The sequence below is a fragment of the Melanotaenia boesemani genome, chromosome 8 (genome assembly GCF_017639745.1).
Source record: "Melanotaenia boesemani isolate fMelBoe1 chromosome 8, fMelBoe1.pri, whole genome shotgun sequence".
Lineage (NCBI taxonomy): Eukaryota > Metazoa > Chordata > Actinopteri > Atheriniformes > Melanotaeniidae > Melanotaenia > Melanotaenia boesemani.
In genome coordinates, this window is record NC_055689.1 from 19934078 (window position 1) to 20078256 (window position 144179).

Here is a 144179-nt window from a genome sequence, read left to right on the forward strand (position 1 = left end):
GGGCACCTAATGAAAATCACTGACATGCTAATTATGTTAGCTTTACTGCAAATTCTCAAGGATTTTTTTTACTTTTTTCATTTTTGTTGTTATTTTGTTTTTTCAACAGTAATTTAAACAATTTAAAGTGTGTCTTTCTTCTATTGCTGCCAATTAAACTTACCATAAATATATTTCTATATTTTTTCTTTAATCATTTACAGAAAAGCCCTTTTCAGAGAGCAAAACAGAAAAAAAACATTGACTTATGGTTCAAAGGGTGAAACCAAAATAACAGTAAACTACTGAACATAGGTAAATTACAGCTTATGCAGCATTTTCCCACTTTGCCTTTTTACAATGATGGCAGCCTTCATCCTTTCTTTATAGACATACAAACACTCTCACACCATGTCCTGCTTCCTTCTCTTGTATCACATATTACATGACGATGATTAAAAAGTTCAAATTTAAAAAGGAAATGAAAACAAATAATAGTAGAGGGAGAAATGAGCCTTAATATTTGCAGTCTGGAATAACAAAAGTCATGAAAATAGTTAAAGAAACAGTTAAATGAGTAAATATGTTTAGCTTTAGCCAATGGTAGCCTCAGCCCCCCCCTACTGAAATTTAAGGATTTTTTTTTTTTTTTTTTCTTTTTCATTTTTTTTTATTTGTGTGTGTGTGTGTGTGTGCCATTTCTTTTCCTTAGTTGGAAAGGGCGTACTATTTGTTGGATTAAAACACTAATGGGTAAAATGATGTGGCTCTCTGTCAGTTAACTCCTAAGCTTTTCTTTTTAACCAAAATTCACAGCGAAGCTCTTTGAATCTGTGCCTTTCTGTTGTTGCATTTTATGTCCTGTTGGTTTAACTCCACACAGCAGAAAAGTACTGTGAGCTTATGCCAGCCACCTATGTTTAAAACAGAAGTCATCAAATGGAGCCATAACTAAAGTGACACAAACTTGGCAGGGCCAAAATAGTTTCCAGATAGTTAATTAACCTCAACGACTGGTGCAGCCGTCTTGCATGGCTGGTCAGTTGCAAACCTGTGCAGGGATAAATACAACCAGTCATATTGTCATGTCAGAGTTCGTACATGTCATGTAAGTACTGCCAGCATTTACACTTTGTTTGGAGCTGAGTTCACAGAGCATTTTCATCAAGGAGGGAAAATGGTGCATAGACATCATGCTATGCGAAAAAACACTAGAAGCCTTTATGTCCATCACTAACTCAGTTTGCAAAACTGTGCTTGGTTAGTTTGTGATATAACATTTATTTAGTTCATTTTCATTTTCAATGGTTATAGCAAATAAATGTTTTAAAAGGTAATTAAACCTAGTTAAAAAAAATAAATAAAAGATGTTTTCACTTTTTTGATTTCTGTGTTTGGGTTTTGTTACTCAAGGTTTAACAATTTTCTTTGTTCACCCCAAATAAAACAAAACAAACAAAAAAAACTTTATTTGTGCTGCTAAATGCAATATGAAATCCACAAAACATAAACCCACACTTCATTTTAAAGCGGCACTACTGAACTTTTGCAGATTTTTGCACCTTGGTGCCCCTAATGAAGGCTAGTTTGGCATCCATTTTGCTTCCTGTCTCTTCTTCGAGCGCTCTCCAGTAAAAGCTAGTCTGATCTTGACTTTTGTTTTATGCCTTGTCCTGTCGCTTTTTCTTTCTTTTCCTCACATCTTCCAAAAAAGTCCTGTTAAGTTTCTTTGCTGAACTAGCCATGGTGCACATCAAAGGAATGTGCATAATGAATGTCGGTATCCTATCAAAATAAGTCAGAAGGAGATTTCTGATGACCTTTGGGCCAAAGTTCTACTGGGGTTAAATCCCGTTCTATTAATTTCAGGCTTCAGCTTTATCAGTTTAAAGGCTTCCATCGTCTACATTTTCAAAGTTCAAACTGAACAAATTATTTCCCTCTGTTTCACCTATATGTTATTAATGTAAACAAACATTGGGACATCATTTCTGGGCCTGCCCCAAGCTCAGGACATTCTGGTGTGGTATAATTGGTTTATTTGCATCTGTGTTAGCACTGTGTTAGACTGGAGACCTAATTGCTGGGATAGGCTCCAGCTTCCCTGTGACCCTGAACTGGACTAAGCGATATAGAAAATGGATGGATAGATGCATCAGCATATAATAGATAATTATCTCCAGATATCCACCTTGTTATACTTGGTACTTCTCCATACGGTCTGGCTCTTCTTTAGCTCTGCAATAGGCTCTTGCATTTAGGATGATGGTTGCCATCTTGTTTTTAATGGTGGCTAATGAATATGGTCTACTGTTTGCACCTAGAGGAAATTTGGTACTCCTTTTTTTAACTACCCCCAAATATACTCAACCTTGGAGCCCCTCTGTTAGTCATATCAGGAGATGAGATTATGATTTGTTTTCATAACCTCATCTTCTGTGGATGAGTCAGAAAGCATTATGTATTTCTTCAAAACGTATTCCCTGTCTTTCAATTTTTTAAAAAGAAATAATTGAATTGAATATTGGAGTTAACACTGTTCCCATATATGTATCCCATATATATATTTTTTTATGTATTTTTTGTTATTGCGATTGTATTTTACTTTCTCCTGTCTTTGTCAAATTTTGTTATTAATGTATTCTTATTTGAAAAGTTTAATAAATAAAACTTTTTTTAAAAAGTAAGAAGCACCGAGTTTAAAGTTGGAAACTTTAAGACCATGTCTTTAACCTGTGGTTTGCCAGAGTGAAGTAATTATTTGTACAATTAATTACCCAAAACAATTTTGTTAATCATTTCAATATAGAAACAATTACTGAATAACTTTTAAACTGTTAGACAAAAATCTCAATATCTTTAATCAGTTGTCTTTGAGATTTTTCTTCATGGCGATAACTCAAGTTAAAAAAAAAAAATCATTCACAGACATTAACATTTTTTTTAAACTTTAAATGTAAACTTTGTATGGATGTATGTACTTTACTCAGCTGTACAGCATTTTAGTGTAAATATGTTCTTATGTTTCAAGCTTTGAAGTGGTTTGCTGCAAGAAGTCCAGATGTCCAGAATTAATGGACAGAAAATGACAGGGGAATGGGTGGCAGCGCAAGTAACCATTAAGTTGCCAGTGCGACATAAACATTTATTCACTCAGTTTTAACATTTTCGTAAGGTAATTTTTTACCAGCATTGCACACAGTTACATTTCTGCTTGGTCTTAGAAAGCTCATCGAAGCATCTCTGAATAAACTGAGCATGAAACATCTGGTCGGTAACACCTCACAGCTTCTGGACAAAGAAAAAAATCATCACATTTGTTGAAAGAGATTGCATGTGTCAGGAAAATTGACACAAAGTTGGTGGAATGAACCTCAAACTGAAATGAGGGAATGATGACACCGTGACACCGTGATTACACAAAAAAATAGAAAACAGGTGGAATCGGCATGCACTCACTAGAGACAGTTTTATGAGTTTTAATCTTTTTTTCAGTTTTTTTTAACAATCTTTTGAGAAGAATACCTATGCTTGATTCACATCTGCTCTCTTAGCCACAGATCATCCATAAAGCTTTCCCAGTGCATGATATTTTCCCATATCAGGCTCATCTTAGTTCAGATGCGAGTGTTGAGACCTATCCTTTTAGACCTGGGAGAAGGACACTTATTTCAGTGGAAAATTTAACTCATAACTGCCTAAATACTGAAGTCCATACAAACATTATAAATGGTTTTCCAGCAATTAGCTGAGTACACCTGGTCATTTTGAAAATGCATATTAGCAAGATGTCAGTGCCAAAATGATTGCAGCTGACATGTAGAATATCACAACTTTCTTCCAATGAAACTCCACAGGCATCATACCCATACATCTATTACTTGATGTGTCAAATCATACCCTGATATTTAGTGTTAACTGAGCTGAGGTGATTTAAGAAACCCTAACAGAAGATGACATGCGGTTTGTATTCTCATGGCTGTCTAAGCCTAACTGTCTCCAGATTTCTTTATGGAATGGATTGTAGGGGGTGATTTGCTGACGTTATTTACACGGGGAAGGTTTTGCAGCCTCCCTTTTGGCCAGAACATCAGGATTTTTGAATTTTTTGGCAGTGACCTACATCTGGATTTCTGTGCTAGAAGATGCCCCACCCCCTGACAGCCTCTTGCAGAGCCACAAGCCAGATTTCTCTCTCCTTTTCTAAGTTACACTGCAAGCCACACAATTGTGAAAGCAACCCTTCAGTGGTCTCTGTCACACCTATCGCACTCCAGCATTGTCCTAAAGCAACACTGTGTTGACTGTATTTTTGTTGCAAGTGTAAAGAAAGAGCAGAAGAGACAGACAACATCTTTTGGTTTTTATTCCTTATGCCGTGTGAGGAGCAGTATGTGGAGCACCCAGTCTGGTTTTCATCTTCTGTGCCCCACCCTGGCTAGAATACAATGGATTGCAAGCAGGCCTGCGACTTTTAACTCACTCTGCAGATTCTATGCTCTGCCGCCAGTCTGGTCAATCTGCAGCCCAGAAAAGTCCCTTGATGTGTTGGCCAAAGCAGCTTTGAATTTAATCATAAGGCCATAAGTTCCCTTGTTATAGGGGATCCGTGTTCCTTTACTTGGAAACAGGGGAACTGCATCTGTACAAAGCAATGTGGAAAATGTGGACAGATTAATTTTAGTTGTGAATCTCATCTCCAAAGTGATGGATTGCAAGACAGCAATAGTTTAGTGAACCTTTTCAACAGTTAATCAATGAACTCCCTGGTGTTTCTCTTGTTGGAAAACACTTATAATAATTGTCAATGTTTTGTCAGTTGTTGAAATTTCACCATAATTTTAATATGCAGTCAAATATACTGGTGGGCACATTTCCCAGGGTGTGTAATCAAATCTATATTTGTCTTTGTTACTTCCAGTCTCTTATTGAAGCTCAGCTTTCCACGAGAGAACAAGAATGGACACTTTAATTAAAGAAAGCTGGGATGAATGAGTGAATGTCAGCCTATGAAAGCCCAGTTGTTCATTCGTCAAACTTTGAACTGAGGCTCTACTTGAGTGTCTCTGCAGTGGGTTTTGAATGATTTTCTTGTTGTAGCCACCGTACAAACAAAGGCACCCCTGTAGATTTATGTCTCATCCCTCTCTCTCATATTGGACTCTGAGGGCTTTGAGGCTGTAATTAAATTCCAATCCCTACTCTCACTTCTCCACTGACTGTCCTCGTCTCTGTGGGAGGCTGAGAAGCTGGGTTTTACCGCCTGTTGTGGTTTTTTTTTTTTAAGATCCAGAAATCTCTGGAAACCCCAACCATTGCAATAGAATTCACACATGTGGTGCAGACGGGGAAAGAAACGGCCTGTGCTCATACTATGATCCAAGCCTGGTGTGACATCCGGTCTGGTCCAACAGAGGAGACTTTGCTGCATGTGTGCATGTTTTACCCACATCGCCATCTCTCCCTGTGAACTGCAGGATGCAAACATTCTCATGTCAAAGTCAGGAATTGTCATTCCAACATGCTGATATTTCATGCATATGATAGTGCTTTTGGGGCGTTAAGATGCCCATATGAATAACTCCATCATTGTACTTATCAAAGCTTTTCCTTACCAGATGACCACCCACTGCCAAAGCACAGATTGCTGGCATCAGCCCATAGCTGGACCAACAAAGTGGAATCAGCTGCAGCAGCAGGCTGTCAGTTGGGACTCCTGACAGCGATATGAGAGCTAGACTGAGCAAGTCCAGTCCGACGGGAACCAGCGGGAGAGGAAGGATGAGTTCTGCACCACTGATCCAGAATGACAGTGATGGACAGGTTCAGAGAAGAGGGCTGATGGCCAAGGTTTTTCTCCTGTCTGGACAGTGTTTGAAAAGATGGACATGACGGTCGCAAGGCTTCTAAGTCCAACAGGGTGCGCATGTGTTTGTGTGTGTGTTTGTGTGTGTGTGTGTGTGTGTGTGTGTGTGTGTGTGTGTGTGTGTGTGTGTGTGTGTGTGTGTGTGTGTGTGTGTGCGTGCATTTGCATGAGTGCCTGTTCCAGAGTGTTGATATGGATGCACATGAAAGTCAAACTGTCAAGTGGAGCAAAAAATATGAAAGTTGCACTGAGATTTAAGATAAAAAAAAGCTTATGTACATTTTTTATTATAAAAGGTAAGGTGCCTAATGTGATGTGGAGATATAAGAGGGCAGGTCATTTTAATGAATCGTCCACTCATTAGTTTTTATGTTAATCAGATATCAGACTAAATGCCAAACAAACAAACAAAAGTCTTCTTCTTTTATCCAATAGGCAGTTCAAATGAGATATGTATATATATATATATATATAAATATAAATATATATATATATATATATATATATATATATATATATATATACAAGAACAAAAAAGATCTTTTTGTTTATTCATTTAGAAAAGCATACACTGGAGAAACTATTACTATAACTAACATTTGGAAAGGACCATATTTGTTCATAACAGTGCTGAAAATCATCTTTGTCTTGTTAAAAAACGCCTGAATTATTTGTCACAAAACACGCTCCTCAGCTCCTTTGCTTTGTTGGGGGTTGTGGCCCCCTCTGACAAGTCATTACATCAAGAACAAATGTTCCCAAAGGCAGCAATTAATGCTGAACTCAACATAGAATGATACCCTGGAGCCCCGGATCTAATATGAAAGGTGGCACCTCTTGTTGTGCATTCACCCAATTGTCTGCTTCAATGACTCACATACGTACGGCTCCTCTTATAAAGTTGTGTGCATGCATGTGCCTGTTTCATTCACTCACTCAATATTTCTGCAGTGCTTCCAATTCTATGAGCCAGTGTCCTGGAGACAGATTATATGTGGTATCATACTCAAGGACAAGTAATAGAATTTTTTTTTTCTTCCCATCGTGAACTGAATTTTTTTTCCTTTCACATACAACAGTACAATTTAAGGATGCAGCCAGGCTATATATTCGCTTTATGATGAAATTAATCCATTTTGACCATGACTTCCCTTCAAGATTTGCAGTTCCTTCTGAAAATATATGCTCCTTACATCCCGGACATATCCCCCCTCCTGAAATAAGCTAAAACACAAGCCCCATCCTCCCCATTTCTCTTGGATGACTTCAAGGTCTCTACTATATCTCATCCAACCCACATCAAAATGTGAATTATGTGAGTACATCTGTGGCCAGAAGATGCTTTCAGAATTAATAGCTGATAGGCTCAGTCAGAAAAATGAAAGCAAAGTGACCACTGTATGATGAGGAAGATTGACATGCACTATTTGGAGTCTGGCTGTTTGAGGGACGGCTCTCTCTTTTGCGTGAGGCGCTCAGAGACAGCTTTGGGTTTAGGCTTTGGGGGCTTTGTGAGGTTGTTAAAAAATGTTCTTGTTCACTTTTCCAGCTGCAGCCTTTTAACAGTGCATTAAACGACAGTTAACCCCCGAAAACCCACCAGGGACAACTAGAAACGATGTCTGAAAATCAAGAGAGGGTCAAGAATAATCCTTTGGCACGATGGACATGCAAAAAGAAAAAAAAACAAATACTTTTAAGGCCACTTTAGATTAAAAAAAAAAAAACATGTCACCAAGAAACACAACCTAAAAACTAATAAATTACTTTGCAAGCTATAAGGAATAATGAAGGTTTTGTCAAGCATTTATCAGTAATTATAACCTATATTTAGGATATATTTTACATTAAAAGCCTTGTTTCATTTGTTTATTACCAGGATGAGTTATAGTTGTTAAATATTAAAGTTGTTAAATAAAAAAGATGAAATTTTGAACATAAACATTTATTTGATTCAGTGAAGCTACAGCATGTATCGACATGGGGTACTTACAACATCACATACCACAATGTTAGATCTCTGTAAAGTTGCAATAAACATCAAAACACGATTTATTCTGCTTAAAAGCGCCAAGTCCGGACTTATTGTTTCAGTTAGTTTTCCAAAAGCCATTGCATCACAGCACAGTAGAGTAGACTACAAATCTTTTTTGTTTATGTTATAGCTGCAATTCTGCATCACGATTTACAGGGAATTATTTCTTCAGAAAATATCCCAGCCAGACTCATTGAAAACAGTCATTAGTGGAGATGTGTGGGTTGACCTGCTGCCCAACCACTTATGTGACCTTCACCTTTTCTTTTATCATCCTAATCTGTCTTCTTGCCACATAAATTTTTTTTCTGTGTTTTTAACACACAATTAAAGTCAGGTAATATTTTCAGAACAGCTCTTACTGGTTGCAGAGTATTAAAAACAGAGAAAACAGGGTAATCTGTTTGTTCTATTTTAACATCACTATTTTATTTTAGTATGTCAACCAGCACAAGCTATTTACAGATGCACAATATACACCCCAATGTGATTAATTATAACCCTAGCTAAAGTACTAACTAATCACCAAATTTATGGCAAGCGCAAAAGGTGAATAACAAAATTCTAACTATTTCTTCCAAAGATGTCAATGACTTTTCTTTCTTTTTGTAGAATAACAACTTAAAAAAACAGAAAAAAAATATATAAATCATGGCTCTATTTTCAATAATTGAAATATTTCACCGAGTGCTATGAATCTCTATCGTCATAAGCAGCAAAAAGAAAAATGGCATCACATGAAATATGCAATCGCTTGTTATATAAGGGAAAATTTTTGAATTGTAAATAGCAGGACAGCTTTAACTTTAGCTTTATCCACACAATGAAAATAAAAGAAATAATTACTTATTTGACCTCTTTACTACATGCAAATACAGCTAAATTTACCAGAAACAAAAGTTTTGAGGTGAGGACATCCAGAAAACCAGTTTAGAGTGTTGATATGTAGATGGAGAAAAACCACAGGCTTTTGGCTCGTGATGTCAGTCCGTGTTGTTGTTCTGCTTTAATGGTGGACTTCATACTAAAGTACGTGTAGATATGCAGGATGTGTTACAATTATCCCTGAAACTGAAAGAAAAAAACAGAACAAGGTACTTGTTAACCTGATGTGATTTTCACAGTGCTTCAGATTTTTGCGTTTTTATTTTATTTTATTGTATTTTATGCTGCACTGAGACCTTCTCATATATCAAAAACTTACTATTTAAAAAGCAAATTAATGAAGAAAGGAGCGGAGGTTGAAGGAGGCCCTCAGCCCAGTAGACTACTTTACTTGGTGCTTTTACAGACACTTCCTATCCTTGTTGCTCTGCCAAAGATGATTTGAGTTCATGCAGTTTATCATTTAAAATGCACATCCTTAGTAAGTATTTATGGGAGTAAAAGTGACCAAGGAAAGAACAAGTATGCTCACTATACACTGAGATGTGAAAAACACATGGAAGCATTGCTTGAAGAGTTGGAGATTTTTTTGGGATGCCTGAAGCTTTTTGAGTCTGATCTCTCACAGAGAGCACAAAGCTGCAGCTCAGAGTGACTTTCCATTACAGATTTTCTGCTGTCGACCTCTAAATAGTTTCTCTTTCTTAACATAAATTAAAGAAAAGAAAAATTAAGCAACTCTTTTATACAACAGAGAGGACATTTATCCTTGTATTTATTATTAATTCTAGATAATTATTAATCTTAAAATTTTAAGGAATTCCTGTTTAAGTAAACCAGTGAGAAAGTGAGCCAAGAGAGCATTTTTATTATGCTAATTTTAAGCTGTTCGAAGAGAGAGTTCCACTGCTTCTAGTTCTGATGTCTGGAAAACCAACACCTGAATTTAGTTTTAACTGTAACATTTTTGTTTGGTAATAAATTACTAGATAAAATATTTATTGCACATTACATGAGTAAGAATAATTGTCTGCCACAAGCAGAGGAACCACAAGCCTGGTGTCATAAGCAGATGACCCATTAAAGAAAATGGACTCAATAATCCCCTCCTCAGTGCTACCTGTCATGTTTAAATGTGCTCTTTTGAAAAGAAAGTAAAGTGAAACTCAACTAAATCAACTAATCTTAGCTTATCTTTTACTTAGCAGTTACATTAATCTTCTATTTATAATGACAATAAAGTCTCTTTATATTTTTTTATCTTTATCTAAATATATAGGAATGTATTGTAGATGCAGTGCTTTATTGGCTGTTGCTAATCAGGTAGCCTGTCAGTCAAATTTTGATCCTGTTTTCAAAATGTCTGGAAAATTTGTACAAAGTAGGATGAACTTTAATGTAGGATTTGTTCGTTTACACAGTTAAGTAAACTTATTATCTGATGTAAATCATGTCCACCAAGCAAAGTCTGCAGAGTTTTACACATTTATCAGCAAGAGGATATATAATGAAACATTAATGACTCTGTTGCGTCAGAGCAACATAAATTTCTTAGTTCTACAAATTGGTTATATTATGGTTGCAGTCACACTCAAGCCACTGAAAGTTTTCCTAACTTGGAATGAGCTATGATGCAAGATTAATGGCTTACAGAACTAGCTGAAAGTTTGAGTTTAGACATCTCCTATCAGCCAAGATTTCCAATTACAGTAAAACAACATTTAAGTTGTGTTTTGCATCTGCATAAATCATGAACCATGCTTTCAGTTTGTCATGCAGAATGAGTTTTAGGTTGTATCTGGTCACAGCTCATCAGAGAAGCATCTAGGAGGCATTCGGCCTAAGCCACCTCAACTGGCATAGACAATTCATTTGTATCAGTCTATTTTCCATCAATAATAATTTACTTTTCTTTGATCAATAATTTCTGTAATTTCCATATTATTATGGGTCAATGTCTGCTCACTGAGTAAATGCATTTCTTATCAAGTTAAAAGTTCAAGAGCTTTAGCTGTTATGTCATTATAGGCGTGGAGATATTAACTAATAATATGCATATCTAATCATTTCTGGCAGCATTCCTTTATTACCTTAATTGCGGCAACTGTGATTTTTCCATAATGATCTTAGTTTTTTCATGTCTCTATTCATACAAGCCTGGTAAATGATGTGTAAAATGCCTATCTCATGTGAGCACACACAGATCCTTAAAAGTAAAGCCTGAGTTAAGAAATGTCAGAACTACTGTCGTAGTATGCGTGATCTCTGAGCAGAGGTTTAGGTTTGGCTGAGCCCACTAACAAACAAACCCAGTACCACCATCTGATTATGGCATAGGTTAAATTAGTGGTTGAGTAGAAGCTGTCCTAAACAAATCTTGAGAGAAAAATAACTGGTGGACACCCACAATGACATCTTCATCAAGAGTCACTTTAATTTCTGGGAATGTCTGGGATATTTTGCCAACCAGAAAAAAATACTAAGTCATGTGATTCTAGCTAGTCAGCTTGGTGTTCAAGCTGGTAGTATAATTCTGTATGTTAAGTAGGACAATAATTTTTGCAGGAAAACAAAATTTAGAAAGAATAAGAAATCCATCCTTCAGAATTAAATAAATGGTTTTTTAAAAATTCAGCATGTCTTTACAATATCATAAACAGGACACCCAAAAAATGTGCTTTTGAGTTGTTTTTGAGATGATCTTTGTGCCATGAATACACAATGCTTCATCATTATCCAGCCTCTTTAGATGGACAAGCCACCTTCTAATAAACAGTAGGGTACCGTAAATACAAACTCCTGTAACAAAATCTACCTCACTGTAACAAAATGAACGTCATTCAGAGAAAGATGTGAAACCCAGTGATTTAGACCACTTATTGTTACAGGTGAGAATAACAAAATCACGAGTCCATACTCATGATTCTGTTCTGATTCTGAATTTCCCAGACTTTGGTAGAGTCTTACATTTAATTTTTTAGCTTTATGTTTTATTTTATCATGATTTCTTCCTTTTTTATTTATTAATCTGCCGGCCATTTTATTTAATGCTAGTTTTAGACACACTTTAGGACACTTATTTATGTACAATGTGATTGCTTTTTCTTTTTGATAAATTCTAGTTTTTCATTTCCACTTTCCTTTTGGCTGGCTGCATATAATGCTACCTTTAAAGTTCCTTTTCTGCTTTGACTTTTCTACTTTTTCAGTACTTTACAGTTCTTTGAATTAATCATTTAGTTAAACCTTACACATATCTCCCAGCAGCTGCAGAAGTATACCCTGGGATACCCACTGGTTACCAGTTGCATGTTTACAGTATGAATTGATTGTAAATGGCTTCTTATAGCCTCTAAATAAATGTGGTAAAAAAACAACAACAACAACAAAAAAAACAAAAAAAACAAACAAAAAAAACAAAACAAATTAACCCTGTCCTGTGATTGTTCTGGCCAAGTTTGATTTTCTACACCCTCTCTGCTAAAGAGAATATTGTCTCTAATGGTCATGTCTTTATGAAAAGACTTTAGAAAGTTTTAAATGACAAATACAAATGTAACATTTTACTTTCTATGTTTACGGATCTTTCTGATGCCTTAAACAGAATTTCCACAGCAGATTATTGTGACTCTCTTCATTAACTGTAAAAGTTGTAGGTTTGCTTTGAAATGTTCGCCTCAGAAAAGAGAAAAATGCATCTCACTAATATGTCGCACTGGGATTCTCAGATGTGAGATACACAGTTAAACCTTGAAAAGATCTATAAATCTACAGCATAGTCTTGCTTATGTTAATAGCTAACATGACCAAGGAGTTTTACTTCTGAAATTTGATTTGATCTCTATATAATTAAGATCTTCCCAGCACATCAAAGTACACAACCCAGTTTACTCCTTCATGAAGTTTAGATAATAGAATACTTGTGTAACAATTGTTGAACTAAAGTATTTTACATATTGTCTATTAAAATTCTAACTTATCTGAAAATGTTTGTAGGTGGTTTGGAGCATGTGTGTCTGTCTTACCTCGTAAACTAAGCATGTTGTTGAAATATGAACTTTACATGATGTAATGTAATAAGGTCATTTAATATGGACACAATACTAAAAGCATGTTAGAGTGTGCAGTCACTTACACAGTTCATCACTTTTCTGCAGTTGCAAAGCAGAAGCTCAGCATTTTTTTTTCTTTAAATCTGTCACTTTGATTTTGAAACCAATGGCTCAAGGAAACATTGCTTCAGGCATCTTTTGACTGCAACTTCAAGCATGACATTGATTATCTTGGCTTCATAATTATCTCCACATGTGACTGCAAAACTGTATTTTACATTTCACAATGCTGAATGTGAAATACAGTGATATTTGAATGAATGACTGTAGCAACTGTAAGTAAATTAGCTGTGAATAAAAGCCTTTTAGATGAGAGTACCCCGCAGTTTAATGCTATCAATCGTTTCAGTGATCCAACAGTGAAGTTGGTGACAACAAAAGCTGTGCATATATTCTGGAAATGATTTATTCAAAACTTTTGACACCAAATTGTTATAATACTCATTCTTTAGCTTTACAAAAAAAGGAAACAAATCCACAGCACCCCTTTCAACGTTGTGTCTCTCATTGATATACAGTATTTTTGTGACAAATTGCAAATGGAAAACAGGCACAGATGTGTTAGTTCAGTGATGAATTTTGTTGTACAAATAACGACAAGATATTTAGGAGATTATGGAAAATATCTGCATGAATGACATATAATTATCACCCTAAAACAACAGTAAATAATAGAAGAACATTTCCATTTTATAATGTGAAACTGGAAAAATGAAACCCTATTTTTTTGTTATTATTTTTACCCTATTTCACTCCAAGTTGTTTTTTTTTCCTATGTTGTTTCTCTAAATTGTCAGATTAAGATGCACCTTAAGATGGGACATGCATGTAAAAATCAACATGTTCTATTACAGCATGTTCTTCACACTTTATTTACATATTCTTTTTTTTTCTCCTGGTCCCATATTTTCAAAAAATTACAATCATTACATTTTGTCTGAAATGGCCAAAAGCTGTGGAACCAACTGCTTACATATGGAAAAATTCCTCCCCTGAGCATTTGACTAATAGCAGTCATATGTTACGTTCATATCTCCTGGGAATGCAGTGCTATTATTTTAACAGAGGTAACCCAACAAAAACACAGGCCTCTATAGAGTGTTTACTGTATAATGGGTGTGACATGCTACCCTTAGCCCAATTCTGAGGTCACTGCTGGTGTTTCCTACGAGGTATGACAGCTTTACAGCTGCAGGACTCAGACTCGGATTGTTTCTGACATGTTAGGCTGCTGCTGCTGCTCACCGTCTGTCTTACAATGTAGCCCCTTCTTCTTCGCCCTCTTTCTCCTCCTCAGCCTCTTTGGGTCTCTGTGTGAAACAATCCTTTTTTGTCTTTCATTTCCTCTCTATCACACAGGTAAGAAATTATAACAAGGCTTTCTCAGCCAGACTCCAAACGGACTCCGGAGCATATTTTAAGCCGAAGACTAAATGTCTCACAATAGGCTTCTTTGTAAAAGCTGCAAGGGAAGTCCCTATTTCTTCATAAACAACCCTCTGTTGGATTGGTTTAGTACTGGTGATTTCCTAAAAAGTTTTTCAAACAAGCAGAATTTTATAGCAATGTTTGCATGGGTGGCTGATGTAACTAAAGGAATTTTTCAAGGCAGCTTTTGGGGTTTCCTATTTAGGTACATGTAACATTTTTCAACACACATTCTTGCAATTTACATCCATTCAAAACATTATATAAGCACTGCATCCATAAGCAGCAAAACATAGAGGAACCTTCTTCTGCTTTGTTTGCAGACAGGAGTTCTTGATCTTTACAAGAGGTTTAGATGCACACAGACAAGGTTCACCTTGGTGGTTTTGGTGGGACAGCTGCAGCAGAGCAGCTTTATCTTCATATCACAGAGAGAATGTAGAGGAATGTAAGCGGAGGCCCTCAAGATATATAATACTCCTATATTTTGGTTGTGGTAATATAATTATGGATAGGTTCTGTACTAGTTGAACAAAGATTGGTATCTAATAATATAAACATTTTCTGCCAGACTGCCTCTTAGTTTGAAGCAGACCTTGGAGGAGCATAATGATATGTTCAGGAAGTCTGGGATAACTCATTAGGATATGTGCTTAATTTTAAATATACACAGTATATATGGGAAAAGTGCAATGAGCACCCAGGCACACATAAACATTTTCGTCCAGGCTCTGTGATCTGATTTTGAATGCAGCATCCTGTTTGATGTCTTTTTGATGATGGACATGAAATAATGTCCGAATCACCAGAGGCTGGAACATCAAACAGTTCCAAATGAAAACACGGTAATGTCTTCCCTGACCAGGCCTTATTGCGCCTTCATTTGCCACTGCCCCATGGAAGCTGGGCTTTGACTACAGACAGATAAAAGATGAGTTGATAAATGAAGCACTTTCATCTCCGAGAAACTTTGGCAACTTTTTAATTTGCAACGCAAACACTGCAAACAATATAATCAGATAAGAACAGATGGTAATGTCAGCAACTCAGTGAAAGGTCAAAGGTGTAAGGAGTATCTTTGAAGAGGATGAATGGCCAAAAATCACCACAGCAGGAAAAGGAGAGCCCAGGAAATGCACATCTAGATCCGTCCCGTCTTATTTGGGGAAAGTATGGGATCATCTATACATTGTTCAATTTCAGAATCCAATGTTCTTTAAAATAATAGGTTGAGAGAGCTTCTACTGAGCACAGGTGACTAAGTGATAATGAACCAATATATATGCATCATGCAAAACTGATCCTTATGCCTGGCAAAAGGAGCTCAGCACACTCATTCATCACAGTTTTGTCGGTTATGAAACACAGACAAGGAAACTCATCACACAGACGGGGAAACCATCCTCACACACATCCTGGAGGGTTAGACTCAACTGAAGCTTGTTGTGGGCTCCGGTGTTTATAACAAGGAAGGTTTCACAGACAATACCAGCCCATTCTTGTTAAACCTTGAGCAGGTCGCCAACTTTGCATTTAATTTGATTTAGAACTGACGGTAAGGCAAGTTTCTGTAGGGTATACAGACAGACAGACTCTGTGTAAACCCAGAGCCTGATATTCAAACAATAATACTGAGAGCCATAGTGGATTCAGAGCTTTGCATTGGCCTCCACGTCAATCTCCTGACAGCAAACTGGCACCCAGCTTTCAGTTAATAAACTGCACCACCCAGATCCTGCGGCGACTGCTTGGACTGTTTGCCTGCTGTGTGCGTGTGGTCAGCTAAAGGGGAAAACTCGTGTAAACCCACAAATAAAAGACATATCGAATGTTAACTCTGTGATGCGAGTTTCATCTAGTCTTTTGATGATGTGTTGTGAACAGTGTAGCTCGCAGAGCATTCTTACAGCGGCAGTGCAACGCTGTGGATGATTATTGCTTTCTTTTTATTTTGCTGACAAATCCCAAAAGAACAATCAACTGATGCAATAACAACTGTTACCTACACAATCTGTTACAGTTCATTCCTCTGTGGCATAGACCATCACTGCTGTCCAAAAACTATTAATAGTTTTTTCAGTTGCTTTGCCATGATCTGATCATCAAATGAGAATTTTGTATGGGAAGCTATGACAGCTACAGTTCACTTTCTCACCACAAATCACCCACAATGATTAAATATCCACGTGATGGATTATGTTGTAGGATCTGTTTGTCATTATAGATTAAATTGCTCTGTAACGATATTCTCATATGTGTCCACATCAACATGCTCAAAATGAAAATGCTCTCATGCAACGTGTTTGAACCAACTGTCACCGCTTTGCAAAAGAATGTTGGCTTCAGATTACATCCTGCAATGTACAGTGGTTTTAAGCCAAATGTACAGTGCACGTTTTCGTACTAGTGGTCCACAGTCCATGCCAATACATACTTGAAGTTACATTGGAACAAGACATGAAGCTTCAGAAATGTGAGAAGGACAATCTGGGAATTGAAACAATAGTTTCAGTACTTTCTAACAGTTGGATATCTTTTTTGTTATTAGAGGATTTCTGGGACTTATTGAGCAACATCTGGCATTTGGGAGGGTTCTGTACATTTGATTCTGGGTTAGCTATTCTGTAACAGTGTACCAGGGGTGGATCTACAGGACGGCAAGGAGGGGCAACTGTTATTGGCTACAGGCTAGAAATTCTTGCAGCTAAAAGTACTTCTATATTTAGAGTATGCCACTTTTTTGGTTATTTGTCACAACAAATATAGTGAATTTTAAAGTCAAGTTGTAGCAAGTTGACATTGTCTCCCTGGTAATTGTGTCAACTGGGCATTGCAGAACCTCAACATGTACAGCAGTAGGAAACAATGCTTATCATGACCCACCAGTAGATTTTCATTTGCTTCCATATCATTCTTTTCCATTCCAGAAATCCTGAAAAGGATTAAGTGGAAATGAGGAATAGATGGATGATTGCATATGCATTTTCAAATTTCCTTTAAAATCAGATACTTGAGAGGATGTACCTCTTTCATTGAAGAAGAGCTCTCTGATTGATCAATACAGCTGCAGGCACCACCCACTATTTCATATCCCCTTAGCCTAAATTTAAAATAATTTATATATATACATATATGTATATTAGATGTAAAATCAGTGCAAACAATAAATGCAAGATTGTTTTATTTAATGTGTTTTAGCTCCAAAATACATTTTAGTTGACCTAAAAACTAGGGTTTTGCTGTTGTTGGCCTTATGTTGGTATACAGATGACCTATAAAACAAGACATTTTAACATCATGCTGACATGATGCAGGTCATCATGTCAGTGACTGGCATCATGTCAGGACTTAATGATTCAAGACTTCTTTAGAGGTTGTAGGAAAAAAAAACTCACAAACCAGTCCAAAAAATTGCCAAAGTAGGTTTCTTTTTGTCATTACATTTTTAACAAGTACAGAAATCTAGACTTGGAGGTTGAAACTAGCTCCTGATGTTTCTGATTCATGCTAAATTATTTGAGATTTGTCACAGTGGCGTTTGAAAATGATTTCTTAAAAATCCTATTTAAATTTTTCATCTTCTTGCACAGAAAAATAAAAATCGAGGAGCTGATTTAAAATGCAAGAATTTAAAAATTAGCTTAAAAATGGTAATTTGAACTAATTTTTCAGTTTTTTCCATTTGCCAATGTCTGATTAAAAATATTAAAAAAATCAAACAAACCTGCAAATCTGCAAACTGCAAAGTCTTACACACAATCTCACCTGTGTGTGAGACATTTTTCTCCAAAATCTCCTAAATGGAAAGCTTATATAAAAAGTCTTCTATTGTCCCTTACATTTTATCTTTTCCCCCTGACACACACAACATTGATACACATTTGCAATAAGTGCAATGAGTAACATATCCTTTCTGATTTATTTATTTATTTTTAACAATTCATGACACCTTGTTAAATTAAATTTCCCCAGTTATTTATAAAAATGCATTTAAACATTGGAGGGGATTTTTATGAAGGCTCTGCTATTACTGGACATGAAATGGTTGGTCGTTACAAAAGAACAACAGATGTCCCATAAAAAAAAAAGGCAACAAAAGCCCATGGAGGATGAGACAGAATGAGGACAGGGACAAACTGTTGCTGAGAAGATCATGGCAAAAATCCACATTAGGCTTTATTTGATGTTGTGTTTTCATTTAAAGGTCAACGTCAAATGAAATTTTGTCCCCCGATGGATGTTAATATTTGCAAAGCCAAACAGATGCTGATTTGATTTACATGTTGTTTAGTTTTAAATAGTTCCTTATTTGAATTAATATGGTGCATATTTACTTTTTTCATTGCATGCATGATCGCTGCGGATGTAACAGAAATAAGGAGCCAAGACGTCTGCAAACAAGGAAATTTCACATTTATTTGATATCAAACAGGAGTTGAATTAAATATCAGCTGATGATGGGCTCTTACAAAAGAAATAAATTGAACCTAATCAGTGCTGCAACAATTTTTCACACTTCCCAACCATGTTCTGTTTTTTTTTTTTTTTTTTTCTTGAATAGTTAATAAATTAATTTGTGTCAAAGGATGAAACATGTCTGCAAAACCTGCAAAATGGCAATAGCATGGACATAAGTCTCAAACCTGACAATTTCTTTCAAGTAAAATAAATTACACAAATATCCAATTCAATCCAAATCTGTGCATGGCCCGGTGTTAACAAATATACTAACTGGCAAAAACTCATCATTCATGAAAGCAAAAGCACTTCACAAGCAGAGATGTGAGCATGGATTCATATGGACTGATGTCTCTCAAAACTTTTTTTTTTTTTTTTCGTTTTGTTTTCATATTCAAACATACTACAACAAGTCAAGTGTGAGAGGAAAAGCACATTTCCACCATTTTGATAAGCCTTGTCTGAAGAATCTTAACATGGAAAGGGCATAACTACTGAATGGTTGCCATTTCTTTTTTTTTTGTCCGTCTTTTCTTTTTGTTTGTTGTTTTACTTTTTACACTAGTGGTACAGCAAAATATATTTTCTTCAGCTGTTACTCGGACAACAGTTAAATGTGCAATAGAGAAAATATAAGGCCTGAGTCTGAATTAGTGGTTTCTTAATTTTACAGTCCTGATGGTGTAGTGGAGCCACACAGGTTCTAGTTCAGCACTACTTGACTAAAAAGACTCTGGTTCAGCAAAGTCCCCCAGGAATATGTCAGGATTTTCATGGTTCTTTGCTTGGAGTATTTTTCTTTCATCCCTTATTCTTCGATTTTTCTTTCAGTACAACAAAAATGTCAGACTTATCACTGAAACAGTGGCCTCTGTGTTATCCTCTGCACCTCATTAGTCCAGCAGCAGAGCTTCCACAGTCCACATTTGTCTGGCCCTAGTTGGATGTGTTTTGTGTGTTAATGAGATTTGTGTGCAAAAGTCATTCATTCATTCATTCCTTTTCCCACTCAGCAACTTTTCACTTCCTGTTCTAACAGGAAGAACATGTGCGGAGCAAGGCTCACCGGCTCTCTTGACATCAGCTAAAAGTATCCATCTGTTAAAACCTGTGCAAACAATGATGGCCTTCTCAGAGGCTGGTAATGAGCTGCATTTGTCCGTCACTGGGCACCTCTCCCTCCTGTGCACAGTTTTCATTGTTGGGTGGGATGATGCACCCATCGCTGGTGCCTCGGTTTATGTGGTAATAGGACAGCGGCTGCGGTGTATCGCCAAGCTCAGGCATGCTTTTATGATATGCGTCTTCGCTCTCGCTTTGAGATGAGCGTGAGAGCTCCTCCTCCTCCTCCGGCGGGTACGGTGAAGCTGAAGGCGAGGGAGAGTCTCTTAAATTTGGCATGCTGGTATAAAGGGAGTCTCTATTATTGTTGGGTGACTGAGAGCCCGTTTCCTCCACTGCCGTAACAGTCTCAGAACCATGGCCGTTCTGTCCCTCCAGGCGCCTGGGGGCCTTCTGGGCATTGTAAAGCAGAGAGTGAGTCCTCTGGGGCAGGAGGGGGGCCTCCAGCACCTCTTTATGGTGGGGGTGCAATAGCAGCTCCAGGGTGGTGTGGCCCACTCTTCCACTTCCTCTTTGGGGGGATGAAGCCTCGGCATGGTCTGCCACAATGGCATCATCCTCACTGCCACTCCCACCCCCACCTTGGTCCACTGTCACCCTGGTCTGTGGAGGCACCGCTCTGTCCCTCTCTCTAGGGGGTTCACGAATTCTTGGAGCCCCGCGGGGCCTAAGGTTGTTGTGGACAATCTCAGATATGATCATTTTCTCAAATGCAGCATCATCCAGGTTGAGGGCGCCCAGGTCACCTGGTGCCCGAACACCCACAGCCTCATAGTCGTCGTCGCGCAGGGAGTAGCTGTTGTTGAAATTGCCGTTGAGGGGAAGGGTGTCCATGGTGCTGATGTCCCTGCTGTTGCTGAGGGAGTGCTGTCCTGGAAAAAAGGCAAAAAGAGCAGGTGAGATACCGTTTTTCATCTTTTGAGAGAACATAAAAGCTTCCACTACTCCATCCACATTTAGTTGATACTGCTCAGGACACGTCACTCTTTTCCTCTTTGATCTCTACAAGTTGATTTTAATATTATGCAAGTACAAAAACTAAATATTCAAAGGAAAACCCAATGAGCTTCCTGCCATGTCCAACCTCATTATTGTAGAATATTGTTTAAGCCAATACAAGAGATTATCCTGAACAATATTGGAGAAATGAGAACAAAAGATGACTCAAAACAAACAAAAAAAAAATATATATATATATATATAGCACAGCAACATGTTGTAAAGTAGCTTATGACCAGGTAACAACATATCAGCGGGAGAAATAGCAAAAGGATGCGTGTAAAATAAAAAAGATGAATACAAGCTGATGGGGGTGTGTTGTGACATTAACTATGAATAAATCATTCCACCTGTTAAAAGAAGGCAAGACAAAAGGGTAATGTCAAACACAGATGGCCAGCCACCTCTCTGCACCCAGGCCCCACAAGCACAGCAACAACTCCTACACACCACAACAGACAGGCACCGTGCAATGACTCACTTTGCCACCACTCACATCAAGTGTGTCTGCTCAGGCTATCTGGCCTAAGAACAGCTGATTAGCAAAAAAAGTAAAACAGATGCTTTTTCAATTGCAGCAGAAACAACAAAATCACTGAAATAAGATAAAAGTGGAAGCTTGTAACATTCAGCCTGGATTCAGTTGATCTAACTTGGACCGTGTCCTTGCAATTAACTATAATTTAGCCCACGTTTGCTTAAATTGTTGTAGGTGAATGAAGGGTGAAATTATGTGTTTACCAGTTTGAGAGCTAAGAGCCAAATAAAGGACAACTGAATCCAGGACTCTGCAGGTGAAAGGGTTCAGCAGCAAGCACAATCTTTTTATAGTCTTCAGTAAAAGTGGCATTACCTGATTAACACTATGACATATGCATATTTAAATTTTTCCCTTTTCTGAGTTCCAATGTTATGTGCACAAAATACACACACATTATTGCACCACATTACTCAAATTTCTGGAAGCCCTATGACTAAGCTTAAGTATATAAGGATAAAAGGAGAGGACTTTGAGGACTTTGCTGAGGATTTTATGTCCTAGGTAGACTGTTAGTGTGGAAGTTAGGGATGACATTTTGTGGAGTGAAGGTGGTGTTGTTGCACACACACACAAAAAGAGAGGAAACCATAGTTTCCTGTGAACTGTATATTTCAAAATGAATGTGTAAAAAAAATTAATGACAGCGAAAATAAAAAAAATAAAAAAATAAAAGAACTTTAAAAACATTCCCAAAAAAGAAGTAAAGATCACTGAGAGCAAAAGGTCAGAGCGAGGTAGTGGTAGAAAGATGCTGGAGGGATTATCAAACAACTCTGAATACATCGGACTTTCAAATTTGCATTTGTTTATGTGCAGGCTGTGATTTTATTGCCGACAGGTATTGTCCACTGGGAGAGGGGGGAAATGATGTGAACAGAATTCAACTGGACACGGCGACAGCTGCACTCTGGGAATCGTTCCAGCAGATATTCATCCAAGATGTTCCCCTTTCCAATTTTGCTGCATCGGATGAACATCTGCGGAGTATTACTTAGTATTAATACACTTATAATAGAAGACAGGCTCATCCTTTTGCAGGAGCTAAGTGTAATGACTATAGCAGGCAAAATTTAGAATAAGCTTGTGTTAAACTTGACAGTCTCTCTACGTGCATTTCATACTTGGCTAGTGATCTTCACACCAGGTTTTGACTTTGTGTCACACTGCTCCTCTCAAACTATTTTCCATACCTTCAGTCTCAGATTTTTTCCCCATTTGTTACTGCGTTTGGATTTGCTCTGAATATGTGTAATATTTTCTACAGTTGCACCCATGTTTGAAAACAGCTAACTATAGCATTTTACAGGGCTAAGGAAAAAGTGTAAAGGAAACAGGTAAAGGAGAGGTTTATGCCTATAATGAGAATTACCTGCTAATTAAATGTTCCCTCTTTTAATCTGTCTCCTGCGCTCTATTGTTAACATGCAATTGCTCCAGACTGATTAAGCAAGTGAACATTTTAGAGCATTAATCAAACACTGAGTTGTGCATCTGAGCTGCTGAGCTAACCCCCGATAAAATAAATAAATAAATGAATAAAATCACAAAATGTCTTTGATTTCCTGTGCACACATCATTTGGTCTCGACCCTGCTTCATTATTTATAAGTGTAACATGCTCGTATTGTGCTATTAGTCAACTTGCAGCACAAATAAACACTGTGATGACTGAAGCAGGTTAATCGGCGTATCTGCTCCATACACACTTTCGCCATACTGCCATTTTTGTGTATTCTCTTTTATCATCAAATGCCTTTGAATAACTGAAGCCTGTAACTCTGCCCGCGTTGCGTCATGTGCTTCTGTTTTTCTCCTTTGATTGGGTTCTTTTGCTCTGTGAGAGAAGAACTAGGTCACAGTAAACACTAGTGTTATTTAAACTCAGTCTACCCTCCATTAAATGTTGCTATATGGCATCACTTCTTCTTGATATTATATACAGGGTAAGGGCACAAATTAACTTGAAGTGTTTGTATTTTACAGAGGAATTCCCATACGATTGCTGAGCAGACTAGATAAGAAAGCATTTACGTTAATCTCACGTTTCTCTGTACAATAGAGATACCTGGGTAGATTAAAGTGACTAAAAATACAAAGAAGAAGCTAGTGGAGAAGAACAAAAGGTAAATCTTGTGTAATTATTCACAACATTTTCATTAATACTGTGTCACAGACACAATCTCAAGCTTTTCATGTTTATAATAAATCCAACACACGTTCCATTGCATATGTACATTTTGAGAAGTTTTGCTTTTTGGCAGAGAAGAAGATGAAAAGACTGATAAATCATTTCCAGTCTATATTTGCTAAGCAGGCAATAGCCAAGAGAGTTATCGCAAAATAAAAACGGGAGGCAAGGGTAAGCTGTTAACCTGGCAGTGTCAAAAGACAACACAATCCAGCTGCAGCCACCTTTAAAGCTCACTAATTAACATCTTGCATCTGATATATTCATTATATAACTACTCATTTATAGAAATAGTTATTCAGTTTTTTGCCGGATCAAGCGCTTAAGTATTTCTTGGCCAAAAACAGTTACTTTCTTTCTCAGTTGGTTGCCTTGGGAACTGTTCAAATGCAAGTGGTAGATTGGGAAATATCCCGCCCTTTAATGCCAAATTGTTGTTTTGTGCGGATTAAACAAATGAGATATAACGTGTTATATAGTGTGCTTATAAGTTGCTGATAGGCAGATTTTGTTACAGAGGCAGCATTGTTTGCTATTAAACCCCACAGCCTGTTTTTACTTTTTTTACACCAACCAGATAAAACCTATTAATTATCAAGCTTTGGAAGTGCTGCTAGGAGGATTTTGTTACCTAGGCCTAGCTAGCTGTTTCCTTTCTGTTTTCACTGTCCATGCTAAGATTTTCCAGTGGTTGTTCAGCTTTGTGTTCAACAGGCTAGAGTGGTTACAATCTGTTTCTCGTGTAAAAAGTAAACATGCACATTTCTCAAAATGTTGCACATGTGCTCTAAAACAACCACAAATCTGTGCAAGAGAAATGGTGGAGGGTGGATGTGCACCTGGGGAGTGAAAGGCGGGTGGAGAGGGGGTGTTGCACACCACTGTTTCTGCCAGCAGGTTGTTATAAGGGTTAGTGTCGTGGGTTCGGAGGAGAGGGTTAGTTAGGAGGTAGTTGCCAGTCATCCCTGAAATAACAGGAAGAGAGACAGAAAAGGAGAAAATTAGGAGGTGAAAAACAGTAAAGGAAGAGCGCTCAAGCTTTTGTGTTTCATGGTTTGTGGTGGTGCATTGGGTATCGACATACACTGATATTCACCGTCCACAATCTGACACCCCAAAAGATTTATGACCTGTGCTCCGTCTGCCTTTTATTACAGACAAAGCAGCCATAGAAACGGGGCCAGAGCAGCCCATTATTCAAACAGTCTGGTGATGTAACTGACAAACAATATTATAGCGACAAGTGTTGACCAATGCATAGCAACACAATCAGCTGCAGTGTTTTTGTGACACAAATTCATCTAAACAAACTCATCCAGTTGAGACAGTAGACAAAACATGTCTGAGTGGCCTACCACAGTATCCCTATCAACTTTGGCGTGCTTGTGTAACTAAAATGTAATAACTACCCTCAGTTATTTGGATGGATCCCTAAAAAATTGTGCACATGCATGCATCTTTAAAAAAAAAAAAACTTTCAGCTAATTCAGATCTACAGCCAAATCTGCACTGGCACGGTCCATGGTCTGAGTTTCATGATGCTGGGATCATTCCCAAAATCTGCTCTGACCTCCACCTGACTTTGCTCATCTCCCTCCCCTACTTCCATCCTGACAGTCACTCTGGGATGAAGATGATTTAGAAGCCCACTCCTCAGTCAGTCTCTCCAATCAGGGTTGTGACATTACCTCAAAGTCCTCATCTATATAATTTTACACCTCACTAAATACCGCATCTTTTATCTATCTATCTATCTTTTTTCCTCTCCTTTTAGTAAGCATTAACAAAAAAAAAAAAAAAAAAAAAAGCTGTAAACTTAGCTGCTATTCTTTTGATTGCTGATCACTAATGAGAGAAGCAGAAGCAACATTACATTCCCCAGCCGCCACAGAGCAATGAAGTGTTTACTGTGAATTCAGAACTTCATCCCAAAGAGAATAGAGCATGTGTCTTGTCTGGTGGTGAAAGAAGCGATGGCTGCTTACCCTGGTTGAGTGTGGAGGAGCTGTTTATGTCGCCTGAGATGAAGGAGGACTCCGACTGCTTTCTCACAGTGTCGTTCCACATCCGCCTGATGCGGCTCTGTGTTGAGAAAAAAGCAACTACTGATCAGGGCTCGACGTGGTGCCGTTGTTTTCTAGGGCTTTTGGCCCCGAGGACTGATGGGATATGTGGGTTTGTGATTCAAACCTACACCTGTATACAAGATTTAACTGACTTGCTGTGTGATGACATGTTTGTGCTACAAAACCCCACACGTGTTATTGATCCTACTGCTTCCAGAAATGGATGTGCTGAGAATCTAACAGTTTGTAATTTGAGATTGGCTGCAAGCAGTTTTTTTTTCTCTCTCTCTCAACAGAAAGAGCAGAAACAGCCAGTAAATTCCCAGTGGTGCTTCTTCTAAGATAGATCTCACAAAGTCATCTGAGCAGATATTATGAGAGGCATGCACAGTATGTCCTATTCAACATTTCTCTGTTGTTTGGTCAGTAGCTGCACCATGCTCATGGCATCAGAATTTTATTATTATTTATTTATTTATCCTGTCAGTTGTTTGCCAACAAGCAGTTAGTATCCCTTTTCACATACTGGTTGTGAAATCCTCTTTAACCCGCCAATGTTTCTCTTTAGTAATTCATACATGCTAAACAGAGGAGGCTGAGCCCTGCATCGGTGTGTGCTTACAAACATCAAGCTAGCATCACAGAATGATGACAGCATCCTCACGGAGTGATCACAGGTCATTGGTTAGAGCAATATGTTCCATGATGCTGGCTTGCCCTTACACAAGGTTTTTTTCATATACGCCTTTCAAGCTGGGAGTGATGCACCTTCACAGAGCATCGGTCTGCTGTGTGAAAGTGCAGAGGCAGCATGCACGGTTGAAGTTAATTTGCAGGTGATGTGCCTCTAAGCCAGCAAAGGAGGCAGTAACAGAGGGAGGTATCAGTTATGGCTTGAAAGCTGTGTGTGAAAATGCCTGACATTTAAGTGAAGAAACTGGTTCTACATTTGAATGAGTAGTTTTATTTATATTATCTAGTACATTGTCTTGTTTGTGTCAAAGGTACAAAAATAGCCCTTTATTTATTTTACTTTATTTTTTCTTTTCTTTTTTTTGTTGTTTTAGGTACAAAGACGTTAATCCTGTTCTGCAATACAATTTTATATTTTTGAAAGAGCAAAAAAGATAAAGAATGTTATGGACCTGTAATGTGATGCATAAGGAAGAATATACTAAAACTCTGGTTCTCTTAGATTTCAAACAGAAACCTTGGAGCACATTATTTTTTGCATTTACAGTGACAGAAAATGTCCATAAGGCACACAAGCTGCAGTTCTAAAAAACATATAAATGTTATTTATAGCAAGTGCTTTTATTATTATTATTATTATTATCAAAAAGAAAATCTGTATATCACCTTTAAATAAAGAAAATTAAGTAAAAAGTAAACATCTGCATCTCTAAAACAAAAAAAAAAATGTTTTTGAAAAAGTAGATCACATCATTTTTAGAGCTGATGAAGTCAGACACCACTGTCACTGTAAACGTGTGTTTCATTAGATTCAAGATAGAGGTTGTGATATAAGGTTATGCAGACAAATTGATTAATAAGGTTACATTTCAAACTGTTGTTGATACTTTTCATTGGTAGAATATTTCTAAAAGTCAATTCACAAATTAAAGGGTGATTAACAGCACTGATTTATGTGGAAAAAAGAAAATCAATTATGGAGATACCAGGTTTTCATTCAACCCTGCTACTGCTTTTTTATATTTTCTAACTTTTGACTTGATTGAGTGTCTTTATGTCAAATGCAATCTACCTAAAAATGACTAAATAAGAGCTTTAATTAGATTAGTGTGATCCATTTATGAGTCATACTGTAATATAACACTTTCTGATGAAATTTTAATCCTTATCCTTCCATAACATTACAATGGAAAGCCTTAAATATAAAACCAAACACTGTAAAACGATCACTGAAAGATCAATTTTTGTATTTATTTAGATGAAGCAAAAGGTTTAGTTTTAAAAAACAAAAATAAACACAAAATTTTACCTTAAAGTCCTTTAATAACAGGTACCAGTACACAAGTATGTTTAAGAAAAGAACAACATACTTTTAGTACATTTCAGTCTTAGTTTTAATCTTGTAATTGGGTTTGAAAATGATATCATCAGGCTTGTCCATTAAAGATGCTAAAACATTAATGAGAAATATAATTTTATTGCAGAGAACTACATAAAACACAGAGCATGTAATGAACTGAGAGTGACCTGCAAACTCGGCACGTCTCCATTTTTACTCATGGCTTGCTAAAGCATAATCCCTTATTTATTTGATTCTTACTGGAGTACCTGTGTAGCAGAGGAGTAGCGGGCTGTGGATCGAGACGTGGCTGTCTTGGCTGAGCTGTGGGAACCCTCAGACGGTAGCGCCCCACAGCACTGGGACTGACGGAAACATTTGCTGTACTCTTTCCGAACCTGCAAAAGAACAAAAGATCAGTACAGACATTCAGATAGAGACTGTGACACATCAGCCTCCTCAAGAGAGCAAATCCCAAATCTTTATCAAATGCCAACCAGTTGACAGCAGTTTAAATGCCATACCTGTAAAGAATAGGATACCAGACAATATAAGACATAATGCTGGATTATAGCAAAGACACAGTCTGACATGAGTGCAGCTCAGTAAGAACATAAAAGTGTCTGGAGAATTTTCAACTATTTCATGTAAATTATCTACCTTAAAATTGGAGCGACACAGACATTCTTGAAGAGGATTTATGCCAAAAGAAGGTTTTCATTCCTGTTTTATTTGACTATTAATCTAAAATTCAATGGGCCTCTTTCTTTCTGAGCTTATTTTTTACTTATGAATCTTTTACAAAGATTGTAGAAAATCTTTCTTTCAATCTTTCCACAAACAATAAGGAGTACTCTTAGAAACATTTGAATGCTGATTCAGTGTTTATTGTTGATCAGTTTATTAATTTACAATAATAAAATTACACTAATATTTGTGTCAGATTTTCAAAAACTTTTGGTCCTTTGCAAAGCATTTTGTTATCTTAAAATATATTATGAGATATTTCAGGATGTTCCCAAACACGCTAATATCCTTCAGGGCAAAAATAAAGTATTTTTTATTCATTTGAGAACAAGTCACAGTCACGATGGAGGTAATTTTATTGCTGGTCTTCCTATAACTATTGGTTCAATATACTGCACACATGTGCAAATTAACTGAAAGCAATATCACTCCACAAATGCCCAAGTCATCCCAGAACCACTGACTGAATTAAGTCTTTAATAATTAAAATAGAACTCAACAGTTTCTTTTTTCTCATAATTAGTTTTATAAGGAGATTGAGGTTATGCCCTGAACCCAAGTTAATAACACCACTTACCAACCTTCGGATTTACCTGAAGGTTTTATTTCAGATGCACGTCCATAGAGTGTACCACATCTTAAAATGATGCTGGACGTGTTTGGATGCTACAGATGTCTATTTTCCCACTTTCCCTTTAGCCACCATGTGGATGTGAGTCCTGATGTGTTTATGTTTGGGAGTAGAAAATGGTCATTAAAGTAGTAATAAAGCTGCTTTTATATTGTTTGAATACCCTGTGATTATTTATAACCAACTGTATGATTAAAAATAAAGTAGAACAAATAGGTTTCAGTGCATATCTTTACTATTTTTATTACTTATTTTAATTTATTCTTTTGGCATTTTGCTTATTATCCTATTTTTTTTCGTGCATTTACCTAGACAAAGAAGAGCCAGCTGGGATTTCCTTTCAACTTACAAAGAGATTGGCATTAATCAATCTAAGAAGAAAAATGAGTTTTCTTAAAAACAACTTCTGAAGAACTTTGAAACATATTTAATATTATCTTTAGGATGATATTTGTGAATCAGATAAATTGAATTTACCATGATACAAAGCAAAGTACTTCAGACTTCATATTTAAGAAACTGACATGTTTTAACTACTTCATCATGTCAGTTAAGAAAATACCAATTTAAGATGTGAAGATGTCATTTCTCATCCAACCAGCAGTTATAAAACTAAAGACCAATCAATTTAGGGACAATTTAAAGACATTTCACAGGCTAGATTTGGCTAGTTATACTTGATAAATTCCATTTTGTTAAGTACGTTTTCAGCACTGTCCGAATCACACAGAAGCAGGACATTCTTACTTTTTTCTGGAGTAGGCAGTGAAAGATGAAGATGAACATCCCTTGCAAAGTGTTGAAAATGGTGAAGAGGTAAGCCATCACAATGGAGGATTCATTAAGGAAGAACAAGCCAAAGGACCATGTGAGCCCCAAAAGGCAAAGCAATGCAAACGCTCCCAACACCCATGATCTGTGAAAGAAGAAGTAGAGTGATGTTAGCAAGTGGAAGAAGAAAACTATGCTCAGCTGCATCTCTGCCTGTTTTACTACTCTTGGACTGTACCTTTAAAAACAGAAAACATTGTTATTTGCTTTTTCACTTTTGGATAAGTTGGACCTCTGTATGAATGCAGATACAAAGTTTTGGAATGAATCAGTCTCAAACAACATTTCTATGGTCTTTCTCAAGAGTTGCTGGCAGAAGAGACCGCACACACAGCAGGTTTTTCGTGGTGCCTTCCAGGAAAGCCTAAAGGATACAAGACAACTTAACAGTCAGGCTCAGTGACAAAGGCTGGTCGTTACTGATGCACAGAAAGAAGGGAACCATCCTGAAAGCGATACAGAGAGCCTGGAGAGAAGCGAAGAAATGGGCCATCAACATGTCGCTGAGAAACCAACCACAGAGAAATAATCATGCCTGATTAGACATGATGTCCCTTTGCTTGCGCTTTTTGTGCAAGAACATAATTTTCCTGTCTGAAAAATCGCAACTAATGTCATAAATTATTTCCACTTTTTTCTCTTTATCTATTTTTATCTAAAAAAAATTCCAGCTTTCAATACAAAAATTATATACATCTGAAGTAGCCACTAATTAATGATAGTTAATGAGTTTTGACTGCTTGTTATGATGTGTGAAATCCAACATACACAAATGTGGCTTTTCAGTGAGCTAAAAACAAACCTGAAAGCCAATTAAAGGTTTTTTTCTGCTTGTTTGGACAAAAACCAGCGTAGCTCCCTTAAAATCAAACACCCACGTAACATATGCTGGCATGTCGTCAAACATATTGTTGTACAAGACGCCTAACTTAGAAATGGTCAGGGACTTGTATCAACCTGATGCAGCCCATCAGAAACGAGGGGGAGGGGGAGGACGCTTTTTCTGTTTTAAACATCTTGAAAACTACAAGACATGTGGTTGGGATCCATCTTCCAAAGATGCCTATAAAGTATACTAGCACAGGGGAAAAAAGATGCCAAAAGGTCAGAAATGCACTTATGAAGAAATAAAACAGGCAATATGCCCATGTGTAGTGCAAATACTGAAATCATAAAATGAGCTAAAAAGGCAGCTCTGACAGACTGAAATAAAACCTAAAAAGGGAAAACTGTTGGTCCAGTTGGAAAATCAAATAAACGTGTAGGTCAAATGCAGCTTTTTAAAATTATAGCAGGAAGGCAGAAGCAGTGATGGTGCATATTATTTTTCTTCTTACACATAACCGACTCCCCCACCCCCCTTCTCATAACAAATACACACACACAGAGTCTCACAGCAAGTAACAACAGCTTGGCCTCTTAATCTCCTGGAGTGACACCCCTTACCTGATACCCCCCAGCCTGGAAGAGTCGGGTTTCATGGAGGTGGAATGCTTCACCATCTTGTACATCGTCACCACCAGGAAGATGACATTGACCTGTCAAAACAGATGTGCATCATAGTTAAGAGACTGCACTCAGTAAGGCATCCAATTCCTTGTGCTAGCATTGCAGAGGGAGGTTTTTACATACTTCACATGTCTACATGCACCATTTAGACTATCTAGAAATGCTGGTTTGTTAGTAAGACTTTGTGTTTACATATTACTTAAGTAAAAAATATATAAGTATTATCAATAAAGGGAGTTTTAAAAATGTCACTTTTCACAACTGCATCCAGTTATAGTCTTTATTATTAATACTGATGCATTAGCATCTAAGCATCTTCACTATATGCATTGCTGAGTCTGTTGTGGTGTTGGTTCTGAACTGAGCAATACACATACATTCAGTGAGAGGACTATAAAAATTTAATGGCTCTGTGCTGATCACGAAGCACACTGACTTGCAGAGGGAAAAAAAAAAAAAAAACTGTGAGAGGTTATCGCTTTTGTCATCTTCTCACAGCTCAAGCCTTCTATATAAGCGGACTTCAATGTTTATCTCCTCTCTCGTGTTTGCCATTATAGTCCACCCCAAACACTGAGCGCAATTACAGGAGATGAGATGGTACATGCAATAAAGCCCAAACAGATCTAACACTCTACAGCCAGAAGCCCCGGAAACATTCAGAGAGGAAAGCATGCCATATTTTAGAGGCAAGTTTTACTGAGGCCAGGAAAAACATTTAAGTGATTCAAGCCATACATCTAGAAAGGTTTCCATGCTCTCAGGATGTCTCTCTCTGAGCACTGCAGGGCCCGTAGCCACAAAGAGAGAAGGAAGAGCTTCTATTTGGCCTGCTACCATATTTAACCTTTCAAATGTACTTCTGTACATATTCAGTAAAAACCCAACGTGTTTTCTTTTCATGTTATTAAAAACTTCAGTGCCATTTGTGTTCCAAGCAAGCATTTTTTAAAGCATACCATATCTTCTGTAGATGGAAATAATAAAAAGCTTGACTTTGCAAGAGAACAAATCATAATGAACAACATGTAGTGTTCTGACTTTTTAAAATAGTTCATAAGCAGGAAGTTCCTGATTATTATCTCAGATGGATGCATTCTGAAAAAAAATTAAAGCAAAGGCAAAAACTATCAGGCAAATGAAAATGGCCTGTAAATTAAAACAAGCGTGCCAGTGAAAAGCAGATGTAAACCAACATCAAGGTGAAAGATGGGAGATAAAAGAAGTGGCCAAAAAGGCAGGAAGATGCTTTTAGATCACAGAGTTTTGTCTCACAGCCACTGGGGCCAATTTACGTCTGCATAAGTCGGGTGGTTGGAGATGCATTTAACACAGCCGTAAGTGATGACACAGATCCAATGAGGCAGACAGACCGATGGACAGTGAGGCGAGAAGCTAGGAGGCACTCTGCAGAAAGCAGAGGCAGACTGCATATGGACTCCCCCCACATGCTTGGTCTCTAAGGGCCCGTCCTCTATAGTTTTCAGGTCTCTAACTTCTCCTTCAAATAAAGCCCATTAAATCAGTGCTGCTGATGCAGATCGTCTTCAGGTTTTGCATGTTTTTACAGCCATTCAACAGAACTACACACATCAACGTTGCCACGTGGATATGCATTGCGCATTTGTTCAAACCTGTGTGCATGCATGTTGTGTGTCTGTCTATGTGAACACCCTGCACTCTCCATGAAATATTAAGAGGTGAAGCTGGAGATGTCCGTGAGCTCGGATTGGCTGTGGATGTGTCATGATCCTCAGCAGGGATATGAGCTGTGGTAATGGTTGTCTGGTCCACCCACTCATTACTTCCATGTTCACCCCTCACCAACATCACCCTTGTTTCCCTGCTGAGCAAATGACCTTCATGCCTGAAACGATTTCTCCTCTTGATTGCAGGAAGGGAGTATTCTCTAGATGTTCAGAGAGGGTCAAACAGCTCTAAGTTGTTGCCGCTCAACAATTCTGATTTCAGAGGATTTCATAGCTGAGTGGACACTGATGTCCTTGTGTCAGCTATAATGGGACCACTTTCTTTTCATGCAAATTGATCGGCGAACGTTTAGCTAAGAGGCTGCAAGCAAACACAGAGTAAAAATCTATAAACTCTATTGAAAGAAACTCTTCGAGAGAGAGAGAAAAAAAAGATGCATAAATTTTAAACTTACCACTATTATGAAGGTTACAGGTCCAATAAAGCTCCAGATGAAATGGTTATCCACCCTCAACCAGCATCTACAAAAAGAAAAAGGTAATGTTCAGTTCAGTAAATCATCCCTTTGCCAAAACAAGCTTGTGTCTCATCGATCAGGGCCCAGTGGGGCTGGCTGGATGATAGGTTACAGCAACAGAAAAGCGACTCTTCTGACCACAGAGAAGAAAACCCAACCTTAAGGGAGTGTTGGCCTTGTGCCATGAGAAGCTGCAGTGTAAAAGGGCAGTGGTTATTGGACTCATGACTTCACAGTCTGCAAATGTGAGATGTCTGTGTGTACCTAAGACTGTGCACAGTAAACAATGAATATGAGACAGTTTAGGAATTAACTGCACCTCGGTCTGTATTTATCAAGAAAAAGAAATGAAGTAAGGACTACTGCAGTGAAAAAGGCAGTTTACTTGAGTCCCATAAATTAGAGGATTGCAGTCTTACAAATCATAAAGCTTGCTGCTTGGATGAAGACCAGCAGAGAAGTGCATAAACTTTTAACTGACAAGGGCGGCAATTATCCACATGCAAAGAATAAAAAACTGGCAAGTCAGTCCAGCTAGCTAGTACATTCATTAATGCTGCTGCTGTGCTCACAGCCTACATTTTTTAACAGTGACAGGCTGTAAATTTGCCATGGGGCAGAGGTGGACTACACTTTGTGATATAACTATCATTAGCACATAACATACTATACATGCTGTGTGGGTGTGTCTCAATGGAGATGCTCATGATTTTTATCCCATCTTTGCAAAGAAAGAGAATAGCCTCTGCAAAGATGCTACACTTACGCCCGCTGTGTGCCGTAGCTTCTGTAGTCGATGGCTGCTGAGATGCCCACCACCACAGCTGGGATGAGGTAGCCAGACATATAGTAATATTTTCTGCGTGAGAACTCGCTCTCAAACACCTCGACCAGCATGAGGTAGAGCTGCACGCCCTCCAAACACATCCAGGTGAATGCAGCCAGGAAGCAGAAATGGAGGACTCCCGCAATGATGGAGCACACCAACTTTCACAAAGAAAGACAAAGAAATTACACACAAGTTAAAGAGAATGCAATTTTTTTTCCCCATTTTCTTTTTAACTCCATAATTACCAAGATACAACACTGTATTTTTTTTTATCACAGTTTTAAAGTGTAATGTCCAACAATGTAATGTCCAGTTCTAATTATTAAAATTTCAAATTAACATCAAGATGTAAATGTAAATATATATAAATAACATCATGTCCCAACATCAAATAAACTTACTGTTTTTATGAAAATGCACATCTGGAAAAGTTAATACAGTGGATTGCAAACTCTCATTTGAGAATAGAAAGAATGCATCTTCCTGCCATAAATAGTACTAATCCCATAGATCTCAAAGTTTCCACAGATACAAATAATATAGCAAACCTCTGATTATGCTTCTAGATGACAAAATGGTCCGGCCATTTTAAGCAGACTCCTATTATTTCATTTTAAAGTGGATGTTTTTTAAGTGATGTACCACTTAAAAGGAAAATTGAGGGAAAAAATTCAAGCATATAAAGGTTAATCACTTCAGATGAGACTAAAATAACTAACGGCTGCTGTGGTATAATTTCCTCTGTACCTTTGGTTCCGTCATGTTTATGCCCACAAGAAAAAGAAGCTCGCCAATGAAGAGGTTGAGGCAGAGGTTTTTGTGGATGGTGTTTCGGTCACTTTGCAGACCTCTGAAGAAGCAGAAGGTGAAGAGACTGATAGCCAGGCAGACTAGAGACACAGCGATTCCCATCCTGGTGATGACGGTAAGAAGCAGCTCATGCATGCTCCCATCTCTCTGCAGACACACACACACACAAAGCATGAATGGCCTTCCCATTTGCACTTGTCATTATGAATGGCATTTAAGCACATAATGGTTCTAGCTATATTCCTTGAAGAGCAGATGGAAACATCCATCTATATCATGAAGCTGGAAATTGATGGGGTCTCTAGTTTTGAAAGAAAAGCTTCACAACTTTTTCTGTCAGTCTGTCTTGAAAAGCCAGGTAGCCTTTGAAATGTTAAAGTTTTTTGCCTCATTTATTAGAAAATACTTACCACTTCTGCATTTTTTTAATCTGTAGTTAATAGCGGTGTTTTTGCCATTAAAAATAACTTGTGTGTTCTCCCGTTCGACTAGACTCATGTAGTTGTTAGAATCTTTGTATTTCTTTAAGAGTGCATTCATTCCAGGATTATCAACTAGACTCGGTCCGATTGGGAACTCGGTTCAGTTGGGGGGGTCTTCCAGACTGAGATTGTGTTCACTCTGCACTTCTCAAACAAATCTGACCTTTTAAATGACGTATTTTACTCTCTGCCAGAGGTGGCGCTGCACCAAGAATTACTGAAGGAGAAGACATGACACACAACGAAGTAGAAAACTCATTCATCTATTGGTTAATGGAGAACAACTTTGGTTTCTAGTACATAACAGTTAAATTGGGAACTCCATCAGATCCTAGCAATATGTGCTTATGTTTTGATTGTGTTTATCTGCGATGGCATGTGCTGCACCCACAGTGCATTTGGTTTTGTAATCCGATTCCTGTATTTGGCCACTCAAAGCAGGCCGAGGGACCTGCATTTGTAGATGGGCCGAGTCAGCTTCTTTGATTCAAATCAGTCTGTTTGTGCATTCACAATACCCCAAACAAAGCAGACTTTCCAAGCAAACTGACTAGGATTCAAATAAAAATGTCTGGTGTGAATGGGCTCTAAATGTCAGAAGTGCTTTAGTGTTTAAACGGGCACCCTTTTGCAGGCTGACCTCATGTCATTGGACATTCATACTGAACATGTTCAGTCATCATTTCATGCAGCACATGTTGCAGAAAGTGGCATCAGAAGAAAAACTGCCTCAAAGAGCAGCAACCATGTGTACACTGATGTCGAACCATGCAGAGTTTCAGAAGATCTAAAGCTGACTGTGTTTCATGATGGGCACAGGCAAATCTGAAAAAAGCAGACTTGCCCATATGAAATATCACTCAAAGACAGGGTGGCCTGAAAGTGAGGCAATGCCTCCTGTGATATTTGTAATTTTATTGAGGGTTGGAGTTACAGCTGAGGTGCTGTGTGGGGGGATTGGTGTGAGGTTGAGCCCTGCCTCTAGGCTCTGATTTCAAGCTGTGGTTAAGGTTGAGGTTAAGACAGACGACAGGCACAGAGTTCAGGAGTTGGGACGTATTATTAAACAAACCACAAACTTATCCTTTACATTTATTACTGGCTAAGCCTTCGCTACACACGCTATTTATCTTGTAATTGGATTGTAATTGCATTTCGCGACCAAATGGTTCCGGCACCACTTCAAGAGAGGTGGAAACAGAAGTTAAAACCAAGGTTATGCTGTTTCTCATGATACACAGGAGGGCATGCATGGAGGAAAAATATTAAACATGGATTGCAGGTAAAACATAATAACTTCTGATAATACTGTGCCACTTCCTATCGTGATCCATGGTATCGCTCTTCAAAAATGACAGTCTACTGCCTTTTTCTGTCCACCCTTACCTTCTCCACCGGCTATAATCTAATTATGTGCTCTGAAATGCCACTCTTATGCTTGCCGCATGTGCACAAATCATTAAGCAGGACTGGAGGAAGAACAACTAATTGAGAAAGAAAAATAACCCATGCAAACCACAAAGTGAGGGCCACTTACCACATTTCCTCGATGTGCCATGAGGATAGCAAAGTTGGTCAAGTGACTACAAGAGCAAGTGGTGTGGCTCTTATTGGTTTCCAGTAGTTTGCAACCCTGAGTGGACCAGTATCCCATCATGCTTCGCTCTGAGTAATTCCAAAACGAGCAGTTGGGGTTGTAGTAATGCTCCTTCTACATATTAAGAAAAAAAGAGAGATAAAATATTTAACAGCCAGTATTTGAGCATTCACTACTTGAAAAAAACAAACATATTTTGTATTTCATATTTTTAGTTCTTAGTAGGATGTCATTGATATATGTAGATGATGATACTTTGGAATGAACACATAAAAATTGTGTTTACATATTTATACATGTTTATGTACATATTTATATACTGAACATACCCTGTCAGACCTTATACTGTACATATTATTACTTATTGTAAGTGTGTTCTTTTTGATATCCCCTGCGTGCTTCTGCTTACTACACCTGTACTGTTGCAACAAAGCAATTTCCCCACTGAGGGACTAATAAAGGTTTCTTCTGTTATGATGTTTATACTCTTTTTGTTTTGCATATTATTACATGTCCAGTCAAAATACATTTAAAAGACATGAAAGGCACCAAATGGAGAAAAAAATTGGAATCTCCATATGGGAAAGAAACAACTCTTTTCTACATGTGTGATTATATTATGACACAGATATTTTCTTATAATATGTCTTTCCCTGTAAATAAAACTTGGAAAATCATATTTTTTTCCTCCACTATTAAGGTCAGTGAAATAGCTCAGCAGTGTGGTCTGGGTGAATCTCACAAGGAGGCTTACATCCAGGTGCTCCAGGGTAAAGATCACAGGGTCGGCCACAAACACTCGGCTGGACTCCTTTGTAATAGAGGCCGACAGGATGTGGGAGTTGACGGTGAGGGAGAGGTTGTGTTTGTTCAGGTCCCCCATTCCTCTCAGTGTGGCGTTTTCTGTGCTGAGGAACTGACCCAGGTGTTTGTAGAGTACAAATACTAGCTTGGCCGCACCTGCAACCGAAAGGAAGTAAAGTTATCATTGATTCACTTATGTTAAATGAATATCACAAATGTACATGTACATTAAATGTACGTGAGTCAAAGGAGATGCAAGCCAGTTATTAAGTACACTATGCTCTACTTAAAACAAACTAAACTGTAAATCATTTTCCTTTTGCTTTTTCGTTGCCTTGATCAGGTCAACTTCACCCCACTGCAGAAGCTGCGTTTTACTCTAATCTATTTACTGAATGAATCTAAAGATTTCAATTTATTCTTCATCTTTTTGTTCTATTTTTCTTATTTTTGCATTTCCATGCATATACCAGCTTCATGTCCTGGTATATTTTGAAACTGTTCAGTTGAGTTTTGCTTTCTTGTCCTTGCTTCACAGCTGGTTTCAGTTACTCATTGCCACACACCTGCATTGTATTAGTCGTCACTTCCCAGAGTATGTATACTTCCAGGTTTCTTTGGTTCCTTTGTTCAGCGCTGGTCTTCGTCTTCATTTAACATTGTGTATTTTGGATGTGTTTCTCTTTATTTTTTTGGACTGTGTGGCACTATAGCCCGTTTAGTTATGTAAAATAAAAGTGTATTTTTTTTTCCCTGCCTTTTTCCTGAGTCTGTTTGGCATGTACTGCGTCTCACAGCGATAAATTATCTCCCAGATATTTAAAAGAAAAAGGCCAACAAAAGATGAAAATTATAACTAAAATTAATTTTAAATGATTTCTGTAATGTGTGAAAGAAACTGATATATATGACTTTATAATCAGAGAGTATATTCACTGCTTTAGTAAATTTGCAAGTTCTTTTTCTGGAAAATCTTCGTCAGGTATCATAAACTCCAATCCTCTGGGACATGTTTCCCTATTTAAACACATCTGACTCAAATTAAAACAAGCTGTAGGATCCGTCCCATTTGAATTAAACATGTTGGATCAGGGAAACATCTTAAAGCTGCAGGGCAGTGGCCCTCGAGGACCAGAGTTTGAGATGTATGACCTCCTTATTCTTTTTTCACTATACCTGTAATATGTTGTACAATTGCAATATGGCAACAAAAATCTGTAGAACATTTTTAATAACGACTCAAGTAATTTTATTAAAACCAATTCCCAATTTGTTAAGCAGCCCTTCTTTGGGATTCCACAGCGCTATAAAAAGAATTTAGGAACAGCAGAATAGAGGACTGTTGTACATTTTGAATTTGATGACACCAAATGTGTAAAATTGGAGGTGAATTTTTGGTGTTTAAAGATTCTGTTTAGCTAGTGTTGGATATAAGTAAGATCCTTGGAGGATCTTGTTCAGTACCTGTGCAGAGGACAAACATCACTACAGTAACAAATACTTGAAAGCAAAACACTAATTTGCATACAACTACCCTCTGAACACCAAGACTTGCAAGGTACAACACTCTGTGATTAAGCTTATTTCCATAATGTTTCACTGTTCCTGTATGAACTCCGGTTCCCCTCCCCCTTAAATATTTCACCTTTAATATGTGACATTACTGTGACATAAAAACAAAGCTTAGTTCCAAAGAAAAACAAAAAAAGAGGATGTTTTTGCAGCTTTTGCTTTCTTACCATTTTTGCTATTGACTTTCACGGTGTTGGAGGAAAGTGTAAGAGTTGCTCCACCCTTGCTATTCTGTGGAAATTTGAAGTCTTGCACCTGGCCGTCGGTGCTTAACACATACACATCCAACACTGGGAGATGGTAGGAGGTGAGGGGAAAGGATAAAAAGAGAGAAATATTACTCGTAGTCAACATTTTAAAACCTTTACACAGTGTTTAATAGAGCTCTACCGTTAGGGCCCAGTGGCATGTCTGTAAAGACTCGATGTTCATTGTAATAGTAACAGAGTCAAATCATATTGGCAAGATCCTGTAGGGTGTCATTTGCTTAAAAAACCATGTCACTAAGCTGTTGGTTGGCATTGTGAAAGTCTCCGAGGCAAGAGCAAAGTTAAAGGAACGACAAGTGCTGCAATGAAGGATGAGTAAATGCAAGCACACATCCTACTGCAGCATGAATGTCAAATATTCATAGGATCAAACATATCATTGAGCTTTTACTTTTACTTTTTCTTTCCCCTGTGGGTTCAGATAACTCCGGGCTCGATGAGCAAATCTCTGAAAATCCTCTGAATTCCTGCAGCCCCTCTCTCTGGTATGCCAGCTGCCGGGTGGTGCTCCCTTTGAAGTGTGAAATTACTAAAGGGTCAGGAGGACATACGTATCAGCACACTCCCTCCTAAGAAACACGCTCACTTCCGCAGATGGCTTCTGACAGACAGAGATGAGGAATTGTTCTCTAGTTGCTTTCCCCCTCTGTCTAGCTTTCACTTCTCTGTGTCTCCCCCCTTTCTCTTGTTTTTGTCCTTGATTTTCACCCTGAGAAGCCATTTGGGCTTCAAGAAACTGCTAATTAGAAAAGAAACAATCATTTTCAGCTCTTTCAGGTCAGGTAAGCTGGTCTCTATAGCTGTGTTCTTTTAAATGGTCCTTCACTGAAAAATCTTTATTGTGCAGATAAGCCGAAGCTCAACAAGCTCATGAATATTGCCTAAATGCAATGATTAAACAATCAATACAGCATATTACACAAACGCAATAATCAGTTCTTTTGGTAAAGACGGAACTAGTAGTTATAGGCTTAGCTAACTGCTACTGAATGGGAAAGGCTTGGACAGTGCAGATAGAGTTCTGTGTGAATGGAGCAGTGCCATTCAATTGGTTTCTTTGTTTTCCCCCAGCGGTCTGGACAGTTCATCTCGCAGCACACGTTCAATGAGGTGACTTTACAATAAAGGATTAAAAATCAATGAGGTATAAGACAAAAAGAGTGAGTGAGAAACCATAGCCACAGCAACAAAGAACTATGAGTAACATGACAGTTCACGCCAAAAAGCTGACTAAAATGAATGAGATTGCATCGCCAATAAACTGTCAGAACTAATTTGTTCTTCTCCTTTTTGTTTTATTTCTAAAGGTGTGTTTCAAGTCAAATCTTATATTGTGCTTTTTCCAAGATGAGAGGTGAGTTTTTTTAAGCTATATTCTCCATGAGAGAGGCTGCCTGTATGCAAGTGCAAAATTAGTCATCCTGCAGAATGCAGCTAAAAAGGGGAGAAAAAATCATCAGCATCATAAAACATGACTGACAGTTGTGCACATGTGGTTATCTCTGTTTTACATGAACTTACTGATATTCTCTGCGGGCACTTTTACAATCGCAGGTTCAATCAGGTTTTCTGCAAGGACAAACGCCCCTTCCTCCAGGGTATCCAGGAGCATTGTGGCAGCATGCGTTTGTTCTGTGGAATTCATGTCTTTCCAAGATTTCAGAGCTTCCGGCCTCAGGAGGTTGTCAACAGTGTCCACGATTGCCTGTATCCATGGAGACAAGTAAAATGTCAGCTTGCTGTCCCTTTCCATCATAACTTGAGTTTAATAAGAAAGTGGTGGGGACTGGGAAGAAAATGATGAAAATGACATGAATGGCCAACAGTGACAGCAACAAAGACTGAAACAGAAATATCAACGTCACTCTAACTTCCAACATGAGAGATCATCAAAGATGGTTAAAATAATAATGACAATGAATGATTTAGTGGATAATATTTATTATTCTCTTTTACCCCCCCCCCCCCCCCCCCCCCCAAAAAACAACTCTAATTTAAAAAATTCTCTCATAAATTGACTTCTTTCTTAAATACCAATGTGCTTGAGGATTAAATAAGAAGAAAAAGAAAAAAAAAAATTATTTAATTTTGTCCACTAAATGAAGTTGCCTACAATGCTGAATTCTCAATAGTTATTATTAAACTACAATAAAAAAAAAAAAGCAATCACCCTCATGAACAATACTCATTTTTCCGAGACAATGCATTTGTTTCCATTACAGGATCCGTTGATAGTATTCTCCTGGAGGAAAGGGGGCATTATCATGAAATCCATGTCCAAAGTAGTGGTCTAAGTCAAAATAGGGGGAAAATTTCTGCTTGTTTTTAAAGGCAATCCTTTAATTTCCTGGTTTCTGATAAGCCATAAGTAAGCAAAACATTCCACCAAACCAACACAAGTATCATATGTTGATAAAACAAGAGTTTCCTTTGACCCTGTTTGGGTGAGTTCACGACTACGGACCAACAAAATTAAGAAACAACATGACTAACTTAATAAAATTCCATGAAAATAGACATTAGTACAAAGATCTGGAACAGTGCTTGGTATGATAACTCAGAGTGACAATTTAACTATAGGTGCCATTAACTGTAGCAAGACCCACCACAATGATGATAATTAACCACAACAAACCACTGTTCACTGCACCAATTAGTCACAGCTGTGATTATCCAAAACACTAATTGACCACTGTAAGGATTATCCATACGCCTGGACTAAAAAACAAAGTGCATCAACCACAGTCTGCACTGATATTTGATTAACCACAGCATTTAACCACAGAGCTCATAGTAACCACAGGAATGACTGTATCCAGGCGCAAGGCTTTAAGTGTGTCTTTATACCTTGGGTTCCAACACAAAAATCAATCTCAGTGGCCCTGACCTTGCAGGCAACCTGAAGATTATGTGATGTGACTTTGACCACAATAAATGTGTTTGTGATATGTGTATGGGAGAAAAATTGTAGGAGAGAGAGTGGAGGCAATTGTAGACACTTAATGGTCTCCCTAAACCCACCCACAGGTAAGTCATCACAGAAGATTCATGAAATTTAAAAGTAAAACAAATAAATAAATAAAAAACCTCTGTATCTAATTTGTGCTGAAAAGAAAGAACGTGTGTCCTGACTAAATCTGATTTAATTTTTGCCTGGGTGGAGGTCAGTTTACAAACCATAAGGGGTGCAACCAGGGGTTGACTGTAGCTGCAGAAACATATGGTCAGTGCTCACTGAGCAGGGCACTCAACAATCAAGCTGCTCCGACTATAAGAGCGGCAGAAGATGATCCTGTATAACATGATACGTAAATGGCATTGCAGTTGTACAGCGCAAGTGTTATAAATAGTTAATGTACAGAAATAATATTTTTGGGGATATGCTGTGATTTGTCATTACATCTGCAAACAAACAGCAAATCAACAATAACTTAAAAAAAGGAATTATCTTTGGTATCAAAACAATTCAGTAACAACTCTTTGTACACTTCAAAAAGGAGCTGCTAACAGCTCATTCAGAATACTTTGTTAATGATGCAATGTGTTGAGGTCTGTCATTATCTGATGTGACTTATTTGAGACATGCTCGCAGCAGCACTAGAACTATAAAACCTAGATACTTATCACTCATGGGCAATAAATGATGCATAAACCTCTGTGTCAAAACAACTATCTTAACAGAAACAAATACTTAAGATGAAAAGAAAATGTGAGATTTAAACCATGTTTGAAAGCTTGTTTTGTGAAATCGCGTGTCCAGCATGCAGATGTGCACAAAGTGCCGGAATGAATAGCAAGACTGCATGAGGCTTATTGCATGTGTCATTGAATGAAGTGAGTTTCCTCTTTAACACGGCTAGCATAGCCTTTTTACACATTATCAGAGTACAGAATTACACATATTTGGAGGAACTCCCAGAGGCTGGAATACCAAATAAATCCTAACAGAACTGAGTACATACAAAGTTCAAGAAAGAATTTAGAGCGCCTAGAATTTTAAATGTGAATCAGAATGACATCAGATTTTCTGTTTGTAACAAACTTGTTTTTGTAGCTATGAATTTTCTATGCTCTTTTTAGTATTTATTACGCTTTGCTTTTAGCATTTTTAGTATTTCTACATTTTTTTTAAGTAATGGCATGTGTCTGATGTGATGTTTGTAAGTAACAAAGGCCACATTAAATTTTTCGTGTAATTAATAAAGTAGCAGCCTAATATATCTAATCTAATCTAATCGAATCTAATCTAATCTAATCTAATCTAAAATCTCATAGTTCAAAAATAAACTGAGTTACAGGGAACTTTGAGGCCAGAAACATAGTGGCAATGAACAACAGCATCTGGATTTTGTATATTTATGCATGGTGGTGGTGGTGGTGGGGGGGCTTAGCTCGCTATAGTATGAACAAGTAGGACAGCAGTTCACGTTAAACAGAGACAAGGTGGGTGCAAATAGAAAATGTACTGGAGGCAACATGATCAACTTAGATTGAGAAGAGGTCCTCATAACCTGTAATGACCTATAACCCACCTGGGAGGGAGTAATTACAAAAAGGACTTAATACATCAAATCACTGGTTGTAAATGTAGCTGGTAAATCCAGTCAGGAAATGAGTAAATACAATCTGTTTCCAGCAACATCAGTCTTCATAGTCTTTCTTTGCTTTCCAGAAATACTCCAGTTGTGATAAAACTGGTGCTATAAGCTTTAAGCCCGAATCTTAGTTATCTGCACTGTCCTCATTCTTAAAATCCACTCATAGCTCCAGTGTAGCAGAACCCTCATGCCTTGGCACAAAAAGATCATTTGAAGCCTGGCAAGATGGATTCTCTCATTTCTTTGATCTTTTAAAAAACTTAAACATTTCAAAGCCTAAATGCCCGCAATGTTAGACTTTGACCCACTCAAACATACACTGAGCTACAGGATGTTAGACCAAAGTAGCTATGACACAGCCCCCAGGTACCAAGAAAATCTGAACCACACTTTGGTGCCAATCCATTCAGCAGATGTTGAGCAGAACGATTGAACGACTGGTCAACAAACAGCCCAGTGCCACCTTCTGCAGCTAGCGTAGCAAAGAAGACATTTCTAAATGAGCAGAGGGAAATGTATAACCTTTTTTCTTTCAGTAAAACAAGACAAAGTAAAAAAATAAAAACTTAGACTTCCACAGGCCAATGAGTAATACACCAAAATGAATATTAGTTTTATTCTGTGCAAGCCATCCTCTCTATGTTTACATCGTGCCCTTGTCTTTCAGCAGAGCCTACCCAAGAAAATAAACTACCATGGCAGCGAAAAAGTAAAAATCTGAGTAAAACACAAACATATTAATGGGCTCAGGGATTAATCCCTCAGATGAAACAACTGCAGCTGGAAAGGATTTTATTTTCTTTTTTGCTATGGGGACAGGGGGAGACTAGAGATTGTAGCATGTAAGCAAGTGACAATTGAGCACACTGCCACTTTGATCACACTACTGGCTGACAGGGAGGTGCAATTACAACCGTGGGAAGGCAATTATTCACACAACGTGCAAAGAGCCAACAAGAGCGATGGGGAGAGTGAAATAGTGGGGGAGGGAGACAAGGAGGAGAGAGAAAAATAACAGAAAGATGTACAAGTGACGGGACACTGAGGAGGGAAAAATGGGACAAAAACAGAGTGATACTGATGGAGGCATCCTCAGATGGACAGAATGACAGTACAGCAGACAGCAAAGACAAGCGATGAAGCAGCTATATTTTGTACATCAGGTCACCTAACACATAGACAACCAAAGGCACAGAGACAGACAATGCTGCATGCTGAGAGTCAGACGTTAGGAATCGGGGTATTTAGAAAAAAAGAGGGAAAAAAAGCAACACGAAACGCCTGGCAGTTATACCTTCATGTACGCTCGGCATGTCTTCTCTCTTTTTTGAAGCTTTTCCACACAACAAGAGGATCAAGCATAAGAGACAGATTTTAGAGAGAGATGGTAAGAAAAGAGGAAGCATTAAATCATGCAACTTAGCATCAATTACAGAATTAAGGAAAAGAAGGAAAGGTACAGGTCTGTAAACTATAACCTTAATGTGACAGCTCCAAAAAGCTTTGCAGAGGATGTTAACAGTGTTTGAGTCCTATGAATATGGATCAAATACAAGTGGAACAAAGAGATGAGAAATGCACAGAGATTAGGAAGAAAAAAAATGCTGAGATTGGTTTCTGATGCTCCTTATTAATGATGATTTAAAATACACTGAGAAGATAAACAATCTGGGATGAGGCCATCTGTATTTCTTGTCATGGAGAACGTAGTATAGTGCTAGCTTTTTTGATAACCCTTTGTTAATTTATTGGTATTAAATAAGTCACATGAACTGGAAAAAAAGAGGGATTAAATGTTCTATTTTTCCAGATTTCCATATCAAAAACAGCTCTAAAAACGTGCAAAAGACACCACAATTTTTTCTTGTTTTGGGGGATACCATGGTTTAGAGGATTTGTCTTCCTCTTTTATATTTATAAGCAAACATTTTAAAATCAATGCTGCTAGTTGTTCAGATGTATGGCATTTTTCTTTTCAGTTGTTTTTATTCATTTTTGCAGGGCACAGAAATCAACTAGCAGCCCTCTGGAACTTAACTCACTCGTCTCAAGTCTTAATTGTGTTTAAATGCATACAAAGTCACAGGTTGCTTTATGTTGTTTGTTTGTGAACAAGAAAAAGTTTTTCCATAATTAGTCCAATAAGATAATTGAATCTATGGTAGCCACAACAAGCTATACATAATATTTAAAGCACATCAAAACAAACTAACAAACAACAAACTAATATAATTTCTGAAAGCATTACAGCAAAGCACAAAAACAGCATTTAAAAAAAACAAAAAAACTTGTTCTGTTTGTGTTTTATGCTTCTCTGTAGACAGTTTTTCTTTGTGAATGTAACTTTTTTTTAAATATGAAGTAATTATAATAACGTAAAAAACAATGTGTACTTAGCCTTAGAAAGCACCTGTAATTTATCAAAGTTCTGCCACATACCTTTCTTTATTTAATTCATAGTACATTATTACAATTTCCCTTGAGGGATTTTATAAATGTTTTTTATTTAATTCAATTGCAATTTCTTCATAATTCATTATGAGAAAAAAGGCACTGATTGTACAGCTAGAAGATGATCACCACCACCTGATCCATAGCTGCTCATTTTTGTTTTCTCTTTTGTTACCACTGTTGTCCTGTTGCAATGCTGATGTGTTTTGTGAAAATTTGCTGTTCTTTTCGTTAGGTTTTTTTCATGAAATGTCAAGCTCCTTTTTAAACTTTGTTTTGTATTCAGTTTCGATATTGTGCTTTGAGCCATCGCATCCAAAGTAGAAACCTGGTGTTCTTACAGGGCCCTATTAGAGATTCACCATGTGGATTTTTATTTGCTTACTTATTTATTTATTTTTAAGTGAAATGTACAGTTCTAATATTACAAGGGTGCGACTAGTTAAAAGAAAGACATCTGAAGGATTCAGCTCCTGAGTCGAAGTAGCCTGCTGCAGGAGTAACTTAGCTGATGGAAAGCAGTTTTTCAGTGCCATCTGTTTTGCCTCTGGTAAGAAATGTGTGTCGCTGCAGCTGTAACAACACAAAGCAGTGATATCACTGGGTACACCTTCACATCACTGCAGAAGTTAAATCACTGAAAATCAGCAAGCTCTGTGTCGCACTGTTCTTTTTTTTTTTCCTTTAGTTTCACTGCAGCACTGCAGGGTGTTGCAGTGAAACCTCACAAAACTCTGGTTTCATAAAAAGCTCATTCTAATCCCCAGTAATAATTGTGTTGCTTTCTGAACATATGGACTATAGGTGTCACTTTGGTGAAAATCACCTTGTTTACAGAGCAGCTACTGTCTCCATAGACTGAATAACAATGCGATTTATCAAACTGTCACTCATCTCTCCATGGGATTGCCAGCAGCTGAGAGGAGTAGGTATGTCTTGGACCCACTCTTTTCTCAATGGGCGCCTACAAAAGCTCCAGGAGGGAGCAGTTTTGCTCTTGTCAGCAATGAAGAGTTATTCTCTGTGCTGTTGGGGGTCTTGTGGCCATTAGCTCCAATAAGGTGGAGCTGCCAGGTGAGCCTGTTTTTCAAAAAGCCTGTAATTGCCCAGGAGCTGTGGAGGAATGAATGTACCCTTGAGGCTAGACCTGCCTCCCCTATCCCCCTCACCAGAGACTGTGTGTGCATGACAGTGAATGTTCACATATGAGAGAGTGCACAGGCTGGTGTGTGTTTCTTTGTAAGTGTCCTGTTAATGAATGTCTGTTGTAATACTGACTTTAAGTTAGGCTTAAAGGGGAACAAAGTTTAATGACAAGTTACATCAAGCCAGAGAAGATTTTCACAGCACCTTATTGAAGCTGCGTCCAGCTGAGTCCTTCTCATTGGGCCTGAGTTCCTGTAGCTGAGCATCCAAGATGTCCACAAGTTGCTCCATCAGGCGCACTGAGGAGCTGACGTCTCCGGCGAACACTGGGCCCTGAGTGTGCCGAGCCAGCTCGTTGGCTAAATTAGCAGCATTTTCGCCACTTCGGATCTAAAAACAGCAGCGGGGAAAAACAAGGAAGGGTGTCAAAGAAGTGTTGGTGATGCAAGCCCAAGATGATGGTTATATAACATCCACCTGAATAATTTATTGCACATACATCCAAAGCCACTGCAATGTGGCTTGCTCAGAAAGCAAAAGCTTCAGTGACCCACAGGTTTAAGAAAAGTACTGAGAAAATAAACCAGCGTGGAATCATCTAAAGCTGCCTTTAGTGATCACTAACGTACTTTTACTGAGCATTGACGTTCTGTCAAACCACATACTCATTTCAAACACTTGACTAGAAGTAAAATAATCATCATGGTGTGATTATTATGCAGGAAGTGTGCGAACTATTTGTATTGGAGAAAGTGAAGAAAAACGTGTATTGAGGTGGGAAAAATGTTCAATCTTTCTACATCATAGATATAATTCAGTGTCATCAAAAATGTAACAGGAGCTTTACTACATGACATATACACAACCTTTCTAAGTTATTAATACATGAATGAATGAATAACTAATAAATAAATGAAAAATTCTTCCTATACTATGTCATATAGAAAAATAGTAAAAACAAAAGAATAATGCCTTTAAACAGCAATAGTTATAATGGTATTTTTAAAATACTCATTCTGTGTATTTTGCATGGATGTAGCTTAAGCTGTTAACAAAAAATTTGCTTATTTTATTTTATTTATTTATTTTTTTGTTCTCTTTGTTCTATGTGCTTTGCCTTTAGGGACGATATCAAATGAAATCCTCTACAGACTGAAAAGTATCCACATTAATGTGGTGTGCACAGATTTTTGAGCTATACTAAATTTTTGTTGTTCTAGGATGAAAACTGTTTAAAATCAGTTAACAGCTCTTCTTTCACAAATTTCTATATTTTTTACAGAAGCCCTGTCTGAATCTGTAGTAATTTGTGGATGTTTTTAATCGTTTTATCTATTTTCATTTCATGTGGTTTTTTTGTTTGTTTGCTTTTTCCAGTCAAGAGCAACAAGAATTTCTCCCTTAAGATACAGTTGGTTTGTGTTTCTGTTTCTGCTATTGTGCATTCAGGCTACTGAAGCTCTTATCTGTGCATCTACATTTCTACCTGCTCGACTTCAAAGCACCAAGGCACTGAGAAAAAAAGCCCAGGCTCTTTGATTCTCAGAAACACACTGCTGCTCTTGCATTTACTCTTGATGTTTTTGATCGCACATTTTCTTTTTGTTACCACATGGTTTTAGCTCCCCTTGAAAAAGAAGATTTTCATGATGACTACACTTGACCTGTTCAGGAAATAAGTCAAGCAAGCAGTGGGTCAACTACTGCACATACAGTAGATGTTTGATTTTGGTCATGTTACATGCTTGTCTGCTGCTCTACATTGTATTTGACAAAGTCTCCTTTTACCTTTTGTGCCACCTGAGTCACCCAGTGGGAGGTGCAGTTGCTGAGATCTGGCCCTTTGGAGCACCATGTCCCTCCCACAGTGCAGAGGAAAGTGGCGATGCCTACAGAACCACAGAAAATCACACTAGTTAAATGGAAGCCAAAACCTTGCTCAGATACAGCCTACTGCTGTTCTCTCACTTATACAGACTATCCTGAGCTAAAAAATAAATGCTCAGCAGTAACAACGATTTTTAAAAAGAAAAAAAAGAGTGTAGAAAAGATTTATAAAGTGAAGTCAGGTGCAATATGGTTTGGAAGTAACTGAAAGGATAAAATAACAGCAGATTGAACAAATACCCCCACCCCTTGTTTTTCTACAGAGTGACACATTTCACAACTTTAAACATCTCTTATGCTGTCTAACTTCTAAAACAAGTCATTACTCCAGATTACACCCTGCTTCACTCACAACAGCAACAGCATACAAAATATAAAACTCCCTCCTTTTTCTTAACATGGTCTCTTTCTTGGTTTAATTGTCAAGCAGCCCTGCTTTATATTTTGACAGAACTGTCAGATTCTGTGACAGGTTGCAAAGGTAATTTCGGCAAGATCAATGCAGCAGCATCATTGTCAGATAAACTCATATATCTACATCACAAAAATATTTCCCTAACTGCTGACTTCTAACATTTTAAGTAGACTTTTCAACCATGCTGTGTATTTTATAAGCGTAACTACTGTTTTCACACTATAAAATAAACTATGCATCAAAAAAGTATATGGTTTATTCACTCTGTGCTCTGTACACATTAATTTCAAGAGGAAATGGATTTCCAAACGAAAGCAGCAACAGCAATCTTGTTTTTTTTTTCATTATTTTCTTTCCTTTTGGAGGAGATGGGGTGGGAGGGTGAAAGGCTCTAATAATGCAATATGGTTTTGAAAGTGGCATGCTATCAAGCTAAAACATGAACAACTTAGTTCAAATAAATAAAGATAAAATAGCACAGACTTCAGCACAAAAAGGGACAACCTTAACACATTTTTGTCAAGTCCTTGAAAGCTTTGCTTCTGGTTATTTTTTATACTATTGTGCGTTAAAGTGCCTATTAAGGCGCAGTCAAGGTAATTCTAAACAGCAGTATGAAATAAGAAACACACATTAAACTTCAACATATAAAAATGCCTTAATTTGTAAATTAATATCAGAATTCTTTATTCAGATCTACAGTATGGCAATTTCTGAGGAAGTAGTTTGGGGTATAGTTACACTGGATTACATCATATTATCAAATGGGCTCAGATGTATTCGTCTTAAATTTGATGTTTCTCCCTGTAAACCTTTGAGAGGAGGAGACACTGTCATAAAAAATATTGCTTCAACACTGTTACAGTAATTAAGCTTTGAAGGGAATAACTTGACATCTAGAGTAAAATTACTTATTTTAGTCTTTATTTAGTACTTATTTTAGTCAAGTTAGATGAGAAAATGTTCCCCATTTTCACATTTGTCAACTAAACCCAAAGCCTGAAGATTGTTAGCTTAGTAAGGCTTAAATTGGGCCAAAATGTAACATATATATGCCTGCTAGCAAAATTAAAGCTCATGAATTAAAATGTTATGAGATTTGGAACATACACATTTTCCCCTCATTTTTGTTTGTTTATGGATTAAACAAAACTTATTAATTAGAAACATTTAGAGGCACTAGTGGGCAGATTGTTAAACAAGTAAATTAAACTGTAGTAAATAATCACCTAGTTCTGTAGCTACTTAACACACACACAGAGAGAGAGAGAGTCTTATATAATGGCTTAATCTCCAAAGTCCATCCACCCATTTTCTTGCAGTTTATCCAGGGTCGGGTTGCAGCTCCCTCCAGCGTGTCCTGGGTCTTCCCCAGGGTCTCGTCCCAGTGGGATGTGCCCAGAATTCCTCACCAGGGAGGCATCCAGGAGTTTTCCTGACCAGATGCCTGACCCACCTCACCTGGCTCATCTTGATGCAGAGGAGCAGCGACTCTACTCTGAGCCCCTCGCGGATGACCAAGCTTCTGACCCTATTTAAGGGAGAGCCCGGCCACCCTGCAGAGGAAACTCATTTCGGCTGCTTGTATTCGCACTCTCATTTTTTTGGTCAGTACCCACAGCTTGGGACCACAGGTGAGGGTATGAACGTAGATTGACCAGTAAATCGAGAGCTTCGACTTTTGGCTCAGCTTCTTCACCATGACGGACCGATGCAGTCTGCATCCCTACTGACGCTCAATATGTTTTGTTTTTATATACATGAGATGTTTCACTACTGTAGTTCCACCTGCTCACTGACCCTACTAAACCCCAGTACATTGATAAAAATTATGCACATGTTGCAGCCTTATACATGGCTGTTTTTTTATTTATTTGTTTATGTATTTTTTATTTTTGACAAAGGATACATGTGTTAAAATATTGTATAGCAGATTAGATTTGACCCCCATTTATTTGCTTTGGGATCTGGTATAAAAATTTTGGGTTTTCAGGCTCCCAAAACGGCAGTTCTTAGGGAACATGTCCAGAATGTCCAGATGCTTCAACTCGTCTCTGTGTGGACATGGTCTTAATTTTTAATCACAATGGCTCTGAATGGTCAAAGCCTCAAGGACCCCCTGTGCTCTCTGGGGCACCCCTTTGGGGGGTCCTGAACCCCAGGATGGGAACCACTCCCTTAGGAAATGGCATCCCATCAGAAATGCAAGACAGTGTGACATACATTCTTCACATTCTGTATTCCTCAGATAACAATATAGGGCTTCTTTTCACATAACCTGAAAAAGCTTGCATCTATGTCAAAGCTACAATTTAGTAATATTTATATTCAAAGTAAATTTTAATAGCTTATCAACACCTACCTTTGGTCCCTTTGGGGCAGGGTCTCTCAACAGAAATCCCAGTGTGGGTCTGGGGCCAGTCAATGGCTCTCCTCCTGGTTGCCTCACAGAAGCGTCTGGGTGTTGGCGGCATCTCAGGGATGGTGGGCTCAGCTGTTCCTGAGCTACGGACGTCTTCAGATGGATCTCTTCCATCTCTTGGATCAGCTCCCGCAACTGTTGTGTCACCTTGTCCCTTCACGGTAGGTACAGTGGTGGTGGTGGTGAATACTGCAGTGGTCTTGGGTGCAGATGATGAGACGGAGATATCCTCAGTGGTTGGCACTAAAGTGAGATAGTGGTAAAGTTGTCAATCACAAATACCCTTGTCTTTAAGTCTTGCTGTTTCTTTCAGTGGGGGAACTGTAACAGTTCTGAATTTTGTGCTTTTATGGTGCTGGCAATGTTATTGATGAACATAAGTCCCAGAAATAAAAGGATTGTGGAAATTTCACTTGTATCTCCATCTCAACTTACAAAAAAAATCAACACAAACCAGGCACTTACTAGTTTACTTAAGCCAATAAAAGCCAGTAAGAAGACAAGCAATAGCAGTAGAACCGTCTCAAACATGGCAGTGTTTTTTTTTTTTTTTCCTCCTGCAGAGTCAGTATTGCACCGATTAAATGTCAAGAAAAAAGAAAAATCATTTCTGCTTTTTACTATTTTTCCTTGCCTTGTTCATCTCTCCCTCTTTGATAGAGTCAGTATGTGGAAGGAGAACTACACTGCCCCCAGCAAAAACTATACATCAGCAAAAATGCAATTCCACCATATTCAGTCCAAGCCCACCAAGCAAATCCATGCGAATGCACGCATGCAAGTGCACTTGTATGCACTATTACTCAGGTGTGTGTTCCTGCCTAAAATTACTGCCTATGCACTGATTGATATCTACTGAAGAGTGCCTGTAGATAACTAGGAAATGAAAGCAGAAATGGAAATCTATAAAATTTAATACAGTATGAATAGCCAATATGGATAAAAAGAGAAAACACAGAGTGGTTGTGTGGATGTGTGCATGTGCCTACAAGAATATCAAAGACTACTTGTCTTGTGCATGAATGACCATAGGTTTTCACCCACAGCCCCCGATTGTATTTTGAGATAAAAGCAGCTTCCCACAATAGGGTCTGCCAATGTGAAAGGCACTATAGTGTTGCCTTCAGGTTCCCTGGGTACTTCTGGGAAAATGCAATATCATGCTATCTGACACTCCATCATCAAACACCTAGCTCCATTTCCTGAGAGAGAATGGTGACAATGCCGACATTTCATGTTTCATCCTAATCAGTGGGTCTGGGGGGACCACTGCCTTTTTTTTTAGGTAAAATATTTGAGTTTATTACAAAGCTGATGTCTGTTGATGAGGCCACAGCAGAGAGAGTGATGGAGTAGTGTTCTGTGACACTGACTAAAGAAAAAATAAAATAGCTCTACAGTATGGCTGAATTGTGACATTTCAGACAGTGACCTTTTTCCATCAGACAGGAGCCCTGGTTAATTACTTTACAGTCATTCAGTCATTGTGTGCTTGTCACCAACACATTCACAGGTTGGCAACACAACTAACAGCTGATGTGCAGTTTGCAGTACCATATAAAACGATTATCCATGAAAAGCACCTGTTATCTGAGCCTTTATGCTTTTTTTTAAGGTTTCTTTTATTTATTCCTAAACAGACCAAAATCTTGCAGACTACAGTTGTATAACTATACCACATTAAAGAGAAAACAAAAAGTTTCAAATATATTATGTAATGCAGGAGAAGTTTTTTCATTGACTCAGGAAAAGTGAGAAGATTCATAACTTGACTTGGTTGATTCAATTGACACATATAATGCAATACAAGGGCATGTGTAATTGCGTTTCAAAATATTAAACCTCTCCATACCTGAGCAAATTTCTGCTTTTCCACAGGCTGATATAAACTCTAATATGCATCCGTCTGTAACAACGTGTGTGCATCGCCTGATTAACCTGCTCCTGAGACCATATTTCTCCAACTCAGTCATTCCACATATTTGTGCAAATTATCAAAAGGTGGGAATTGTCGACTTTTCACATTTTTTTTTCTTAATACTGTAGGTGCAGTTTTTTTTTTTTTTTTTTTTTTGGAATGCGGTTTAGTCGATTTATAAATGTGGCAAATATGTTGCTTAAGCCTTATGAGGTTGGGGCAACTGTAGCTCAGAAAGAGCAGTTGTCGGTCAACCTGAAAGTTAGTTGATCGAGTCCAGACTTCGACCACATGCCAAAGTATCCTTGGGCATAACAGAAGAACAAGAACGAGACACTGAACCCCATGTTGCCTCCCGATGTGTCTATCGGGGTATGAATGTGTGTAATGGGGCAAAGTACTTAGTGTGTAACAGTAGAAGGGCTGTATGGGTATATATGTATGAGTTTGTGTGTGTGAATGTGTTATGTGGTAAAAAGCCCTCTGATTCAACATGACTAGAAAAGTGCTATATACAGTAAGTACAGTCCATTAATGAATAAATATATATACATACTAGAGCTGGGCGATATGAGCCTAACTTAATATCTAGAAATTGTTTACCTGAAACATAATATATGATAAAAATCTCTTATCTTTTTTTGTCAAGTAGCCAAAGAGCTAGTTCTAATTTACAACCTTTGAGTGCTAAATACACTTTTATTAGGGTCAGCTGCACATGTGCATTAAACAGTTGACGGAAATTAAAGTAGCAGTATATTAAATTAACACTAGAATTACCAAGATTTCTAGTTTTCCCTGAGTCCCTCTACCACACTTAAGGCCCATTTATGCTCCCTTACATACATGAATAGGGACGTCCTCATACTTCTATGCATGTTTTGCACTGCCATGGTTGAGAAGTCAATTCCTCCACTAGTGGGCATTGTTAAGTTCAGAGTTCAGTTCGTGAGCCGACGTCAGTTTCAGGCACCATTTGGCAGCAGTAATGCATGGCTATAAAGTTTTTCCAACAGCCCAACATGCTCCAAACACTCGCATGTAGTCTTTTTTAAAAAGCTTGTGCAATTTCTACAGTTGTTGTGTTCATGTTCTTTCTTCTTCTGCTTTTTTATTTATTTTTCCCCCCTTGCTGATCTTCTTCTTTTTTTTTCTCTGTTTTGTTTCTTTTGCTGGTCACATGTCAGCTATTCTATTTAGCACTACCCCTGCAATTTCTGGTAGTATTGCTCCGTCTTCTGCATCAAGTAACAGATAGCTAAGCTCCGTGAAAAAGGACAAAATTACGCACGTAAATGACGTAGAAGACAGACGAAACTATCCATCCGTCTGCGTATCTGTGTTTTGCATCAAGCAAAAATGGGCCTCACCTCATTTACTGACCTATTGTTTTTCAAATCAGGTTCTCAGGCAAGTTTTCAGACCCAAAGAGCAGACGACTCAGCGCACAGGCTTTTAACTCTGCACCTCACAGAAATGAGTTTAAATCTGTAGTGATAAATTTATCTTTGTGCCAGTTTTTTTATCTTGTATACATTAAATACATTTAACACTAGAATGTCGAAGACCGTCATTTTGACTATTATAAAATTTGCCTATTCAATAACTTTGTCAAACAAAATCATGAAGCCTTGCTGGTCACAGACTTTCCCTAAAACAGCATGAATTTCCATTAAAACTAATAGAAATAAATGTTCTTGCTGGACTGCAAATAAATAGTCTATTTCATAGAGCCCAAGATTACATTTCAAGATTTCTTGACTTATTTAAGAAATTGCCCATAAGTCTGATATATTCATTCTACAAAAATAACAATAAGAAAAAATGCAATAAATCATCAAAATATAGAAGCTGCAACCAGACACTCTTGTTGCTTTGTAACTCTAAAAAATCTCTGACAATATTACTCATAATACACACATTTTCAGGCAATTATCCACCTTAAAGCACCATCTCTGACAATCCTAGATGACACTGGCATCAGAACAATATTTGAACATGCTGTTAAATACATGGTCATTGTCTCTTTCTGTTCATTATCATTTTATTTTAATTATGAGAAGCAGTCTTAATCAAAGACGAGATGGCATCTTTGAGGATGTTTGTAGTCATCATGTCTTGAGTTTAAAACCAGAGAGTGGGTAACATCAAAAGCATTAGATATGCACACATCTCCCTTCTACCACATGAAGTAATGTGTTCAAATGGCAGTGCTTCTGCAGCTTATTCTGATGCCTCTGCACCATGTGCGCTACAATTTTCTTTTGATTGCAAAGAGCAAATTCCCCTCCAGTAAGAGACTCGTGTCCTCTGGTAGCACTCATCCAAGAGAGGGCTGCACCAATTAGCTACCATTTCTCTCAAGAGGCAGTGAAGTCACTCTTTATGGGAAATATGACACCAAAGGCATACTGTTTCCATATGTTGAATAATACCTCTTGTAAATAATGGGAGAGTTTGAGATTGAGCAATTGAAAAATGACTGTGACCAGTGTCAAAACAGAGTGTGTAAATTAAAACAGAGCTTAGGGGAAGGGAGATTGTCCTCCAAGATCAATCACCAATTGAAACAGAGATGAAGCAGAATTAGTTTCATTACTTTATAGCACCCTTGAGTCATTCAGGCATCTAAGAGGAAGATGACAAAATTATTAGACCCTAATCAGATGATAAGAGGTCTGTATATTCTGTTTGGTCTTGGTTTTATAGCCCAAACTAACAGTAACCCCCCAGCCCCCCTATTCAAATAATGCAGTCAGAGTCAGAGCAGTAAAAATCTACCTTTCCAGAGGGACATCATAATAAATGGATCATAAGCTGCCTAATACTTGCTATTAAGGCAAGAAGAATGACAACGTGCAGTCAAATCAAGCTGTTTTAATTAGCTTCAGTTTTGAAGATAAGTCACTTAGAAAGCTAATCCTCTCAGCAAACTTTACTATAATAAACAAACTCACGCAGCTGGCAGGAAATTATCATCATCAGTTTAAAGCTAAATGAAATGATGAGCAAATGACCTGTAGTTTTTCCTACTGTTTCTCCTTCTTTTTAACATTACTAAATGCAGGAGGGGGGAGGAGGGGCCTTAATACTCTGTATGGTGTAGTAAATATAAAGCTATCTCCTGGCCAGCTTGGAACAGATAAGGGAAGACATGGTGTGACTCCATGTAAACTATGTGTTGTACTTCTTTAGAAATCCATGTGTGATTTGGTTTAGTTTGACTCAGTAACAAGCCTGTCTTAGAGGATAAGAGCTCAGCTGCAGTTGGTCTTTTGCCTCTTTACCTGGAGCCCTCGCTGGTAATTAATGACAGAGAAACAAATCCCACAAGACATGAATTTTACATCAGGCTGTTTATATGCACTCATGCTGTTCTGCTTGATTCAGGCTTATGTGACAAGAGCTTGGAAGGTAAAGAGCCACAAGACAATTTGTGTGTGGTCTCTAATTTGATGCTAAAGAATGTATCATTATTCCTTTTAAAATGAAAAAAAAAGTTGTTATGGAATTATTACAGGGCTGACAGCTTTATTGACGCTTCTTCTTTTAAGTGCAATAGACAAGAAAAGCTCTGCCCAACATATCTTGTGTCTGTGTGGGGTAATTTATGAAGCCTGAAACCAAATACTGTGGAGCAGCAGGCGTAGCAGTCACAAGTAGACAGTATGTGTCGAAAAGAGATGGCAAAGCAGGTCGCCATACATACACATTCATGCAGACAGGAAGATATATGTGGAGACAAAAATATACTCAGAGCAAAACACTCCAAAACTCTGTGTCATGTACACCTATGAGGCCCACTAAAAGAGTTTCCTTCCATAATCCAGCAAGCAAAACCATTAAGGTTCTTCCAAATCCCCTGACTCCTTTATGTCATATTTCTGTTGCCAAACATTATGTTTCCGAGGGTGGAACACAGGCTTAGTGTATGATACATCTATAAATGTTCTCCATCTTGAAGGCTCACCTGGAGGCATCATACAGGAATACAAAAGAAAAGCAAAGTGCAATGAAATGCTAAGCTGGGTTTAGACACAAAGGGGAAAAAATAAAAAAATAAATAAATCAAGTAACAACAAAAATGTCTAACTTTGTAAAGTGTGGAATGCATTATATTAAATATACATATATGTATATTTTTGTCTTTTTTTTTTATTCAACAGCCTTTACATTGCCTACTGCTACCAGATTACTCCAAACCTTTCAGAGACAAAGCCATCAATTTTACGCCTCTCATCTTTAAGGTCTCAAATCAATGCTACCTCAAAGACAAATTCATTTTCTACTTTCTCTCCTTGTTAGTGTGAAATGCACTCTGCAAAAGAAATCAGTTAATGTCCTTTCAAATCACAGAGGATACATTACAGGTGTCCCTCAACGTTTTGTAACTACAGACACTTAAATGGGATTTCTTTTGTTTTTTTTTTTTTAAATTGGCATTTACTTCCTTTTAGGGCAGACATCCTAAAAGCTGAACTCTTGCAGTTGTGGTTTATGTTCAAAATGCATGAGCAGAACACTCATGCATGCAAGCTAAATCTGTGTGAAACAAGGCCGGCTTTACGCAGGGGCAAGAGGGGGCAGTGCCCCCTCAAACAAACATTCTGCCCCCTCAATCAAATGCGCCGAAATGGGCAAATCTCTCCAAACGCTCTCTCCCCTCTGTACTGAACTCTGTGTGTCGGAGCTTCACAGGATCCATTGTACTGTCTTCAACAAGTCCTTCCCACCACCACAGAAAACAACCAATCAGTGTTTAGTATGCAAATGAGTTGACATACAGCCTGATCTTGCGGTGTCATATTTCTCCCCCTCGTAGAGAGAGCGGCTGCTGAGCTCCAGCGGTAAAACTTATAGAGTAAAGCTCTGTTAAATGTGTTGTAGCGATACTGAATAAATACTTATAATAACAGACGTATTTATTGCATCTATTCTGTCAACTGGGGTTTGTTTCTGTTCTATTTAAACGTGTCTACGCCTGTTAGTAGGAGCAGTGATCAATCACGCACGGGCCATAGATGTGACTGCCTCCTCGGTACAATACAGACTGAGGGAAAACGAGCTGCGCATATGAGACCCCTCAAGCTCCGCCCAGCCTTTAGTTCAGCATGCTAGTTTGAAGAAAAAAATAACAGAAAGTTTCACTCTACATTCCCGCTGCTTTCAGCAGTTCAGCTCAGAGCTTCATGTATGCCTCAGCTTAAACAGACGACAATGTGCATTTCCGATCTTGGAGAGTTGTAGTTAGAAAAAAAAAAAAACTCCGGCCACAAAACCCACTTTGGAAAGTTTCATTCAGTCCTCCTGCATGATGCATCCATTTTTTAGAGCTTTTAAAAAAGGTAGTGCTGATTCTTTAATCATTATGGTCTATATACAGACAGAAACAAACACACAGATAGTTGAGTTTATTGTTATTAGTTTCAAATTTATTCAAAATGCTTAGACATCTAATGGCTGTCCAATAGGGCAATTGTTATTTTGTTGGTTGTTAAAGCTTTGATAATGGATCATTCTTTTCTTTTTTCTTACTTCATTTTGTTATTGATATTTTCTGTTCCCCCCCTGAGGGATTGCCACCTTATTGTGGTCAGGGGGTTTGCGTGCCTCAGTGACTCTAAGAGCTATACGAGCAGGAGCTTTGGTTTCAGGTGGGACACCCAAGCTGCACAGGTCTTAGAGTAGAGGCCTGACAAAGTGCAATCCATTTCTTTGAAGTTGGACTCCACTAACAGCACAGTTCCGTTAAAGAAACACTTAAAAAACAACAACAAGAAAATGCTGAAGTATGTACTCATAATGCCCCCTTCAAATTTATGCCTGCCCCCTCATGTATGCATTCCTAGAACCGGCCCTGGTGTGAAATGTTTTAAACAATACAGAGAAAAATCAATATGGGGAATGATCTGTGCTAATCACTTTAGGGCCAGAATTAAATAGCCCACAATGTTATATAGAGTCTCTTCAAGGTAAAGGAACACACAGTTGGCTAAAGTCAATTATTTTCTGCTTAATTTACTTTGCAAAAATTTCCTTATTATGAACTCATTATCCTGAGGACCTTTTTAAATTAACATCACAGCCAAGGTTGATCCTTATGACAGAAAAAGGACACTGACAATAATAGCTGTTTGTTTGAAAAGGGAGAGAAGATGCACTGAATTTGGCGTTCTATTTATTTCCCTCTGTGGTCGATGAATCTTAATGGGCACAATTAATTTCCTTTACGCCTCAAATGCCCCTCTGTTTCTGAGAGTGAGACATTATTTCAGCATCATTAGATTACCCTGGAGAATAGGTTGTTTAATTCAACAACATATCATGGGCAGCGATAAATCCTAATAGCTAGACAGTAAAGAAGTTAAAGGTGTAGATCTGAACAAAACAACTAATAAACAAGAACCAGTTATTTTCAAGTACTATTCACAGAGCCCGGTGTGCTGCTAGCATTGGCATCTTGAGATGCCTTCTTCTTGAGCATGCAACATTTGAAAATGTTCCTGTAAAACACACCTAATGATCCACAGTGACAGGCTCTGTAGCAGAGATGCATTTCTGATTGGATCCCAAAGACAGAACCGTGACAGGAAACCATCACTTAAGAGTAATGAGAGAAATCAACAGCTATGTTCTAGTGCTGCAGCAAGTGGCAACTCCAAGCCTCTGTGGCTTTTATGTTTACCGAGGTATTATAGTATCTGAGACAGGACATTAAACCCTTAGCTGAAAATGCTTTGTGACCGCTACTTCCCTCCTCTCCCTGAGACTCTTTAGAGACAAAGAAGGTAATTATGACAATTCACTTGTTAATTACATTTACATACACCCGGATGTGAGCAGTTCAGCTAGTGGTTTGCATGCATGACAAACTCATTTAAGTTTGAGTATTTCTCATATCTCCATGAGCATTTATTGAGGCTTTGGTTGTTCAGCAAAACAGACACAAACTTGGCATCCCCCTCCCTGGGTGTCGAGTTATCATGCTGGGGAGATTCCAGGGAACAGCAGGAAAACAAACAGACGTGTTGACAAGAGGCCAGAGTTCATGAGCACACAGCCTCCATTGAAACATCAACCCCTACCCTTCAACAGCACAGGTCAAGAATCAGATTTCCTACCCCTTGGCCACCCCTCCTAAATATCCAGAAGTTAAAAATCATAATCTAATATGGACCAGGGCTCAGAAGGGGGGAATCTGAGCGTCTAGTGTATCACTGAGTCAGGTCAAGATTCTTGTTTCCCCACTTCATACAGGAGACTTATCTGTGCTGTATGGGATAAATTGGTTGCTGTCAGGTAATTAAACCCATTATCAGCCTGATGTAATGTGCCTGTCTGAGGACACGTATGTCGCCTCTCAGCACTTCACAGATTAATTTAAGACCGTTAACCGCCTGACATGATTCTTCACTGTAATCGATGTCTCTTTCCAGCCATTCTTCTGCACAGATGTGCCATGTGGTCCATAACTCACACAGACTTAAGCCTTTGAAAAATATTAGCCCACAAAAGGTTGGCGATTATCTCCTCATCTGTTACAAAAAAAAAATGGCTACAGCGAAGTTAAAGTGGTAACCATGGAAACACAACTTGAAATCCTGAGCTAGGGAGGAGAGGATAACCTCTGTCATACTGTGCACAATACTTCTCAGACATGTTCCCAGCATGAGAGGGAAGTTCAGGAGGGCAGTGTTCATAATGGTTTTGGATAAGGCAAGAGATTGAAGAATTTGATGGGGTCCCCGCATCTGCTGGATTGAATGCTCCAGCCTGCCTCATGTAATAAAGAAACGGGTATTGTAGCGGCATGACCCCTCAGGGAGCTATCTGTCATTCCAAGGTGAATCTGTAATTTGTGTCTGCAAATGAGGCCTTTCCCCGAGAATAACACAACCCCCTTTTCTTTATCACACCTGAATTGCATCCAGAATTAAAAGGCAGCCATCTGTGACATCCAGCGTTCCTGCCAACAATAGAGGAATTAAACAAAGACAATGGACTACAAAAAACTAAGCTGTTCTCACCTTCAGCAGGATCTGGTGGCCCAAAGTCCAGGTCGTAGCGCAGGATATAAAAGTTATTCCACACGTACAGCTGGTTGTCCCTGGGGTTGTAATCCACAGCAGTGATGTACTGGTACTGGTTGGGGAACAGGATGTCAGTATACTCGCCCTGACTCAGCTTGGTGTTATAGATGTAATCGATTTGGCTCCGGCTGGCTTCGCTTTCATTCTCCTCATAGGTTGAGCGCACTACATGCAACACGCCGCATACCATAAAGGCATTGGAGGCCGAGCGCTTGTCATAGGCTGTTTCCCAGGTGGCCTCAAAGCGGAGAGTGTATGGGTTGAGCTGGCTCACCACTATGCGCCCATTGTTCTGCTCTGTGGCATAGATTACCCACAATCCCCTCTCATCTACTGCAAGGTCAATGTCCGTCTTGCCACCCCAACGGTAAGGTGAGGTGTCGTGATAATTGGCATTGTTTACAATGGCCTCACCGCTTTTGATGCGTGTGCGCAGGTCAAACTTCACAATGTTGCGCGTGCGTTCCTTGTTAAAAAAGATAGCACCATCGTAAGCCACAAAACCTGTCCCATCCACACGGTGTGGCAGTTTATAAGAGGTTGTCTGGCGACCATTTTTGAAGTCCTCCAGAGAGGCATACTCGATGAGGGTGTCTGTGCGGTATGGCGTCCAGGGCATAAAGAAGACTTTGTCTCCAGCTTGCAGTGGGTCTTTGCACCACGACCCAGCCTGCTGCTCGGCCTCAAACAGGAAGGTGGCAGCTCCTATCCCCTTCAGAGTCCCGGGACAAATGAAAACTAGTGATAGAGAGGAGAGTAAAAACAAAGTACAACAAGGCAAAATGTTAAAACCACAAATTACACATTTCAGGCATGATTCTTGCTGCTGTGTGACTCAAGTGCAGGACAAAAAGATCAAAGACTGTGAATTTGGAGGAAGCGTTTGACTAGTGCTTTTGTACTAATGAGTAGGGAAAAAAGAAAACAAATGTATGTGTCATAGAGATTATTTAGAATGAAAAATATGAGGTTACTTGCATCTCAAGGGTCTGCTGCTACTCCGTAACAAAATAAAATTAAATGTAAAGGGAAAAAAGTACATAAATCCTGCAAATGAAAGACATAGAAAATGGAGGAAGTAAAGTTCACAGTGTTTTTGTTTTTTTCTTTTTTCTTTTTTATTATCAAATACCAGCCTGTCTCTAATGTCAAATGCCACATGAAGAGCTGGGTATATGGACACACTTCACATGCATACTCACATGACTAAGGTCATAAAATAAAATAAAAAAAAAAAAAAAAAAAAAAGAAAAACAGACGTTTACATCTTGTGATGAGGGTAAACAAAAGGTTGTCAATGATAGTGGCGGCAGCAAAGCAGAGGTAAAAATAAAGTGGAGGTTGGGGAATAGATAATACAGTGGTAAAGGATTTTCACTACTTCTGTGGTGAAAGGCAAGAGTAACCACTGATGGGTGAGGGAGGCCATGGCAAGGTTCCCATTTAAATTAATTAGTTCTGGATAAAAAAGGGACACAGTGATTTTTTGTTTTCTTTTCAAACTTTTTTCAGTCGGTGCCAAACTCACTCAGCCATCACTGCTATTTCACATCACGTGCTATGGGTGCAGCAGAAGTTGGGCCAAGCAAACTAACACTGAGCCAAATAAGAGTATATACACAAGTAGTCATTCTTCAAGTGTTACATTACTAGTAGAGGGTCCCGGGAACAAATCGAAACTGAACAGTTGGTGTTTTCTTTCATATTGCAAAGAAAGCTAAGTTTGCTGACCGTGGTTTTCATTTGAAATTCTGTTCTGCAAATCATTTGGATTCCATGGGTGCAAACAATCCTCCTATGGGTTTAGCATTTGACAGGAGAGGCAATCAGGAGGGGAGGGGAGGGAACGTGAAGGGAGCTGTACTCAACACCACAGAACAAGGAGCCGAAGGAGGGGGAGAGAAGGACCAGACCACTCATTTACCTTTTTGCTCCACTTCTATTTCAGGCATTGGAAAAGAAAGCAAAAAAAGAGTGCAAAAAGGGAGAGAAAGGTTATCATGAGTCAACTAGCAGGTACAAAGAAAGAGAATTAGTTTGAGGGTATGACCATGAAATGAACCACAGGGCAGCTTGAAGGAAGTAGAACTGGAGGGAAAAAAAAAGTCTTTGTTAGTAAAACAGCTTCTCATCCTAGGATATAAAAACAGACAAGTTATGACTAAAGACAAGCTATGTGCCATGCGATCCCGCACATGAAACTTTTCATTCTTACCATCGTTATCTGCCAATAAAATAATGTACTGGCCACTGTAAAAGCAGAATAAATCCCTCTAAAAATGCTTCCTCTAAAGTGGCAGGAGGAAGAAAAATCCCTAAGCTCTGGTCGTATTTAGGTGTATAACATTCTTAGAGGAACAGCACAGAAATTGTTTTTGGCATGTCTTGACTGAGTATGGAATTTGTTCAAACTTTCTAAACACAAATCAAAACTTGATTCCAAACTTGCTCGCCCACACACGTAAAACACGACACGGTGCTAATGTTACAGCGCTGAATCTTAAATGAGCCAATGAGCACCAGCACATGAGATGACTGATGGATAGTCGGCCTAATATGGCGTTTTTTAAGTGGACTGTTGCAGCTGTATATACTGGGTGGAGGAGGAGAGGCTGGAGACACTATGTGAAAGATTGGAAGTTGGAAAAAAATTAGAGCAAAGAGGTTAGTCGTGGGGAACAGGACAGGAGGTGAAAGGGAGGTCTGTTTGAAAGAAGAAGAAAAGAGTAGTGAATATTTCTGAAAATGTTTACAGTTCATCAATTTAAATACTGAGTACTTTCACAGGCAGGAATGAAGCCTTCAGCTGCATTTATAAACTACTCTAAAGCACCCTTTTAAGGAAGATTAACTTGAAAATAGCTCTGGGTTTAACCAACTCTGCAGTACATTTAATTAAAACCACTGGAAGACTTGAGATGATCTATGACTGAGTGTAGGAATTTGGTTTAATCTGGGAAAAGATGCAGAATTATCTTACAATTTAAACATATTTACACTGACTTAAAGTAAAATCTTCCATTTTTTGTTGCTAATATAAAAAAAAAACATGCTTCCCAATATATTTATTACTATGGGAACCATTTAAAAGGTCAGTTCACAGAAATTACAAGAAAACATATTTCTCCCTCACCTTTAATGATGTCTAGTCAAGCAGATAGTTCATTTTTATTTGTCCAGGTGTGGAAATATCCAGCTCAGAGATTTCTATCAGTACACAAATATGAGTGAAAAAATTATGGGCCTGTTTGTTCAGTATAAAGTAGTGCCAATGTCAACTGATCACAGTGAGGTCTGTGGATTGTCCAAAGAAAGAGCAATTTATAAAACAGATTTCTCCATTAAAAAAATCATTAAATGCTATCAGCACTACAAACTCTAAACTAGAAGTAAATTTTCTGCTGTTTAAGTAGGAGTCTTATACAGACAGGACACATAAACAGTAATAAATCAAATCCAAATCCTAATAAAAACAGAGCGAGTCAATCTAAATGATGTGGAATTCCTGTTTGAATCTGACGGCATGTTTTGGTGAATGTAGCTAAAAAATATAGATTTTAGAAATGATTCCTCACCTATACTAAAACTAAAGCAAAAACACAGTTTATGGTGTTGACAGCTTCACAAGTCTTAAACTGATGAGTTTGACATACTGATATGTGTTACTGTGTCCAACTTCCTTAGTCACAGAAAGCACATTAAACCGACAGCAGCCAAAATTTTAATCTTACTGCTGGAGATTTACAATCAATTAGCTCAAGTTAATCTTCCACCAGTGAAACTTGGCATGTCAGCTGTCTACAGTAGCTGTGCGTCTATAAAACTGTCAAGAGAAGTTAATATTACCTTTTAAGAAAAATAATAATAATAATAAAAGAAATAGGTGCAAAAGGTGTAAAATAATATTTCCATTACCTGGTTTGCAGCAAGTAGTATAAGCCATTGTACATTATGTATGTCTATTTTAAGGTCTACTGGTCACTATCTGACTACAAAAAATTGAAGAAGAAAAACTATTAAAATAAACCAGTCACTTTAGTTATACACATGGGAAGAGTAGTCTTCAATAAATATTTTAAATTTGGCATATTGCACTTGTTCTTTCATGTTAATGAGAGGAGGTGGAAACATGTGTAAAACCATGGTGATTATAACCAGAAACTCATTTAGATAACAGTTTACTGATGTTGCAAATGTAGTCAGCAGCAGAGTAATTTTCCCGTAGACACCAATACAAACTGACACCTTTTTGTGATTATAAGTGTCGCCCCCTGTTGATTGCTTGATTAAAGGTTTCAAGCACTTTGTAAAGGCTTCTTTTTAAGTTGGTCTCCAGTCTCAGAAGTGCCTGGCCATTGTCATTAGAAAGGCAGTTCTGATTAAAAATGGTAATAATGTCATTGAAATTATCTTCCTAAGAAAGAGGAAAGACAAGTAGTTTAATTAGTCATTTGCTTGTTTTGGTGTCTAATTACTCAAAGTATTTTACTAGCCAGGATCCAGATGCAGGATGGAACTTCAGCCTAGAGGCAAATGTCTCAAATATCAAGAACAGCCAATAAAATCATTAAACTATACACATGACTAGACTCCATTAGAGGTAATTGAGAAAAAGGGTTCTTTGTCATAACTGGGGTATATTGAACCTTTAAAAGACTGAAAATCTATATCTCAGTATGACTTTTCCTAGTTGATAATACCATATTTCTCCACATACACATGTTAAAGTGTCATCTGTAGGACAAACTGTGAAATGTCTTCAAATGAAGAGAGACTATAGTCACATCAGACACTTTAATATCACACAGTAAGAGTTCAGTATGAGATTTGGATGGCAATACTTACTATAGGGAACACACTCATACTGGACCTCTAAGTACTTGTAGGTGCCAGGGCATGGATCAGGAAAGACATCAGAGCCAGTGACAACCACACACTGCGTACGGTTGTTGCACCTAGAAAAAAGAAAGATTGACCAGAGATTTCATCATGACTACCCACAGCAAGAGTACTCTGCAGAGACAACATTCATAACACAGAGGAGGGAAAAGTTCATTGTTACAGTCACACTGACATTGATGAAATCCCAGGCAGCACTGTCATTTATGCATTCAAGTTTAAACCTTGGCAAGAAGAGAGAGGAAATGAAAGCATTAAAGGCGAGTAAATGAAGGTGATGGGATGAATGACAGAGAGAGAATGTGGCCAAAGGCATGTTAGGAATTACTGTCTCCATATCGCTACTGAAAGAGAAGACATTCATTAAAACACACACGACAGGTGGCAGTGACATGCAGAGGACTGGACTGGGTGGCCTCAAGTATAACAGAGCAGCTCCTCTGCATGTTCACCCAAACAAGACATGAATGTGTCATCTCTGTGAAAGGTTATTTGCTTTCCAGTATGATGCGGTCTCCCTCAGTGAATTAACAGTCTAATGTGTGAATTGCAAAGACAGCTTGTGTGTGTGTGTGTGTGTGTGTGTGTGTGTGTGTGTGTGTGTGTGTGTGTGTGTGTGTGTGTGTGTGTGTGTGTGTGTGTGTGTGTGTGTGTGTGTGTGCACATTGGCACATGTTTCTGGGTGTTAAGAAGTTCAAGTAAAGAGACAGAGGGAAGAAAAAAAGAACAGAATTTGTATAAATACTGTATAGGTTGTAATTGGCTCCAGTTCAATCAAGCTCTTTTAAAGCAGAAGGATTGAGAATGATGTGAGTAAAAAGAGGCAAACAAGAAAGAAAGAAAAAAGAAAACTGGCACCAAAATAGAAACATTCAACAATTTGCAAGCCTGTGATAAATATTTGAGAAGGTCAGAAGCAGAGATGCAAGTCGGACATAGATTTGAGCACTTGAGAACAAACCATTAGAGATCGAAGATGCGTTGTCACTGCACAGTGCTGCACAAAAACCACATTTAACTGTGACTGAAGCAGCAGGCTAAAATAATCCTTAAAAAAAGGGGGTAAGTATTCAAGTATGACTTTACTTTTCAGTGATACGTATTTGCTCAGGAACATCTCTTAAAAGGAACAGATTATCAAACGTATAAATTTAAAAAGGAAAAAAAAGGTGCAAAGTTCATTGTGGAATTAAAAAAACATCAGCATCATCAGCGATGGTTTCAACTTCAATACAATTCCAGCTACACAAGAGCGATACTCTTCTGCAGCAAATTCTCAGGAGAACAGCCACGAGGGAGAAGGGTTACTGTATCGAAACGTGAACCGACTGACAGCAGATAAAGCAACTGCATCACCTCAAATACACTCAGAAATATTCCACTTCATTCAGCATTGAGTGTTTTTAAGCCTGACTGACAACAGCTCCCAGTGCTGGAAAATAAACAGTTCTGTCTTTGTGAGTTTTGAGATACATGTGCTTAACTCTTTTTCTACTCAGTACAGAGGTTATAATGGACAGATAACTGCCATGGCTGTTATTTGAAGATCTACTGTAACATTTCAGATATGCAATGCCATATATCAAATAAGTAAAGTTAGCTTCACATTCATTACCAAGAATACATTGGTTCATTTACAGATAAATGCATTACTAATGATTTATGAATAGAAATCAATCTCTATAGATATTTCTCAAGTATCTCTATTTTCTAAATATATCAGTTTAAAGATGGTAGTTTTTTCTGGTTACACAAATGCTTGTTAACCTTAACCTTTACTTGTATACAGAACAGTTAAGCTTTAGCTTCAATAATACAGATCCAGCATAATATGACACATAGCTAACGAGCTGCAGGACAAAAGGAATGTTCGCTCAACTTTTAGCTCCATTTTTGGTCTCTACTAACTGCATGGGGAAACAAATTTGTCTATTTGGGAGATGTCTGTGACAATAAGTTGGGGATGAGTCTCTAAAATGTCACCCTTTTATGTAACATCATTTGATCTTTTGTATAAACTAAATATTGATTAGTATGAATTATGTTCATGCAAAGATCTGGATACATTTTCACTGCTGCTAATTTATTTCAAGCTGTGAGAAACTGTGGAATTTTGCCCTCCTGTCAATTTTAGATGCGCTGGAGAAGACGGAGGTGTTGCTAAGTATTCCTACAGTCTGTTTTTAACAACTAATTGCTGCACATGATCTTTACTGCACCAAGTACAGTCTCATAGTAGCAAAGTGTTTAAATCCTGCTCTCTTTCTATAAAAAAGCTGCACTTTTGACCAGTTAAAAGATTCATTCTGATATTTTTAAAGGGCTCGAGAAGAGGTGGTCAATGACGTAAGGTAATGGAAGGCAGAAAAACAGGTGTATGTTGATGATTCTTTTTTCCATGCAAGTGTGTGAGTAGTTTTTTGTACCTGCAGTGGTTGCGAGGTGAATGGACAAAAAACATGCAGAGAGAAAGGTCGAACACACTGTCCATTCACAGCACACCTCTGAGGGAATGGTCACCTGCATATTAAACGGGGTCCACTAACCTGAAGTTCCACCACTCTCTTCGTAAATCTTCATTTAGCCACTTTTTGTCAACACCAAAACATTTTTCTTGACAAAACACTTTGATGTAGCCTTTGTAGAAAATCAAGCCATTTGATTTCTGTCTAGCTGTTTTTGTTGTGAAAACAGGCTGCTGATGAATACTTTCTGTTGCAATTTTAAAAAAACCAAGAAAACTGCTACTTGTGCAGCAGACATCCAACTGTTTCCATCTCCCCAGTCGTCTTTAATATGTTTGTTTATCCGTCTGTGGGGCTATTGCCTTTTGTTAATCTTGACAGTATTGACAGGGTATTGTGATTGAGTTTAAATACCCTTGTTCTACTTTGCTGCACACCAATGGCGGCCTGATCATGGTCGCCAAAAGATTTGTGAGCGCTTCAAGATCCCCAGTTATCATGTCAACTTTAATTACAGTCAGAAGCCTATTTCCTCTGATCTGAATCTTTATAATAATTCTGGTTAAGAGCTTGTGGTGCAGGCTCTTCACAAAGCCTTTGCTGCACACTGCCTCCTGGGAATCTTTGATGGAGTTAAGTTTGAAGTGCAGCTCCACTGAATCTGAATCTGACTTGTCAACAGATGTGTGGCAGTTTACAGTTAAACCAAAGGGCATGGACATTCTCAGAAGCATGTTACTGTGGGACTGTGGTGTAAATTTAGAAAGACAATGGCACTAGATGCATTCATGAAACTCCTCTGTAGAGCTTCATCTCATGGGAGTAAATACAGAAGGGAAGGTAGCAGGAAGAATCCCAGAGGTCTGACATGGTGGGCGATGATGCTCAGAAGCCAGCTTTAAAAAGGGAGCAGGTAAAGACAGAGCAGTGCATTAGAAAGTGAACTGTGCTGGTTACTATTTATGAATAGTTCATCCAGTGCCCTTTAAAAATACACACACCTCTAGGGGTAAGCAGCAGTCGAGCTGAAGTGTTGCTGTGCTGTCGTTTGACAACGAGGCAGCATCCTGTGAGAGGGTAACCGGGATAAAAGCCATGATGATGGGCATTGCTCACTACCTGAGGCAAAGCCACTTCAATGAACTACAAGTGTTTGAACAAAGCAAGCACAGTCTTCCAGATAGGGAATTAAGAGGGTCTTCATGTGACTTACGGTCTCTCTGAGATATGCTGATTATGACTCAAACACAAGCAACAACATGCAGCTGGTGTGAAGAGCTCTGCTGCATGGATGTTGTCAAGAATTAATCTGTGCCCCAGTTTTTTTTTTTTTTTTTTTTTTTTAGGATTTTTAAATATATAGTTTAGTACACTACGATATAACAATATGAAAGGCATAAGACGATGCCACTTTGACTGTACATATTTAACTGTCAGCACATATTATGCTTTCTTTCAGTTTCTTATGTTCAATTTTGTGCACATAAGTTTCTGCAGAGTGGCAAAGCCCAAAGCCCTCACCCTTGAGAGCTAATCTTTCCCACAGAAAACACTGCTCCTGGACTGCCTAAAAAGTCCTGTTTATTCTTCAGTTTTTTCTTCTGTTACTTAATGACATTATCATGTAACATATTTCGATTAAGCCTTCATATTTATTAGTCCAATAAGCCTAAAATGAAAAATGAGTAGCTGCATTGTGCTATGCTTACATGTAATCTGACCAATCAGAGCAGATTGAGCCTTTCAGAAGATGAACCCTTAAAGAGGTGGGTGTATTTTGAACATAAATAAGAAAAAAATTGTGTTTTTTTTTATATTTTTTTTAACATTTAGACATGTATATTTGTTCAAGCATATGGCTAAAATATGGCAATAAATGTGTACATAAAATTAGCTTTTTAAACAGTTTTTTTGTGTGCAGTAGTATTGTTAGAGAAAAAAAAAGGAGGGCCAGTCTTTTCTCCCTAGCTTCTGTTTATGTTTGTGAAATAGGATCCCTCCTCTCCCCAGCGCTTTACCTTTGTGATATAATCTTGTAGGCATCAGGGAGGTAGCAGTTGACGTTTTCCATCTGGAACGGGTCAGCGTCACAGATCTTGTCATCAGTGCGGCCGTAGTTGGCCGTCTCGATCATTATGACATCACTACCCGGGCAGCGGAGATCAATTGCATATCCTTCACATGAGAGCTCTCTTCTGACGAGCCCGAATGGCAAGGCTGCACGGCTGAACCCTGACACACAGAGACGCACAAAGACAGAAAAGACAGCAAATCGCAAAATTAATAAGTTAGGGGTTCACTGCTTTAATACAATAAGGCTGAACATCATGCCGTAAAAATCTGCTGGCACAATATAAATAGGCAGCAGTGGTCCAATGTTTACCGCAGTTTTAAACAGATGGATCATTACACGCGATCCAGGAATGGGGAAAGACAAAACAATTCATTTCTCCATCCTTCTGTGGTCAGGGCTGTCAAATTTTTGACTCATTGGAGAACAGTGGTAATCTAATAAATTCCTAAGTAAATAAAAAGGTTGCTGTGCTTCAGGATGGTCTCCACCTACAGTATGTATCTGCCACTAGAGTCAAATCTGTTTGGATTGAGAAAAGTTTGTTTTACAGTAGTATGAACCCCCTCATTTGTTTCTTGAGCTTTATTTGCTCTACAAAGAAAGGCAGAATCCCTGCAGAATGGAGTGCAATATAATCCATTTTACAGTGCCGGTGATCAAACAGGGGACAGTCTGGAGTCCACACAGGAGGAAAAATCTATAGATGGAGCAAAGCAGGTGGAAGCTAAGCCAAATAGTCCTACTTAGGGTGAAAATTAACTATTTCCATCACATATGTGCCCCTTCTCAGCAAATTAAACTGAAAGAAGTTCATCTTCATTATTTCCCTTTTTTTTAAATAATAATTAATATATGCTGTCATAAAAAACTGTAGAACTACACATATGATGATTTGCAAAGAGAGGGGAAAAAGAGACAGAAAATTTTGTTAACTAGGGTTAAAATAATCCAAACTGAAGAACCAAACTGTCTTCAATTCTGAGAAAACAATTAGGAAATATCTAAGTAGAACATGGAAATGTGTTCCATTAAAGAAGAGCAAGCAAAGCTCTGCATGAACTGTCAATAATGGCTGTTGTTTTCAGCACTGGTGGGCCCCTGGGGGAGCAGCTACCATTTGTATTTTCTGCACTGCTCTCTCCTAATTAGCCCTCCTTTCAGCCTGTTACCTTTTCCATGCTCCCATTGGCTCCCAAGCATTGTCATGTACTAACACTTACCACCCTGGGTTCACTTTGCCCCCTCACTCTAATTATCTGCACACTTTTGACAGTCAGGGCCTGATGCAATTAGCATTGTTTGAACTGCTCAAAGCTGAAGCGATTCCGACTTGAAATTCCTACCCTTAAAACCCAACCCACATGTCTGCTAGTCATTTCAGCCTGCTGCGCCCAGCTCACTTATAATGGTATTCTATGTAACTCTGCGCATGCCACACCAGAAAATAGAGAGAAATGACATCTGCGAAGCTTTACTGTTAAGAATATAATGTTAAAGTCAATGCATATTAGGAAAAACTTCTGCACATGCTAGTAAAGGTAGCAAGAGAACAAAATATTAAACTAATGGTATAAATTCTCTGGCATTCAGCCACTAGACATTTCATTATAAAACCATGATCCATTTAATGGCCAGTAGATTCTGCTTAGCTGGAATGTTTATCACCTCATTAGAAGACGTCAGTGTAGCCAAATCATAAGTGAAGGGCTATGGGGTCACTCCATCTTTTCCAATAACTATGACAATTACCCAAACCTTTCAGAAAACCTGTCCAGAATGGTGGATGATAAAACACAGAGAGAAGTCCGCGGCTTTACTGCGAAGACTAATGATCACTCTGTCTGCCATTCCTCATGGAAGAAGTGACGGGTTTATCACGGCAGCTACAGAGAACAGACAGAAAGAATGCATCTCATGGGGTTTTAAAATTCTGAGCGCAGGGACAGTCTTTCGGCTAAACCACCCTCATGGACACACACACATATGGACGCACACACACCATCTGCCTTTTCAAACCTCCTCTCTCTAGCTGTCCAGTGGTGGTTCTGCCCATCTATCAGAGAACTATGGCATGATGGCATGCTGGTGTCAACAGAAGCCTAGCGATTGATTAGGCTTGTGCCTTGCTGGCCTCCTCCTCCCTCGCCTGTATAGATCGCCCTGGTCATAGGCTAACACTACATCAATTAGGGGGAGTATCTAGTCTGTGCTGGCGGGCTAAAGAACAAATTGCTTCTTCTCCAAACTGCGGATGGTTCTGGTCTCATTAATGACTGTCTTGTCAACTTGTAATTGAGCATGTAATGACAAATCTGTCCAAAAAAAATCTAAAATATGCTGTGTTTAAACAAGGATTTGTGTGTGCGTGTGTGTGTGTGTGTGTGTAGTATGTGTAAAGCTGAATTCAAGGGAAATTTATTTTTGGCAATTTAAGTTGATGTTGCTTTAGATTCCAGGATTTAGACACAGCTAAAAATCAAAAACTATGTGACAACAAAGGTTTTTGGATGTGTGTATTCTTCTGTGTGGATTTCCTTGGTTTAAACAAGTTTTGCGAGATGTTGAAAAGAAGGCAAGATTGTTTGTGTGCACAGTGTGTCTTGGGGGGGGGGGGGGGGGGGGGGGGTATGAAAAGCTTTTCATCTCACGCTTTGTGCTTTGTTTGACTGTTCAACTTTGCAGGAGTTGAAGATTGCGACAGAAGGCCACCAGCTGCAGGGAAAATGGTGTCAAGAAAACTGCAGGACAAAATCTATAGCACAAACCTGGTGTAAGTGTGGAGAGAACAGAGTGCTCTTGCTGTAGCAGTGCCTTGTTTTGACATTAAATTACAAAATCAGTAAGGAACCTGTAAGCTTGATATACACCATCTAGTCAAATCACCATGGTAACCACTTTGACTTAGCGATAATTGGCTCTGATCCTCATTCCTGCCCTTGTTGACATGAGGCCTTATCATGCATTCTGGTCAGTGAGTGACTGTGTGGAAAGTAGCTTTTCAGATTCCTCCCCCTGACCTGCCTGCTAAGCCGTCTATTGAGCTCAAGAGAGCAAAGCAAGGCCGAGACTGCGGCTCAATATGTTGCATTCTGGGAATTTTTTTTCCTTTTTTTCCCCACTTGACAGCCTATAATTCACTGGTGACAATCCCCCTCATAATACATATTTTGTTTTCTATCAACACCCTTGAAATTGTAAGTGGCACTGTGGCTCAGATGGGTGCATCTGAAACCATCCACAGAGTTACACTCTGTGGCGTTTAAAGCCCTGGAGATAAAACGAAAAGATAATGGAGGTTTGGTGTTGAAATATTGCCATTTGGCAACTGCGAGTTGCAGACTGTAACACAAATGTTCAGGTTCATCTTTGCTGCTCGGTGTGTCAGCTATCAAGAGTCAGTCATGACCAACCTTTAACTCTTCAAGCTGCACACCAGGACATCAGACAGTGGGAGAAAAAAACTGAAGGAATGTTCGATCAAAAGAGAGAGGGAAAAAAATAAAGTGGACCACTTTTTGGAGGGTAGGGAAAGTGACGAGGGCTGGTACGGACAGAGAGTGAAGGCGGTGGTTGATGCTTGTCATCCCCCATTAAGGTTCCTTTGATTGGCCTTTGTGGTCCTGGAAACGGCAAACAGCTGCATGCAAATGGCCCTGTTTCCCTGAGGCTGGCCCCCATTGTTCTGAGCTTCGGTTTGACAGGGACGCTTTCTTTTGCACCATAAAGGAGGGTGTAGCCTTTAGTCAAATAAGAGTGTCCCCAGCGTGGTCACAGCAGGAGAACTTCAAGATTGTTTGTCTTTTTATGTTGTATCATTCCCTATGCTACTGGTAGCCAACATCTCTGGAAGAAAGAGTAAATCTCAGAGTCAAGCTTTTCCTTCAGCAGTGGGAGATGCCTCCATAATCCAATATCCGAAGTGACGAAGTGGTCATACCGCAGGTTTTACTCTGCTGGATTAAAGATTTTGAACAGAAATTTGTAGAGTGGGCCAAAAATATTAAAAATAAAATTAATTTCTCTACAAGTATGGACCAAAGCCTCATCAATGTTTTTGCTTCTTTTATTCTTTTATTTATTTATTTTTTCCAGGTTCACTGTTCTTTCTTTCTTAGCTGTTCAGTGAAAGTTTCTAATTAATGGCCAATAAGAGAAAATGGGCTTAAAAACTAAAAAATCAAGAGACCACTGACTTATTTATTTTATCACAGACATGTGATAACTGTGTGTGCAAATGTCTCCAAACTAGATAAGTTACACCAGGCTGACAAAAAAAAAAAAAAAAAAAAAAATTAAAAATTAAAAAACACAAAAAAACACAAAAACGTCTATTTCCGAAGTTTTGATTCATAAGGCGTCTTAAGATGCTGCTCAAAATGTTCCCAAATGCAGAAAATGACCAGCACACAATTGTGAGAGGCACACAGAAGAGAGGTGGGAGATTAGAAAGGAGATTTGGGATTTGCAAAGTAACACCTGCTTTTCAAATACAGATGACACCCCAAGAAGTCTTCGCTAAGCCTCAACAGTTCATATTTCATTTCAACTGTCGAAATGCGGCAAAACAGTGAAAATCAAGTTGGACATATGGCACCATTTCCCATGGCACTTTAGTCCCCGCTCTGGTCTACCTTGCTGGGAATTGTTTCTAAAGACAGTGTCAGACAAGACCACAAACCCCGGGGCTACACCAGCCTTTCCCAGACGGCTGCTATAAGACACTCTTGATTCCCATATCAGAATTCTAAAATAGCAACTGGCAATATAGGATCGAGTCCATTTGTGGTTAGATGAAGCACTCTAAATCGTATCCCTTTTCTCTTTGATGAGATGTGAATTCTGTATTGCAAGTTCAAATTCCAAAACCACAATTTGTTTTCATGACCACTGCCTTTTCTCCAATTCATTCCTTACATGTTTTCTTAGTTAAAAAGAAAAAGAAGTATAGGACGAAAGAATGACATATTCCATGCTGACACGTCTGGTTGAGAGGGTTTAAAGAGAAGGATTGTCATATCGCTGAGGTTAAGTGTGACAGATCCTGCAGCTGCCTTTTGACTCCTCAGGTGGGTCCATTTATAGAAAGCTAGATACTATCACACCAGATGGAGGCATTTAATATTTTCTCTGTCAGGTGAGCAGTAACACTTCAAACATCAAATATTGGTATTTTTCAACCTGAGTCTTGCTGATGTTGACAATTCAAAAATCTGCTAATTTAAAAGACTAGGGAAGATACGCTGAAAAAGCATAGCATATGAATGCTAGCTTTTTAAAATAATAAATGTTTTTAATCATTTTAAGAAATTCTCTACACAAGTATTGACAACACTTTCTGGTGAAGCTCCGATTTGGCTCTAACACTAGCAGTTCATTTGTTTAATTAGCTTAAAGATGGAAAACATATTAAGCAAACACTCTTGCTCAGTCCAAGGCTAACTAAATCAGCCCATCTACACTTCAAGGCAAAAGAAAAAGCAATATGAAGTCAGAAGGTTAGACACTAAAGAAGCAATTCTTGGCCAGTGCTGAATATTATTTGTTTAATCCATACAAGAAAATTACATTCTGTGGGTTTAAGAGACTTATTTCCTGGATTTTTTTATTTATTTCTGTGAGGATGCAGAGTAAAAAGAGACTTTGTGAAGTGGATGAACCTGGCCAACAAATGAGCCGCATTCAAGCCTTGTTGCTACAATCACAGCTGCAGAACACATGACTGCATGTCAACCCCTGACTTGCAATTTGGAGTTGGAGATATGTGGATGTGTTTTCTGATGATGACACTGGTGAGATTCACCTTTTTGTGGAAAAAAATAAAGATGTCAAAATGTTGACAGAAGCGCACCAAATAATGTCCTGCCAATCTCATGTGGGTAAATTCTGTAAAAACATCAATTCAAAGAGAAAGTTCACAGCAAGTAAAAAGATCCTGAAATGAACCAAAACAAAGGGGCTAAACTAAGGACCTGTTTTCACGACGTTTCCAACAACACTTCCAACGTGTGCAGTACATCCTCATCAGACCTAAAGACATAACAACTGTTTGTGAAGTGTATCGGTTATCTAGTGCATAGACCAAAATAACTTTAAAAGGTTCAGCTGCACAAACAGGACATCTGCCGGAGATCTGCCATTGTTGTTTTGTCATGCTGTTTGAGGGTGTAAACAGGGACTGACTGCGCAAAAGCAAGATGACGTAACAGATTTCATTGTTGCCAAAAGATTCCAATTTGTGTTGACACGGACAGGATTCGCCTTGCATTTTAAGAAAAATTTTACTAGGAAGCCCGTTTCAAACAATTGTGGCTCAGTCGATCCAAAACTCTGTTACCGTGTAAACGAGAGACCAAAACTTAACAAAACATTGTGTCGTCATGTAAATGGAGCCTGAAAGTCCCAAAGAGGTCTCAAACTGAGGTCTTCAGCTCCTATATCCCAGCGTTCCTTGGATTTGGTGGGGGGTTTTACGGTGGAAATGCTTTGGCTGCAGAAACAGTGATATGGTCATCTCTGACAGCAGTGACAATGAGGCCATTTAGGCTGGAGGACTTGATCTCTTCCATCTGGAAGAAAACATGTTTGAAAGATGTCTAAAAAGCTTAAATTCACTTAATTTTTTTTTCAGAGTCGTGATGATTTGCATCTCAAAAAAATTTAAGTTTGCAATAGAACGAAAGACCAGTAAGACAATAAAACCAAACCAGAAAAACAAAGCAATTTGCAGTTAAATATTCTGTTAAATATTCTTCTAACAACATCTAACAACATGAAATATTTGAAATGCACAGAGGAAGTCATTTTTAAGTTGTGTGGTTTACATTGTGTGGTATTACACAACACAGAAAATGTTTTGGTTTTGCTGCAAGTGATGCAGAGTGGACATGGTGGATTATTCTGGCCCTGCAAAACAGCCGGCTCAGCTGCAGAAGACTGCAGATGAAGAATTTCTCCCATGGGGTCAGAAACTGAAGAAAAAATACCATAAAGGGGAGGCTATGATAACTATGTCTTAATTTGGCTGCTAACATTCAAGGTTTTCTCCTCTCCATCAATTGATAGCATGATCTCTGACCCTGTGCGTGCACATCAAAGAAAACATGATGGAAAGAAGGGAGTATCATTACATTACTAAGACACATAATCCTTTAAATGCAAAAAAAAGGGAGGTTAATGCTTATCAGAAGTCACGACAAGCATAATTCTGTAGAAGATGTTGTGAGCTGCAATATCTTGTTTTGTCTTGTCCATTAGCACATTCATCAGAACTAAGGAGAGCATAAATCAACACCTTTTTATAATCTACTGAGCAAACAGCCCCTTCATAAAAAATTAAATAACTATCACAGAGGCTAAACATTTAAAAGAAATAAATGTTTGGCTCAGAAGATGAAAACCTTCTATATGCTCTCAGGAGAGCACCTCTGTGACAGAATTGGTTCATTGCTTGTTCAATATCCAACATATTGTTGCATCTCTTCAGGGAAGTTGATGAAACACACAGAAAGAGGTGAGTTAAAGTAACTCTCTCGAGTGCAGCAGGGTTATAGTTTCACAGGTTTGATCTACCCTGAGTGATGCCTAACTCCCCTTGAAGCCCATATTTTACCCTTGCACTTAAGCCCCAGCTGGATTTTCCACGCAAGAAACATCTCTGAATAAGTCAGGTGCTTCCCAGAGGATAAAGAGGAAAAAAGAGGAGGATGAAGCAGAGAAAGAGGAGGAGGAGGATGTGAGTTAGTCTCTGTCACATGCTCATGTCTCTGTTCTTGTTTACTGGGGCAGAGTTCCTCTCATTGGCCCCCATGTCCTTTCACCCAGGCCTGCCTGTACAAAGCACAGACAGGGCATCGGGATAAGATGAAACTGGAACATGAATTACATGAATAATGAACCACAAGATGACAACTAGGGGGTAAAGATCAGGGCCTCAACATGATAATGGAAAGACTATTTTGATAAGAAGTACAAACTTAATCTTGATCGCAGATGCAGAGCCTGCAGTGGTCTGTAACACAGTCACACCAGCACTTCCACTGGTCAAAGTTTGGTACTTTCCTGTTCATGAGCAAACCCATGTGTTGCAAAGTGCCAGCTGTATTTTTATTTAAGCAGATGTGCAATGGCAGTACTGGTTCATTCAATTATGTTTCTGTGTTTCACCCGAACAAAATATTTTTTTTCTGGCTCATGTTTGCACAAAAGCAAACAACAAAAATCATAATTGTTTTGTTTTGCTTCTACTATTTTAACATATGTTTTTAATCTAATATACATTTCACTGCACATTAAAATACAGATTTTAATGCAATCAAGGCAGAGTCTGTGCTGACTTAGATTAAAAAGTGATTTTTATCAGCAATGTCTTCAGGACACATCCTGAGCTCCTGCTCACAGTGTTCTTCCTGCAGGAGCCCTTTTGCAGACTCCGCAGCAACCTAATTTAAAAAATGTGTTGGTCATGCCAGTGCAATCCCTTTTTGTGACATTTCATCTGCTGCATGCATACTCTAAACAAAGACAAGTAATCACAATGTTTAGGAATACGTAGGACAGGTTGAGGGTTGTGTTTAGAATCAATATCATGAAAGGTTACAATAGTTAGATTGTAGTAAAAACACAATGTTGCTAAGATCCCATTAAGGTACTGATGGGGAGGTTGGATGTTCAAGGTCCAGCACCACTGTTGGGAAAAGTCCTTGACTATCTACTTTAGATGCCCTGTATCATGGCTGACCCTGTGCTCTGACCCCAGCTTGTTATGAAGCTCAGAACATAAACATCCAAAAATACAATTTCTGTTTTTTCTGCTGCTCTTGCTTGATCATTTACCATTTCTCATGGCATTTGGTCATTTTATAAGTGATCGATCGGCACATAGATACTGTACAGAGACCTTTCTGCAGTTCTGTTTGGAGTCTCACAGAGATTTACCAGAAAAGTCAATGAAAAAAAGCACATTCCTTGGCAATAACCCCCTGCTATCTCTGCAGCACTGACCACTTTGATTGACTTGAGCGTGATGACCTTGCTCTATTCCCTTCCACCAGCATTCCGGTCAATGCAAGCAGAAAACAGGAGCGCTGATAACAGATGCCTAGATGGGGAGATCTAGATGACAGACAGCTTCCTGCTCCTCATCTTCGATGAGACCATTGTGCCGTGCACGTTCAATGAGGGTATACGCTACAAGAGGTCAATACTGATAGTGTAAGGCAAACAAGAACGTTCTTTGTGCTTGGCTGTTTCGCTGACTTTTTCTCTTGCTCCGTACTTATTCAATTTCCTGCACGGCAGGAGAGAGGTTCCTTATCTGAGACTGTTTATACCTGCAAATCGGCTGGTGGCCTTTTGTTTGCAGGTGACCCGCCCTGAGGTGACATTTAATTCCTAGACAAAAAAATGTGTGGTCATACTCTATGGCCCTGGCTCTCAGTCTGAGGAGATTACTAAACCAGTGAATACAACAGAGCTACATTCATGGCCAGTAGTATGAGCTAGCCAGCAGACATGGAGAGAAAGAAACTTAACACACATCATTACACCGACTCACATCATATATGACCATCAGCCATGCAAGACCTAGCGAATCAGAAACCAGAGCATGTTGAATCACAGTGTAACTAGTTCCTTCTTATTTTTGTTTGCCATTTTCTCCACCTGAAAATGTGAAAACACAGAAACAGTACATTTCTGTAAAACTTGCCAAATCCAATACAGTTTTTTTTATTGTTTGCCATTTTTCCCCACTGTCTACATTATTTTTTACCCTAGCATTTACAGTGTAAATCATAACCATCCGTAGCTAGAATGTGAGATCTGAGCTGTTATGGTATTTGCAATAGGGAGCAGAGACAACAGGTAGAGACAAATGCATCACTTTGGAGCAATTTTCACAAAGAGTAAACAGAAATGTCATGTTTTTTTTTTTTACAAACAGTTAGCTGCTTTTCGTCCAAATGGCATTTGTGTTCTTTTACACACTTTATGCATTGCTCCCCTTTGACAAATTACTGCTTCAAATATATGTCAGGATAAAAGACAAAACAGCTGGAGAAGCAGCACTTACATAAATACTGCTGCAGGTATTCAGAGCAGCAACCTGCTTTGATTGCCTTAGCACAAAAATGTTATGTTACCTGCTTTTGTTTTTGCATGTTTGCTTAGCTTGTGTGCTTTCTGTTCAAATAAATTAGTTCTAACATGCCTCTGAGCTACTCAAAACTATTGTGAACATTAAGACACAATAAAATCCGACAGGTTCTTGTTGCTTTCATAATTACTTTTTATTCTGCACCAAAGCTGATTTATAGTGTTGGCAAACACTTCCCAAATAGACAATGAAAAGGCAAAAACTCTGCCGTTTTCTATAGTGTAGTCTTGATTTTATTTGAAACCTCTCTGCTTCCTCTCAAGATTAGATGCATTGCTTTGTTATGACAGCTGAACCCTCCTGTGAAACAGCACCTTACTGCGAGCAAATCTGAAAGTTTAGAATCTGAGGCGAACTACTTTGTGGTTGTAAGCCGGACTCATCTGTTATTTGATTTAGGCTGCTGGAAGAAAAAGAAAAAGAACATGCAGAGAGCATTTAGGAAAAAGTGAGGTATGCATGTGTTTCAGTATTTTTACAACTTTTACAACTGCGTGAATCGTGCAGCTCGGAGATGCTGCAAGCAAGCGAGATTTAGGGCATCCTCAACAAATAAAATCAAACTGCCAGACAACCGCTGCTCTTAGACCATTAAATTAAGTGCTTGTTCATCAGCTTACCATATAACTGAAACTTTTACAATCTTGTCTGAACACAAAGTAATGGACAATGGTCTGTTCTGGAGGAAACACTCAAGTGTTGGATGGAAACATTTCTTGCTGCTTTTGCCTTACCAAAAAACGCACTCAGGAAATCGCTGTTGCAATAAATCTAGGATGACCCCATCGAGGGTGATATTGTATTTCATTTCCTCCGAGTGAAATCCTGATCCTAGAGATTCATGTGGGTCTGGCTCATTTCAATTTCATGTTCTCTTATGATTCAAAACTTTCCAGGTTATTATTAAAAGAGCATATTGTAGTGCAATGTCATACAGAAATATGCCTAGTGCATCGCTCAGACACCCAAAAGCTGCAGCAGCAGCAGCCAGGGATAGTGGCAAACAGCTGACAAAACTGTATTAGCAGTTTAGAAAAAAAAGAGAAAAGAGATGATTTTTTCCATCTCTATGTGGCTCCCAATCTTCAGGAAAGTCCACTCAGTCCTAATGATGAACCCCTGCCTTATTTCCTGGAATACTTCCAGTTGGGCAGAATTTCAATGAAAGACTTATATATCACATTTCCCCCCCTTCCTCTGTGCTTGTTCTCACCACACAGATTGACCAGTCATCTGTGAATCTCCCACGGTTTAGCAGATAATTCATGATCGCCCTACCATGGACCCGCAGCATTCGATATGAATTATAAAATGGCAAGCCAAGCATATCAATGGATGACAGACTGGATGTGTATGGCCCGGGGCCATAGAGGAGTTAGAGCACAAAAGCCTCCCCCATTCAGTTAACCCCAGGACTGGAAATACCAGTGTGGCACGAGGGAGGCTCCTCTATCAGCACAATGTATGGCACTGCTTGAGACAAATGTTGTGCCGAGACGTAGCGTTAACCTTTGCAACCTTTCAAGGAGAAGCACAGGCATGACGTTGTGTACGACAGAGGAATTTCTTGCAGTCAAAAAAATCTCCCTTATTGAGAGGGATACAGTGTGTTATGCAGCGCAGCGGGAGCTGGAAACCAGTAGTAACGTCACAAAACACGTTCCCAGAAATCTAGTGCATTTTCTTCCTTAGTTCTTTATACTGATTACAGCTTCAAGGAAAAAAAAGAAAGAAAAAGAAAATACATAAGAAAACTGATTAAAATCTCCCTTCACTCTCTTTGTTCATGCTAGAACATTCTCAACAGGACGTTAACAAACACTGCCTCTGCCCTGATCCCAATCTCTACAGCGATGTGATTCAGCTACAAAACACAAACCCCTTAATCTTTTACATTAGACTTCTTTGCTAAATTTAGACGTTCAGGTGTCAGCTTTCTTTTTGATAATAAAACACAAAATTGACTTTAAGATATAACCTCCTCTCACATCTGTCTTTCTTTACTTTAGTGACTCAGATAACAGTTCTCATTTAGTCAAAGCAGATATGCTGCCATGCACTTGCTCTGCATTTATGGTTGCTCCTTCTGAGTTTGGTCATTGTCTTTCATATCTTTAGACTCTGTGGCACAGTGGTCTGAAAGGTCTGCAACAAATCTAATACCTGCATGACCTACTTTGCTCTGGCAGAAACATCATTTTACAGATAGGTTATAAAATGGTAAAAGGATGTGGATGAAACAGTAAAAGTGAAGGAAGAGTCTGCAAAAAACAAAGACCTTTGAAACTAAAGTTTGATCAGCAAAAAGTTTAAACAAAATAATAAATGAGTTTAAAATAGACTATAATAAAATCTGTCAACGTTTTTAGACCATTATTGGTCACCCTTTCCTGCACTTTAATGCCTTTACATCTTTAATTACCTCTGCACAGAAGTTTTCATTGGCTGCTGTTCTAGCACAAGATTAAAATTTTCATCCTACACACAGGGGATCAAAAAAATTAAATAAAATAAAAAATGATGCACCCATGTAATCCTGCATTAGTGTTTTTTAATTTTATCTCCTCATCTCCTTATCTAAAGAATCTAAATCCAATATCTCTTGTGCTTTTAGTTCTGTTTTTGGATCCAACAAACTCCAGTGGGAAACACTGACTTCTCAGCTGCTAAGTGCTCCACTGTGTTCACCGGATAGCTGCTAACTGTACCTATTTGCTGTGTGGTGCTTAACAAGAAGTGCAAGATGCATTTATTCAAGGCTTTTTTTCTGCTTGCTGTAGATGAAAATGATGCTATGAGATTATTGAAAGTGTATTGAAAGTTATAAGGGCAGCTGAACATCGTGTTGAAACTAGTAAAGCTCGGAGATGAGCAGAGTTGCAGATTCAGGTGATGTTTTTTGAGTGGATTCACCGTGCATGTTCCCACTACCCTTTCACACTCATATGACACATTATTACCATAGAAATATGGATAATAGCTATGCACAGGCTTTTACTTTGCAGAATCTACTAAAACAATCTGAGGTTGAATACCCGCATTTGTAATTACCGTGGCCTGCAAACATTTGCACAAAATTTCTATTACTGAGTAGTTAAGTAAGTAGTAGATATGCTGAGGTTCAAAATGGATACATTTAAAGTTAAAATATTTCATTATACATTTTAAGACAAGTGCATTATTTATGTTTTTGCAGCTTATGAGTATAAAAAAATGGAGCACTCAGATCATTAAAAAAGGTCTCAGGTCTTAATGAGCTTGTTAAGGTAGAGGCTTCTTTACACTCTTCATTAGAAAGCCCAATTAATGCAGATTTCTCAGCTTAGATAATTCTTAAACTTTGTCTCAACAATCAGCAACCAGGGTCTTTTCTAGGCAGCTGCCTAGCACTCTGATAATTTAAGTAATTGATGCTCACAAAGTGGGAGACAGCTAAGAAATGTCTTCAGGTAACCATTTCATCATTAAATAATCTAATTAAGGAACAGTAGTTAACAGGAACACTAAAGGTCAAATTGAGATCTAAAATAAACAAAAACTTTTGAGAGAATTATTAGAACTTTACTTATTTTGACGGCAATGAGTAAAGATTTGTTTAGAAAAAAAAGTTGTATACTTGTATTAGAAAAATACCTATCCTACTGCTAAGCACATGGGTGCATTGATCATTTCCTTGGCTTGTGTTGAAGTCAGTAACACATTTAGCATTTCGGTAGAGAGGAGAATGAGTCCAGATAAATACCAGCAAATCCTGGAAGCAGACATCACACGTTTGAAAAAAAACAAAAAAAAAACAACTCAAGATAGGATGGCCTTTCCAACAGGAAAATGATCCTAACACACCTCAAAATTCACAATGGACTACCTCAGGGGGTAGACACTGATGGTTGTGCATTGGCCTTCTCAGTCCTCAGACCTAAACATTATAGAAAATCTGTGGGCAGACCTCAAAACAGCCATGCATCTAAGATTGGCCAAGACTCACAGAGATGAAAGTCTTTTGCAGAACGAATGAGCAAAAATCCCACAAAGAACTGAAAACTTAGCTGGTATATATAAAAAAAAAAATATATATATATATATATATTCATTCTCAGTACCGCTTGGTCCATTATGGGTTGCAGGTTAGCTGGAGCCGATCCCAGCATTAACAGGTGAAAGGCAGGGTACACCCTGGACAGCTCACCAGTCCATCGCAGGGCCAACACATAGGGGACAAACAACCACTCGCACACACACACACTCTTTTTTTTTCTTATTCTAAACCAGTAACAGATGGTAATAAATAAAGTAACCCTACTTAAAATATTGGAAAGATCTGCCATCTTCAACTTTCTGGCCTTTGGAAATGTACTTTTTCAAATGTTTAAAGGAAAAGAAATGTTGACCTCCCTTTTTATGCCATTAAGCGGTCAATTCTATTTGATTTTGCACAGACTTTGTCAAAACAGAGGCAAAACTGGTGTTCATTCTTCCAACTGGCTGGGAAAGTCGATACCAGGTGAGAGAAAAATCACTGATGGAAGCACAGATCATAAGCACCGGGATGCAGGCCCTTAGGGCCGGACAGGCTGAAGGTGAATGGCATGTGGATAGAATCAGATATTGTTTTCAGATGGACCCACACACACACGTTCCTTTATTGACGGATCGGCAAATATGCATTCTTGAGCCTGAGAGCCCTCACATCAACTGAAACCCAAGACCTGCACTTTCTGCATACCAAAGCAGTATTCCTCTTTAAGAAATTCAACAGGACTATTCAACTCTGTCTCTAAGCCAGAGCAAATCAGAGGGCTATTCTTCAGACTCTCTTCCTTATTACCCAAAATTGTTAATCAAAAAGAAGAAAAGCATCTCAGTTTGAAATATTTCTGAGGTAGCCTGCTCCATAGCAAGCCGTCTTCGTTAACAAATTGCACACCACAGCCAGACTTAAAATAAGAACGAAAGGGGGAAAAAAGGGCAAAAATAAAATTGAAAAGCAAGGCCCTAAAATAATGTGCTTCAACATTTATCTGTAATCAGTGCTTGGCACACAAGCATGTGATTTTGGGTTACTTTGTTTCCCTATACAATGGGCCTGAAAGGGAAGAAAGGAAATGATCATTAATGCAGACATACCAACATCAGTGGTTTTGATGGGCATATAACTGACGGGGTGTTTTGTCACAATACTTGTAATTACAGTCAAATGTATCAATCAGAGGTGAGGGAGGGAAGAAAGATAGTTCCAAGTAGGGGTTGGGGAAATATCAAATATACTCGATATATTTCGAGTTGTTCCATGTGCAATTTATAAAATGGCAATATTGCAGACATCGCATAAAAATAGTCATGGTTGTATTTTAAGCCCTCACCTGGGATTTTTCTCACTCGAAGCAGACAGACAACACACTCCCCTGCACATTCAGAAAACCCGCCTGAACGCATTTGTGTTGTTTCAGGAGAGCAAGGAAATACGCATGGAGACATGGAGTACGAGCATCAAGCTAGTTCCCAAGTGTTAAAAGATGGAAGCTGAATATGAAATTAAGCTGTAATACGCACCAGAAATGACTACAATGACGAGGAGATTCTGATTGTTTAGCTGTACACAATCCCACGATGAATATGCAGTTCTTAGTACACTGGCGTACCCCGGGAGCATTTAAAAATGCAGATATTTTTGTCTTGTTTGTTTTTAAAGTGGTTGACGCGACATGCACTGTCTGCCAATGGGAGAGTAGCTCACCTGTGTGTGCGTGTTGCGACTTGTAGAGACATAACATTATGTAATGACATGTCATCATAAAGAACATGTCTAGTTTTTAAAATAAAAGGAGAAAATATAAGCCTGTTCTAGAGGAAAGGTAACCTTTATTACTTCTGCTGTGATCAGGGGCAAAATAAAAAAAATTGTTATATGAATAATAATAACAATACAATAACTGATTTGAAAATAATGAAATATTAAAAAGTATGTAAAATAGTAATCGAGTAATGATAATAAAATAAATAAAATTAACTTGATGTTCTAGGTGAGGTGCTGTTAGGGAGTTTATGGCAGGGAAAGCACTGTTTTATTTTCATTTTTTAAAGCTTAAGAGTGCAGGGCCCCGCTTCAAAATAAAAGGTTTGCTAAATTTAACTTCATTGTATTTTCCCTTTTAAAAGAGCTAACTTCAATGCCAATGCTCCCTTTTTATGTATCATTTTGTTGAATTTGACATCAACATAATGTTTAAGAGAAGATTTCAAAACATTGACATATATATCGTATATCGCAATAAACCCCAAAAATATTACGATATTAGTTCAAGGCCATATCGCCCATCCATGCTGGCCACTTAAAACATTCTTATCAAACTGCATTAAAAATGCAGAAGTCCTTTACAAAGCCAGTACCTTAAAGTACACTTTGATAATCTCCTATAAATCTTGAAAAGCAGAGAAGGTGTAATTATGAAAATGTGAAGGGAATGACCTTTTTCAGCACTGGCATGAAAGCAAAGCCACATCTCAGTCTACAGCAGGGCTACTCACCTCAGACCTATGATGGCCACAATCCAGTAGTTTTTCCATGTATCATTGCTTCAACACACCTGACTCAAATCAATGAGACACTGTGCAGAACTTGAAAGGCTGTTAGATCCATTTAATTTGATTCTGGTTAAAGCAGCAATACATTGAAAACTTGCTGGATTGAGGCCCTCATAGGACTGAATTGAGTAACCCCTTTTCTACAGTTTCCTGTAATATTCAGTAAGTTCAGAATCATGTGTCCTAAACAACTCTTTGAAATTTCAAGGGTAAATACCACAGAATAAAACTTGGCAGCCTTGCCGCACAGCAGCTCTTCACTTCACGAAAGTGGCCACAACAATGTGCGCTAATTAATTCAACATATTCATAAGCTGAATAATAAGTAGTTTCTTAAAAGGTTGACAAGAACAGCATTAACACTACTTTCAGCAGTGCAACTCCATGGTAACTCACCTTGTGAACAGTGAATGCAGAAGAGAAGAAGAAGGCAACGAAACACTGGACACCTCCACAGTGCAGAGGCCATTGTGTTACTGTATGCCAGCGATCCAACGGAATAATGGTTGATAACAGTGGCTCAACGTGTTGCAGTGGGAGGAGAGAAAGCTGGAACAATTTCAGCGATCTGTAGTTCTGAGAGAAGCTTCACCACTCATCTTTTCATCTGGAAAAAGAAAAACGGAAAAAAGCTACATTAAAAAAAATGGAGGGAATGGATGGTTGTCATTATCATCATGAGTTTGGCCATTGCGGGGTTAATTCGTGCCTCTGTTTTCTACATGTGTGCCAATCAACAGTTCATGTGTGAGCTGCTTATGACATAGAGTCAAACAAATGTCAGAGCACCATGAAAACAAAACTCCTTCCTGTGGTTTGATCAAACAAACAAAATCATTTTTGAGAGCACAAGTTTCACGGAAACATCTAAACTTTTCTTCTCACATGTTTATGAGGGCACCAACATAAAAACAAAGCACATGGCATGCCTGCTGCTTGGCACTCACTTAGCACTCTGCAGCATGTTACAACTGAGTGTTTACACTGTTTCATTGTCCCACTCCTCTATGTTCCACCTTCCCCATTTACTCCTAGATCCCCGAGGGAAAAAAGCTTGTCGCTCCGGCAACACGTTCACACAGAACGCCATTAGAGACATGGGTGCTTTGAGAGCTACTTTTGTCTCTGTCCTTATCAAGGGGCAGCAAAACATTTCCTTGTCTGCGAAAAGCAGCAAAAGGTTAGAGCCTGAGACAGACTAACACACCAGACAGATAAGCTGCTTACCAAAATCAAACACTAAGGAGAGATGTGTTGTGTGTCATATGTGAAATGCCATTCACACACACACTCATGTATGTATGCCTGCACAAACATATATTCAAGATCATGCACACTCCTTGTGATGTGGACACATTTAGAAACAACATCCATACACCCACACCAGCACACACAGGAACATACTGTATCTTGTTTATTCCCTTGTGGCTTCCATCCAGCATCTCTCCAATGCATGCACACACACACTCACACACACATGCACAAACATACACATGCGCAGGATTGGTCACTTGGTTGCCGTCGCTATGCAGAAGCGAGTGAATGGTTCCTGTTGCTGAATGCCTCTCCTCCTGAGCCACCCGTCAACCGCTCTGATTATTTTATAATGAACCTAAATTTAAGCAGCAGGGCAGTCAGCTCTGATCGCTCTCTGGGCTTCGTTAATGCACTTAGATATTTTTGGTAACATGAAAACAAACAAAACATGGGGCGCTTTGACATTAGCATACTGAGCCATTATTCAAGCCACTGTTAGATCCGTTCTATACGGGACCAGTGCCTGATAGAGGTGGAATAAACATCTGCTGGATCCTCACCCAGCCTGTTGAAGCCTGAGTGTATTTATTTTCATTTGAGGTCACAGTAAAGTCTGTGCCAAGGAATTACTCGTACAGCTAACTTATAATTTATCAGCTAAACTTGGGTGGCTTTATGAAAATTACACTTTTATTTGTCTTGCAATTGTTTATCTGACAGTGGCGCCAATAAGAATCAGATAAGAGCGAAGCAGAGGGGGCTTGCTCTCCTGCATGGGAAGTCTCATAAGAGTCTCTACTGAGGCAGCTTAGGCTCTGTTCACACTGCAGCTCAATTCCAATTTTTTGCCCATTTGAGACTCATATGAGATTTTTTAATGACAGTCTGAACAGCACAAATTCGATGTTTTCAAATCTGACCCAGGCCACTTTCATATGTGGTCCTAGATTGGATACATACACAATCTGCGTGGAAGTGACCTCAGTCTGAACGGTCATGCTGCATTTCATCTGACATTGACGTCACAGAAGTCAGACAAACATCACAATTCTGCTGTTTCCCAAATATTTACTGTTATTTTCTTTTCCTTTTTTGCTGTAAATGAAAACGCTTTAAATATATGAACTAGGGATGCTCCGATCAGGTTTTTTGTTGCCGATTCCGATACCGATCACCCATGAGTGCCGATCACTGCCGATCACCGATCACTGCCGATCACCGATAATCACATGGATTGGCTGTAATTTTCTTAAAAGCACTGCCGACTATTTGATGTGGAAAAGGAACCATAAAATCCCCCTAATTTAGACAATAACATGTACATAGTACAATGCGCTATCTTTCAGTAATCAGTAGTACTATATTTTAACAGACTGAAAACACATAAGGCTCTCATAAGGCTAAATAAGAAAGTAAAACAAAATCTTAATATTGCTAAAAAAAAAAGCCAAGTAAAAGAGGCGTCCTCCACCACTGAGAACGGTTGGTCGTCAAGGCCGATTAACTGAATTATTTTTGTGGTTATTTGCTTGACTGTCACGCTCATACGGACGAGTGTTGGTAACTGTTGGCTGCGTTAGCTGCGCTCTGGCTGCACCAGCGTCTTCCTTTCATTCTGTGCAGTGAGCCTCGAAAATTCAGCGTACTCCGTCAAGTGTTTGTTCTTTAAATGCCGTATTAGATTCGTTTTATTGAAGGATTTTGACGTACTTCCCCCGCGAGGTACTTTTGCGTTGCACGTGTTGCAGGATGCAAACTTTACATCACTCTCACACACAGTGTAAAACTTCCACACGGCAGACATGTTTGCTTTGGATTTGCAACCGCGCGCATGCAAATTGTGGAGGAAAGCGGGAGCTATGACACTGCCCGCAGCGCTTCTGCAGGTTGCAGAGTATGAAATATAGGTGGTCAGATTTTGTGATCGGCAACAAAAGGCATTGATCGGCGAACACCGATCACATACTTTTTTACGGATATCGGCCGATAATGATCGGTGTCCGATCGATCGGAACACCACTAATATGAACGAATTATGAAAAGTAATGCAACGAAGGGAGGGATGGGAGTGTATTTGCAAATACAATGTGTTAATGTGCAAGTTAGGTCGCAGGCTAAATCCTACATCATCAGATCTGGTCTAGACTTTACGAGAAAATATCAATGGGTTGGGTTTGGTAATCATCCTAACAAGTTTGGGTGGTGCAGGTTGGTAAAATTGAATCCATGTAGGACTCTGCACAGACGAACTCGGCTGTGTTGTCTGTACATGCCTCTGTACAGAAGTAGGACCCACTGTTCCACAAAAGGCCATTGTTAACATGTGTGCTCTTTTTTTTCTCCTTCTTAAATGAATCAGTTGGTCATTATTTTATTGGTTCAGAGCAGACAAGTACTTCCAAATTTATAAACAGACGTAAAGCATCCATTAGATTTGTAAAAACTACGCACTACCATGACATTGTGTTATCCTTTGCACATGCGTGTCACATCAGGGCCACATACCATTCACACTTCAGCGTGATGAAGGTTGCATTGAAATGATAACGTGAACAACCACAAAAAAAAAAAAAGAAAATCAGATTTCATTAAAAATAGGATTTAAACATAAAGACCTGCAGTGTGAATGTAGCCTTATAGACCTCAGTCTACCAACAAGACTGCCACCAGTTCAATATCAGAGAGAATATCTCCAGTGACACACGGGACTTCTTCTGCACCCATTTATCATCCCCCAAATATGAACCCTGGGGCCATGGGGTAACCATAATGGTAGCTGACAGGAGGAGATTGGAAAGAGTTGGGGGGGGGGGGGGGGGGGGGGGGGGCTCCTGCCCTTCTGGCCTGTAAGACCTGCTGAGCTACTCAGCTCCTCCATACACCAGGGGGCGAGAGGCTGCCTGGCCCTGCTTGCCCTCGCCACCCTGGAGTTCTTTCTCCTCACCAGCCATTGCCCTGCTGAGCAACATGCCTCCTTTCTCCCTTAAGCTGGCGAAGGACACAGCCATGCTCATCTTCCTAAAAACACTGTTTTGTTTGGTGGGATTTCTGCAGTGAATTGGTCCGGACTTGAGATAAACGGATTAGGCGATTAACATGAAGATGCTTTACACAAGTACTGACAGACGCATCATAATTTCACATCAGGGGATTGGGGGGGGTTGTAAGTTATTGGGGGCTGGGGCCTACAATGTTCTCAAGCAGAAAATGTTTTCAAGAGGTAAGAGAGGCATCCTTAACCCCTTAGATATTATGCAGAGGAATTATCTACACTGAGCCCCCCTGAAGCCTGGGAATTGAGGTTATTTGTTACTGGGCCAGCGATTTCTGCATAATGATCATCATGTTCAGCTGCGACAGATAAGTTGAAAAAAAGGTGCATAGATATAATTAACTGTCACCACCTACACTATATACTATGACTATGGTATATAGTGTAGTATATAGTGGATCTAATGAGTTCAAACATGTAATATACACCAGAGGAGGACTGATAAAAGCTATTCATTTTCATTTGCAGGTTGAGCTCCCCTTCCTAAAAAAATATAGGATATACAGTATATTCCCAGAGGTTTTCTCTCCATTAACAGTATATCACTCTGGAAATAGGACAAAAGCGCCATCAATGAAATGAAAAACGATTCACAAACATTCATGACATCTGTTTTTCTTTTGTCTCTCCTACAGACACTGTAGCAAACCAAGGAGAGAGATCTATCATCAGTTAAGATAATGGAGAAAATGACAATCCACAGCAAATTTTTCACATCCGCATGATAGAAATAATAAGCAAGCATTTAAGAAAGGGACACCGGGCAATTAAAACATAATTAAAATAAATGGGTAAAAGAAGACAGCCCACATGTCTTAACATGAAATACCAGGCTTCGTGCAACAGCCGGCTGAATGAATGTGAGGCTCCTTTGACAAAGCTTGTGTCTGCCTCACTCAAGCTGGAGAGGCGGCCGGTGAAAGAGAGAGTGAGAGAAGGGGGCAAGTTTGGGAGTTTCTAAGCCGGGAGGGACTAAATGGATGGGAGAAGGGGGAAGAGAGAAGGAGAAGAATGGAAGGGGGAGAAAGAAAGAGGCGGTGGGGTCACCAAGGAGGATTGACAGGCTGTGAGTATGGCCTGACCTCCTGGGTTCGCCTCCAAGTTTTCTCCACAGGCTTAGAGAAGACAAAAATAAAGCCCAGGAATGTTAATTTATTTTCAATTGTCAACACAGAGAAGAGAGCGTTAAAGAGCGCATACATACATATCAAGTAAGACTGGAAACAAAACTAATGCGCAAGTCCAAGTGTAAGCTGAAAACCTACTAGTGAAATAGAGATGTGGCTCTGTAGAGCTGGATCTTGCCAACACAATGATTCTTCTTCCACTCTTTGAATAACTACTAATTTGGAGAACTTTCTGCCCCACCCCCATGCCCTACATTCAGGACCAAAAAAGACACACATGTGAGAGGGGAATTTCAAACACCAGAAAATGGTTGATGGGCTAGAAGTGGGAGATGGGAACTACAAGCACTGAGAAAACACTCTTTTTTTTTCCCTGTCCTCGGTGCACCATGATGTTCCCGGGGAACTCTTTTGTCATGACAGTCCTGTCAGGGCTGCCCTTTCAAACCCTGTAGGGACATGATGTCATTTCCTTGGCTCCACCAGTGATGAAGAGAAGTTGCAACCAGCTGCCAGAGACAGACATGCACCAACACCAAGAGCCGTCTGCCAAATGTTCTTTATCAACACTTAGCTGATAAGATACATCATTGTTAGGATTAACAGGCTGTAAGCTGTGGTTTACAGCTGCGCACGCGGATATAATAAAATATGCTCAAGACATCTTAACTACAACTTAATTCTTTTTTATGATTTGTTTTTATGATTTATTGATTAGTTGTATGCTAGCTCATTCTAAAAGGAAATAAAATCCTGCTCCAAGTAAAGAAAAAGAAAAAAAAGTAATAAATAATATAACATAATAGAAAGCCAATTGGCGATTCTTTTATTTATTTATTTTCTTTTTACCTCACACATTAAAAGTGAATTCATCTTAGGATTGGCCATTATGTGCTTATTATTCCACTTTAATAACCACTTGTTTCAGTTCCAATAAGTCATTTACATGTCAAAACATAATTTTAAGATGGTTAAAGAAAAATTTACTTATACTACTGTATGTAAGTATGGGCTGAAATGAATTTTAGTAACATCTACAATCCAAACTGCAATCCAAGGCAGTTGCAATTTTATCTCTTGTCATCTTCTTTAGGATAACTGGCTCTAAATAAAATGAGACTTAAGCAAAATAAAACATGCTTTAAGGTGGCATGTCCTTTTGTTGCAGCTCAAAAAGCCCACGCAGAAGTCCCCTGAAAGGTGCAATGTTTCTTTATTTTACCGAGACCGCACAACAGTTGGTGTGCTCAGCAGCTTCTGGGCAAGTGATTGAAGCAGGAGATAAGATAGAGTGCCAACGGGCAAATGGACATAGTGAAACAGAGAGGGCTGAGCAGAGATGCTTAGTAGAGAAAAGAGAACAAAGACCCAAGCTGAACAACCAGGTTAGTGTCAAGCCAAAATAAAGGAGGACGTGTTCAAAAAGTGTTGTGTGAGGGAACAGGCTGTTGGAAAAAGTGTGTTAGGGAATGTTTCTATTAGTTGTTGCATTCACCTGTCAGTGAAATAATGACACATGCCCTTTGTGGCCATGTGTGCCTTTTCTCACAACAGCGTCAAGACAGATGTTTTTTTTTACTAATATTTTTATACCAACATTCAGTTAAGACAGTGGTTCCTAACCTGGGGTCCCAAAGAGCACAGGGGGTCCCTGAGGCTTTGAACATTGGAGCTATTGTGATTAATGTCCACAAACCTTCTCTATTTATTTATATATATATATATATATATATATATATATATATATATATATATATATATATATATATATATATATATATATATATATATATAATATGTTTTTCATTCATCAACTTTGGATTTATCAAAGGACAGGACTAAACCAGAATATATTTTTCATGGTGTGAATCTCACTTTTGAAGGCATAAAACCAAGCATGGGGTGGGGCAGGGGGTCCATGGCTTTTTAGTATTTGCACGAAGGGGGTCCTCGAGGAAAAAAGGTTCAGAACCACTGAGTTAAGAGACAGAAATTAGTGATTGGAGTTTATGTTTTATGGAGAGAATATGGAGGGGGAGAAAGAGAGAGAGAGAGAGAGAGAGAGAGAGAGAGAGAGAGAGAGAGAGAGAGAGAGAGAGTGTGTTTGTGTGTGTGTGTGTGTGTGTGTGTGTGTGTGTGTGTGTGTGTGTGTGTGTGTGTGTGTGTGTGTGTGTGTGTGTGTGTGTGTGTGTGTGTGTGAGATTAGGATCAGGTGTTTTAAATTGCTATACTTTGGTGTGTGGAGGCTTATTTTATCTTTCTTGTATTTTAATATGTGTAAATAGTTTTTATTATATAAAACACTTTGTGAAATTCGATTTGATAAAATAATTACTGTTATGACTTAATTTGTTTTATCCCTCAAGAAAAAAATTAAAAACTAACATTTAATTATCATTGATTGCTCAGTTATTTGAGCAAAATGCAAGGAAAGAAAAACAAACAATCCAAAACTCAAACAAGATTTGAGTTTTTTTTATTTCCCATTGTTGATTTTGAGTTGCACTTACAGAGGAAGAGTTGGGACAAGCAAAACAATATCCTGAACAAACCATTTTACCATTTTTGATGTGTATTTTGCGAGCATCAAAAACATAAATGGAACTGTATGCTTTGCTCCAGTCTGCATGTATATTGCATAGTTTGTTTTGGGTGTTTAGAGGATTGTGAACTCTCAGTGTGACATTCAGAAAAATTTTGCCTTAAAATGCTTCATAGGAGACAGATTGTGCTTGTTACTCCATCATAATTAATGTTTGCATCTGAGAATCTGTAAACATTGCATGTTTGGCATTTTGCTTAATAACCTTTTTAAATGACTACATTATCAAAATTATTCATTTTTTTCTGGTAATCAGCCATAATTCACTTTATTATAAACAGTGAGTGTTGCTGTTTTGGCTCTTATTATTTAAATTCCATGCCTAATTTTTTTTTTTCAAACTGCTAAAAAAACAGATTTTTTCCTAAAGAAAGGAAAGTTAACCATGAAAGAATCAAAAGGATAAAAATACTGAAATGTCAGTTTCATTCACTAATGTTAAACCACCTCTGAGTAGCAGTTTCTGTTTGATTCTGAAATGAAAAGACTGACCTCAGAACAGTTGGTTAAGCAAGGTCACTAAAGAGGAGCAGGACGCAGCTTGGTGCTGACATTGAAAAGAAAGGTTTCTCCTTTTAATCAGTCTTTTCATAAATTTTCTAAAAGCCTCACTACTCACCTCCTGTATAATTCTCCTCTGCATTTCTCCACAAACACACCCACACACGCTCTCCGGCTCTCTCCGATGTTAAACTGCATTTTTACAAGCAGCCGTAACTGGCTCTGCAATGTCAGCCCCACCTGAACTCACTAAACAAGAGCGGTGCAGCAACACACAGCACAGCCATTCACTTTCAGCACATTTCCTGCATGTGACATGTCGATGTTCTGAGGGGAAGAAAAGCACTGATGTGATGTAATTTTTTTCACACTGTAGACCAAATACAAACTGGATTAGTTGCTCAAGAAAGATTACATAAAGCTAATACATAACATGTGTGATATTAATGAACAACATCCAGACAAGAAGAAATCTGTCTAATCGATGTCCAACATTACAAAACTTCATTCATATGCTGCCATCACACCAAAAGCTCTGTCAAAATAATCAAACATAATTTCCACACCTGACGGCAACTTGTTTAAAGAATGACAAAAGAAATGTTGCATCTGGACTGCAGTGATCTCAGTTTCAGGGTGAAAGCCAGGAAAGCCTGCAGAGCCCTACATTCACAGAAGGAAATGATGCATTATTTGCAAAATATATCAGGTTTGTCATTTTGGAAGGAGTTAACTAAGGTTAACTACAAGAGATTATTTCCACCAGAAGGCCAAAAAAACTATCTTACATACATTCAAGCTAATAACAAGGTTAAATGTGGATTTAGCTCAAATTTACAATTATGGTCCACATTTGAAGACGTTCTCTTTCACACATGAACATTATTCTAAGCAAAACTTTGATGCTATAGTCTAAAACTTTTCTTGTTTTTCTTGAGCTCTTTCTTGCTAAATATGTGCAAATGTAATCAATAATACTTAAAGGGAGTGAATTGGGTATGCTGCAAACAAAAACAGATTTTAACATGAGTGTATATATTTCTCTTCAGACGAGAGTATGTGAAATGAAAGGCAGACTCAGATAATTACATCTAAAGGTAAAATGTGATGCAATACATTCAAACTAGTTTTCAACCTAATCAAATTAATTGCAGCTCTGTTTAAAATTTTTAGACCAAGTGATTGATTAACTAAGTGAACAAAACAATGTGCACATCTAATGATCACAGCAATAATAATTACTTTCAGCTGCATCTCATACTTTATGATAATGTAATTGCACCATAATTGAACATTATATTTCATGTTAACTTTGACAGATGAATCATTCCAGCATGTTTTTATATGGATTTTGACTGAAAATAAAAATATACATTTAAATCTAGCAGACATCGATATTTGAAATTATTATTATTACTATTTTATTATCCTGTGGGTAATATATCCAAGAATATGAACACAAAGAAGTAACCTAAGAGTCTAAACTCAGGGCAAAATGAACACGAAAGATTTTATTGATATCACAAAATAAATGAGAAGTCGAGTCATTTACAACTACATTAGTCGCCCCCACTTCTGCGTGAGCTTGTTTTTTGACCCTATGTCAATCCTCCTGAGACATTCTAAGATGAAATTAAACAAAACCTATAAATTAGAAAAAAGGGGACAGAGTGAAAAACAAGTTTTTCATCTATGAAAGACACTTAGGTTCATCATTCATTAGAATTCTTACTCAGTATAAATGAGAAAAACTCAAGTAGCTTGCCTTGAACAAAGCTTTTGAAACATTGACTATAATTTTTTAAACCTGCTGGGAGGACAGTAAGTCCCTAAAACAATCCTACATACAGCTGTATCATTTCTCATATGGTCAAGGCTTTATATTGCATCGCAAGCACTTATATGTTAATCAGATATCTGACATCATTTAGGCAAACTATTCATCTTACCCTGACATCCTTCTCAACACTTTGCAACCACTGCATTTTCATCCAGACTTTAGAAACTAATTCAAGTTAAATTCTTTCCGCTGCATGGGAACAATTTCATGCAGACTGTTTCACCACAATGACAACTTCATGGCTTGCCTCACACACACTGATACAGCCATCCTCCTGGTTTCATCATATTCCTGGAGCGGATTCACTGTAAGGTTTGTCCAAACTCTAGTCTGCTTCATATTACCTCTGCACGGCTAGCACACAGGATGCATTCTGCGAACGGCCTGTGTGGTCTCTATTTATGTAGCTTTCTAACCTCAGAGACTGACATGCACTGATCTACGTTTACTCGGGGATATAGTCCCTTGTCATAAGCACACAACAAAGGATTAAAGAAAAAAAGAATCTTAAATTATGTCATTTTAGTGTGGCATGCTGAAATTGCAGGAAATCACAAGTGTAATTTTTAAACTGCTTTTTAAGCACTTTATAGACAAGAAATTACATCACAAATCAAGAAAGTGAGGGTGAATTAGAGGATGTTGAAAACAACTTAAATTTCTGATTATGTTAAAAGCAAATCAATATGATTAACTTCAAGCTAAACTCTTTGTACATGCCATGAAACTGGTTACTTAAAAATACATTTTGCATAATGACATTAAAATATTTCATGATAATAATAAAAAAGCCTGAAACTGATATCTAAAAAGCCTGAACAACTAAACTTAAGCATAACAAACACTTCAAGAAACCGTCAACAGAAACTGTAAAAACTGCTCTACAGCTACATTAGCAATGTATTACCCTGAATAAATACAGTCAATAACTTATTCCATTATAATAAAAAAAATACTACTAATCTAGTAAGAGGAAGATGAAACTGCAACAGTGGAGTGTGAAGTAGGTGGAAACTCCCTCTCCAGTATTTTCCATAATGTTAGAGGAAGTTTAGATCCGGTGACGGTGGGAAACCAGACCGGGAATTTGATTTAATCCATAAAACCACTGCAACACAGGGGTGCAGCTACAGTGGTCCTGTAAAAATGCCTCACACACCTCAGCCATTATAGCACCGTGTGGAGTAATCGCCAGTGCTAATGAGTCCCACGAGAGAGCTGCCAATACTATTACAGACCCACCACCATGCTTAACAGTCGATTGCAGATATCCACCGGTTTGCTCTGCAGGTAAACCCATCATGATGCGAGGAGAACGTTTAACACTGTGTTACTTTTTTAGCGTCTATAAGTGAGGGGTAACTTACTGCCTTTTTATGGCTTGGCCTCAGATGAAAGAGTTTTCTGAAGGGCACCATTAATACCTGCAATGATAAACAGCTGAGTATGTTTACAGATGTGTTAGTTTAAATATATTTCTTCTTTTTTCCCAAATTAAAACGTGTCTCTCGTGTGTGTAGCTCTCTGTGAAGCTGTGTTGTAGAACTTTGATTCACATTCACTATTTGTCTGCATAAAAACTGATTTTAGCTGGTGGTGGCTGAACAAGACCGAGTCTTTTTTAATAGGGACGTAAAATATTCAATTTTTGGCAATATCCAGTATAATTTTCTATTTTTTTTCCCCATTAATAGAAAAGAGTATGTGAACTGTCCTGCAGTGAAAATAACATTAATAATAATAATATTATTTCTAACTCTTATCATGAAAGGACGTGCAGCTGTGAAATACTCACTTGGTAAATTAGCACCTGTTTTTGAAAGTTTGCACAATAAAAAGCTTGGTCAGATTAGTTATAATCTGTTCAGTCTGAGAATCAGAGCCAGTAACTAAAGCTGTAAACACAACAATATAACATTATTACCAAGTGTTTTTTTTTTTTTTTTTTTTTTTGACAATCTTCGCTAACAACTGCATAATTACACATCCAGCAGTTCCAGACCAAAATTGTAATTCATTTGGAGAAGCAAATCTGGCCAATATACACTCAATTTTAGCTCTGCAGCAAGCTCCAAAACCCCCAAGGGAAATATCTGGCTTTTAATCTGCTAAGTGCTGCATTATTAGCTAGTCGCTAAATTTGTCTGTCTGTGATTTGATGGCAGCCAGGTGGTGTAATTTTTTTCTTTTTTCTTTTTTTTCTTGTGGATTCATAACTATAAGTGGACTCTTTTACATCAAATGTTCATTTGATATGCTGTGATTTTTTTATATCACCTCTAGAAATTGAGACCATATTATATACATATCCACATGTGCATGAACAGAGGACATCTCATATCTAAATAAGATAAAATGTACACATAAATTTGCCTGTTTTTGTTGTCTTGAAGATTCTGTGTTCAACACTGAGCATTTTTTTTTTTTTTTTTGGCCTGAATAACAAATCCTGACTAGCATTAACCATACTTGGCTCAGTGTTTTACTAATATTGTCATATTGTCAATATTTCTAAATGATTTAAAGTTATGACTGTTAGTTGCATAATGTCAGGATAAAATTTGATGTTTGGCTTCTTCTGGAGTTGATTCAAAACTGTTCGCTCAAGAAGACGTAGTTGGCAAGCGCTAAGACTGAAATTTAAAGTCATATTTCACTTTAAGTAGGAGCAGGAGAGAAAAGTGGGTATGACTGATGACGTTTGAGATGTGGTAGGGTGTGTGTGTGCTTGAGAGAAAACAAGAAAAGCACGTCTTTCATGCATACAGTTTTGGACCTGCCAATCTGGAGTATGTGTGTTAATTCAATAAGACTAAAACATTATTTAAATTGTTTTTGTATTTGTGAAATTTTATAAGCAGTTCAGATCACACAGGATTTATCAGAGGTCAGTTATTCTAAATCATGGCACTGATTGGATAAAATCCTTTTGAGGCAATACAGATTTTTGCCAAGGTTTATAATGTCGAGCTAATATATTTAAACCCAGATCTTCTGTTTGGCTAAATTGAATTGGAAATGAGCCATTGACTTAATCTGCACATACTGCAAGCTCCGACAGTTTTCTTGCTTGTTTTAAATTCAAAGTCTTTTCCTCTGTATTGGTTTCTATTCATTTGTCCACACACTCTGTTGGTTCCTTTAGAAACCAAGAAACACGCATCAATCTGCAGTATTTCCAGTGGGAAATGCAGACTGGTTGGACTTGATTTTCTTGTTTTGGTTGTACATAATTCCTGTCTTGTGTGGTTGCTGACTTACACAGACAGTCCCAGCATTATTAGTATCTATCTCTGATACTGTATAAACTGAGAGTGAATTCATATCTGCCATTAAAAAATACTAAGAATGCTGTGAGCGCAACACAAGATTTCAGAGAATAGGCAATAAATATAACGCAGCTTTTAGAAAGGTAGACAAGCTTCCAAAATCTTTGAGGCATGATGTTGGTCAGATTCCTTGAATGCATCAGATCTGTGACATTTTGTCCAAAGATGTTTATGGGTAAAAATGAAGTGTTTTTGGCTAAAACCACTTCTGAATAGATGTTTAAACTCAAAGACCACACAGCTGAATTTCTGCAGGCTAAATGATAAAAGGCCACACAGCTGAATTTCTGCAGGCTAAATGATACGCTTTACCAGTATTTCCAAGAGTTTGCTCTGCTCAATCCATTGTAATGCAAACACCAGGGCCATACGAATGCAGAGAGAGTGAATCGGAACAATGACGAGAACATATGCAATAAGACTCAGGACAGCTGTCAGGGTGTGTGGGTTCACATTAGCAGTTATGGATTAATTTTACTAAAACCGAGCTACGTTTGCAACAAACAGACAAAGACAAGCGATATGTGTCTGCAGTGAGTTACACAGCTTATTAGTTAGGGTCAAAGGAGAAACACCATAAAACAGATTACACTGGGGCTGTGTGGGTTTTTTTTCCTCCAAGAAATGTATAAGTGCACTTTACACGGCCTTGGACTGAGTAAATACCAATATAAAGAATTTATTAATACTCATTTATCAATTAAAAAACAGATGTGCTTTTATTAACCAGTGAAATAAAAACAAACTGAGAGTTTTCTGCATCATCTGGTCAGTTAATTAATTGATTGATTAAAAGGATTGATAACTAATTTCATTACCAAATTATCTGTAGGTCATCTAGATGATACAGTTATTAAAATCTATTGATAAAAACTGTCATACAAATAGTCAAAATGCTTGTCCCTGACTCCCACACCTCAATGTGGCATCCTCTCATTGTTCAGTTTGCAGTGAATACAGTAATCAATGAGAAAAGCCAGCCAGAGACCAGGGGCTAAAGAATGTGTTTTTTTATTTAATTAGAATAATTATTCTGTTAGCAAAACAGTTGCAAATTAATTTCCATTCAATCAGCTAATCGATTAATCAACCTCTCTTTGATGCGCTAATGAATACAAAGTGACCGCGAAGTTTATTTGTCCACCCCAACTCCAAAATCCCACATTAATAATTGTCGCAAACTTCAACACGTGTTTCTACACAATGAGAGAAAGCAGAGCCAGACTGCTGTGTTTTCAAGCCAACAAATATAAGCAACGTATACACAACCACCAATAGCACTTCTCACTGCTTCAAATAGCAAAGCAAAGGCTTCTGTAGATGCAAAGCTTTTCTCTGCTGCCAAGTTCTCCTTGTGCCATGGCTTAGCCCAACAGCAGTGTAAAGGATGCATGCCTCTTTTATTTTATTTTCAGCCCCCTGCCTCCATTTATTTCCTCCTCCAGTACATCATTCCTTTGGGTGTTTGTGCGGTGTCCCTTAGTTACCGGATAAGAGACCGTGCAGCTCAGAGAGTTAAAAGCCTGCCCTGTCCCACTCATACGAACAAGACCATCAATAATTCACCTTCATCGGGAAGCATTATCTAACAGCCTGATAAAAATTTAAAGATTGTGGGTGACAACATGGCACCATGAAGAAAGTGCTTCGTAAGAGGACACTTCAGGTAGTAACAATGTTCGCAACAGATATGTTAAAATTGAGGCAGATGGGGGGACCTGTCTGCTCCCTCCCTTTACACATAAAATGACAGGCACCTGAATTAAAGGACAACCAACAAGAAGACACTCAGCCTCTCATCTCCATCAGCACGACCGTGTGTGCGCTAATGCGGCACAAAGGTGGAAGCGTTTGCTCGGCTGTATTAACGCCCGGGCTCATTCTCATTGACAGTGAAATCCCTTTAAGCCTAGATCAATTACACCCAGCTCCACTGTAATTAAAATGTCCTAACAAAGGTCTTAGGAGCACGGGACAGAAACCTAGCCATTCAAAATAAGCTCTGTCCAATCTATGGCAATATCCACCAGAAAACAGCTCAAGATTAGATTAAGGCTTCCTTTGGTGATAAGCACATGAAGAAAAGTCTCTATGCATGGCTGCATTGCTCAAAGCAAGTCTAATTCATCCCATGATAAGGTCAAGAAATGTTTTGTAAAGCAGAGCTGACATGAAACACATTTATGCTGCATTTTTAATCAGTGCATAGACACATCAATTCATGTATATAGAAAAAACAACCTGAGCTTGTTTTTGTTGTCTCGACTACTAAGGCATCTAATTATTTGTTTTTTTAAGTACATCTTGACTATGCTCTGCCGAGAAATGACTGAATGCTTATGAGTCTCCTAATTAAAACTCAGCAGTGGAGTGATTAGCAATCACAACTCCACTCTTCAAATATCAAGATCTGATTTGCTTGGCTGATCAACAACAAGCTTCCCTCTCTCACTGCAACTCCGAGCCCGCACTCTCTGTCTTCTCTCTGTACTAAAGAGGCTTTTGAAATGGCGGAAATCAGCACAACTCTACAAGAAAGGCCTCAGCTGAGTTTTGAGCTCAATATTGCTCTTTTTTTATTCCTGCCAGAATGCCACTTACGTTGCAACATTTTTCTGTTGTTTAATGTTGCCAGTGATCACAAAACAGATTACATTGACACTGATGAACGCTTCAAAGTTTTTGCTTTTACAGGATGATTCATCATAGTATTAAGCCCAAAGAATAAAACATCAATAATGTTACTTATGGCAAGTACCAAAATTAAACTTGAAAGCTGGTCCCTCGTTGCACTGACTAGAGACGATTCCAGACACAGAGAACGCGCAAGATGGCTGACTTCACTGACACATTGTGAAAGCATGGCTATGCCATCCTAGGTAATTGATTCTCTTTGCAGTATGACTCCCGCCACTACTTATCCTCTGTGACAACGCCTGCCAATCAAAGCCCAGGGTACATTCAAGGGCTTTGACAATATCTCCTCACCTTGAAAATAGATTGGCTTCATCACAAGACACAGAGCAACACCAAGAAGGCATCAAATAGCCCTTAGACACAGCAGACAGATACCCCAAAGATTACAGGTGATCCCATGCCTATTTTCTCCCCAATGCACAAAACAGCTCCCTAAAAACTGGCATTTAAAGAATTCTTTCTATGCTTAAAGACACAACAAGAAAAAACGGCAGCAATACCGTGGGCGGTGACATTTAAGTGGCGCATGAGAGCAACAAATGCAAAAGGATTTCATGATCATTTGAAATAATCTGCAGCAAGACTGAGGTGAGTGAAAGGGCCTCAATGTAGTATTTAATTTAGCCTTTCAGCGCTTCAAATAACTAGTTTCTCAATGAGCAGATGTGCCTGTGCTGTTTATGCAAAGCACTCAATAGAAGAATTCAAGCTGTCCATCACATGTGGAGGTTCAGCAGATTACTCTTTGGAAAATACAACATGGGTGTATACCTGCTACCAATTTCTTTCCTTTCAATGCAATGAGAAATAACAGTGTTACAACACACCGGGTGACTGATTTACATATTTATATGATTCATGAATGCCATGAAGGAAGAACTGCAGTGATGCATGGCCTGAACCTCAATTTCTAGGATAATTATATGGTGCTATTTAGGAATTTGTGGAAGAGAGAAGTACTGAAGACAGATGACCTGTCAGATACACCTAATACCAACACAAAGACTTCAGCCTTTAATCTACACACTTCCTGTGACCTATACTATGACAGAACCGAATAAAGAACACTATCTTTGTTCCCCCCTGAGACAGAGCAGTGTCCTCATATGCTAATATCTGCCAGCGTTGGACAAGAAGCTCTGAGGGCGGCCCAGACAACTCACAGGTCAGTGCTAATCTTCTGATATATGAAGCCTAACAACCCGGGACACATCCATCACACGCCGCAGACGGCCTCCTGACTGGGTAAGGTCTGCACACTCCAAAGGGTTAACACACACCCCAAAGAGACCTCTGATGATCCATCACTCAAGAACTAGCCCTTTTTTTTCAGCAAAGCGTCCTGCAACGGCACTGAGGGGGTATATTTCTTAGCTGAGTGAACACTTAGAGCCACTGTGACTGCTAGACCCTGGGCTCAGAGCCTCTGTTGATCATTAAACATCCATTTCGAACCGGTGGGGGAAAGTTAACTGTCATTTTAAAAGCAGGAGGTGGTGCTATGACAGAGTTTTCCTCCCTCAGAAGTATTTTCTTGGCAAAAAAGAACATATATCCATCCATCGGTTTAATTACCCTAACACACAATCATTCCTTTCACTCATCTGTCTCTTTATTTTTAAGGCAAGCCACAAAATGGCTGTGATGTATTTTGCAGTGAATGAAAAACTTACCCTGAAGCACTTAAATACTAGAAGTGACCTTTGCTTTTTAGTTTTATGCTGTTTTTTTTTTCTCAAACCCATTTCTTTGGTGAGTTTTTCTTATTTTTCTTACAAAATGTCGACAAGAAATGTAAGTTTGACATTGCTTCAAGAAATAAATAAAAAATTTAAAGAAACCAGGAGGCCTCTTCAGAGCATCACCAGCAAATGTCAGGGTTTGTGTCATCCCCTCAGATGCAGCCGCTACGTTCTACACTCTAGACCATTTTGCAGCAAGCAGGCGGAAATCTATCTTAGGGGGAGCACTGATGCCAATTTCTTCACTGACAGCAGCCTCCACAGAGCAGAATGCATGTACCTCTCCTCCTCAGCAGCTTTTTAATAATTTGAACGACTGGGCTCAGCTCAGCACCGCAGCGTGGTTTCCACTTCACCTTCACTTTTTTCTTGACTCGACAAACTTACCACAGTTTCTCCTGCCTTATCCTCCTACACGCTGTACACAAGGCAGGCAGTCTGTTCTCGGGGCTTTGTTACAAGTGAGAAACAGACAAAAAAAATCTCTAACAGGAGGAGAGAAATATAATTTTTGAAGAAAAATACAATGTGCATTGTATCTAAGAAGAGTTTCCCCACTGAAATCAATCTAAACTTAACTCATCTGTCATTATTTATCCTCCCTTGTCTCCTCTCTTTCTGTCCATTTGTTTGTCCAACTTTTTTCAGTGCAGTGAGCAAGCTAAGGGGAATTGGACAAGACAGCTGTCAAACCCGCCTGCCGTGAGTGAAGATGGCAGGTGAAGTCTTGCTTTTTTCCCCTCTATTCTGTTCTTTTGGCTTCCAACTGGAAAATGCCCTCCCACTCGTACCCCGTCTCTGAGGTTTTGTGATGTTATTTTGTCCAAACAAAGGAAAGAGAGGAAGGAGAGGAAGGAGCCAGCTCTCTCCTCCAGCCGGTTGGGAAGCAGTTGGCTCATGTTATTACCCAGGAGCAGGGCGACCATGAAGGGGCCACTGACCCCTACTGCGCTTCCAATGGCATTTACATTCCCTGTCTCTGTGGAATAACATTTCACACGCTGCACCTTCTTTCACTATTAACCTATACTGATCCTATTTTCAAAAGAAGGCCATGCACAAAGACAAAAAAAAAAAAAAAAAAAAAAACATGCTTTTTTGTTTCTCTTTGTGCACACTTCAAATGTGTCGGAGTGTTTATTTTCATCTATTTAACCTGCTGAAAATCGAAGTGAGCATTAGGTCATGTATCACAAGACAAAGAGTCAGAGGAAAAAAATAATCCATCACAATAAGAAGTGCTTTGCTGCATTTTTTTTTCTGACAAACAACAGCTGCACACAATTGGAAATAAATATTATCTCTGCCACAGACAAACAATCAGACACCATTAGGCAGTCAGTCTTGCACAAGCATGAATGCTCCGTGTCTTTACATCCTCACTCAATCAATGTCAAATTAAGCCATTTGGTTTGCAAGAAGGTATTTGAAAACAAATTCATTTCAGAGCATTTTAGTACAGACTGCCAAAATAGTTCAAATGCTTAAAACAGATTTTCTGCAACTCATTTATACATTTTCTTGTCTCACCATGAGCGCTGTGGGTTGCCTTTCTTCAAGAATATAAACCCCCTATGACGTTTTCTGCTCATGCTGAGGAATTCTGGGTGAAAATGTTTTTAAAGAAGAAATCGTTTTAACATAGCCACGTCTCTGAGCTACATCCAGAATTTACACTAAATACATGGCATTTGGTGTTAAGATTATGGCCGACAAATTCTCCCAATCCACACTAAATCTGCTTCCAACACAAACACTTGCTCCTCACACACACGCGCACACAAAACCAACTGCCGTGTCCAGAAATCCTGTCAGTAGCTTCCTCCACCACCATCGACACCACCAGCAGCAGCAGCAGAAGAAGCAGAAGCAATGCTTTATCAGAACAAAACTGCTTGGAGGAAGGGGGCTGGTAGCTCAAGTTCTCCCTATTGAAATGCAGACACTTTGATATGGAAATTGGCAGTTACAAAAACCTGCAAGAATTCACACTATAGCATGCTCTGAAACCATTTGCGCAATGTGAGATGAGATAGCACTTCCTCCCAAAGAAGACACAGACAAATGGACCAAACCAGCATGGCTGGGGCGGGCGAGAGGTAGAGAGAGAGAGAGGCTGGGGAGGTGGGTGGGAGGAAGAAGCAACAGACCATTTGCCCCCATTTGCCCCCCCCCCCCCCCCCATTTGAATTCCAACCATTCACAGTGCAAGCACTTGTCCCAAAAAACTGATTTTACCAAAGTGCAACATCTATATCCAACAATAATGCCTCCTATTACTGGCAGGGGAGGAGGTGACCTTTTCATCACTGGGAATCACTGATGGGAATGTCAGCATTAGGCCGACACTGAACATCATCCCAGCCAAGGAGACTTTTTGTCTAGTCTTCCAAAATGGCTGGCATGACACAAAAACTTCTCCACCACGGCCAGAATATGCTGGGATTTTCCTGGTGGCAAAACAGATCCTCACACTGGGGTCGCCACAAATAAAATTCTGCTGTTTTTTAGCAGAAAACTGAACAAAAAAAAATTGTTAATTTATGGCCAAAGCACAGCTGGAACTATAAAGTCATCCATAATTTTCAGCATGAAGCTGTTATATAAGAATATGCCAAGGGAAGCTCTCAGTTTCTCCAACTTGTCAGCATGGCTTATATAATGTTGCGCCACAATCCTGATTAGGTATAGACAGTATGGATTTGACATAAATGTTATTTAACCTTGACATTTCAGCCCGGCACAGCCGTGCTCTCCTGTGGTTTCTTGTTGAGATCTATTCAGCCCTATCTCCTAAAGCCTCACGTGAGAATGAAATATGGTTCCTTCAGTCTGTAAAAACTCTATATGTGTGTGTTGTGTGTGGGGGTAAGTGTGTATGTGTGTCCCATCATCACACATGGCTGGCTAAGGTCTGTGAATTATACATGTCCTGTGAAATGATCTTATTTTACAGCCACAAAATGGAGAAGTAAATGGAGAGAGTAGCTTACATCCAACTATTTAGCTCAGTGGTGTCCCGGACAGGGTGGAGATGTTTGCTGTTTTATTTAGTTGTTTATTTATTTTTCTTCACCATTGTATTTTTTATTTCAATAAACTGGTTTTAAATCAAATGCAATTTGTTTTCTATATACTTTAAGGTCACATCAAAGGATTTTTTTTCTATCATGTGCATCCAAACATAATCCCGTCCGCACAATATGTAATCAGAAGAGCAGTTTGTGTAAATCTGTCGTAGATTAAAAATACATCCCTCAACGAGCTTTTTCATTTGAATTACATTGAAATATATGCATTCATAAATAGGCTTAAACTTGTGATCAAAGAATCCATATCAACTTGATGTGATGTTAACTTGAAGTCTGGATACTACAGCTGCCACAAAATAACATCCTACACCATGGGCTATATTGATCTCAACACAGCAGTTTCAAACTCCTTGAGGAGCCCGTGGGCCCATTTTCTGACATTTGCCTTCTGCTATCTTGGGAGTGTAAATAAATGGTATTGATTCAGCCAGCCATAACCCTGAAAGATTTAAATGTGCGCTTTTAAAGGCTACTTACAGTGCCGTGCCAAAATATCCCGGCGCGGAGAGTGATCCTATTCAGTTCAACACCAGGAGTCCCCCACCCCACCTCTTCTTTCTCCTTTCTTTTCTATAAGAAGCCTACTGAAACTACAGAAAAACGGTTGGGGCTCTGCTGCATTCTCGAGCGTCTTCACAGTGGACAGATGATGTTGTTTCCCGAGGCAGATATCTGTTCTTCCTCAAGCCAATGCGTCCAAGACCGGACGAATAGCTCCATGACGAAGGCTCTGTTCAAAAGTAATGATCGTTGCTCCCACCTTCCTCCTCCTCCTCCTCCTCCTCTTGTGCGTGCACCCAGACTCCTTCCGACCGGAGCGTTACGGGTAGACTGCATAAAAAAGGGATCACTTCAAGGAGACGAGATGCGCCCCAGTCTGGCTACAAAATGAAACTCCGAGCCCGTCAAGTCGGACTGAAAGTCCTCAGCGGTTTGATTCACAGTCAGAGCCTAATCTAAGAGGGATAATATGACTTGTTTAGCCTGTGCTGGGTGCGCTCCCGGTTGTTCCCTTTGCGTCTCATCCACACTCCGCGCAGACAGTCGGAGCTAAAGCCGGACTGGAGGCAAACAAGACGAGGAGAAACGGTGCGCCGGTCCCCTGCTCTGCAGCAGCTGGCTGTGCAGAGCAGCGCACAAAAGCTGGCGCGGATCACCGGCGCGGCACGGAATGGATCCTGGTGCTAATTAAGAATAACATCACTTCTTCATCCAGTGTCACATTTCACGCATGTGTTCAAGCACAAACAGGTTGTCCTCTGTCCTCTCCAGGTGATGTTAACAATCCACGAAGCACAATGTTTTAATCAGCATTCCCTGGTTTAATCAGCAGAAGCAACAAAAAAGGTGCAAGGACATTAATTACCCAAATCCATGTAAATAACACACTAATTTCAACCGCATTAGAATTTCAGGAGTGTGGGCAGTGGGTTTCACCTGGATCATTAGTATTAATAAAAACAACACATCAGCACAAAAATAATGAGGCTGAAGCAGATTTGTTCTAATTGGCTGAGGCCAGAGTTTATGGACAAAGTACTGAATGCAGGGGCAGCACCAGGCGGTCTAGCAACGCTTAGCAACCCAAGGACATAATGAAAACTATAATAAATAAATAAATAAATAAATAAATGTCAATGTGGTGATTTCAGTTGTAGTTTTGGATCATTAAAGTTTTTGTTGGCTGCATGTATAAAATAAGATGTGTTGGTAAATCTCATCCTTTAGGCAATCCCACCCTTGACCTAATCTCTTGGGTAAATATTATGTGGCTAGCAAAGCACTAATGCAGACCCAAGCTAAAAAAAAAAAATGGAAACGTTTGTTATATGTCAGAGTAAACAATCGCAAATTCCCATGACTCAGCTACCTCCAATATTTTAGTGACCAACACAGGGGATCCTGGCCTCATTGGAGATAACTACAAGGAGGAATGGAACTGTGATAGATAGGTGCTCGCGGTTTAAGACCAGCCACAACAATACCTGCTTCCCTCGAGCTGAGGCCATAGACAAATCCAGGCAAACACCAGAAGTAGACCCTCCGCCATTGCTTAGGTGGCATTTCTGTGCTTGTCAGAGCAGAACAAACGAGAATAGTTTTCTTAACAATGTCAAGGAAATCTGTAAGGACCCGTATGGTTCTTGTCTGTTTAAACAGCAGTGGAAAACTAAATTAAGTCAAAATATTGTCCGGGCAGAACACTGTTGATAGGTACACTGAAAAGGAACACTGGATTTTATTCCTAACAACAACAATATAGTAAATTTAGGTGAAAAGTTGTCAGTCCAACACTTATTTCTACATGTTCATGTTGCATTCAGCTTAATGTGACGCATAAAGTTTGTAATGGTGTTAATGGAGACAACTGGACCTGTGTTGCTAAGACTATGTTCACACTTAGTGATTTTGACTTGTACCCGGAAGTCAGACTTTCCGAATTTCCAGAGGTAAATGCAACATGAACATCCCTTGAAGTCGGATACCCAACTCAGAAAGTTTGAGAAGACTCAAGCTCCAACTTCACCAGTTAGAGATGACTGCTAGCACAGATCTGGCTTATGAGTCAAATCTAACACCCCATAACTCACCATCTGTGGTCAAATCACCGATAACGCATCTGTTGTTGAGCATTGATGCGTTCGATTTGACTCAATGGTCGGATCTGGGAATTATCTGGGAATTATTAAAATATTTCCTGTTTTCACACTCAAATATCATATTACTCTAGCAAAACTCTGCTCTCACACTCAAAAAGTCCCTTCTTGCTCTCACATTCCTTTCAAAACTCTGCCTCTCTTCTAAAGTTTAGTGTTGCAGGTTCAAATCTTCTGCACTCAAGTTTAGTCTCTTTACCTCCCACTCATATGCATTCCCTGCACTCTCAAAACTTGTGCTCTTGGAAATTTTTCCCTCTCTCGGGATGCAGAATGAGCTGTCTGTCAAACTTCCTCCAGCCAATAGAGTACTACATAAATGCTGACCAAGGAAATCTTCACCGCTTTCTTGAGGATGCGTTTGTTTTACTTGACACAGTGACTCAAAGGTAGATAACTTTTTTTTTTTGCCACCAAAGTCTGCTTATTATAATGATTTTATGCTTTTCCTCTTTACTTTTAAAAGTAGACACTAATCTTTCACTGATATTATAACTCATTGGATCTCTATTAAATCTATCTGATCAGCAACTGCAAGTAAGATCCTGGGGTTGAAATTTTGGAAATAGTGGTTAGTTTCATGTTAAATATTTTGTGAGAAAGAAATACTAATTAAAATGTTTTATTTAGTTGACAAAGTGTAAGAAGGCTGACATCATGGTAATGCACCTCAGTTACTCGACACTATGAGTAGTACAATGTGATAATTTTGCTATTTAACAAACCTACAGGAATGATGATCAGCTACGCTAATTTACCATTGATTAATTATATAGTACCATTAAAGCAGAATATATTTGTCTCAGTTTATAATTTCCTTAGCTTTATACTTGGCATACTGTATGTCTGTATAGGTACAGTTAGTTTTTGAAAGAGTACTTTTATGTGAGTTAGCAAGTCACTGAGTTTTTCTTTTACTAAAAGTAAAAAACACATGCATATATAAAAAGAAAAGCATAGTAAAAATATAATGCTTACAAGAGATTGCTGGGTTGGGTTATCCATACGTGTTTACTGATGATCACAGTTAAGTAGAGATTTTCTGAGTTCACTCTTCAAAAACGAGCGCACCCTGAAGAAGGTGATGACTATTTGCTCATCATGTTTGACAGACAACTCATTCAGCAACCCAAGAGAGAGGAAAAAATATCCAAGAGCAGAAGTTTTGAGAGCACAGAGAATCCATCTGAGTGTGAGGGTTCAGATCTCCTGCCTGGGCGCAGGAGATCTGAACCTGCAACTCTAAACTTGAGAAGAGGAGCAGAGTTTTGAAAGGAAGAGCGCTATATCTGTGAGCAAGAAGGGACTTTTAAGAGAGCAGAGTTTTGAGAGAGAAAAATATGTTATTTGAGCATGAAAACAAGAACTCTAGCTTTCAAATCAAACAATTACCCTGTCAATTAAAGACAGGGAAACACCCCAATACTAGTGGTGATGCGATCGGTTTGAGTTGGAGCTCAGCAGTCAGATCTTGGAATGACGTCACATCCTAACTGAGAATGTTCTTGTTGACAAAGTTGGAAAATTTGCAAAACCAAATATGTACGCCACCTGGAAACTCTTTGTTTTGCGTACTATCTCTGTACAGGAGATTATTGAACCAGTATGTGGAAATTATCACAAAAGAATATGAAAGATGTCAAAGGTAAACCATGACTTCATTGTATTCTGTAAGAAAAGTTGTGATTGTGTTTTACTAAATGAAAAAAATATTTTGATGCAGCTTCCCATGCTTTGGGACATCGGATCCAGAGTTAACATGGTTAAAATGTTTGCCACTGTGTAATGTGTGAGTATAAAAACTTGATATATGTGGTGTTAATCATGATAACATTAGGCCACTGTTGCTCTACGTTATGGTACTGTAGTTTGCTTTTAATTTTGAAAACTTATCAGCTCCTTACAGTCAAAGCAACTACTAAGCCACTGCATAGAAGAAATCTTGGTGCCACCCATGAATGAATGCAAAATGCAGCAAAGTAATAGGAAAATCACCTTTTGTCAGAAACAGTTGAGCTTTTCTGCAAAATGAAAATCCTTCTTTCTGCACTCTGCATGTCGCTTTTCATGGGATTATATTCAGCTGTATTATAGGCCAAAAAATTAGCCAGCGTGCAAAAATGTGCAGAAAAGCATCAAATCTATAAAATCTACAACAAAAAAGTGCTTTGCAACTATGTTTGCAGTATAACCATCAAGTGGGAATGTGCAGTTTAAATAAACAGAAAAATTCATCAAACTTCAAAGCACTTTCTAAGGAAAACTTCACCTAAACCTTAGTTCTGCAAGAAATAAATCCAGTAGGCAAAGACTCAAACAAACACCGAAGCTACCATCACACTGGCAGCAATGCTCAATCAGTACCTCTGAGCAGATGTTGTGCAAACATTCAGTATTCACCCATATGTTCATGGAAAGTGATTGTAGCACTCTTTGCCTCCCTTTATTCTTGCCAACACACACACATGCACACACAAAAATAAACACCTGAAGCAGGATTTCACACGTTTCTGTGTTCCACTAAAACCTTAAGTATGATATTACTGTGATTGAGCTAATGAGGTCTCCATATTTAATCACATTAACAATCTCTTAATCTCTCATACAGACTTTTATAGGTAAACAAACTGAAAGGTGATTAAATTATTTTTAAATAATTATTGTTTTCTAATGTGGCAATGTAAAAGATGCCAGTCAATGTGTAGTAACATATAAATCATCTGTGTTTTAGACTTCAGCTGACATTTCTCCTCTGCACGCACTGCTGTTTCCTTATTTTCCAGGCAGCCACTCATCCCTGAGAAGAATGAAAATCCATAAAGAATCTTTTTCTTTCTTTCTTTCTTTCTTTTTGGATTAAACGTAGCAGGAATGAATCAGATAGATAGGTAGTTGGTTAAATACAAGCAAATTCAAAGAAGTTTTCTGCCAGGGACTTTTTTTTTTCATTTCTTTTTAAAAATTGTCCTTATTTTATTTGCTTTTTAACCCAATATCACAAATTTGTGACCAAAAAGAAGTCCTAAAAGGTTTATCTGGATTAGGAAAAAACATGAATTAAGACAAAAAAAGAAAAAAAAAAACCTACAGCTTGCTTGTCTGGCTCTTCTGTAACTTTACAACCCTCACGCAGATGTTATTAAATAAAAAGAGGCACAAGAGCCCAGTTTCATGGGCGTTTTAGGTGACTTTAATACCATAAACATTTCAATGAAAACCAGAGGTTGCCTTGAGCAGCTAAATGAATGCATCCACCCGCTTAATATACCGCTCTATTGCTAATTGGTTGCCTCTGATCTAAAGCAGGCATAACATACCTGTGGTGGAGAAACTAAAGTGATGCAAAACCACTGGTATGTTCGTGAATTTCAAATGAAAAACAAAATCCAGCATTGTTTCTGTAATTTGTGAAATGTGTATTTTAGTGATGAACAAAATCTAGATTGTTTTTTAACGGTAAATTTTAAGTTTTATTGACATCAGAGAAAAACTAATGCATTTTACCTTCAATTTTGATTGTTTTCCAACTCACCGAATAGGATAGTTTTTAGACAATCAGCAAGTAAAGATAAACAGTCAAAAAAAATTAATGAAATGTAAAATACAAAATTGATAGAAAAGCAATTGATCTAATTTCGGTCTAGTTTCTACTTTAATTCCTTTCACTCTCAAAATCAAGACTTTCCTTATTGTAAATTCTTTTGAGTACTTATAAACAAACACAAATAACAAACCAAATCAATACAAATCAGCAGATTACATTCAAGGTGCACACCAAATGCACACAAAAAATCTGATTATCATCCTCTTTCTCGAGTTAGCTGCTTATTCAGGTGATCGTGTAAGCAGCATACTGTGAAATGCTTAATTAGATACTTTGATGTCTTTGAACGTGTATGACCATAAATCTGATTTATTTCATTCTTTTACATTAGTGCACGTAAAACAAAACAAAAAAAAAAAAAAAACTAAATCTAAAGACCTATCACACCAAGACTACGGGCAAACACCTGCTATATGAAAACAAACCATCTTTCTTTTTTCATGGAGTATAAACAAAGGGCAGATGTAGCATACAGCCATATAGGCCTGTACTGAAAAATGTAAACCATGGTTTTTGAATTTTCCCATTTACGAGGTGAATGTAAACACATCTGATCATTAAAAATTCTGTGATTACTCACAATTCTAAGATTTTTATGGTGACGTAAACGGGCTTAGTGATATTTCCACAAGTTTTTGTCTATTAATTGAAAACATGTTGTGTCTGTCCGTTTACCATTGTTTCCCCAGACACTTGGCTTCAAGTCAGAGTCATCTATTATGCAGGAATTTTCTGTTTCATTGATCCTCACTTTGTTTTTAAAGCACACCAGGCCTCCTATGTTCCTCAGAAAGCACGGGGGGCAAATTGAATCCTGATTTTACGGTCGAGAATGGAGAGCAGAATTGTAACAAGCTTGGCACCCCAAAAACATGAAACTATAACTGAGTTGAGTGGAAATGATTTGGATTTCTTGATAAAATTACACTTCAAAGCTGAAAGCCCATTTAGATTTTACTGTAAGCTGCAAAACATTAGCATTAAATTGCCATTTGCCGACAAACATGATATAATCTTAATGACAAACTGGACAGCAGTATGTTTGTGCACAGCAGATCCTCAATTATTCAGTCATGATTTGTTGATGGTGCTGGTTGCATCGGCTGCAGGCTACATATTGCTCAATGTTGGGAAAAAAGTCTGCAAAAAGGCATACATGCATTTCTTAATGCTGTGACTTATTCAGTAACCACACTTAGGTTATCATTAGACACTATTATACCATTGACAAGCCAATGCAACAGACCACATTGGCAATATTATGAGTCGTGTAATGCCTACCTGAGCTTTACTACCAACTGTCCCCTCAAGCAGAGGTGTCTCTTCACAGCAACCTCTCTTCTTAGACAACATGCAGCTTGTTTGATATGCTGTCAAAGCTCTGTCATTTTGCCTCTAAATATCAGGTGAAGTTTGTTTTGTCATTTTTCAACAATCGATGTACTGGAAGGGGAAAAGATCTGCACAGCTGGAGGCAGGTTTATGGTAACATTTTCCTCCGGTTTCTAAAGTTCAGCCACATGCAGCTTTCTTGTGAACATGATATTATACAGTTAGTGGGAGCTTTCATTCTTCCCTAACACCACTCCTATTTTTAGATCTTTATTTTACAGCATTGTAATAAAAGAGCTATCTCAGTGGTGCAAATTCAAGCAGGGGGCAAATTTGCCTGAGAACAGACCGTCTGAGAACAAACACTTGATCGCCAAGGATTAATATTCTAAGTATCACTTCTCTTCTACTCATGAGCCAAAGAACACAGGCAGGTCAGTGGTCTCTGTTACACATGGATATAAAAAAAAAAAATCAGTCCCTTGGTCGCATGGGGGAAATGTGAATTTGGGTCAGATTCACCAGGTGGAAAGTGAGAGGCTGAGTGCAGAGCTTGCATGTTTTCCGAGGAGTACTTTTACATAATAAAAAATAGCCAAGTAAAAGAAAACAGATGTAATGATGCTGATCTACTGGCACACATCCTTATTTAGAGAAACAATGTTTATGTATGGCCTACTACTGAAAGTGTAAACTCTATTTCATTTGAACTGACCCAGGAGAGCTTGACTTGCTGGTGTTTTATTCATTGTGGTCAATGCACTATATATGTAAATACACCCAGCCGGCCCTTGTCTGTGATTTCTCTTCTACTTCTCCTTTTTTTCTTGTTGGAGGCTGATGAAGTTGTCAGAAAATGCTTGGCTTTGCTTTTTCTCTCTGCAGCCTGTCATTCTTGCCTGCATTCGGTGCACAATCAAAACCCAGAGTAATATCACAATTGGACTAAAAGCAAGCTTCTGTTTTGCTGCTGCCTCACCCGCACAGTGCATATAATTTTTAATAAAAACTCAGTTCATTTTGTAAAACACAAATCTGTAGGAATTTTCATTTCAAGCCACACTGATATTGTATAAACACTGAAACAACATGCTTCTTTTCTCACATTTATACTCCTCTCATTTCTTGTCGTAATTTAACTTCCACACGAACACTCATTTAGTTAGGGGAGAATAACTAGCATCCATACATACATGTTACATCAGCTCTTGTAGATGATAGGATACTAGTTTTCACTCCATTACAGCTTAATGTAAGACTGCAACAAGCATCCTACTGGTCTGTTTTATGAAGTTACATAAAATTTGTCCATACACTGTGGGTATGTTGCATGAACACACCATTTATATTTGTTATTTAGTCATTACCTCATAACTGCATCTAAAACACTGTAATTACTGATACGTTCACTTGAAACTGTGCTTATGTTTCTGTTTAATTCTTTTCTGAAAAATTAGGAGTGCATACTTGAAAGAAAACAGTGAAAAAAGGTCTAAAAATAGACATCCACTTCTTAAGAACCTAAACTACAAATGGTACAGAAAATTATAGGAGTGATAATTAAATTTTTTGACCGTGGAATGTTTGTGGGTTTTGTTGCCACAAAGCGACCCCACAATGAGACCTCAGAATTCAAGTTCCTTCACCTCTACATGTTGTCTTTGATTTTTTTTTTCTTTTCTTTTTCCTATATGCGTTGTGTGTGTTCTCTCTCCAAATGTGCCACTCATATAATGGGAAAAAAAACCTCATGTACTGTGGGGTGTTTCAACAAACATCCATGCGGTACATAAGAGGGTGGCTAGAAATGCTGCGGTAAATATGTCTTGAGTCATTATTAGATGGCTTTACTCATTAAGATCAAAAGCCACAAATTCAAAGGCAATCTCAGACCTTGAAGGGAAAAGCTATTTGTTGAAAAAAAGAAGAAAAAAAATCAAAGGATCTGAGTTTTTGAGGATTTTCTATGGGATTTCTTAAATGCTCTTGTTCCATGCAGAAAGACAATCTCTTTTCTATCTGCATTAAGAGGAAGCAAATTCCTTGCAGCATCCATTTCCCTGCTTATAGGAGAAGCTTTCTGTCTTGCTTTTATCACAAGGCTGCAAAAATGGAGAAGAAAGTGTTGGATAATCATGATCCTGATAAAATAGTATTTTTGATAATGGTTCAACCAGGGGTTAATTTATTCCTAATAAGATAAAGACTTAACTCGGTGAGGGCCATGGGTGTGGGTTTGTACTATGTACCCATCATCACACAAGCTGCATGTACAATCTATCTTAAGTTTCCAACTACTGATCAAATTAAATTAATTTGCATGTATAAGACAAATAAATAAAAGCAGTGAGCTAAAGGAATCATCCACAAGAGTGTCTAACTTCCACAATCAGCTTTTTAAAGAAAAGCAATATAACAAACTACACTACCAATCTGCAAATGTACAAGTGCCCGTTGAGAAATAGAATTTCAGCAGCCCTGAATTTTCTTGACCTTGTTCAGAAGAGTTTCATGTGAGAATGCAAACATCCATTTTATTCAGGCCAGACTCTGACTTTACCGAAAAGACTACCTACAAAATAAAAACTTGGCTACTGTCCAGTTCAGTCAAAGTGTGAACAGAGTTAAGTGTCCAGTGAATTCACATTGATGAAGCGTACACGCTGATGGCTTTGGTCTTTTTCTTGCTTCACTGCATATTGTTTAACACTTTTTTATGTTGAGTCTGCAGACCTCATGCACGTAGATGGCTTCTTCATATCAATGCAAAATAGTCATCATTAAAGACAGTTCACAATGTCAGCATCCTCTTGTGCACGAGGCTTGCATGTCATAAATTTCTTCACCATCCATCTGGGACTCCATAGGAGAATTGTGAGTATCCACACTTATATAATGTCTATCTATCAAGTACTTTTAATCTTGATCATTTTAACTAAGTGTTGGGTCATGTGTCATATTTGCAAGGAAAGTGTCCGTACAAAGTCATGGTCAGGGTTCTATGAAGACGGTGATAGTGGAGGCTATGAAAGCTGATAAATTAGTGTTTCATTCAATCTTCACCCTTAAACAAAACATTGCTGTGACTCTTGACTTTCTAATTGTCACAATTGTCAATTGTGTTTCTAATTGACTTTGTAATATTAACTACTAAGGTGTTCAGTTTGTCCACTACTATAAAAGAAGTTCCAGGGCTGACCACTATCATGACAGTGTTTCAGGGAGACAGCCTTTAAATGAGGCATCAATAATTAAGAAATAACTAGGTATTAACTTTAAGAAGAAACATGGATAAAATGTCTTTTTTGTGTAATTTTTTATTCCGTATGCACAGATTTTCATTGAGTCAATATTTTAGAGTATAATTGGGCAAAGTTTGAATTTGGAAAGAACTTGTAAAGCCAGCAAAACATGTAGCTGAAAACCAATAACAACAATCAGTAAGTCACAGAATAAACAACACACCTAATTCTCAAATCATATATTTATTTAAAGCCGTATTCATATCTTAGGGGACGCTCTGAATTTTTGTTATGTTCATGAAAGCATAGTTGTATTCTGTGCAAGTTATGCAGTCTCATGAGATTTGTTTCAACAGCAGACTTTCTACAATGTATAAACTCTTCAACTCTCTACAATGGATAAAATCTGACAAGCAACATAGATCCAGACTTGTCTCCTTTCTAAATCCTTTACAATGACAGAGCATTGCCTTTTGCCTTTCCCTCTGTCTTTAAAACATCTGTAAAAATGCTCTTACATGGAGAAAAGTATAGTACAAATAAATATAATGTACTAGACTCACCGCTTTCCAACTGTGTGATTTAGCTGCAAAAACAAAACTGTTTCTCAGCCCTAAAACAAGCTTATCTGTAAAAGACATCACAATTTTATAGTCGAACATTTTAAAGCACTTGGGAACATTTGCTTTATTTTAGTTTCTGATGTTGAGTGTTTATCTTGCGTGCAGTTGGAAGTGTTGTTGCCTTGTTGTTGTGCAGCAAGTCTGAGATCTTTCGCATGGAGGCTGAAACACAGAAAAATGGAAACAGATGCTCATTGTTCCAGTGTGAAAATGCAAAGGAAAAGAGGGGCAGAGAGGGAGGAAAAGAAAAAAAAGATTTCCAGAACAGTAGCTGATTTAAGCTGAGTTAAGTTTTCTTCACTCTTGTGCTGCTCCTTGAAAATTGAAAGCAGAAAAACTAAAAGGTACAGAAAAAAAACATTTCTAAGACATAAATAAAGGCAGTTTATTCAGTTTTCATGCCATTAAAATTTGAATTTAAGTATAGCAGCAAATTTATTGAAATACCTTTAAGCAGTAGGTGACTTTTTAGGTGAAAAGGAAATAGGTCATCTTTGCGTGCCAGGGAAAGGGATCCTGTCACTCAAGCATGAGTTCTGGGACTGCCTCTATTTTTAGTACCCAGAGCACAGACACATAGACACATACCATAAGGTTCAAACCTCACACAAACACAGACGCAATAAATAATAAATGTGCAAAACAGGAAGATATTATCCACTCAAGGGTTGGTTGGAAGTCAATAATTTGCAAAGCAGCTCACAGGGAAAATTGGGTGCAGTAAACCCATTATGCAAAAAAGCATGGTGGAATAGATGTGAGAAGAACACAGCAAGCCTTGAAGTGAGGAGGGACTTTGAGGCTACATCCGCCCCTTTCCGAGCTTCGGCTCAATTAACGTCCACAATTTATTTCTCAAAATGGGTTGCTTTTATAAGTCTGTTTGAAAAGCTGCAGCATGGAATAAATCTGAACACCATGTCATTCTCATCAAGATAAAACAATCGCAGTAACCTCAGCACAGGTGGCTGATTTAACCTCTTCACAAGGCTGTGCATAATTTTTTCTTCACTCTACACCTCAGTTCTCTGAGGAACTGTTCTGCTGTAAAAAATTAGTAAAAGTAAAATGGTTACAGTGTTAATTTGTAGCATACTGTATAAACACCTAGTCCACCCACATTATTACCACATTATTGCAAATTTATAGATATTTGTGTGAACCTCAGTAGAATTTTTAATGCTTTTGTGATGTTATATTTTTGTATCAGTTCATTAACAATTATGCCCAGGTACAAACTAGTACTTCTTTTCTGAATCAAATGTGTCAGTTCTGGTCAGCCCTTTTCACATTAGTCATCATTGCTAACGCCTACTAACATCTGGCTTTGGACTGAGAAGGGTTTTAATTGGCATTTAGTCCTTTGGCAAATGACTCTGTTGTAGTTGTGGGAATTAATTGGCTCCTGCTTTGATTGGCCTCGATCGGAACACAACACCCTGGTGTATATGTTGATTTTGCATAAGCAACACAGTCTTGCAGCGTATTGTGAAAAGAAATAATACATACCAGTTTCCTGCAAGATAGTTTAGGTACCCTACTCAAGTTACTCTGCTGCATCCCACTGATCAAACGCACCCAGCCAATCTGGGCAGTCACTTAAGTAGCAAAGTTCTTGTCTTCTTCTCTACCTCATACTTGCTGCCACTGCTCCGTGGACAAAATATGCCATCTGCTTTTTCAGCCCTTCCACCATCCCAGCATCATCCTTCCAAATAAGAATTTCACTCATTCTTCCAATATTAATATCAAATTGAGAAAACAAGGAGTGATGAAATCAGAGCTTAGACTATCATTTTTTCTTGCAGTCAATAGTTGTACATTTGGGTTACATTGGGTCGTAACAAGTGTAAAACAAATATGTGGTTAATTTTAGATATTAGTGAAAACATGGTTGTAATCAGGGAAATAAAAACAGGTGATTCTGCTGAAGTATTAATAAAACGTGTTTACATGCATTATGTTGCTTGAAAATATCTTTTTACTATCTAACAATTTCTGCACCTTTTTAAATGGTGACACTACTGTGTTTTGAACATGTGGGCAAACATTCATATTACATGTTTTGCGGAGCTGATGAGAGTGCTGTACTTGGGACAATAAGATTGGGAACAGCTAACTTTTTCTTTAAAGAAATGTGCTTTCTGACTGTACACATAGAGGTTCTGAAAATGACAGCAAAAAGCCACAAACAAATAGGGACAAGTGATAGATTTTACTTGACTCAATCTGTGGTTCTGTGATAACTGATATACAGAAAATACTAATAATAACATGTACCACAGGGACGGAATAGACGATACAGTAAAATAAATGAGTAAATGAAATAAATTATTGGTATGAATTTTTTATTTTAGGTTTTTCCTAGTTATGACTGCCAACTGGTTTAAGAGCTCAAATCTAAAAACTGATGCTCCAAAAGTTTTGGCTCTGTACATTTGAAACAACTGAAACTACGCTGCAAGAAACCCTAAGAGAATAATTCATATACGGCATGTCAGAAAAATAGGCTGGCGTGAAACCTGAAAGTGCTTTAAAGACAAGGTACAGAATGTTCAAATCTTTATGTAAACTGACAGGCCAGCAACGTAAGGACTTTAAAAAGGTGCAATGGCTGCTCTCCCCTTGGGCTTTGTCAGCACTTAGAAGATCAGACTAAAAATTACAAAAGTCTAACCTTTGATAAAGAAAAATAAATAAATAAAACTAAGCTGTATGATTCAGGGCATTCACCTAATTAGACATCAGGTTTACTTATAATAGAGCATTAATTGGTCCTGTACAACAGTGAGACACAGTATACTTAACTGTGGAAAATATACCAAGACACTAGATGACATAATCATTCGTATAATATATTAATTAATGACTAAAATCCCTTACAAGAACACTGATGACTATTTTAAAGTACTCAGGGAAATTGTTATATTTGCCAGAAAAACATCTCTGCCAAAAAGAAAAGATCTGATTAAATCCACATAAAAACAAAACAGACTTTCAGGCAGTACATGGTGTTCATTGAGCCTCTTTAAAACAGTCACTCAAAAGAAAGACTGATCAAATCTGTGCTGATACACTGTTAACAGGGATGTCTCAGTGCTGACTGATTAACAAATCAAAGTCTTAACAAATCTTACAACTTATCTTAAAAAGTCCAACTAACAGTGTGCATGCCACTATCCAAAACTCTACATAGAAATGGAAGGATGGAAACTGTTCTGTTCCTGGGCATTGATGGATCTTCCACATCTTTTTAAGAGATTAGACAAGCACAGTTTTACTGCTAAAGATTAGACATGCAGCTGTAAAGAATGATTCAGAATACCTTGGACTTTTGCAGGCATTTTGTCTTAGGACATATCTAAAGATCTTTCTTACTAAGTGGGACGTATTGTCTGTGCCAGAAATTTCCAAAATCTCTGACTCAGAAAATTACCATTTGGAGGCTGATGTGAACAGCTTTGTCCTATGTTTCATGAGCCAACTCTGCTGTCAGATCCAGCTTACAGAAACATTACAAAGGAGAGACCTGAGAATCCAGAACAGAAATCTATCAGAGAGTTCTTTGACACCAGAGTTGGTAGTTCTTTGATACCTTTCCATCCCTCACCCCAAATATGCTAGTCTCACAAATTGGGAAACACATCCAGCTTATTGTGTTGTACCGATGAGGTAGGGAAATACGGTTCACAACCATTTAGCAGATGTTGCTTTGAGTAACTGGAAGAGTAGGATGTCATGTGAAGGAATGGGGAGTAAGGGAAGTGTTCTGTAACAACCACTTTAAAACCTCGTTTGAGTTCACCACAGAACTTGTAATTTGGTTATAAAATTGTTTGTTGCAAAATACAGTATAACCATGGTGGAAGTGTAGCACTTTTCTCTCCCCATTAAGTTAAAATAAACCAGAAATAGCTGCCCAGATATATTTCCAAAATGAAGTGGTGAGACTTATAACCTATAACCCCAAATAATGACAGGGGCCCCCTCTTGCTGTGCCTCTCTGGCTGATACAATCTAGCACATTTTTCCTTTGAGCATTTAGTCTAAAACCAGTATACCACATCTTGTGATTTATGTTTCTTTTTCTGTTCATGCATTAGTACTTAATTCCTTGGGTACTTGGAGGAAAACATGGTGCTTTACCTCACTAAAAAGTATGAAGTCCAAAAAATTAATAAATAAAGTCAAATTAAATCAGTAAGAAGTTGACTATCAAGAACCGTACACATGGTCAACATTTTTGATCCACAATGATGTCAGTGAACACCACACCAGAGATAGATATATCACAAAGAGTAACATATGTCATTGTTAAATATATCACTGTCTGCCTATGTTGTTTTAAAGTATGCATTTAATCAATAATTGACCCTAACTGTACAATCAATAATAGCATGAAAACCACAAGCATCTTTGAGCATCTTTGCATGAAAGTTACATACACGGTCAGGTGAACATGTTCAGAAAATGCAACTCATTTTCACAACCTTTCATTGGTGTACAGCAGAATCTCAAGTGATAATCATGCAATTTCATAGCCGCTGTTATGTCGGCATGGAACGAGCCACCCTAAAGAGGCTCCTGTTTGACAGGTTTCAGGAATGGTGTACTTGTGTTGCAGGATCTCATCTGAAATGTTACAGACTAATGGAAACTACATGTTCAATGTGCATAGTTTGTCATTTGTTTGATTGCTCCGCTATAAATGTCATATATCTGCTGTAAAAACACGGTAAGGGCTGAACATGTTTGTATGGCCTGACTTTGCTGCATTTTTCTGCTTCAGTAACATAAAAAAAAATACAATTTTTATTTTCTTGAAATAGATGTTATTATACTTGAGATAAGGGTTCAGATGGAGCTACAACCATTACAAACAAATGTTAAGATATTCAGACTGATGTAAACTCTATAGCTTTGTTTGTCTCACTTATACTTGTGCTGTAGATGTGAAGAGGGAGGAAGCAAAGATAATGGCAGCAAAGGTGTCAGCTTTTCAAAGCATCCATAGTAACCACATGAATCTCTACTCACGTCAAACGTGTTTGACACATTTCAAGTGAATTTTATGTTATGGCATTTGTCTTGGAACTAAACTGAAACTGAACAGAGAGCAGAATAGATATGCCAATCATGACTACCAACAAAATTTCATTCTTCTTGAATATTTTCTGATTTATGCCTTTCAAGTGGGATTTCTATTCATGTGAGTCTTTTTACCTTTCCTTTGATGTGCATGCCATGTGTTGAGGTCTGTGGATGTGCTACTGTGGTAGAATTCAGGCGTATGACTTCTTGACAGATAGGCCTACTTTACACATGCCAGACTGTTAGACCATGGAAGACTGTGAGACAACGATAAAATGTTCATATTAAAAGCATTTACCCCTCTCCAGGCGCCAGACTGTCTGACACTAGCTCAAATTGATTCTTAATTAGGTTTGTATGGACCTTGGATCTACTGTTGATGAGCACAGTGAAAAGTGGACAACTGCTGCTTCGACTGCACAGAAATGTGATAACCCAACTGACCTGAAGAAGGGGGAGATAACTTCTTATAGTTCTCTTCCTTCTTTAAAAAAATAATTATTTTAAATATGGATAAACCCCACATCTTGAGAATGAGTTTAAAAGAATGATCCATCATCCAGACATGACAGAACAAAGCTACTGACTCAAAGGGATGTCATTACTCATCACAAGTCACAACCAGTTGGCATTAACCAGCTGTGTAGCTAGATGACTTTTTGGGAGACTTGTGTTTTTTGGAGGGAGAGTAATAAATCACTCACAGTTGCTGTGGAATGCAAGCCAGTGCTCTGGAAAAGTTTGGTCTTGGTAGAGGTGATTTTCTGTTTCTAAGCTGACATTCCTCATTTTCTATTTTGGCTTGCCTTGCATGCACACTGAGCTGTGGAAAAGGCTGGTTAAAAAACTGAGGACTGTGGGGGTGAGGAGCACAAATGCTCCCATGTGCTCCTCTACCACCACCATTTCCACTGAAGCTCAGCTTGCTTCTATTTGAAAAGGGAGGGAGTGGAGGTTTTCCCTACCTTTGACTTGCTTATGAATTCCCCAGTCACAGAGGAGGCTTGTTACCAGAGCAAGTAGACCTAGTGGAGAGCCACGCTGTAAAGCTTTATTCAGGCTGAGGCGAGAATCTGCTGTGGATTATGTCTCATCCACAGTCTGGTATTAATTTCACTCCTTTTGTGCTGCCAGACTGGAGGGGTGCTTCTGATTACTGCCAATACCTTTGAAGGCTTACTTGATAAATTTCAGGAGTCAATGATAATAATAACAGCATTGTTTTTGGATTGCTTTATGATGGTCTGAAATCTAAATGGCTGAACCATATTACCTGAGTTATAGAATCAACTAAAGCTAATACAGACTGTACATACTGCTGCTCATAAACTGTCCAAGTCATCATAACGAATATTTATATTTACTCAGTATGCAATACTTTGTAAGTTAAATGGTATTTACAATGTGTTTGGATTGTGAGATATGAATATAATGGAAGTGCATGGGCCTTTATTATACTTAAAAAAAAAACAATTGATGATTTTTAATAAAAATGGCCTTACTGACACTTGATTACTTTGGAATAGAGAGCATTTTAAAATGTGAATGGAATTTGTACTGAGTACAGTGATACAGAGATTTAAGTGCAATTGATTTGCTCCACTGACTGCACTGGATCACTTAACTTGTAAACTAAATAGCTCATAAAAGGGATGTTTTTGAGTAATTATTTCCAAAAGATCAAATCCGCTGTATGATAATACAGGGTTTATTGTGTTATTCAAATAATGCTACAAAATCAACTGTTGCATAATTACCTTAGTTATTGCAGAAGATATGACTGTGTTGCTTTTGATTATTTATGAGATAGGCACCAATTTATTTGTGCAGAAAAATACAGATTGTAACTTCCTCTCCATCACATGTGCCAGAATTACAGAGGTTTCTCTCATGTCTGTATCACATTTTGAGTCTATTGCAGATGGAGCAGGGCTCATTGCCCAAGAAGCTAGAGAAGTGCCAAGTCATGTTTTCTTAACCTATCCAAGCCCTAAATCTAACCAAACAGTGTGTGAAAACAGAGGGTAAAGTTTAAAAGAAAATACAGTGTAAAAACTGATAAGAATGGGAGACAAATCCAAGTCTTCTGAACTGCAAACTAAAGACCCTTTTAAACTGTAAAAATGGTAGCCAATACACCAATGACAGTTTCACAAAATGTTTTGAGACTATATTCATTTTCTCAAACATGGCTATTTTTTTTTTTTTTTTTTTTTTTTTTGCTAATTATTGTGAGACTGTTTTGAATTTGATGTACCAGAAAAGCTTCACTTAAAAAATGGTAGATAATAAATGATGACATGTAACCATGTATGTTGATTTAAGCCATGTGCAAATTTGGCAGACTTGTTCTAAATGTGACAGCTTATATTACGACCCCATTACATCAAACAAATGCTACACTCTGACTATCTTATTTCATACTTAACGTGTATTTTAATGATAATAAACACTTTTACAAACATTTTTAGTGCAGAGTACTTTAAGAGCGTTTTTTTTTTTTTTTTTTTTTTTTAGTGCTTTTGCATAAATAAAGTGTGACTCAATAATATTTGTATCACTAACAGCTTCTGAGCTGTGAACAAAAAAGGCACAAGAATAATAAGTATGCAAGACCACAGAAATCTGATTGCTTTACTGTAGCATAAAAAATCAAATGGGTAGTGGCAACAAAGACATATGTTGGGTTAATAAACAATGAAAAATAAATGCAGCCATGAATGTAGGCAGAAATCAGTGAAGCACATCCATGACTCAGCGACTTGCTTACAGTGCAATCTTGCCTTGTAGGTGTCATAAATTGGCCCAGGCACCACAGGCTTAGTTGACTGCTGGGGTGGTCCTCCACCAGCCTCACCCCAGGGTGGGCTTAACGTCAGCCTGCAGGCCTAGTGGGCTCGTCAATGTCACTTTTCTGCTTCTATTCTGGTCACACAGCAAAGAGAAGTGAGTGGCTGAGTGTTTGGCTTGGAGTCAGAAAAAAAAAGGAAAACCTGTTGCAAACAAAGGTGTGTTCCAAGCACATGGTGGTCTCCTCATTTTCCAAGCACTAGAACACATTTAAAGTAGAAGCAGAGGAATTTACAAGGTGTCACTGCAAAGTGCTTCTGTTTTGAGGAGTGGGATTCACAAGCTGATATTGTAAGAATGTTGCCGCTGAGCTAGAAAAAGCCTCTGTGACGGCTCTGGTTATCTGGCAGCAGGAAGTGGCTGTAAGACAGCCAGAACTTCCACCACTGATCTGTTTTCTAAATGAAGACTTTCATTTTACCACCCTATTGTTTTGGCTATGTTTCTGCTTTGAAAATTGTTGGTCATCAATCTTTAAATCAGACATTCACAGCCATGACTGTTAGCAATAAAGCATGAGCTGGGATTTTCCCAGCAATGGGGCTTTCTTTTATATTAATCTGCAATAGATTCCAGCAATTTTTCATTTCTTCTGAGCAAAGCAGCAAAGTAATGCCAAGCCAAATGTCCAAATGTTTCTTTTTATTCTTCCATTATGATTCTCTCATTCCTTTCAAGCAACACATTTTCAAAAGGAAGGTATTCAACTTTAATTATACTGAATCAATTAATATGCTAATAAAAAGCTGTAAAGCTACCAATTTACCACTGTTTCTACAATCAGTTCCAAATTAGGATTAACAAACGGCAGGATTTTATATGCAGCACAAGTCTTTCTTGACTGAACATTCCTTTGTTATGTGATAACCAAAACCATACTAAAGGGAGTGACCGCCTCTTCTTTATAACCCATAAATAAAAAGATTTTGATCTATTTGTTCTTTTATATCCCCTGTTTGGTTCTGTGACATTCTTAGATCCTTTGTGTAAAGTCAAATTTGGCTTTTTTTATGCATTTTATTGCATTCCTTCTCTGACCAAATTCCTCTTGTGCTTTTTAATGGGTGGATGTTCCTATGTATTTTCACTGAGAAAAAGCATCTGCTGCCAGATCTGTGGGCTGTTGTGGTCCAAAAGAACAGCACCACAGGGAACTTCAGAATAACTCACTCAGATTTCAGTTTTTGAAATACAGTCGTGCCTAGGGGGCGAGAGCATCTCCCAGACCAATATTTCAAATCAGAGATGGAGTGGTACTCTGCTCTGAATGGAAGGGAGAATGGCCTCTTGCAGAATAAAGCACTAAATAACATGGAGCACCATGTAGGATAGGCTACATGCAAGTTGCTGAGTGCACATGGTTACAGGCTGACACTTAAGTAACCCCTTGACAGGTGCTGAAGTCTTAGGTGTCTGAAGGGCAGCTTAAGAGTTTTCTGCTTTTTACAAGCCCAGCCTTGGTTGGTTGACCCCACACATGGCTGTGTTTTATAGTGCTCAAGCAAATGGCATGACACAATGGCACTTCATAATACAGTGTCCACACAATGAATAGAGCCACTCTGGAGTTCTGCAGGAAACCTTTTATGGTGTTAGCTGTGCTGTATTTTTTGTGAATCCAAATTTTAACAAAGACTCAGCATCATAGTCTGTCATTGCATCTAACTTTCAGCCGACCTTTTAACACTTACAATCCCATATTTGTCTTTGTTCCATTACCAGTTGCCAAGAAAACTATATTCCTGAATTTGAAAGGCAGGACAAATTTGTTTAAAGTTGAATCAATAAAGAAAAAGAAAACTCTGAATATCTTAATAGGAGAATATGATTTTCTTTTTTGACCTGTGGCCAGATGCATAAAACTGTGTGTTCACAGAATAGGAAAAATGTGCTTACACGTTCTTTTCATCAGACTTATAAAGCTGTGCATATGCATAGTTCTCTGTCATAAATCTCAATCATTGTGGAAGTATACACATGTGCATGAACCTAATTTCAGCCCCCATTTTTTAGCAATGAATGGATGCACACACTCCCCTAATTAGTTATTTGCATATACAGATGTAATTTGCACTACAATTGAATGGATACGACAATGAAACTGACAGTAAAGAAGAAGCATGGTTTTGCCAAATGTGAAATTGATGCACTCATCAGTATGTAACAGATAATAAAATCTGTTTTATTTGCAAGTCTCAACCCTTGAAATTACAAACAAACTGGGAAAAATTAACAGAATGGATCAACTTGCCTCTATTACAGGAAAGGGCCCAGCAGAATAAATAAAAAAAAAATAGAAGAAGAAGAAGAAACACACATCAGTTCATCAAAGCTACAGGAGGAGGACCAACAACTTCTACTTTATCTGCATTGGATGAACACATTGCCTGTAAAGTGTACAGCCTCAATGGCAAGACCTTTCACAGACATTATACCCTTCTTGGAAACATGACTGCTATTATTTATGATCCCTAAATTCAACTTATATGTGCTATCCATAATATTATAAAAAAAAAAGAAGAATAGGAAACAGAATAAGGAAAACAAGTCAATCAATATAAAACTAATCAAGCTCTGTGAATTTTATTGTTTATTTAACTCATGTCTCCTCTTTTTTTAATTTCACCTCATATCAGGGCAACAATGTTGTACAAATATGCACATGTATGGTATGAAGAATGTATCAAATAAATATATGTCTTTTTATGAAGTTAAATGTGCACTAGATGGTTACACAATTTCTGAAATTTCAAGTCTTTCATGTTTATTTCTCATTAAAAAAATACTCATGAACAGATTGGAGATTTATATTTTTTCTGCTCTCAGGCTCAGGCTATAATTGGATTTAACTGCACAGCCAATGACCTGAGTATTTTATTAGATGAGTATGTACACAAATCCAATACTGCTTGTACTTGTCTGAAACCAAAGCTGAAATAGGATAAAGTTCTTGTCCACTCAGTAGTAAGTGTACAGCAAGTGAAGCTAACAGTATCATGTATACACAATGCACATTGATTAGTTCCTGCAAAGGATAAACACCAGACTCCCCCATTTCTGCTTCTAATGTTGCTCGTTGGAAATATGCTAATGAGATTCATCCCGATCTCTGATTCCCTTTGAACTTTTTATTTCGTCACGGCCTGACTGAAATCACAGAGGTAGAGAGCAGGAGGTTTTCTGCCACAAGCCCACGGCCCCTCTTCCACCATCTGCCGGACCTCATTTCATTTGAATAATAAATGATTGCCTCCCCCCCACCACCTCTGCTACACAGAGGCGCCTCGGCTCCTCGCATGTTTTTGCAGTTCAAGGAACAAGCGGCCACCAGCCATGACGGAGGATTGTCGTTTCTCACTATAAAACCTTGCCCAAGGTCTACAGGCTACACCAGCCCACTGACTCCCATGAACCCGGCAGCAGCACATAGAAATTACTTGAATTACTTGAATTAATGATTCAAAGCTGAAATGTGTTCTAAGTCTCACACTGATGGCAGTGAAGTCTTCCATTATTTTGAATAACTGGGAATGAATGGAAAGCCTCAGCATCCTGTTTCTCTTAAAGAACAGAAAGATGCTGAAAAATATTTTCATGCTGGGCTAATTCTTTCCATTGAAAGAAAAAAAAATCACTTCTAAAGAAAAGAAGCACAAACAGAGTTTATCAGCAGGATATTCTCATATGGTTGCATTCTTGGTACTGATGGCCAACAAGAGGAATCTATTCAGTCACATGACAGTTGGTAGACAACCTATTCAGTGTAGGGGGTATAAATTGCTTATACGGCTGACGGCTGACAGTAAAGGTTTCAACTTTTCTCACACAGTCCCTTACTGTCAATTTACATAGTACCCAGCTGGAGAAGTGCTGAAGCAAATCTAATTCAAACTTTTCAAACCTCAAAGACACACAGCAGTGTACCAAATAGCAGTAAAGCGATGGCCTCTGCCCTGTGGTGTATTTCCCATCGCCACACTTTATAACCCCAGTTCTCAGTGTTGAGACTGGAACATGTGCTCACCAATGGATTCAAATAAAGTCAGTAGGAGCCTATTTCCCCTTCAGCAGTCAGCATGCGGATCTCCAATAGCAAAGTGGTACGATTAGCATGCACATTCTTGACTAGAATTCAATGCATTATAATTTCCACTTCATATGAAACAGGATCTGGGTATAAATGTTAACAGGATGCTAATCCTCCTTTTGTCAAAAACAAAGTAAATGATGCCTGAACATTACAGTGTGCATTTTCTTTAAAGTGGAGGTTTTTACAGGACTGCTACAGCTGTGGTATTTATTAAGAACAAACGTGCTGGTCACTCTGTCAAAGAGAATATTGTGGGAGTACGTAAATCTGCTCCCCCGCTGCGTGCCTCCAACAGCTTTTAGAATGATTGACCTCTGCATGTTTCCAGAAGCCTGGAGATGGGGAATGCCCTTGACACACTAGGTATGAGAGAGAAGAGAAAAACTAGCTGAAACCCAAGGGATCAGCAGGGGCAGTGAAGCAGGTTGTTCCATTTCCCCTTCGTTTAAAAACTACTGCCAAGCTCTTTGTAGACTTAGACCCATGTGCCTGGCCAGAAACAAAGGGAGCACGCTTGCACTAATGAAACAGTTATCGGAATATTCTGCAATTAACCAATTCTTCAAAATCCACTCTGCATGAGTCACTAACAGAACATCAGTTTAGTTCAAAGTTAAATATATGTACGTGGGTGCCGTAGTAGAACAACACAGACTGAAATAACCTCTGTGGGTCTCCAGGGCTCCTGGGACACATATATGGGCCTCCCATTCTCTTGCCTGTTTCTCTTTTTGATCAAAACTATTAGCGGTGATAATGGTTGAGCAAGGATCCCAGCTGCTGCCTTGCACCACTCTTTCAATTAGCGGAGTGTTTAAAATATTTCATTATCATAGTTAAAGCATGATCACTGGCCTATATCAACCAAGAGCAGTCAGCACCCCCGAGTATAATGTGGTGATAATCACCAGGATAAGCACAAGCTCTACAATGAAAACACTCTGCATTGTCACATTTGATGAAGAACAGACCAGATGCATGGGAGGTAATGGTTCCACCACAATGCAATAGGGTTTGAAGAAAGTTGCAGAATTTGGTCATGTTTGGAATCATACCTGATCCTGAAATGGGTTTTCAGTGTAATGTGACTCTGTAGAGCAGCACCTTAGGGTACCTATTAGCTGTAATTTCACAGTGTGTGTGGTTTGTTAGACCAGTTGATGTGCTAACTGCACCATCATGCTGTAAATCCATATTCTGTCCTACAAAAGCAAACTGATGTATCAACATATCTGAGCCAAATTCGATTTAAGGCTGGAATCTGACCTTTTCAGTTTAAAAGAACTATACCACTTTCATGAGTTATTTTTGCTGCAGCAGGTGAAAGCTAGCTAGTGCAGCAGAGATAGCTAACCTCAGCTAAAGAAAAATTGGTCATTGATTCTGTCTGATTGTTTTTTTGTTTTGTTTTTTAAGTTTAATTTGAACGAAAGACAAATGGCAATGACAAAAAAAGTCATTTAAAGAAATAGTTATGATAAATAATTCCTCTCTTTGACATGTGTTCAGTAGCTGTTTCCTTTCCATCTGTCTGTCACCATGATTAATGCAAAAACATTCAGAACAATTTTCATGGATGGTGGAGCATGGGCAAAAGAAGAATAGATCTATTTTTGGCACAGATCCCGATCACTTTCTTTAAAATTGTGACTCTCTGAGCCCCTTTTAGTTAAAGACAGAAAGGACTACGATTTGTGCAATACACCAACATAGTAAGTTTGTAATATACGAAGTCTTAAGGAGCTATACTAACAGTGTAAAAACAGGACATCGGGAAGTTAGGTTTTTAAAGGCATGAACAGCTTCTAAATATAAGAGTTGTTTCAGGAAGTGTGACGTGGTTTCTTTAAAAAAAAAAAAACAGAAAGAAGAAAAAAAGAAATAAAGGGAAAAAAATTATGAAAGTGAGAAGGGAACTTTTGAAAACTTCTATGACCTCTTCTGTAATCTGTTCATGCAGATGTCAGAAAATATTGGCTTTTTTTTTATATATTTTTTATATATCTGTGTATATGAACTCAAATAAATAACAGGACATAATTAAACAGTTTAAATTACTAGGTTAGCCTTTCTATGTGCTTCCCATTTTGCAAACCTGACTACAATCTTTACATTAACCTTCAGTGCTTGTTTGTTGGTCAATTGTATTAGCAAATACAGTTTTATTGAGATTTAACTAAAGTTAAAAAAAACCGGCCTGTCATTTTAGGACAATGAAAGAAATTCAAACTAACTAGCATAAAATAACTTTGTGTTCTAAAGAAAATACAAAAGCATCTTTGGAATTTCAGAGAATACTGTTGAAAAAGTGCACATGGAGTTTTTAAAGGTCCATATGGTAGTTTATGTTTGATGAAAACAATTGCATGTAAAATGTTTCATGCACAACTGGTACTCTCTCCCCTTGACATAAACAGCAACAGCAGTTAAATTTACTAATAAACAAACATAAGGATGTTATGCCTCATGTCGAGCAGTTAAACAACTGTTCAGGTGATTTTGTTTTTCTCCTGAGGCAAATCGTCAGTTTTTATCTTGGTTCACTATAGTTGATGAATTTGACTTTGTCTGTTGCCCTGCCAGGTTCATGGTCTTGGTTTACAAATACAAATGCAATAGAGAGACTTGAGGTCCACTGGTGCAGACTTGTCTGATGATCCTGAATTATGGTAGGCAGACTGGATCCGGGCCTTGAGCGGCAGGAGAGAGACAGAGAGAGAGGGCCCCCGGCAAGCTGCCCTGGCTTTGTTTACAACAAAAAGCCATTGTTTGATGTGGCTGCGCAGCCGGCTCCAAAGCTCCCGCTCCCACAGGATGTGCTCTGGGTAAAATGCCAGACGGAGGCCATTGCTGGATGACTTCAACTTCATCATACTGGGACTCTAAGCAGAGTCCTCCCCAGGCCTCTGGAGAAATAAATAAAATAATAATGACTTGATAGCATTTAATTTGATCATGAATGAAATCTATATGAAACATTTATCAGTTTTTACCTTCATACAGTTCAAATCAATTCATTTCAACTAAGAAAAAAATTCTGTGCCAGAAGATAGGGTTTATTTAAGAAAAACAAATCTTCAACTAGTCCTAACTGGATAGCATTATCGATGGAAATATTTTTGATTTTCTCAAATTGGTTGGAGGCATTTTTAACAATAATGAATTTCTTTATTTTCCACTTCTAAGATTTCTCTTTCTGCAAAAAGGTTGATACAGTTGAAGATAACATGTGCAAACAGTTGCTATGCATAATCCTAAATTCTGAATCTTTTCAGACATCAACATAAAACTCTGACATGTTCACCAGATGGTTTCTTACAGAGAACCATAGAGGAAGTCTCTGCTGAAAACAGTTTCATAAAGGGCAGGTAGCAGGTGATGGGATGAACCATCTGTCTATCACCATCTATCACAGGCTGTCTTCAGTTAATTAAATGAACAAACTAAAGCCTGTTGGTAAATCAAACTCTCCAAAACAAGCTGGAAAAAGAACGTAAACAAATAATTTCTACGAAGAAAGGTCTTTAGTGTCACTCTTTGCCCTTCTTTCAATATGAAGAAGTCCCTAGTTCAGGATTCAATTGATAATGTAAAAGTCTACCCATAGCTGCCTGTATAAGATGCTGATTGGTCAAACACAGCTTGCAATGACCACAAACACATAGCCTTGACCCTGGATTGTGCTGGAGTTATGATCTTGTGAATCTAACAAGCACTTCAGCAGGAATGTTTGTGTAGGAGAGTCTGACTTTGGGCAGGAGGACTTATGAAGGATCAAGAGATTCAACTGATATTTCAGACCATTCATTTTTCACTTAGCATGTCCACAACACAGTCCCTACAACGGTTTGCATTATTATTACATTGTCCACAATTAATCCAGGTAGGTTTGGATGTCAGCACTTTTTGCCAGCACACCAAACAAGTTTATGTAACATAACATCCTGTCACCAATTACATGATCTACATCGCTCTAAATTTGACATGGATGGGTTTAGAGACAGATGTATGTCTGCATCAGTGTGTTTGTATTAGTAAAGTCAGCACCAACAACTTCAAGTCTAGTTTGAATTTGTTAGTTTAATCATATGAAAACAGTACTGTTGGTGACAAGCAAGGAGGCAAAAATGGTGAGCCAGCTTCCAAACTTCAGAAATTCTATAAGGAGAGACTGCTTGGGTGAGTGGGAGTAAATTTTAGAAGATTAAATAGCCCTGGTTCCTCTATCCAAATGCTACCACCATTAATTTCTCCTCTACCCACTATAACTTCCTGTTAATGGTCCAAGAGTCCAAACAATCATTAAAATGTTCTCCCAAACGAATTGAATCACAGTTCAGTTTTATCCAAACTGAGATCACTTCTTTTTGTCAAAATGAAATTCTGCTGTTCAGTTGGGAGTATTGCACAGTGGAGGTTTAACACCTGTAACATTTGTCCAGACTAAACCACAATCTGAAAACATGACTAAACAATGTGAGTATGAAAGCACCCCGAGTTTTACCTTGGACACAGCAGTTTTTTGTGAGAGCCATGAAATATATTTATCTATTTTCAAGTTTTTGTTGTATTTTTACTCCATTTGTTTAGATTTAAGCATGTAAATCACTTGATCACAGTGGGTAAACATCATGGTTTGGCTAAAAATTCCACTCTTTCACAGCAGGAAAAATTGCTCTAATGGATACCAAGTGCATTACAATGTGAGACCTAGGGGTCCTGGCAAACAGCTGACAAGTCCCAGCTATTATATGTATTTGCAATTTGCAGATGCATATTATTCATACATATAATTTTAGGCAGCTTTCAGTCGTGCTCTGCTTTCTGTTGCCATTGCAGGTTTTTATTCTCTTATGATCGCAATTACACCACATACAACTCATAAAAATGACTGCAAGCCCAGAGAACCTTTGTTGTGTTTATGAAAAAAAAATCAGGACATGTTGGGGATGTGCATCAAAGGATTCTGCAGCTTTGCCCAAAGTTTAATATCACACATATCAAATCCTTAAAGGGATGTCCGGCTGAATGCCTGGATAGAAACAACCCAATAAATGGTGCGAGAAGCAGTTCCCAGAAGGCCAATTTATATAAACCAAGTAGTATGTGATATGAAAAAGAAATAGTTCACAAATAAGAAGCAACATGGCATTTTCAATGATAAAACGTTAAAGCTCTTTAAACTTTTAACTCTGCCATGCTGATTTATATTTTGACTGAGAATCTTTCAAGGAGCTCTTTAAATGTCGTGATGTTTATGTTTATATTTATCAGTAAAGTGAAGAAAGAGCTTTGGTTGCATATCAACCCAGCCACAAAGTAGATTGTAACAGTAGTCTGTATTTTGTGATAATCTGTGCCTAAAGCAAGACTGGGCAAGCTAAGAAACGTGCAGTGGTGAGCCAAGCTCAAATCCCCTCTGACCTTGCTGCTTTCATGTCACCAGGATGAGATGAAAAGAGGTCTTGATGCCTCTACTGCCCCCAAGAGGTGCTGGCTTCACAAGAAGGAGAAGCATCTTCAAGACTGATCTTCAAATACTTCACTAATAGATTTTTATATTTCTAGAACTCTTACTTGGCTGATGAGCTTGGATTTTGAGTAATGTAGTACAAACAGAGGCAGTTCAGCAGGAACGATTTACAAACAAATAATCCAGACAAGAGACTAAACATACTGTAAGTCCCAGCTGTTTCATGCAGGATCCATTCATTTAATTTTTTATGTCAGTGGAAGCAAAAAGCGAGCACTAAAGCCCTGAAAAAAGGCTACCTGTAGCCCTTGAGGAATCCTGGGAAACAGTCCTAAGTGAAAAGTTAGGAAATGAAATATTCTTTCTGTCCTTCCTCTTTTGATGTGATGTGTCTGGCAGAGCTTTAAAAACTCAACACAGGCGATGACAGAGGAAACAAAAATCAGACTCCCTAACTATGGTTATCCTTCTCTCTTTTTCACGCAACACACAAGATTGTCAAGATAGTTTATGGCCAGCTGTTTCATCTGTCAGCAGTCATGGCTGGAATTAATAGACCCTTAAACACAGGCAGCTGTGAATTTTCTATACTGTGGCTTGTGGCATCAGAAAGAACAGTTGTTATTCTGATACGATGAAACATCCCTATACAGTATGATGGCGCTGCTTTGTTTCATCTCACAGAGAACAAGGCAGTAGACTGGAAGCATAGTGTGCAAGCTTAATGGAATAATCAAACTGTTCTGAGTTGGCTTTAATGAAAGCTGAGAATCCTGTATTCATCTTGGGTAGTTCTTAAAGAAATGTGTGGCTAGATAGATAGATAGATAGATAGATAGATAGATAGATAGATAGATAGATAGATAGATAGATAGATAGATAGATAGATAGATAGATAGATAGATAGATAGATAGATAGATAGATAGATAGATAGATAGATAGATAGATAGATAGATAGATAGATAGATAGATACATAGATAGATAGATAGATAGATAGATAGATAGATAGATAGATAGATAGATAGATAGATAGATAGATAGATAGATAGATTGACTGACTAAATTTAAGTTCCTTTTTTCCTTATGACATGCATCTGTAGTCTTAATACTTATCCCTCCTTCATGAAGAGTCAGGGTAAATCTTTGCAATGAATATAAATAAGATTGTGCTTGCACAGCTCTGATTCTATTTCTGCATGTCTCCTCTCACACACACATCCTCACACACTGCAGGACCAGAAAGCTAGGTGCCTGAACTGTCACTAGCATAAGTCTCAAGCGTTGCTTGCTGAATCTGTGTGTGTACACGGGGCTTAAACTGTACACCTCACCAGGCACTTGTTATGCCCCATGCTGCCTAGGCAGCTGGTTGTAGACGTGTCATGGCAACACGTACAATCACAAGCTTTTCACCTTCTGATCAATACACTATTGGCTGCTGTGCAGATATAAGCCCCACCCTGCTTGAGCAGCCAAGCTTCACTCAGCTCCCGCTGTGCGACCACCAGCCCACTGCACTTTTTCACATTAATTTTAATCCCATCTTAAACGTATTTGGGTGCCCAGGAGGATGGCTGATCAGACAACCACAGCCGTTATTTTTTTGCATTTACTGCTTTTTTCTATCTCTAACATTTGAGTCTTGGGATGGACAGAAATACCAGCCTTAGATCTCACATTTTCAGCCTGTTGACTGCAATCGCCCTTTAAGCAAGTAGGATAACATCGGCTGACGGCAGTAGCTCATGCGTCCCGATTGTGCCACGTGGATCTTTCTCTAAAACTGACAATATTGTTAACATTTAATTTGTTTTTATAAAAGTCATTGAGTTGGCTTTGGTACATACACACACACACACACACACACACACACACACACACACTAGTGTTGGGTACTGATGATTAAAATCTTTAATCGCATTAAATGTTGCAATTGATCGGGATTAATCGCATAAAATGTTGCATAGACATAATAACACATGCAGGTTTTAGCAATTTTCCTTTTTTTGGATGGAATAATTGCATTGAATTTCCATAACATAATGACACTAAAAGTACCAGGTCTATTTCTTTATCTATTTTTCTTGTTATTAGGTTGGAAACTATGGACTTTTTTTTTCACGTCGTTTTCCAGAAATATTTACATCCCAAGAAAGTATTTATATATTGCAAAGTTTATCTTTTTCTTTATTTTAAAACATTAAAATAGAAATAAAAATGCGGTTCTTCAAAAATGACAACAACTTTTACCTACAGTAGATATTTATAAAAGTTATAAGCTATCTTTTTTCAGAAGGTCTCGTTACATTTGCTGCAGCTCTAAATGTGTTTTATTTAGCTGGACTGAGGGAAAAATGGCTCTTTGGATTATAAAGTTTGCAGACCGCTGCACTAAACGCATAAACAGATTTAGATATAGATATAAAATCAAATATTTATGACAAAAAAGGATGAAAATTTCAGGATTTACTAACTAAAAAGAAAAAAGTCAGCAGGATGAATTTAAAGCTGTGAAGCTGCTTCTAAACACAGAAGGAACAATATGTGATGAATATCAGCATCAGGTGAACAGACAGAAAGCAGGATGAGAATCTCACAGATTCTAGATGGTGAGGAGAGAGAAATATTCACAATATGCACAATAACTTCCATCCATGCACCTTTAGAAGTTCATTAGCCAGATGTCTTGCCTATAAATTGTCTAACTTTGCGTTCTTAGCTTGACTGTTTAACTGAACCTCTTGCGGCTGCACCATCTGCTACCAGGTGTTAACATCCGGTTTTACAGGTGTAATATCAAGCATGTAAATGTAGGTTAACTATGTGTGGTATCCACAGAAAGCCCAGAATCTCAAAAACAGCTCAGTAAAACCATTTCTATGATCACTAAATACAGTTAATACAGTTAAAACAACAAACAATTGAAAGACCAGGTACACAAAGTCTGAAAAAATATTTTAAAACAAATTATGGCTCCCTGTGTCCATCCAACGGCAACATGGATAAACAACACCTCTACTAAAAGCTCACAGATTCCAAAACTGTAAGTTTCATGTTCCTAAGAGGAAGATTTACTGAACCATTGGCGAAAAAAGGCCCAATCCATGCTTCATGTTTGTAAAACAATCATAAAATGTCTTATCTTTGCTGTCTTGCCTCAAAACTTATATCCACCAGGATAAAAACACATGTAGTGAAAAAAAAAAAAAAACGTTTCTCGTTGTCTTTTGGGAACAGTTTCCCATCCAAAGATCATAATTTTCTGCCCATTTGCATGGGTTTTGACAGACAAAAACAAATGTTAGTTCTTTTCCTTTTTTCTTAAGTGCCAGACAGAAAACATCTCTTCATCTTAATAAACTCACTCACTCCTGATTACACACCACTGCAGCAGGACAAGACATGGACTGCAAGCCTCTGCATGTGGCCAGGGAGCAAGAAGTTAAAAAAAAAAAAAAAAAACTATGTTAACATATGTTAAAAAAATAATGATATGATATATACATATATCTATATATATATATATATATATAGTGCATCCAGAAAGTATTCACAGCACTTCACTTTTTCCACATTTTGTTATGTTACAGCCTTGTTCCAAAATGAAAAAAATTAATTTTGTTCTTTAAATTGTACAAACAATACCCTATATGGGGTTTTGGGGGGGGGGGGGGGGGGGGGGGGGGGGGGGAATAATTTGATGGACTGAAATACTTTAAAAAATGTTGTGTATCTGTTTTTGTTGGGTTTTTTTTTTACAATGCATAATATTTCCCTTGAACAATGTTCCCCTGGAATTAAAGTGAACATAAAAATAACAGAACAATTAGTATTAATAAGTATATGCCACTTGCCTAATTAATATTAGCTTTGTTATCAGCTCAGAACATCAAAATAGGTGCATCCTAGTCAACTGCAGCCCTTACAAGCATGTTGTAAAAGGTTTTGAAATTACTGACTAGGGACAGTTCACTGATGCTTCTCACAAAGCTTCCTGTCTTGGCCTTGAGCACAAAAGCACCAACAATGGATGAAAGTTGGAGGTGCATTTTTGTGGATGAATTTTGAACCATATGCTCACTTTTCAAAAATGAGGTGCTTCTGGATATTTTACTGCCTTTCAAGTCGCGCTCAAAGCAGTCTCTTCACTCAGTTTTAACTCTTAGATTGTGTGCCACATTGAAGTTTGTGAAAATGTTTCAGATTTTTCAGAAGCACCCCTTTTTGTTCAAACTTCTCCAACCTAGGCACAGATGATCTAGCCAAACCTCACAAATGTTATCAAACAGATTTATCAATATTAAGATTTTTTCATTTTAACTGAGAGGATTGTATAGTTATTATTCAAAATATTAAAGCATAGTGGTGTGGTAGTTAGTGCTGTTGTGTCAAAGCAACAAGATTCCTGGTTTGAATGTTGGTTGTTGTGCTTTCTGTGTGGAGTTTGCATGCTCTTCTTATACATGTGTATGTTTTCTATGAGCATCCGACTTCCTCTCACATGCATGTTATGTTAACTAGTGAATCTAAACTGACCACAAGACTGAGTCTGGCAACCTGTACCTTGTATTTCATCTGGTGGTAGCTGGGATAGGTGCCACAACCCTGCATTAGATAGATGATGGTATGTAAAGCAAGTAAACAATTTATAATCCAGACTTTTGAGACACCCAGTAAAAGCAAAGAGCAGGGGAGAGACAAGCCAACATAATTTGGAGCAAAATGTTGTTTCTCGTATGATGTCTCCAGTGATGCACATATGTTGTTTGGATAAGAATTTCTCAACAAAGCACCAAAGCTAAACATTTAGCAACTGTTACTGGCAACAATGAGCAGTAATGCCTTCAGCATTTTCACT

At 38.3% G+C, this 144179-nt stretch overlaps 1 protein-coding gene across 14 annotated transcripts; it reads right to left on the reverse strand.

Annotated features, from left to right (window-relative positions):
- Nucleotides 1–18701: 18701 nt before the first annotated feature.
- On the reverse strand, nt 18702–111430 carry LOC121644435 (adhesion G protein-coupled receptor L2-like). Of its 14 annotated transcripts, none has more exons than XM_041992340.1 (24): nt 110835–111430; nt 89515–89725; nt 72328–72541; nt 67791–67900; nt 64870–64884; nt 62883–63683; nt 52878–53180; nt 50002–50102; nt 48418–48603; nt 45911–45949; nt 41540–41723; nt 39917–40039; nt 38128–38333; nt 37314–37487; nt 35232–35441; nt 34422–34642; nt 33593–33659; nt 31366–31457; nt 29836–30004; nt 27980–28108; nt 25598–25694; nt 24452–24577; nt 21381–21419; nt 20668–20752 (listed from the first exon to the last, which is right to left on the reverse strand). In XM_041992340.1, exons 2-23 carry the CDS (start codon nt 89585–89587, stop codon nt 21382–21384), a joined length of 3678 nt encoding a protein of 1225 aa, XP_041848274.1. In that variant the 5' UTR covers nt 89588–89725; nt 110835–111430; the 3' UTR covers nt 20668–20752; nt 21381. The 14 variants fall into 14 exon arrangements, with proteins under 14 accessions (XP_041848263.1, XP_041848266.1, XP_041848267.1 ...); XM_041992339.1 differs by having other exon boundaries at nt 20669–20757; nt 21366–21419; XM_041992338.1 differs by having other exon boundaries at nt 20670–20757.
- Between the last annotated feature and the right edge of the window lie 32749 nt (nt 111431–144179).

Bases quoted from the DNA above. Each gene is read 5' to 3' on its own strand.
- LOC121644435 (XM_041992329.1), bottom strand. From the start codon at position 89,587: ATGGCCTCTGCACTGTGGAGGTGTCCAGTGTTTCGTTGCCTTCTTCTT. The intron at 38,334-39,916 runs GTAAGAAAGCAA...TTTCGGTTGCAG, and splicing joins GAAAGTCAATAGCAAAAATG to GTGCGGCCAAGCTAGTATTT. The intron at 35,442-37,313 runs GTAAGTGGCCCT...GTGTGTCTGCAG, and splicing joins TGGCACATCGAGGAAATGTG to AGAGATGGGAGCATGCATGA.